The 144,179-nt window shown below is 38.6% G+C and overlaps 3 protein-coding genes across 6 annotated transcripts; 2 read left to right on the top strand and 1 right to left on the bottom strand.

Annotated features, from left to right (window-relative positions):
* Positions 1-23,830: 23,830 nt before the first annotated feature.
* Positions 23,831-32,185, bottom strand: LOC139981382 (uncharacterized). The gene is made up of 4 exons (XM_071993748.1): positions 30,784-32,185; positions 28,974-29,826; positions 28,125-28,374; positions 23,831-24,924 (listed from the first exon to the last, which is right to left on the bottom strand). The coding sequence occupies exons 2-4, from the start codon at positions 29,286-29,288 to the stop codon at positions 24,806-24,808; spliced, it is 684 nt and encodes a 227-aa protein (XP_071849849.1). The 5' UTR covers positions 29,289-29,826; positions 30,784-32,185; the 3' UTR covers positions 23,831-24,805.
* Positions 32,186-36,720: 4,535 nt separating this feature from the next.
* On the top strand, positions 36,721-130,966 carry LOC139980540 (UDP-glucuronic acid decarboxylase 1-like). 4 transcript variants are annotated; one of them, XM_071992254.1, is made up of 12 exons: positions 36,721-36,873; positions 50,522-50,573; positions 54,700-54,743; positions 56,638-56,698; positions 58,276-58,456; positions 65,584-65,748; positions 102,390-102,514; positions 105,069-105,233; positions 105,903-108,532; positions 109,660-109,826; positions 109,964-110,100; positions 110,722-112,910. In XM_071992254.1, the coding sequence occupies exons 4-8, from the start codon at positions 56,642-56,644 to the stop codon at positions 105,093-105,095; spliced, it is 555 nt and encodes a 184-aa protein (XP_071848355.1). In that variant the 5' UTR covers positions 36,721-36,873; positions 50,522-50,573; positions 54,700-54,743; positions 56,638-56,641; the 3' UTR covers positions 105,096-105,233; positions 105,903-108,532; positions 109,660-109,826; positions 109,964-110,100; positions 110,722-112,910. The 4 variants fall into 4 exon arrangements, with proteins under 4 accessions (XP_071848355.1, XP_071848356.1, XP_071848357.1 ...); XM_071992255.1 differs by lacking the exons at positions 105,903-108,532; positions 109,660-109,826; positions 109,964-110,100; positions 110,722-112,910 and adding exons at positions 127,075-127,260; positions 130,064-130,126; positions 130,863-130,966; XM_071992256.1 differs by lacking the exons at positions 105,903-108,532; positions 109,660-109,826; positions 109,964-110,100; positions 110,722-112,910 and adding exons at positions 130,064-130,126; positions 130,863-130,966.
* LOC139981350 (uncharacterized) lies at positions 90,254-94,757 on the top strand. Its single transcript, XM_071993689.1, has 3 exons — positions 90,254-90,899; positions 91,143-91,325; positions 91,527-94,757. Exons 1-3 carry the CDS (start codon positions 90,254-90,256, stop codon positions 92,897-92,899), a joined length of 2,202 nt encoding a protein of 733 aa, XP_071849790.1. The 3' UTR covers positions 92,900-94,757.
* Positions 130,967-144,179: the final 13,213 nt, after the last annotated feature.

Genomic DNA, 144,179 nt, shown 5'->3' with positions numbered 1-144,179 from the left:
TGTAAGTTGTAGTATTGTCTATTTGGTATAGGTGCTAGTGTACTATTATGCTACTCAGCAGTATTGCAAAGTTCGGCATGCTGCGAAGTTCGGACACCCTAAGAAATACACGATTTCACCATGAAAACCTACAGGAAGAGCCAAATTTCACCAAAAAGTACGAAGCTACAGTTATTTTCTCTCCAAAATAACCCGTGTGCAAGAAATTACTTACATATTTGTCAATAAAATGACGAAGATCTATGAAGTCTGTTATAATTACTGAAAGAGCAACTGCGCCACCAATTTTATCACCAGTGCCACACTGCGGGTTGCGTGTCCGAACTTCGCAATACTCTAGCAAAGAAATACCAGTTCCACAATCACGTAGAATCTTCTTGGAAAACAACGTGAAAACAGTTTGCAGGAAAGAAAGTTTGGCCGTGTATCGTACTATAACACAATTCTCCCACCATATGAAGTATATTTTCAGGTGATTTATACCAGAAGATTTAGTTTTGGGGTGTTTTAAGTCTTAAGTGTCCGAACTTCGAAGTCACCGTGCTACTAGTAGTAGTAGCATGGTGGGCTCATAATTGACGCACTTAAGGATTTGATCAACAATGTCTATCAAGGAAAAATCCAAATCATTCAACTATGTGTTTTTCATATGTGTAGTTCCTCCAAGATGTTATGATTTCAAAATATTTAAGGTTCTGTGCTTATGCACCGTACAGTTGAGCAGAATTTGACCACAAAATGTCTGCCGTGTCAAGTTCTTTCATACCCCTAAATTGACACATGCGTCGATAAGGTAACTGTAGTGTAGGCCTTAGTATACATCCATTGACTTTTGATGCTGTTTGCTATGCTCTGAGCCTCTAAGCTCAGTCAGGTCAGGTCCCAGAGAGTAGTGTTATCATTTTGAGGTAATGTTGGTTATTTTTAGAGTGTAAGATTTCCAAATGCTCATAAATTGTGCAAAACTGGGGGGAGGATGTTAAAAGCTTAAAAAATACCACAATTTAGTCAGCAAATAGCAGAAATGGATTCAAACTCATGAAATATGTGATTCTGCTTGACTGCAAAAAGTTAAGGTGGCCTGCTGTATCGTTGCGAGTAATAATTGAAGGTGCGTCAATTACGGGGGTGCGTCAATTCTGAAACCTTCACTATACTACTACTAGTGATAACATTCGTACATGGGCCTATATAAGCTACGGTATAAAAGCATAGGTATAATCAAACCTGGGGAAAATAGCAAAAGTTACACTAGTTCTTAGTATTCAAACTACGTTGTTACCAAAATGGGGGACTCGTATGTTGTATCTCCACCAACATTTGATTCGAATTAAAGTGACTTACCGACATCATTTCAAAATTTCAGAAAGGATTGTTGTCTAATGTTTGATGGTCCCATGGCACAATTTGGTAAATGAGGCAAGATACAAGTCACATATATGTAATATTGTGGATGGGCCAGCACGGTATTAACACTTTTGATACATGGAATTTTACAGACACACAACATGAAAGTTGTGATGAAATTTTCAATTTGTTTGAGAAACACTCCAATGAACCGAAGACAAATTATAGGCTAAGCAGGTTCCAACTTCAAAAATTCAGACATATATATGCCTTCTGAAAATGTTGATAAATTCATAACCTGCTGCCGAATCCCGGGGAGTAAATGTAACTTTAATACAACTGAGCTTGAAAGTAGACTGATTAAACAGCTATTAATTGGCGCATCACACAAGATGGTGCAAAAAATTCTGTTAGGCAAAGATGAAACCCTAAAGTAAGATGATGCATTAGATGTTGCAAGAACATATGAGGCTACAGGGATACATGTGGAAGCATTAAATTCACCCTCTATTTCTGTAGACTATGTGCACAAAGGTTATACCAAAGTCCATCCTGAAAATACCTAAAATATTTGATTCCGCATATTAACAGTATAAATGGTCATCAAAAATTAGCTGATAATCAAGCTGTTGTCACCCTGAATATAGCTATAGGTGGTCAGCCATGAAAACCATGGTCATGGCTTGCAATGATAGCATCATGCATCATTTCGATACTCATACTTTAAAGTGCAAGTTTCGAATGAGAACTATAGAAACTAAATTTTATGTTACTGATGTCAAAGGTCTAACTATTTTGGAATTAAACCTATCCCTTATATTGAAGTTATTTACTTTGCATTGTGGAGTGTCTGTTGATACCACTAAAATTGACACTGCAGATGACTTAAGAAAATTATACCCTGATAGATTTGAAGGGATTGGCAAATTAGAAGGAAAAACATATTGCTATAAACACAGATGTTCCACCTGTAGTTCATGCTGCTTGTAGATGTCCAATACAAATAACAGATTACTGTATGTAAAGAAAGAATTAGATTAGATGGAGAAACTAGGTGTAATTGAATCTGTAACAGAGCCAACCGATTGGGTCTCTAGTGTAGTGTACTCCCAACAAAGCCAATGGGAAATGGCGTGTATGCCTAGACTCCAAAGACTTAAACTCTGCCATAAAACGTACTTACCATAAAACCCCAACATTGGAGGAAGTTTACTCATAAGCTTTCACACAGTATCATACTCTCCAAATTAGGTGCTAGACATGGGTATTGGTCAATCATGTTGGATGAAGAATCCAGTTTCCTAACTACTTTTAATATTCCATTTGGACAGTATATTCAAAAGACTGCCATTCAGCTTGTCTGTTAGTCATGACATATTTCAGGGAAAGATGGATCAAATTTTGGAGTTATGTCCAGGTACTATGGGAATTTCAGATGACATAGGTGTGTATGGCACACAGAGGAAGAGGAAACACAGAGGAAAAGGCTCATGAAAAGTGGCAAGAGAGAAGGGACTTATGTTCAATTACGAGAAGTGGGAATCAAGAAGCCAAGTATTAAATTCTTTGGATCAATTTATAACTCACAAGGTGTGCACCCAGACCAAAATTCTTTAATGTCAAGTCTATACCTATAGGCAAATCTGCTAGTAATGTTCACAGTAATTGATATGTGCCAAAGTGTGTTTTCAGAATATGGTATACCTGAAAAGCTAGTATCTGACAATGGAAGTCAATACTCAAGCCAAAGCTTTAAGGATTTGCAAAACAATGGAACTTTAGTCATATTACCTTGAGTCCTGGGGTTTCCTCAGTCTAATGGTTTCATAGAGGGACAAGTTCGAATCATAAAAAACAGGATGGTCAAGGCAAAGCAAACAAATACAGATGTTTATCTAGCCTTATTATGTCTTAGTCTCTTAGAGCAACGCATGTAGACAGAAAAATACCGTCTCCAGCAGAACTACTGCTCAATCCGTAAAGTGAAATCTACTCTTCCTGTGGTTGGTTGGTTCGATCCCGTCATAACTGACAGCTCGTGACGTCAACAATGGCACGCCATTTCTGACGATCCTTGGCAAGAGAATAAAGATCATGAAGAGAACTCGATCCGACCAAAGATTTTATTTGGTCAAACCATCTGGTCCTGGGTCTTCCAGGTTTTCTGCTCCCTTCAACTCGACCTTGCATAATGACTTTCTCAATACAGTCTCCTTCTCTTCTTGCAATGTGACCAAAGTAGCTTAACATTTGGCTCTGGATGATGCACAAAAGAGGTTTTTTTGGCTGGACCTCCTGCAGAACACTATCACTAGTTCTCTTCATGATCCAGGATATGCGGAGCATCCTACGCCAACACCACATTTCAAATGAATTGATCCTCCTTTGGTCAGATTTGGTTAGAGTCCAGGTTTCACATCCATAAATGGCTATTGGAAAGATAAGTGCTGAAACCAGCTGTGTTTTTGTTGCCTTTGTGATGCCTCTATCAGCCCATATCTTGTTCAGGCCAACCATAGCTGACCTGACCATTGCTAAGCGTCTTCTGTTCTCCACAGAACAGCCACCACTGCTGGTTCTCAGAGACCCAAGAAAGTTAAACTGGGTGACTTGCTCAACTTCAGTACCATCAACTAGGAAGTGCTCTACATTGCTGTCGCCACCAACTATCATGATCTTGGTCTTACTGACATTCAATCTCAGACCCAGGGCCTCACTTTCAGCTTTTACTTTGAGGAGAAGATCTTTCAAATCAGATGCATTGGTGGCCAGGACAGTGGTGTCATCAGCATACCTCAAGTTACTGATTCTGCGGCCGCCAATTGATAGACCTCTATCCCAGTCAGCAAGAGCGCGTCTCATGATGTATTCGGCATAAAGATTAAACAGAGTTGGAGATAATATGCAACCTTGTCTGACGCCCTGAGCTATGTTGAACAAGTCACTATCTCCCTTTTCAGTGCGCACACAAGCCTGTTGACCATCTTATAGGTTTCTTATTAGCTTGATCAGATGATCTGGGACTCCCAATTCACACATAGCTTACCATAAGTTGCTGTGCCTGACACAATCAAAGGCCTTGGCATAGTCTATGAAGCAGAGGTAGATTTTTCTGTTGAACTCTCTAGTTTTTTCCAGAATGTGGCAAACCGGCCTGCTCAACTGGAAGCTCACAATCAACAATTGGTCATAGTCTCTCATTCAGGATGTGAAGCAAGATTTTGCTCAGATGGGAGATTAGAGCAATTGTTCTGTTGTTTTTACACTCACTGACATCTCCCTTTTTTGGTAAAGTGAGAAAGGCGGAGTTTTTCCATTCCACTGGCCAGGTTTTTGTTTTCCAGATCCTGTTACAGAGGCGCTGGATAACTATAGCACCTGATTCATCTGCATACTTGATCAGCTCGGCTGGAACTTCATCAGGACCCGGTGATTTGTTGATCTTAAGGTGATGGATTGCGTTGCGCACCTCTGATAAGAGAACTTCGGGTTCTTCCTCAATAGCATCAACAGCATCATCATCATCATTGTCATAAACATTGAGTTCCTGTGAAGCATAAAGCCCCTCACAGTAACACTTCCACCTGTTTTTGATATCAGCACTCTCAGTTAGGATCTTGCCATTTTCATCTTTGATTACTGCAAGTTTTGCTGTAGGTTTATTTGTGAGGTCTTTGACAGCTCTGAAAAGGCTTCTGCTATTTTGGTTTTGGCTATGATCTTCCAGTTCCTAACATTTCTTCTTGATGTAGTTGTTTTTGTCTCTCCTAGCTTTCTGCTAAGACTCCCAACTTATTAATGAATGGGGGATAGAATGTTATTGAATATGCATAGATACACGTGTGCAAACGTTGCACTACATGATAGAATCTGCACCTGTTGTTATTGAGCTGTGCATTTGCATATTGGTATCTATGCCATCTGCACGTCCTTTTACACGATGTCATAGAATTTAAAGCAATCATAAATAGAATTTTATTTGGCAAATTGGTGAAGATGGAAGTTATGTCACCGATATCAAACATTAATAGGGTAACAGAAAAGACATTGCTGTATTTAGTGTCGCACTACCTAACTATTTCTATAACTAAAGATAATTAATTTTAAACATTTTGCTATTGACAGTTCTAATGGCAGATTGTACACACTGTAGTGAAATTTATTACAAAATTTATAAATTATATAAAAAAATTTCAATCAAAATTTTGGCGAAGATAGAAATTTTGTCCTCATGATCAAACATGAACAGAGTGATGATAGATGACACATCGCTTTATTGATGTGTGTTGTACTACAAAATTATTTCTATAACTAAAGATAATTAATTTTAAACATTTCGCTACTGACTGAGTTCTAATGGCAGATTTTACACGCTGTAGTGGAATTTATTACAATCATGAATAGAATTGTTTTTTTTATCAAAATTTTGGCGAAGATAGAAGTTATGTCACTGATATCAAACATTAACAGAGTGATAGAAGAGACATTGCTCTATTTCATGATGTCGCACTATCTAACTATTGCTATAACTAAAGATAATTAATTTTAAACATTTCTCCAGTGACTGAGTTCTAATTGCAGTTTGTACACGCTGTAGTGAAATTAATTTACAATCATTAATGGAATTTTTTGGTAATCAAAATTTGGCGAAGCCAGAAGTTACATCTTCGATATCAAATATGATGAGAGTGACAGAAGGGACAATTCTCTATCTTGTGATATTTTTTGCACTTCTTTGCTATTCCTGACAAAGATTATTAATTATAAACATTGCATTAGTGGTATGAATTGTACCATAAATTTTATTTACAAACAATTAATTAGTACCAACGCACCTTCACCGTTGCTTGTTGTCCGCTAGAAATTAGATGGCCATCTTAGCTTTTCTCCTTAAGGTGGCATACTCCTATTAGAGTCTATATCCATCCGCTCAAATGTTCTCCTTCAGGAAAAGTGCCAAAAAGCAGCAGGACCTGTTATTAATCATGATCTTGTTTTTTGTGGCTTGCATCATGCATGTTGAAGAACATGAATGGAAGTACATGTGTTGAGAAATTGGGTCAATTGAGCGAATTTTAGACCCCTTTAGGCCTCCCAGGAGCAGCGTAGGAAAATTGTTTACCACTGAGTGAAGAGGTGTGTTTATAAGTGACGAAAACTTCCGGCTCGAATAGCAAAAAAATCTACATGGTGATGGTACGGAAAATTGATAGTGCCATGAAAGGCCAACTTGTCAGCTATCCGGTGATGGGTATCGTTTAGCTAGTGAAAACTTCTATCTAGACTTAGAGACCACATTACTTTGTTGATTTAGTGTGTAAGTCAATGGGGCTTTTAATGGGCGTATGCTACCTGTATCGAAAATGCCAAATTTTCATTTTAAATGCTACTGTAGAAGTCCCAGTGTAAAAATGATTTTTCAAGCAAACGTCTGAAAATTTCGAGCATGGGTGATTTTTATGCATAAATTAGTATTACAGCCTTAAAGTAACACAAAGAGCATGGGCGTTTCTATACATGAGACTAGAACAGCCTTCTGAGCATGTCTGACTAGTTTTTCCTCAACAATAAAATATTGGGTCATTAAGCCTTGACCTACCAAAGCTTCAGTACTTTGATTCCTGCCTTCAACCTGCTAAATAGGTGCCAAATGCACAAAATTCAAAATCCTTCACAATCAGACCCAAATGCCTGCAGTATGTGTGACATGAATGACTAAGTTCAGTGAAATTTGACATCTGTGAGCACCCAAAGTTCATTGTAATCATATTTTAGGTTATTTTTGCTAAAGTTGGAAGTACCTGGTGTTTAACTAATGACAAAAACTCAGTTTCAATGCATGAAATACCCATAATGTTGTTAGCTTAGGCCTAGGCCTCAGGTTCATAATGGCGCTACCTGTACGTTAGTATCCTAGACCAAGTCTACACCAGCTACATAGCACAATGTTGTATGAGGTCTGTATCCTAAGTGGAGTGGCTGCTGAGTGCTAATACCTTGCACAGATAATGTTTTGAGTCTTATTTAGCAAATAATCCACAAGGGTATGCATTTTCTGCTCCTGCACGAGTGCATCAAGGTTTTTTTTTAGCCAGGTACTCACTATCATTTTTTCTGTTGTTTTGTCAATTTTCAGAAAAAGTTGATGCGCTAAGTCCTCAGCATTCACAGCTATATATACTCTCAATGGATGTGGTATCAATGGACTCAACTGGTTAGATGGGGTAACAACAAATCCCAAACGACTCTGGCAGAAGAAAGAGATATCCTGATGCTTCCATGGGAGATTACTGTAGTAACTATAGGAACCAGTGCTTGCCACCAATGGAGAATAAGGTAATTTTCTTTGCCGAGCAACAAATTTGAACGTTTTATCGTGAAGTATGGCCCCCTATCCACCTCTCTTCCCTTATAATTGTCTTTAAAACATTGTAGAACCTATGCACAAACCTTTAAATGAACTGGATATGCTATTGAGGTGAACAGTGTATCTAGATAGCATTTCAGTAAGCTTTCCTTTAGACTACTATACATACTGTTACAGTGAGGCTGTGGTTTACAAATCCTGATGATCCAGTTTTGGCAAAGAACACCTTCAATTCTCTTCTCTTATTCTTAGTAACTTGCAATATCAGTTTAACATGTTCCAAACAGTTCTGGAATACATTGGGGTATGTCCTGTAGGTCAGTTTGGGAGGAATTAGCTGAGCTAAACAAAAGTAGTTTTCATCACTTTTCAGAGCCAGAGATGAAAAAGCACTCCCTGCTGACCCTTCTCTGGATGATGTTTCTGAAGGTAGGGCAAGCCAGACCAAGTGGACTGTGATCAGGTATACCAATAAAACCTGTAAGAATCATAGATGCACCCAAAAAAACATCTTTATGGACTTAAAATGATAATTGCATAGAATTATGTTGTGGTTTACATTGTGACGACTATAGAAAGTATCATTTTGGTATTAAAAAAAATTCATCTCTCACTTAAGGTGGCATACTCCTATTAGAATCTATATCCTTCGCTCGATTGTTCTCCTTCAGGAAAATAGGAAGATAGATGGATAGATGGAAAGATGGATAGATGGATTGATGGATAGATGGATTGATGGATAGATGGATAGATGGATTGATGAATTGATGGATAGATGGATTGATGGATAGATGGATTGATGGATAGATGGATTGATGGATTGATGGATAGATGGATTGATGGATAGATGGATTGATGGATTGATGGATAGATGGATTGATGGATAGATGGATTGATGGATAGATGGATTGATGAATAGATGGATAGATGGATTGATGGATTGATGGATAGATGGATAGATGGATTGATGGATTGATGGATAGATGGATTGATGGATAGATTGATTCTTTATTCAATCAATGAGCAATAAAATTACACTTCGAAAATGAAAACATTCCTCAAGCTCCTTAGAATAGAAAGAGTAAAATAGTATAATAGAATAATGTGTGCAAATAATAATTTACAGGTTATTATAAAGTTTGACGGCAGATGGAGTTTGACGGCAGATGAAAAGAAACTGGCAGTAAAACGCCTGTTCCCTCTAACATCAAAATTATCAAAATTGGTGACGGGAAATGTTGTTGCAGACATAAACCTGGTTACTGCTTACACAGTATTGCTCATATGTGTATTTACACACTGCACCATGCATACTGAAATCTCTGAAAATACATCTTTATGGACTTAAAATGATAATTGCATAGAATTATGTTGTGGTTTACATTGTGACGACTATAGAAAGTATCATTTTGGTATTAAAAAAAATTCCTCTCTCACTTAAGGTGGCATACTCCTATTAGAGTCTATATCCATCCGCTCGATTGTTCTCCTTCAGGAAAATAGATGGATTGATGGATAGATGGATAGATTGATAGATTGATAGATTGATTCTTTATTCAATCAATGAGCAATAAAATTACACATCGAAAATGAAAACATACCTCAAGCTCCTTAGAATAGAAAGAGAATAATAGAATAATGTGTGCAAATAATAATTTACAGGTTATTATAAAGTTTGACGGCAGATGGAAAGAAACTGGCGGTAAACGCCTGTTCCCTCTAAAATCAAAATTATCAAAATTGGTGACTGGAAATGTTGTTGCAGACATAAACCTGGTTACTGCTTACACAGTATTGCTCATATGTGTATTTACACACTGCACCATGCTTACTGAAATCTCTGAAAATACATCTTTATGGACTTAAAATGATAATTGCATAGAATTATGTTGTGGTTTACATTATGACGACTATAGAAAGTATCATTTTGGTATTAAAAAAAATTCCTCTCTCACTTAAGGTGGCATACTCCTATTAGAGTCTATATCCATCCGCTCGATTGTTCTCCTTCAGGAAAATAGATGGATAGATGGATTGATGGATAGATGGATAGATTGATTCTTTATTCAATCAATGAGCAATAAAATTACACTTCGAAAATGAAAACATACCTCAAGCTCCTTAGAATAGAAAGAGAAAAATAGAATAATAGAATAATGTGTGCAAATAATAATTTACAGATTATTATAAAGTTTGACGGCAGATGGAAAGAAACTGGCGGTAAAACGCCTGTTCCCTCTAAAATCAAAATTATCAAAATTGGTGACTGGAAATGTTGTTGCAGACATAAACCTGGTTACTGCTTACACAGTATTGCTCATATGTGTATTTACACACTGCACCATGCATACTGAAATCTCTGAAAATACATCTTTATGGACTTAAAATGATAATTGCATAGAATTATGTTGTGGTTTACATTGTGACGACTATAGAAAGTATCATTTTAGTATTAAAAAAAATTCCTCTCTCACTTAAGGTGGCATACTCCTATTAGGGTCTATATCCATCCGCTCGATTGTTCTCCTTCAGGAAAATAGATGGATAGATGGATTGATGGATAGATGGATAGATTGATTCTTTATTCAATCAATGAGCAATAAAATTACACATCGAAAATGAAAACATACCTCAAGCTCCTTAGAATAGAAAGAGAAAAATAGAATCATAGAATAATGTAAGCAAATAATAATTTACAGGTTATTTATAAATTTTAGGGCAGATGGAAAGAAACTGGCGGTAAAACGCCTGTTCCCTCTAAAGGTACGGAGTCTGTGGTGCGATGGCAAGAAATTGAAATATGCACTGGCAGGGTGATCAGAATCGCTCAAAATGAGCTGCAATCTACGAAGAGACCTGTCCATGTAGAGCGACTCCAGGGAAGGGAGATCAACGCCAATTATCTTTTCAGCTGACCTGACCACTGCAGATAATCTGAGGATATCATCTTGCATGGCCCGGCAAAACCAGACAATAATCAATGACGTCAGGATACTCTCGACTATTGCACGATAGAAATTGGTAAGTATACATTGATTGAATCCATACGATCTCAACTTCCACAAAAAATAGAGACGTTGCCTCGCTTTCTTCAAGATTTCTGCACAGTTTACAGACCATGTGATATTATCGGTAATATGAGTACCAAGAAATCGAAAACTTGACACCTGCTCGACGATGTCTCCTCCGATACGTAGTGGTTGCATATCTGGCTTCTTCCTCCGAAAGTCAAAAATCATCTCTTTAGTCTTGGAAACATTAAGGAGTAGGTTGTTCTCATTACACCATTGTCCGATATGAGGCCAGTGAGGGTTGTATCATCAGAAAACTTGGTCACGAGACAGTTCGGGCTATATACCTTACAATCATACGTAAAATGTGAATAAAGTTTCGGTGAGAAAGGGCAACCCTGTGGTGTACCAGTACTCGATGTTAACACGGAAGAAACATTATTACCAATTCTAACAACCTGAGGACGATTCTCAACAAAATCTAAAATCCAATTACAAATAGAAACCGGGAGCTTGAGGTCATTGATGAGCTTAGAATGCAGTTTAAAGGGGATAATAGTATTAAAAGCAGAGCTATAATCTACAAATAAAACTCTAGCATATGAATTCTTGTTCTCAAGATGCTGTAAAATTTCATGAATGTTAATAGATATTGCATCGTCCACACTTCTATTTGATCTATAGGCGAATTGGCAAGGGTCAAGGTCAGATGGCAATTTAGAGCATAAATACTTCAATACATGTTTCTCAAAAGATTTCATAATAACAGAAGTCAGTGCCACAGGTCTATAGTCATTCAGACTGGAAGCAGAATTGTTCTTAGGAACCGGGAAAATGGTTGCTTCCTTCAAACTGTTAGGAACTTTTTGCAACCTCAACGACCAGTTATAGATGTCAGTGAAAACAGTCGCGAGTGGATCACTACAGCGCCTCAACAGTCTTGGGGGGATACCATCAGGGCCGGCAGCTTTCCGTTCCTTTAGACCATTGAACGCTCATCTCACATCGTGTTCAGCGATCTCAAATGGTGGCAGTACATCGTCGCATGGCGCGGGTACCGGGACACTGGTATTCTGGCGGTCAAATCTGGCGTAGAACTCATTCAGCTGGTTGGGCAATGTGACATCATCGGTGTCAGCGGTTTTCGCGGGACCTTTGTATTGTGTGATCAGGCTCAAGTTCGACCAGAGAGCTCTAGCGTCGCCCGATTCGAACTTCTCCTCTACCTTGTCCCGGTACGCCCTCTTCGAGTCCCGGATAGCTTTCTTCAAATTTGATCTGGCCTGCCGGTAGGATTCCGGATCGGTGTTCGGAGAATGATACGCAGCGTCCTTGGCGACGAGCTTGGACCGAATGGACTTATCAAACCATGGTTTACTGTTCGGATATTACGTCACCGTTTTTGTAGGTAAACACTGTTCTTGACAAAAGCGTAAATACTCCGTCACGGCGACAGTGAATTCATCCAGATTATCGTTACTCTTGAAAACATCCCAGTCAGTCCTATCGAAACAATCAACCAACTGATGGACCGAAGACTGGGGCTAAAGGATTACCTCCTTCTTGATCGGTCTAGATTGCTTGAGTTCTTGTTTGTAGGCCGGTATGAGCAGGACTACCGAATGATCCGATTTACCAAGACTGGGGCGTTCGACAGATTTTTAGGCTGATTTAACCTTGGAGTAACAATGGTTAAGAGTTCTCCTCCCGCGAGTCGGACAAGTAACGTGTTGTTTAAAGTTAGGGAGAACGGTCCTCAAATTAGCTTTGTTGAAATCCCCGGCAACAATTGAAAGAGTATCCGGATCTAAATTCTCGGCTTTTGTAATGACGTTTGGGAGATCAGTAAGTGCCACCGTTGAATTGGCCCCTGGATGAATATAAACAGACGTCAAGGTCACCGATGAGAATTCCCGAGGTAGGTAAAATGGCCAACATTTGATAGTCAAATGCTCCAGATCCATGGTACAGCCTCTCGAAATAGTCTTAACATCTTTGCACCATTGATTATTGATCATGAAACACACACCACCACCCTGGGACTTCCCGGTAGCGGCCTGATCCCTATCATTACGATAAATAGAGAATCCAAGTGGTTGTATTGATGAATGGCCACTATTTCTTGAGAAACTAGCCACTAATCATCACGAAATACTGCTTGTTGGAGATCTAAACTTTCTCTTGACACCGAAGGCAACCCTGATACCCGTCGATTTAACAGTATACTTGATGCTTGTGGACTCAAACAACATGTGAATGTACCCACTCATATACGAGGGCACACCTTAGATGTCGTTATCACCAAGGATGTCAGCACCATCATCACTGATATGTCAGTTTTAGACCCCTGTTTATTCAATGACAAAGGAAACCTGTCAGGTGATCATTTCGCGGTATGTTTTAACACTGCTTTCATGAAACCAACAAATGTGAGTAAAACTGTCTCATACAGGAAGCTGAAAGATATTGATATAGCTGCTGTCAAATTGAGTATTGATCAATCAACAAATCTTTGTGCTCAAAATGGACTGATTGACGATATTTTATCATCTTACACTTCCGGAATCCGTGATATTATTGATCTTCACGCACCACTGTGTCATAAAACCATAATTCTTAGACCACATTCTCCTTGGTATACTGCTGAGTTACATATGCAAAGAAAGAACGTAGGAGGCTGGAGCGAACTTGGTTGAAGCATCGTTTGGAAATCCATCGTCAAATTTATAGAGAACAATGTAGAGTTGTTAACAAGCTCTTGGTCAGTGCTCGCAGGAATTACTATTGTGAGTAAACTTACAGAATGCCGCGGAGACACGAAGGGCATATATAGGGTTGCCCGACATTTGTTGGGTGAACAGTCTTCCGTCCTACTTCCGAGTTATACATCAGCTAAAGAGCTTGCCAACCAATTCGGTGAGTTTTATGTTAACAAAATATCATCTATCCGTGACAATTTAATAAACTGCCATGATACGTCTGTCGAAGGGGACTCAGTTGCCGATGTCATGATCAATCTGTCAAATTTTGATCCAGCAACCGATGATGAGATTAGAAACATAAACAAATCCAGTAACACATCCTGTGAAATTGATCCTTTACCTACCTGGTTACTCAAAGATTGCCTGGAGCCTCTACTACCGATTATTACATCACTGATAAACATATCTCTTCGAAATGGTGAAGTACCCGCTAACTTCAAGTATGCGCACATTCGACCTCATTTGAAGAAGGCAACCCTAGATCAGAATTTATCCTTCAAAACTATCGCCCTGTCTCAAACCTTAGCTTCTTGTCAAAGGTATTAGAGAAAGTTGTTGCTCGGCGCCTCGATCAGTACATGGACGACAACGAACTTCAAGAAAAATATCAAAGTGCCTATACCAAGTTACATTCTACGGAAACAGCCCTAATCAAGGTACAGTGCGACATCATGCATAACATAGACGGCGGAAAGGCAGTAGCATTAGTTTTACTGGATTTATCTGCTGCATTTGACAACATCGATCACTTAATTTTGCTAAATCGGCTTCGTAAAATGTATGGGATAACCGGAAACGCCTTAAAATGGATGACATCTTATCTTCAAAATAGACGCCAGTCCGTCGTCATTGATAACATAAAATTTGCACCTCTGTTACTTAAATATGGTGTTTCTCAGGGATCAGTACTAGGACCAAAGTTATACACCATGTATACTAAACCACTGGGCGATCTTATAAGGCAGCATGGCCTTGATTACCATATGTATGCCGATGACACCCAAATTTACCTTTCGTTTAAGCCACTTGATTCTCCTGATGCAATTAATTCTCTACATATATTGGAGACATGTCTTGAAGATGTCAGAAAATGGATGGCTGATAACATGCTTAAGCTTAACGATGACAAGACAGACGTGATATTTTTCCATTCAAAGCATAGCAAACGAACGTTCCACCTTCCTTCATTGAGAATGGGCATTGCACCCTCGTCATCAGTATGGTATCTCGGTGTGTTATTTGACTCATATTTGTCTATGGAAAACCATATAAATTTAATTAGTCGGTTTTGCTACAACCAGTTACGTATCATCGGGAGAATTCGTCCATCCCTTAACGAGGAGGTAACCAAGTCTCTCGTCCATTCGCTGGTTACATCTCGTCTCGATTACTGTAATGCTCTCCTGAATGGAACGTCATGCTCCTCAATCAAAAAACTACATAGGGTCCAGAATACGGCTGCCAGAATCATCACCAGAACCGGTCGTTACGAACACATCACTCCTGTACTCCGAGACCTGCATTGGTTACCAATTCATCACCGGATAAATTACAAACTCATTCTGCACATTTTTCGTATTCTTAATGATCAATCTCCGAGTTATATGTCTGATTTAGTTAAACGCTACACGCCAGCTAGGGCATTACGGTCCCAAAGTCATCTTTCTCTAATCATTCCTCATACTAACAAAGTCACATATGGAGATTGGTCTTTTAGTGCTGCAGGTCCTAAACTCTGGAATTCTCTTCCCCATCACTTGAGAAATATCACACATATTGACACTTTTAAGAAGCACTTGAAAACTTATCTTTTTAGGCTTGAGTATGGGCATTAATCTTATTCACATTTCTTTGTTTTATTCACTTTACTGTGCCCATATATATGTATATTTACTTCGTTCCTCGCTTACCTGTCTCCCCCCAACCTATGCACCCTCATTCTACCGCGCTTAGAATGTCCTGGTAACCTTTTAACACTGTGCACCCTCTGTGACCCGGCTTCACGGGTCACCAACCTTCCTTCTCATTCTACCAACCAAAGCGTCTACTTCGTAATTTTTCGAGCGGATTTTTTCCACCGAATTTCGCCCACTTTTGGTTCCTAGGATCGGAAATAATTTCCCATCCACTGTTCTTGGAAGTATTTGAAGTCTTTGCAGCCCGATAAGTATCCTTTTCTTTTTTTAGAGAGGTTTTTAGGGCTGTTTTTCAGGAGCGGCGTTCGCTCCGTTTTTTTTTTCTGTGCAGAACTCTAGTACTGGTAGCAGTTCCGCGAATTGTTTACCGTAGTTACGCTAGTTCCCGCCTTTTTTGGCTACACACGCTATTGCGTTAGTTCTTTCCCTCACCCGTTGTTTAGTTGTTAACTACTCTACTTCTCTTGTATTATTGTTGCTTTATACGTTATATATATATATATTACTTGTCCCTTCCTTGTTCCCAGGCTCGTTCCTGGTTTTTCCCCACCTTTTTGTGGGCTGGCCTTATGCCTATTCTGTTACCTTGTAAGCCGCGGGCCTCTAGCCGAGGCACGGTGTTAAGGTAGTATCGCATTGCCCTTATACCATGTGTGTATATTTTATTATCCTTATACCACATGTGTATATTATTTTATACTACATGGGTATATCATATTAAGGTAATTTTATAATTACTTTTATTTGTATATGTTTACATTATACCTATCTTCCTTGTTAGCTGTTTTCCTCCTCAAAGAAGGGGGGCTTCTCCTATCATATTGTTAAGAAGTTGTTACCTTAACTAGGGGTCATTCAGTCATGTGTAGGAATCAGCTGAAATGCATTGATTGCTCCATGTTCCGGCCAGGGATGAACTTGCCCTTGTCCCAAGTGCTGTACTTTTTCCAGGAGGGTTCCGTGTCTGGTGTGTTCCCAGTTCACCCCCATTCTTTGGCTAAATATCAATACCTGGCTAGCAGGACTTAGAATGTAGCTACAGGACATGCTAGACTTGCTCCCCAACCCCAGCGGCTCCCTAGTAGTGGGAGACCTAGTACAGATAGGAGAGGAAGAGGAAGGAGAGGTGGTGGAGAGGGGGCCGAGGAAGAGAGTGTGGACAGAGAAAGAGAAGGGCCAGGCTCCGGCCAAGAGAAAAATTTACGTACGTTAGCATAACATTTAATACGTTTTATAACATCAAATGTGGTGTTGTTGAAACGTCGACATAACGTTCTATGAGATTTTAATGTTATATTAATGTCATATTCATGTCCTTACGAAATTTGTGTGGATATACTAGCCTGAAAAAAGGCTGAAAACGTTTCGGTGACACATTTTTTACACCGCAAATAACGTTATCATAACAAAAGACGAAGCGTTTAATAACGCGTTTGTGTGTGATGAGTAACTCCCCGGGCTCGGTTAAAGCAGCCAGGGATTTATGAGGTGGAATTTCTACAAACCCACCCTCTCACCAACTTCACGGTCCCTGTTGGGAGTTTGTTTCTGATGAGTAGATCTATAGCCCAGTTACTGTAGCTCAGTGGTTAAGGCCGGTGCCTTTCAATCATAAGGTCCCGAGTTGGAGTCACTCCAAGATTAATGTATGTCGTCCAGTCACAGAGTTGTTGACAATTCATTATCATGGACATTAAATACAAATGTAAGAGACTGAATTCGGTCAACTTGCGGCCTTGATAGGTCAATGAGGTTTCTTCACAAGTTCCTGCTTGCAGGATGATCTAAAATACATATGTATACATAAATACATATATAGTTTTAGGAGTCACATACAGTATAACAGTTGTAGCATTGACCAAGATTGAAGCAAACTATCCATTCAGTACTCATTTTTCGAGAGCACTGTGGTCAAATGGTGAAGGCAGTGGACTGGTGATCTAAGACTTGCAGTTTTGAGTCCTGGCCAGATCATCCCGTTGTGTCTTTGGACAAGGCATTTTATCTCCATTGCGTCTTTCCATTCAGGTCTATAAAGGGGGACCTGTAAGATAAACTGTCAGTCAAGGGCTTTTTGGCTACCGCAATGAGGAGGGATCTGTCTCTATGTTTGACAGGTTATCGCTGATCAGGGTTATTTTGTTAGGCAGGGAATGGTGCCAGAACAGACAGGTACTGCCAGCCGAGACCTCTCTGGCACAAGTGGTAGACTTCCTCACTCCCGCTTCAAGGAGGGAAAGCAAGTGTCAACCATCAAGAACTACAGGTTGGCAATTACCGCTATCCACCGCGGCTTTCCAGATGGGTCCACCCCGGGCAACAACGGGGACATCACCCAGCCCATCAGGGGGATGGCAAACAGGCGTCCTCGGACCAGACGGCTCGCCCCCTCGTGGAGTCCATCAGCAGCACCGCAGGCTCTCACTAAATCACCATACGAACCACTGGCTTCAGCCTCGCTGGCAGCCCTTAGTAAGAAAACCCTTTTCCTGATCACCCTCGCGTCAGCAAGAAGAAGGAGCTGTCTCCAGGCTCTGCCTACAAAGCAGAACCATATTAGGTTTGAGAACCACAGGAGAATGGTCCCCGATCCGTCCTTCATACCCAAGAACCAGGTCCTTTTCTTCCTGCCGGGGGACATCTTTATCCCTGAAATAAAGACGCTTTCCTCAGTCGCAGAGGACAAACTGTGGGGCCCAGTCAGGGCTCTCAAATGGTACTTAAACAAGACTCAACCCCTGAGAGGAACAACCATGTCCTTGTTCCTACTACCCAGAGCACCTTTTTCAACGGTGCCTAAGGACACCCTCTCTCGGTGGCTGACGGAGATTATTCGCCCCTTCGCAGTTGGCACAACTTTAACGAGAGCCCATGACATTAGAGGAAAAGCTGCCTCGACAGCTCTTTTTGCAGGAGTCCCAATAGAGGTCATCCTTAAGGCAGCAGCTTAGCGGACACCAACGACGTTCGTCGCCTGTTACCTTTCAGACTCATTACAGGCTGAGGCGGCATTTTGTAGCGTGGTGATGCTAGATCCGGCGGGTACTAGATCCCACCCCTCGGGCCTCCCACCATCGGGCAGTGCCACTCGGTGCATAGGTTGGGGGAGACAGGTAAGCGAGGAACGAAGTAAATACTCCAAAACTTACTGGTTTGGATATTTACGAGTGACGAGCTTACCTGTCTCCATGCCCGCCTCCCTCCCCCGAGGGGGGTGGAACACAGCCGGACGGAGGAGCGGTCGCATTGACTTAACAAAACACCTTCTAGCACAGGCCAAGAGACCTGAGGAAAGGAGGTTCCACTACTGTACTGTACTCTACTGTACCATCACCTATTGTTACCAGCGAGTTTGTTGCAAAGATAGTTTTATCTTGACCGGTAGTAACCGGTAGTAACTTGTTGTAATCGGTAGTAACTTGTAGTATCTCGTAGTAACTTAGGGCCACTATGAGTGACTTAGGGAAGAGTGTCTTAAAGTGTTTTATATATATATGGAGAAGCGTTATATATATATTTCCTTTATAATGTTGATACTCTTTTTTCTTTTGTCTTTCTCCATTAAACACTACGGTGTTCAGGGCCTTGGGCCTAACTTGTAGAGTACCTTCTGCTACCTTTTTTAGAGCTAAGGGGTACAGGCGTGGACGGGGTCGTAGAGGGTAGCCCCCCTCCCCACAGGAAGGGGAGTACTACCCCTCCTGTTGGAAGCGTCAGAAATTCGATGTTAGGCTAGGAGTCGAGGGGGTAGCCCTCCCATTTGTCGGGAAGGACTACTACTCGACTCCAAGGCAGAGACCACTTTGGAGGGGCTTTGGTCTCATGAGAAGAAAGGTTGGTGACCCGTGAAGCCGGGTCACAGAGGGTGCACAGTGTTAAAAGGTTACCAGGACATTCTAGGCGCGGTAGAATGAGGATGCATAGGTTGGGGGGAGACAGGTAAGCTCGTCACTCGTAAATATCCAAACCAGTAAGTTTTGGAGTATTTACATTTTTTTATTTTCTTTATTGTGGTTTATTACCCTGTCTTATATCAGGTTTTACTTTTACTGCTGTTGTTATTACTTTTAGGTTTTCTTAAGTTTGGTATTTTTATATTCCTGGTTTGGGTTCTTTTGCACAGTGCTCTTGAGCATGTTTTACTTTTATTGCTGTTGTTATTACTTTTAGGTTTTCTTTGTTTGGTAATTTTATATTCCAGGTTTTGGTTCTTTTGTACAGTGCTCTTGAGCATGTTTTATTTCATGATAACAGCACTTTAATATATGGTATTTGTTTATATTATTATTTATACAATAGTGTCTGGGTGGGTGGGAGTCAACCATGTTTCCGTGAAACACAAGACGTTACAGTTCATGTAGTCTCTCATCGTTTGAATGCGGCAGAAAAGTTCATCAGCTTTATTATGCAAGCTCCAGACGTTCGCCAAGATCATACCAGGTACCGGTGCTCTGTTCCAGTGGCGTGGTGATTTACTAGAAGACCCCCTCTCTTACCTCGCTTACGATTTCTGCGGCCTATAGGCCTAGGCTTGTTAGGCTGGGCCGTCGGCAGGTCTCGAACACACCCTCCATTTGTTAAGTCAGCAAAAATATCATGCTCCAAACGGTTGAGATTACCTTGAACAACAGGTCTAAGTAGCAGCAGGAGAACATTTTTTTTGACCTGTTCAATCATGATCTTGTATATTGTTGCTTGCATGTTGAAGAGCAAGAATGGAAATACATGTGGTGAGAAAATTGGGTCAATTGAGCTAATTTTAGACCCCTTTAGGCCTCCCAGGAGCAGCGTAGGAAAATTGTTTACCACTGAGTGAAGAGGTGTGTTTACAAGTGACGAAAACTTCCGGCTCGAATAGCAAAAATCTACATGGTGATGATACGGAAAATTGATAGTACCATGAAAGGCCAACTTGTCAATGGGTAGCCTTTAGCTAGTGAAACTTTTATCTAGACTTAGAGACCACACTACTTTTGTGATTTATTGTGTAAGTCAATGGGGCTTTTAATGGGTGTATGCTACCTTATTGTCTGCTCTAATTGTCCACTCGTAATGTCTGCTTACTTCAAGCAGGTGTGCTTGGCAGCGATCCACACGAAGTTGTCACAGAATGTTAGCACCAATCAAAATAGATCTCAGAAAAGATTTAGGGTTTCAGCCAATCACAGGTATTTCCTGGATAAACAACATGTCTGCGCCCTTGTGTAAACTTATTCCGACCCCGGATTCAGTGGTGTACAAGAAATTACGTTAGTAATAGCAGAAGCTGGTCACTTCGCCCAACAACCATTTCGTCCAACTGCCATTTCCACCAACCTTACCATTTGGTCATTTCGACCAACCTTGCTGGTTATTCGACCAACATTGATTAAATATTATACTTCAATATAACGGACTGGGATACTTCTATGGGTTTGGTCAATTTAATAAGGAAACGTTCGAGCATTGTTAACGTTTCGGAACACGAACCGCGCGCGGCCATCTGAAAAGTCAACTTTCCATTGCTTGCAAGTGACGTTTTGTTCGTGCCGCTACAAAATGCAAACAGTAATGAAACATGATGCCTTTAGCTGGACCTGAGATGTCCATCGCTGTGTCGTTCGTACACTGTACTGTGGGTATTGACCTCAGCTGTAGTTACTGACTGTACACTAGTGTCTAATTACCGACGGTAGCAAGCTGTCTAACACTTCTGTTACACCTCTTTGAAACTAGGTCAGATTACCGGCATTAGACAATTCTTTAGGCGTGAGTCTTCACACCGTCTAAGGAAACTTGAAGACGTGGTTACAGTCGGTAGGATGGATCAGTGTTTAAGGGGTAAGGTTTGATAGGTTTTAATGGAGACCGATTCCTCTTTGTTTGTATAACATTAGATTAACACTATGTATACGAACAGACATCACTTTATTTACCTACCACAAAGTAATATAACCCAAAATTAATCAAATTGAACAGTTAGTGAAATAGAAAAAGTGATATTATTCTGACTGAATATGAGTAAAAAAATGGTTGGTCGAAATGACCAACAAGGTTGGGCGAAATGACCATGCTGGTTGGTCGAAATGACCATGCTGGTTGGGCGAAATGACCATGCTGGTTGGGCGAAATGGCAGTTGGGCGAAATGGTTGTTGGGCAAAGTGACGAGAAAGCATAGTACATGAGTACTAAATTAGGCAAAGGCCTAACACTTAATGTTAACGTTTACAGCTCGTAAGGCACCTGGACCTTATTAGCTGGAAAAAAAACCCCATGATGCGGGACCTGTTGAAGATTCGTGTGGATCTTCCAACATTCAACTCCAAAATTGGACTTCAGTTTTAAAATTGCAAGTGTTTAGTAACTGACCAAATTGATTTTCTTTCTTTTTGGAAATTTGTTATTGATTATATAATCTGTTCTGGTGATGCAGAATTCGTTCAGCAGGTGGTTCAATTCCATCAACAGATATCATACAGCCAAACAGTTTCCAAGAAGTTCAAGAAGGCACCATAATGAGGCATTACAGGAGCTTTCAGTGGCAAAGCTCTCGTTGAACTTTCTCACATTGTCTACATAGGAATTTTCTCTGTGATAATCTTGCTTTTTAGTGTCCATCACTCTACACAGCAATGTTAATGGTAGGGGTAATCTTAAAGTAATCATGACTTCATTATAGCCCATCCACTTGTGTTCCAATGAAAGACTCCAAATGAGTTGTTAGCTCAGCAACTAATTTCAGATTAAACAACAAAAAATGTGAAAAGGAAACAAGTTTGGAAGGCTCCATCTCATACTTTTGAACTACTGGAACAGATGACTAATATATAAAGCAAACTGGTTATCCACCATAAGCCATGTGTATTGAAATGTCTGTAGTAAGTGGACCTGCTCTGTAGGCCCATAAGTTTAAACAGAAAAGACATTTTTTTTACACACATAGGCATATGTCTCTCATCAGAAACTACAAAATTTTGCATACTGTATTGGTGAACTATGCAAATATTACAGCACGTTGGCTGGGCATGGCAGAGCTAACAATGGATGATTTTGAGCACCTCTTGTACAGTAAAGCCAAAGTGTTCATTAGCACCATTAGATGACTTGAATAAACCCCTATTTTCACTTGGAATCCCTTTGTGCTTAATTTTGCAAGCTCACCACCCCAGATAAAGTTATCATGAACAATGTGCATCTTGTATAATGTTCTCCATAATTTCTCCCACTTATTATTTGCTATTCTGTGTTCCCCAGTTTTCCATTAAGGACATGCATTAGTCACTGAATTATGTATATTATCTAATTTTTGTCCATTTTAGGGCAGTATACCACCCCAGAAGTGTTTGAAATTGAAACAATGGTAGACACAGCACACATAAGCCTGTGGAGGAACATTACCTCAAAAGTGCAGGTACTTTATGAATAATTGGATTCATATCCACATACTGTATAGTTTATGTTGTGTATAGTGAGTGAGTCTGTCATACTACGTAGAAGGTGAGTATGATTTCACATAGAATGGTATAACAAGGCAGTGTCCAGTAAAAAGGAGACTTCAACTGCAATAGCAATTATCACTTGATAATTTATCAGAAAATGACAATATGTGATAAGGGAGTGGGGTGGGAATTGGGGACAGCATAATAAGCATATAAAATGGTATCACTGTTCCTGTGGCTATGTAAAGGCCTCTTGAAATTTCTTTATATTCTTGAAAGGGAAAATAAGTAAAATGTTCTGTGCAATGCAGAGGCCCGGTATAAAAATTTGACATGCATTGAAAGGCTTTCAAGTAAATCACTAATTCCAGGTGTGGTTCCTCTTAAAGGTATGCTGTATTGGTCCCAAATATGCTAGATATTCAAATATGGTCACCTTTGGTCAAAATTCTTAAACTGTTTTTATTACAACCTACAAGGAAATTTCTAAATTGGGACATTCAGTCATCTTGTTTGTTCGTTAACAATTTCTGAGAACAATTTGGAGAGTAAAGACCTCCATGAAAGTACCTTTGAAAACTTCTAGCAATTATAGCATGCTATAATTTGGAGCCTGTACTGACTACCTTTAAAGCCAAAAGTTTGACTAACCTCTGTGCCAAACTACCCCCCAAAATTATGGACAAGTATTGTTATTCGATAGTAGCTTACACTGGGAACCACCACCTATCAATCAGCATTTTGTAGTGCTTTAGGGTGAAGGGGGGGGGGGTCGTATGTGACTAAAACTGAGAGGTGCGCCAATTAGAAGCATAAACATAGTTTGTCTTCTGGGAAACAATGTTCTTGATAGGATTACAAGGAAATCACAAAACAAAGATGAAATGCAAAAATAGAGACTTAACTTTACACATGAAGGTAACATATCCATGGATTTCCTCTCCTGACCAACACAGTAAGTAAGAGGCATCTCTCAGTATGTGAAATGACCGTGTTTATGTAATGGTTTTAATTTTTTCTTTTCTAATTGACAACAAGCCATCCATCATAGCATATGAGTAAGAGCATAAACTTCTAGAAATAATTAAAATCTATTGAATTCAATACTTCATACTCATGGTTTTGTGGGCAATGACTTTGTGTAATACCCTGTAATACCCAGGACACCTTGAAGCAGGGGTCATGACAAAGCAAAAACATGAGAAATGATCTCAGAGCATGTGATTGACTTGTGAATGTTCATATGGCTACCCTGTTTAAATTTAAGTTCAGAAATATCCAGAACCGTATGGCTGTTCATGATGATAATCCTGACAACACATGTGATAACCAAACTGGTCGTTTCAGTCGAATGGACCTAATACCCAATATTCCAGACAGCAACATATTTGCCTGCCGGGTAGCGATATTTATTTTCGTAGTACAGCCAGTGAAAGTCATGAATTATTCATACATTTAATAAAGTTAAAGTTGAAGGTTTACAGTCTTGTATGAGGCTAATGCCTCCTCACATGACTTTACAACTTAACCCCTGGTCATTGGTAACTTGTCACACCCACACACCAAAGTGTGCACAATTCAATCAATCTCTCCTGGGGCACCACAGTGCACCACAACCACGTGTCCCCCAGGGGACTTCCCATAGGGTGCAGCCACAAACCGGCGCACGCAACTATATTTACAAGTTACCTCGCAGGTCCCCATTTATACACCTGGGTGAAGAGAGGCAATGGAGATAAAGCGCCTTGCCAAAGGACACAACGCAATGATCTGGCCAGGGCTCGAACCTGTAATCCTTAGATCACAAGTCCACTGCCTTAACCACTTGACCACAACGCCCTCCTACATAAATATTCAGATTACTTGTTTCTGAGCCACGAAAAGCAATGGCGAACAACTAAACGTTATGTGGGCTACTACTTGTACATGATGTGTAATAAAGTTCGTATTTTGAATGGTGTGACGATATGGTTGGTAAGTACTTTATTTAATTAGTAAAAAAAATTGTTTGTGGTTGCAGTTGTATGGTGAAGCGAGTATCCAGTAGAAGAGCAGATTTTTGAGGCTCGTAATTCCCTTGACGCAATGAAGAATGTCTGGGTCTGGAAAGTACACAATGAAAAGCAAAGTGGACATGATGCAAATTCCCAATGGTTTTGGTATGAGTGATTGATAGGGGAGGGGTGTAAAGAGGCATTATTAGCCCAATAACTTGTAATTGTAACGATTACCAGCACTCTCTGTTGTCAGTGGTTATGAATAAATGTTTCACTAAGGCTAGCTGGGACCTTCTGCCGTGAGATGAGTCATCTAAAGATTCTGTTGCCCATGCATATAACATATAAGGGATTGGATATACTGGATTTGACTGCTCGTCTAAAAGCGATCGATAAAGGCACCTAAACTGGAAACGGAACATTTCAGATGTTATTTTTGGATTTGTCTTAATTTATTTGTCTTTATAAAATCAGCCTGAAGGATTTGACAGAGAGACATTTCCTAGCTGCACCCCCCCCCCCCCCCCCGCCTCACCGGCCCAACAAAATCAGTCGCAAACTACATTGCAATTCCAATCACAGTTTAAGTTCTGTTCTGTTGGGAGACTTTCAAGGTAAAGAGTCATTTCAGGTTTAATGGGAAAATATTTTGACATCTACCATGTTTGCTTATACACTGATCCTCAATTGTTTACTTCCAGAGGGTAATAATTTTAGCCTTGATTGAATTAGCAGTATTCATGTTCGAGAAGAACTGCATCATGCCTCATTCAGCTATGACATATGACAAATAAAAATTTAAATAAAGCTCTACAAACCAGCCCCAAAAAGCCAACTCCAAACCACAAGCAGAAACCCATCCCAACCCATATTCTGTAACGACCACACAGCCCCCCCCCCCCACATATAATTTAATTCAGGAGTGTGGAACAAGTAAGTTTAATCTTCATTAAAATGATTTAACAAAGACCACAAGTAAAGAGTCAGTATTGAACATTTGAGGGGTATATTCTTACTAAAAGTCAGTCCTTTTTTCATTCCATGAAAAATGCATATCTACAGTGCAAGGCCTATACCTTTACTAATAACTTAAACTAATCCTGTTTTAGCATGATGACTGGCCAATTTTGCATGAAAATGCAGTTTTATACCAAACCAATATATACAAGACCACAAAAATGATTATTTTTACCAAAAAGTCACTCATGTCATGTTGAAAATGGCTTTTATTTTAACATTCCATGGTTAATTCTCTATCAAACATACAGCCACAAAATGCAGAATCCCTCCACCTCATATAGGAAGCTTAATTGCAATAGCTGCTGCCCAAATTTAAATTTCTGTTAAATCTACTGTAAAGCAATATTCTTAATAAATTATTTTGTGCCTCTACCAGATAAAATAGTGAGCCTCTGACTGCTGACTGACAAAAAATGCAAAGTCAACATGTGCAGCTTTCAGGGATCACATCAAATGAAATGAACCGGCCAACTGGTGCAACATACCACAGTGGGGTGATAATAAGTTGGCCGGGAAACAAAAGCAGACTACAAGCTAAAATTAGGTTCAAAAATCATACCAAACTGCTCTCCCACAGGCATCATAAATTGTTCACTTATCTTTATACATACTGTATGTGATAATTTAATTTTGGGGGAGAACATATTCTTGAAAAATCTTGCCCAAATTTTGCACACACAACAAGATGATCAGAATTACATGAACCATGCATTTTGCATGTAAATGTATTGAAATAACAAGCAGGAGGGGAGAGGGGACTTGACCAAATTTCATATTGGTGCATTGCCAGTGATGGATGGTGGCAAGCTTTAAACCAGATTGCTGTATTGTGCAAACCTGTAAGTCATGTGGGATCCATAGGCCTGTGGTAGGGCAACCTGCTGGCAGAGTCAAGGGGGATAAATCATTTGAGTGCCAGTTCTCCAATATTTACCTCAGACTGATCCAAATTCACTTATAAGTGATGTGGTGTTCAAAAAAACAATATACTTTGGTATTTTCAATATAAAAACTTACAATTAAGGGCTGCCTCATGCAGTAACTGCATAGATATAGTAAAGCATGTATAATAAAATGTCACAAAAATTCCAAGGCATGACGTATCAGTAATGTATGAAATGGCTTGAGGGCCGTAATAGATTGATGCACAGTATCAGCCAAGTATAACCTTAATAACTTTAATTTCCAAATAACTTCCTTCAAGAACCTACTGAAAATATTCAAGATTTCCCAACATTTTTGAGTCATCCATACAATTTGGGAATTGTGGTGGAGTCCAGATCCTGCCATCCTTATATGCCTTTGCTTCCCTTGATTAGGAAGAAGCCTTTGAGGGCAAAGCAATTTTGTTAATTGGTTAGGACTTGATTGACTCAAAGTATCATCCAAAACTATTCTAGTTGCATGTGCCTTACTCAAACTAATTCACCCACACCCCCCCTCCCCCAGCTCCCTCCATCTTCACTTTACAGTGATGCTTTGCGGTTTCAATGACCATCCTTTCATGATCTCTGACATACTATTAACTAGTTAGAACTCTATCCCTCAAAATCATTTAAAGGATTCCTATAAGCTGACTGTTTTCGTATTATTAATCATGAGGTATAATACAGATTAAATCAAAGTGTAGACAGGACAGATGGGCATACTGATACATAAAGTAGAGACTATATTTAGAAGGCTGACAGAGCTAGCAGGCAAGGTAAATGATTACAGTGGTTGTTGTAACAGTAATTTTGATATAAAAAATTATTACTGTTAGACCAGTTATGCTGTTTATCTTCCAAGGTTTTCTGAATATTTTCAGATGCATACAAATGTGAACCAGCTCCTTCTGCGCTCTGCATGGAACTACTACTAATGCAAAATAGACAATCTCCAAACCCCCTGACTCCTGAACTTAAAGGTGAATAATGCGTTTACATTTCATCACACAGGAGAGTGAAAAAAATATCTCTCCTACCATATTGTAGGCTACTCAGTCTTCACAACTAACTGTGAAAATAGTGTTGTTTCACTAAAATGTCACACAATACATGATTTATGAAAGCTGCATTGTTTGAATTTTGGAAAGGTTGGGTTGAACAAATTTTTAGTGAGTTACAAAACTGTTCAGTTTTCTTTGTGTGAACCTCATTTCTGGCAAGTAAAGATACCCAGCAATATTATTTTGAATAGTCTATCATTGTGTAGATTGAATTGAGTGTTTGTGGGTATGACAATTTTCTATACCACAAACGCATTATCCTCCTTTAAGTCTAACATGGAATTGCATGCATGCATACCTGTAGTAATATAATAGAACATCTGCCTGTGTTTAGGCGTTGATACACTAACAAAGTTGGAACCTTGCAAATTGTATGCTCGCATGACAGCATGCTGATGCTTACATGGACCACCGGTCTTTCCCACTGGACTAGTGCATGTGCCTACATCCATGTTGACATCATACACAACTTCAGTGGTCCCTGTGGAGAAGCTTGGCACTCGGTAGTAGGAGTCATCTATCTGCATGTAAGTAAAAGTATAAACACTCTAGGAATCTCAATTGTATCTTATCAAAGTTACTTAAGGTGGGTATGTCTTCAATAAAATACACATATACATACATACATACATGCATACATGTCATATATATAAACATACATTCATACACAAACACTTACATGCATACATAAATGTGGGCTCTAATTTAATGTGCTGAAAAGAATGCCACTCAAATAGCTTGTATGGAGGAGCATGGATAAGTTGGGTAGAGACGGCCAAGCTGCCATGAAAAAAAGCATAATTAAATATTTCTGCCTTGCTTTATACACAGAACTTTCATGTTATTATTACTTCAATTAAGGGCCATGTGACGCCCACAGAATTGCTAGTTTTTGCTTTTTCTTGTCAAGTGATGAAAGTCTCACCCATGCAAGTACGAGTAATGTTTTTATCGTATAATATTAGACAGCATATTGCTGGTGAATTTCATTGAAATTAGAACTACCTGTTTTCTGGTTTCTTATTTTTTCTTCAGTTTGGAATGGTCCTGGGGGACAATAAGTTAACAACCACATTTATTTGTTTCTATATATACTTATCCTATTTTTGGAACAACCAAACTTTTCTATGTTGTCACTGTTCACTTAATGATCCCTCAGGAAGAACTTTGAGTTGACTAAGTTAGACATGCGGTTATTTGCCAAATCAGTGAGACGACATTCGTAGTACATCTCAAATCGGGTATCCATAAAGTCTACAAGTTGAGTCACATTAAAACCCTTCATTCTGTATAGAACTTTATCTCTAACAATCCTCATTGCTGCCTCACAGAAGTTTTTGGTGTGGTTCCCTCGTACAGGGAGTGAGTCACGGTGACTAATGGCCCATACATTCTTTCTTGCAAACACAGATGCCAAATGTTCCTTGAACTTGCCATATTTTGAAACCAGAGCATCATTCATGGAGGTTTCATAGCGCTCATCCAGCTGTGTTAGTGACTGAGCATACACCAAGCTTTTGATGATGTTGAGAAAGCTTGCTTGGTCATGCTTGGGAATTCCATTTTGAGAGTCCCACAGTCAACGCCACATTGCCTGCAATATGTGGAACACACAAAGAATGGTGCGAGTGTTCGGGTAAACTGCAGTAATTGTTTGCCTCAGAGCTTCGCAATCATCTGTGATGACCACTTTTGGACGCAATTCATTTCTGTTGAAATATGCACTATCAGGAAATATCGAATGCAGCAGCCTCAGGCCATTTTCTATAGTTTGCTGGGTTTCAGATGAAGTTATGAAACCCCCAGAGGTAGACCTCCTGCAATAGAGTGTAAGTTTTGGACTTTCTCCATGTTATGTCAGATGAGTCTTGAAAGTCTTTCAACCATTGAGAAACATCTTCTTTCCTTAGAGACAGTCTGATGGTAGTCTCCTCTTGAATTGCAGATTCTCCATCCACATGCTTACATATAAAGTGGTGGTACTGAGGTGGGAGTCGATTCTAAAACAGAAGAAAGAACCATTTTAAGGTTATATTTCATAAAAAGTACTTGCAACCTATTTAAATCTGTCACTCCTTTCCTATGAGATTTCTAAGGAGCAATCTCTTTTGTTAATTAGCGAAATTAGCTCCAAATTAACCTACTTTGAGGAGGACGGGGAGGTTATTTGATACAAATACATTGGGTGACTATTTGAATGGAAGGGTCCATGACTCCATTTCCACTGAATATACCCACCGATGTGAGTTTATAAATTTGAAAAATTAACTTAATTATTGTGCAAAAATTTGAGCCAATGCAATTCTTTCACGTAGTCTTGATTTCTATAGCTTGGCTAAATAGTAAGCTCAGAGAGTGGCTGGATATGATTCAGATTGAGTGATAATGCCTGCATTCTTTTATTATACCTTACCTAGATATATATGGCATCAAGTTACAATTATCATGTTTTCAAATTAAAATGCCAAAAAGAACATGCATTAATTATCACTTCCACGAAACAATCAAGCAGGAATTCCTATTTATGATTAGTCACTTTGCCAGTAAAGGTATGTGTCCAGTACAACTTACAAGCTCAATATGGTGTATATGTGATATGGCACCAATCTGACATTGACCTAGCTGTTGAACACCCAAATGGGACTCCTGACATCCACATGGGATTACATGTTTTTGTAGTAATTATAGTAAAAATTAAAGAGGCAATTTTGAACCAAAATTAAACCAGTTAAGTTTTAGCTGTTTAGCAGTGGCGTAGCCAGCGGGGGGGGGGGGGGGGGGCAGGGGGGCGGTAGCCCCCCCCCCCAGTTGAAATGCTCGCCCCCCCCCCACTTGCCCCCCCCCCCCAAATGGAATTATTGACTGAGAAAAAAAACTTGAATGCACACTAAATATGTTGCTGGGCCTATGTGCATATTACCATGGTTTTTATGCAATTTTTATTCTTTACCTTTTACCTAATTCTCTATCTGTGAAATTGGGTGGCCAAAATAAAAATCACTTCCATGGGAACATTGCTTCGAAAAAGAATTTGACCCAAGCAGCAGCGCAAAAAACGCCACTGTCTCTGTATTGTCAAATGTGGAAACGGGTTGGCGATTTAATTAAACGGTCTCCGCGGCACTCACAAGCGGAGGCTACGTTCAGTTTATGTTTACAAGGTTATCCCTGATCCCTGGATTGTGTTCCAAAATGATTCACACGTGAGTGACGTGTATGGCAGAATGAATATCACAGTATTTAGAAACAATTTGCATTTTGACTGAAACTTACATGTTTTGCTACGCCTACGCGACCAATCGCGATATGTTTCTTGGGTTAGGTACATTCAACACAGAACAGCCTAGTAGTCTATATACGTTTGTGTTTCCGTAGTGAGCTCATAGGCCCGAGGTGACCAGACGTCCCCGATTTTCGGGGACAGTCCCCGATTACAGTGTGCTGTCCCCGATGAACAAGTGTCCGCGATTCGTCAAAATGTTCAGGAATTTCGAAAATGTCCCACATTATTAGTGAAATAATTGTAAAAACAAAATTTAGTCAAGTGTGCAGTTGCAGAACGGAACTTATAACCAGTATTTCAGGTGGGCCAGTGTAAGGGGAAACACTGTTAAAAATATTGATCGATCTAGCCTAGCACTCTTTCGACCGTATAAATGGCAACTACGGCGACACAACGACACTTATAGTGTGAGCATGAGCAAATCACAAGCTCTCAAAGAACCACGTAAAGTAAGTGGATTTCATTTAAGAAAAAGCTACAATGTTTGAAAATAAAATTGATTTAGAAAGTGCTTCAAAGTATCACCATTTTACATCTAAGCACCTTAGGCACTTAAAAATTTTCCAAAGGAAACCCCTCCCCCATATCAGTCACGCAATAAATGTCCCCGATTTCAGTCACGAAAATATGGCCACCTTGTAAATAGGGCGCGAAATTCGTCGATAAGTTCGCAGACAGTCATCAGAATAGGCGAATTAACCTTCGTTAGACTGTTTGAGTGAGCCCTAGAAAGTGCAAAAGAAGGGCCCGAAGGGGGAATGATAACATCTTTTGTTGATTTGGGGGGGGGGTGGTTACACTCCCAGGCAAGTCAGATATCATGCTGATCATCTTTGAATACTGACAGAAAGATCATAGTCTATTCAGATTTTTAAAGAATTATCGATGACTTTTTCAGTGATCTGTTTTATCGTTAATAATACCTATGTGGAAATAACATAAAACGTCAGCTAACTAGAGTGACCATCTGTACCCTACATTGCTGACACAATGCCTGATTTGCCACAGTTTGTCATGCAAACTGTTTGGTATGTCTTTTGTTCTAGCTTAGTCTGCCCCACCAATCAGACCCTTCGCCCCCCCCCCCTTTGCCCCCCAGATGGAAAAGTCTGGCTACGCCACTGCTGTTTAGGGTTGCATAAACACATAGTGAATGAGCACCGTGAGAGCCACTTGATGAGACCCAAGATAAACAGCTGCTTTCACCATGCACACTCTAATGAGTAGGCTATATTGGCTTAATCTGTGAAATGTAAATCGTCATGTTCATCACTGACGAATATAACGTTAACACAAATAACAACTTAGTAACCCTATTTATAGGTCTATCAAGATTCTTGCCAAAGCCTGGCTGCAAGCTGTAACAAAAGTGTTTTTTAATCAGGTATAGATGCAGCATAGACTACAGCCTGCAGGCCTTGTGTTTGAACAGGAAAGTACTTTTTGAATACTTCTACTACTAGAAATTAATGAATTATGGCACGCTAGAATTTGGGACCTATATATAATAATAATAATAAAACATGTTCCATCGGTCTAATCGGACTAGGAAATGGAAAGACAAAGAGTAACATTTAAACTGATCAAGGGCCACACTATACTTAGTAAAGTAAAAAGTACACTCAAGCCTATCTCCAAGTCAGCCAAGCACTGACATTCTCGTAGGTATCTTCATTTGAACAGAAATACGAGGTTACGATCATGTTTTTTCCTAGGTTTTTATACGTTCAACATAATCTCATGTGTAACGTACGTACGTATGTGATGGAAAAACTTTCTGACAATGATTCAGTGTACGTGATCACGAGCGTGCGCAAAGTTGTACAACCAGGGAGTTGTTAACAACTCCCTGGTACAACAGCGCTATGTTACAAGTGAAAAATGAATAATTCATTTCTCAACAGGAAATTTCGCCCAGCCCTCACGTGACAGTACTTCTCAAGAAAACCGTTTTGTACACAGTTTAGTATGTCGAGAAATGTCATCATACAGTCCAATGAATGACGTATCTTGTAGACCTGGAAAACCCCGCGAACTTTTGAAGTGGTGGAATTTTCTGTAAGAGCATGAATAATTCATGTTCCCCTCGCTGTACTACGGGGAAAAAAATTCGCAGGCGGCACAGTTAGGCGAAACGGAGACAAAAAAGTTTGTGCGTGCGACATTGCTCGATCAGGCGCGGCGGAACGGTAAAATTATTGGGGGGGGGGGGGCTAATATGTGGAGACTATCTAAGCGGAGCGCCACCATCGGTTGGCGCGGAGCGTACAAGAAAATTTTGGGTTTTTTCAAACCCCCAGATGGCCGGAAACGGCACTTCCCGAGTGTTTTATGCTGCGAATACCTAGCCCTAAAATATGGGTCTCAAGCCTGCAATTTCTCAGATTGCACGTAAAAGTCTGTAAAAACATAGTAATTTGTATATTCGATGGTGTTTTAAGAGAGTAGCTATTACTCGTAGTGTACTCGCAAAGACGTTTTTGAGTGTAGTAAGGGCATTGGCGGAGCTAGGGATATTGGTCAGGGGGGGCAAGAATGGTCTGTAGCCTGGGCGCTTTCGACACTATCTAAGCGGAGCGCCACCACAGGTTGGCGCGGAGCGTACAGAAAATTTTTGAGTAAAGTTACTCCCTAGATTGCAGGAAATGACCCTTTCCGGGCCTTGCTAATTTGCAGATAAACGGAGAATAAATAGGTGTCGTCGCCATTTTGTCGGAAAATTACACCAACAGAATATGACAAATGTCAATAGGTATATGAGAGCGCAATAAAATAGTCAATAATCGCGAATAAGTTAAAAGTAGTGAAAAGCTGAAAAGGGCGCCAGCAGTCCATTTGAGTCCGTCAGGAGGGGGGGGATCCGCCCCCTGACTGTATATATGGACGCTCCGCCACTAAGTAAGAGGATGTTGGAGAACTGGCTGAAATGAGGCAAGTCATTGGCCTAAGACGAAGTTGTGTTACGCTTACCGGTACTCACACTAACTGCTTCCACTTTTCACGGGGCGTGAAGACGCGGTTGGGGTGACAATGTGGTCTATAGCCAGGGGACGGTCCGAGGGACCAGGGTCCCCCAGCAATTACTAAAATTATTTCACCTATATAGTATACGTGTGCATCGGACAGATCGACAAGTATGCATTGAAAAATGGGCAGATGCACGTTTCGGAGCCTTGGTAAATATTGTGGGGGGGGGGGCTTATCATGCATTTGCCCCCTCAACTTTTTCATTGGGGGGCTGAGCCCCCCAAGCCCTCCCTGTTCCGCCGCCACTGTGCTCGATATTCGGACTTCTTCATCGCTTCCAAAGCACTCGAATCAACCCCTCGCCATTTCTTATCTGTATACTGAGTATGATCAATGCTCCTTAATCTTATCTATACACGCCCAGGCGCGTATTCAGGGGGGCGTTGGGGGCGCGCGCCCCCCGGGTAAGAGAAAGGGGAGAGAAAAAAAAGAGAAGAAAAAAGGGAAAAAAGAGGGGGGGAAAGAGGAGGAGGAGAGGAAGGAAGGAAGGGAAAAGAAAAAGAAGAAAGAAAGAAAAAAGGAGAAAAGGAGGGAGTAAAAGAAAACAAAACGCCAAGGGAAGAGAAAGGGGAACAGTGACATAATTACAGCGCTGATCCCTATTATATACACATGGCCGGGTAGCCAGTGACGGATCGAGGATTTCGGAAGGGGCGTGCGCCTCACCCTACCCTAAATCCATTTTTGACGTTTCCATTTGTCCTCTCTCACTATAATGTATCTATATATATATATACTATATATGGTCTATCATAACGCGTGTGTGTGTGTATGGACGCCTTAAACAATTGTGCTATGAAACCAACTGTGGCTGGTCTCGAACTCGACCGAGTCGTCGGGGAACATGACGCATTTCGGGAACGGGAAAAACGACCCCCCCCCCCCCCCGAGTATATTTTTTTATGATAACGCTAGTAATTTCAAAATAGAAAATGCTTAGATGCAACTCAGAAGGGCATGGGAAGTGTCATTTCCAGCGATCTGGGAGGCATTTTCGGCCAAAATTTTCTTGTACGCTTCGCGCCAACCCATGGTCCTGGGAAGTGCCATTTCCAGCGATCTGGGAGGCAGTTTCGGCCAACATTTTCTTGTTCGCTTCGCGCCAACTCGTGGTGAAGCAAACAGCAGATATGACATCATGTCAGTGAGCATGAAAATGGCGGTTCCAAGTTGAATAGCCTCTGTCGACGTGTGTAGTCATAGGAACCCAATTTGATTTGCGGGGCTGTAACGACTTGCCCGAAAAATATAACCAAAGTTTTTCGCGCGCTCCGCGGGGTTCAACATGTTAAAGTCAATATCATATAAGCAAGCATCGGTTATTATCGCATGCCATCGTGTACCGTACGGTCCGTGCAAATTGCGCAGTATACCGCGGGATGCTCATATGAACAACGAATTGTCCTATGTAGATGGAGAAAAAGCATGGAGGTCCAATTATGTCAAAACTCTCTTTTACATTAGTAATGGCTAATTAGTCGGCCAAGCTTAGAACTTTATTTTAATTACCAAAAGATGATTTTTAAACTATTCATTTCCTTTAGCTACATCATTGCAATGTATTTTTCTTTCAGTATAGGTGCCCGAGAAAATTCTCAGCATATTGCCCGAATTTTCAGAAAGAAATATTTTGTTAGGCCCCCCCCCCCCGCCTCCTTGACCTATATGTGTAGTGTTCGGTTTCGGAAATATCTAGTATTTTTTTCATTTCATTCAACCAAATTTTATAATAGCCGTTATAAGAAGGTTTAATATTTGTACACCAATAAATTATTTTCGAAAATTACCTAACCAACATTCTTAATCATACTTCCCACTACTGGTGTAATTATGACCGGTCTGTTAGGGTTGAAGGAGGTTTTTCTATATTGGTTGTCCATAGATGACATTTTTTGCAACATTATGGGTATGTTTTGAAGTGAATTTATTCACGAGAAATGTGAATTTTCAAATTCGGAACAAATAATGGGCTGAAAACCTTAAAAAGTGGGGCTGTCGGGTATTGTGGTCAGCGACGTAGAATCACCTACGAAAGCAATGATCCACAGGACATGCGATGAGGTCGAACATGATGTGTAACTGGTGAAAATTTTCAAAAAGGTTATGAATGGGGAAAAAACTATTGGGAAATACTTGGTTCTCAGGCAAAAGTGTATATCTGGTTGGTCATTTTCAAGCCCGAGAAGTGCCATTTCCGGTGATCTAGGGGGTATCATAACCAGAAATTTCTTGTGCGCTGCGCGCCAACCCATGGTGGCGCTCCGCTTAGATATTAATTCGCGCCCCCCGGATTAGAAATCCTGGATACGCCCCTGACGCCTGGAGTCGGGCTGGAGTCGCCATTCTTCTTGCAGACATCTTGATTATAGGGGTGCTTGGCAGCGATTGGCTGAAACCCCAGACCTTCTCTAAGATCTATTTTGATTGGTGGTAACATACTGTAACACTTTTACCCTCTGTCCTCGTATCGTCCTAGCTTAAACATTCACGGTACACATTTGACGGAAACACACGTCTAAGCTTGAAGTGTAAGTAAAATTCTAGTCTAGCCTAAGAAGAGTTGGTGGTGGGTAATAACAACAAAACGATTGCATGATAGCCGTGGTATTACTAGCCTAACTTCGATCATAATCCGACAAGAAGACAGTTATGAATGTAACATCATCTGCTATGGCCTTAACAGTATAGCGATTTCGATACGTATTTATTGTAAGCGTCATTTTAGCGTAAATACTGAGTAAGTACTATCATCTTACAATTTCGAAAGTAGTAGTAATACTAGGCTAGACTCATTTAACGTTAGCATATATGCAATTACTCCTTGTTCATTAGACTATACATTGCAGTATAAAAACGACCGGAACAATTCCCAACATAACTATCATTTTTGGTAGGCCTAACATTAGGCCGACTAGGCTAGGCATATTCGTAGTTAATATTCCACAAATAATGCGCAGACCTGGGCTGACTTTTAAGAAGCTTATAAGTTTGTCCTTCGGACAACCTTGCCTTCATATTTGGTTGTCCGAAGGTATTTGGTTTTCCAAATGAAAGCACTTTTTAAAGATTTTTAAAATGGCAGGCCTTGCACGAGTGCCATCAGAATATTAAAATGTATTGATTTTGCCTTGTACTATGTAGGTGAGTATACTGTTACGTTAGGCTACACAGACCTAATCAATTGCCTGAGGCATAAAGCAATTTTGTTGAGTTTTTCCATTAATTTGGGAGTTTACATACCAACATGTGTAAAACTCTTCGAAACCTACCAAAACCCATCAAAAAATGACCACGAATATGGGCATTTTGGGTAGTCACGTGACATGTACCTCTGGAATGTCTGAAAACAGAGATTGACCCAAAGGAGCCTCTGGTCACCATGTGACGTCATGTTTGGTATACCGCGAAAATCAAACACTGAAATAGGTACTGTTTATTAGGGATGCACCGTATCCAAATTTTGCACAAAATGCTTCTTCTCCTACAGATTCCATGGTACAATGTTGAGGGTTTGTCACGATAGTACTATGGAAGTTTTACCTTCAGGGTGTTCATGAATTTGAGATCAAAGATCAACTAGGGGTCTTTTGTGGCCCCGGCCGCGGCCCTATATTTTCAAATTGCTCCTGTTTGTACAGTGTATGGCCAGTTATAATGAAACTTGGTCACAACGTTCCTCGGGATGAGACTTTCGAGGGGTGTTCGGAAAATTGAGGTCATTTAGGGGGTCATCGGGGGTCATTCTTTGTAATATTTTCAAATATCTCAATCTCCTCAAGATTTTGATGGATCATATTCAAAGTTGAACTGATGATTGTTGGATTGTGTATGAATAAGGTGATGCCTAATAATTTTTGGTCAAAAGTTAATTAATTACAATTAATCCCCATTGTTTAAAAAAATCTGAGCCCAAATTTTGGGATCCGGCCGGAACTGGATTTTGCCGGATAGTACATGAAATCCGGCCAGAACCGGATTTTTTCATTACACAAAAGAAAATCATTAATAAGAAGTAGCAGTATGATGGTTGTATTATTTTGGTTGATCTTTAGAAACAGTGGGTCAGACCATTGAGCAAATTGAATTAAACATTTTAAACCTAATTTTTCCTTACTTTGAATGTTTTTATTAATTTTTGGAAATAGTTTACAACTTAACATTGATTTAAGTTAATACCAACACCTTTTTAAGGAATAATTCAGGCCAGATTTTGAAAAGATCCTGCCTGATTTTGAAAAATATCCGGCCGGATTTTGAAAAATATCCGGCCGGAACCAGATAACTGCTCACTGTCCGGCCGGACCGGATATCCGGTGCATCCCTACTGTTTAAACACAGATAGCGAACAATTGTACTGTATTTGACATCCAATTTCGAGCGTTTGAAAAGCTGTTAGCTAAAAACAAGAACACATGAAGGCAAACAACTCGTTCTATGACAATTTTAAGCAGAAAATTGAGTAAAGTGGGTTATTTTATTAGCAAAATTTCCACTCAAATGGAGGCATCGTTTACATGGCGGAGCGTCAATAGGTACGTACCGTACAATATACTGCAGAACATGCAAGCAGCTTGCCGATTCCGTAATACAATTTGATCGGAAGATACCGCAAACTGAACAGAAGAATAGACCAAAAAGATGCCTCATGCATGATAAGTGACGGGGATATAGTTTACTGTCACCGAATTACCCCAAAAAACACTAAACATAATCGAACAACTACGAGAAGATGCTGGCCCGAATGGACCAGGGTAGCATACAGTACCACCAATAAGCAACTTGGTAAAGATTAGCGCGATTCAGCGCAAAACGCAGCTTAACTGTAATTAACCCCGCTCCAAATAAAGGAACGCTACTTTCCCCGCACTCCAAATAAAGGAACGCAAATTCCCCGCGCTCACTATTCACCACCAACACAACGGGAGTGAACCGATCAATACAACGCTATTCATAGCGTGGAGGAAGGGCTGGGCGATATTTGCTTTTTACCATCACGATAAATAGTTAAAAAGTTATCGCGATATTTCAATATTTACGATAATTTCCCCCAAACAGAAGTAGCATAAATGTCGAGCTTTGAGTGGATGGAGAAAGAGAGATATATGGAGGGGAGATTCAAAGAGAATCTCTGAAAAACCTTACGATATTTTTCACAAATACTGATGCTTAGATTAGTGCTTACTCACAATCAACGAGCTTCCCAAAATTCGCTCCGCTTACGTAAAACTTCTATGTATATATATAACACGTGGAAAACCCCCAGTTTTTCCACACATAATTCCCATTGACATTGGTCACAGATCATAAGTAGGTCATCGACATTCAAACTTGACCACAAGTTCATCGCAGCGTGGTGACGACACAACAAATTGAACATGATGTAACATTTTCCGGACATTTGAACGCCGAGTGTAAATTTCGTGTAATATGCAAATTATGAATGGTTCTGTGCTGCTGTTTTAAACAAGAATAGTTTTGTGTTGAAGGGGAAACTTTTCTTATATTTATTACCCGATATGTTCTGGTTACCAGAAGTAATAAAAAGCAAGAAGGAAACTTCGTGCCTTATCCTTTCTGGGTAACATATCATTTTTAGCTCATACCAGCATGCTGGTGTGAGCTATTGTTACAGTGCGGCGTCTATCACTCTATCCGTCAACAATTGGTAAAACCGCTCCCACTTGCACAGTGTTTGATGGAATTTCAAGAAACTTGGACGCAAGGACCATTGGGTATAGGGCCATCAGAGATGGTCCAAAATTTGGGGTCAAAGGTCACCTGTGGGCCGTAATGGGCCATTTTGTGGAAATACACAAAATGCTTCTTCTCCTACAGATTCCATGGTACAATGTTGAGGGTTTGTCACGATAGTACTGTGGAAGTTTTACCTTCAGGGTGTTCATGAATTTGAGATCAAAGATCAACTAGGGGTCTTTTGTGGCCCCGGCCCCGGCCCTATATTTTCAAATTGCTCCTGTTTGTACAGTGTATGGCCAGTTATAATGAAACTTGGTCACAACGTTCCTCGGGATGAGACTTTCGAGGGGTGTTCGGAAAATTGAGGTCAAGTGTCATTTAGGGGGTCATCGGGGGTCATTCTTTGTAATATTTTCAAATATCTCAATCTCCTCAAGATTTTGATGGATCATATTCAAAGTTGAACTGATGATTGTTGGATTGTGTATGAATAAGGTGATGCCTAATAATTTTTGGTCAAAAGTTAATTAATTACAATTAATCCCCATTGTTTAAAAAAATCTGAGCCTTCACCTTTTGCCAAAGCTCCTTTAATTTGTCTCTCAGTCTCTGCAGTGTTTGTTTAGATTTGTGGTTAAGCTCTGCAGAGGCTGTTAGTGGAATTAAAGCAGGACTGGGAGTTGTTATTAACTGTTGAACTGTAAGCATGAGAGCCCTATAGCCAATCAGCACTTGCCGATTCTTAGAAGTCTTTGAGCCTGAGGTATGTAGGCAGCCAGCCAAAATTTTGGCAAGGAGTGCTTCAGGTCTGCTCAGGTGGAGGGGAGAAAGTTTAATAGGGTAGGTCAGTGGAATTGTTTGAGAGAGTGGGTAAAATAGGATATAAAGGGGGAAAATAGGAATTATAGCCAGTGGTGTGGCCAGGATTCTGCTAACGGAGGGGGGGGGGGGGTTATTCCTCATGGGCCCAAAATTGGTGGAATCTGAAAAATGGCCTGAAATTTGGTGGGCCATAAAGTTTTGTGGGCCCTTCTGCACCATTGGTGCTCTAGTTAGTAGTAACATTAGGCTTCGTGTTTTGTGTGGACTTTAGGCACATTAGGCTAGGAAACGTTGCACTGATTTATAGAGTACTGTTCATAGGCTTACGAATATGAGACAAGTGCATTGGATATTGTTCGCTGTTTCGCTATTTACAGTATAGACGTTCCACTGACAATTATTTCACACACTTTGTAAGTGTAAGAGTTGCAGGATATGGGGTTCTTGACAGCAGCTAGCTGTACAACAGGATTATTGGGAATCCCCCTAGTGGTCACGATGTGTGAAGACAGCTGACCACTGTATTACAAAATACAACAGGCTAAAAAACAAGAATAAGACTGGCTGTTAGGTATAGAAAATAGTTATATTTCTCGGTCACACATGAAAGTGTGCAGCATAAAGAATCTTGGTGAAGTACTCTTTACTGTTACACAATTACACTTGTATCAACAATGAAAACTAGAGATATTGAATATAAACAACTAGGGTGTCAAGTGGCCGCAAGACTAATACATGTATGTGCACATTAATAAAAAAAGAGATAGAGCTTATCTGGCGGGCGGGTCTGTATAGTCCAGCAGCACGGCACAGCAATGTAGTTGACTGGTAGGCACGGTGAAGAAAGGTTTAATAAATGATGAATGTCCGATAACAGGAAATTACGAAATAGAAGGTGAGTAGTAAGAGTTCCGTGGATATACTCCAGTGAAAATAGATATGAGTGAGAGTTCCAGGACTACTCCAATAAAATATATATGGGTGAGAGTTCCAGGAATATACTCCAATAAATAATATATACTGTTTGTTCAAAGAAATGTTCTTCCCAAGGAGAGTAGGTTAAGTCCAGGTACAAGAAAGGTAGAAGAGTAGGTAAAGTCCAGGTACAAGATGGGTTAAGTCCAGGTAAAGGTATGTTTTATACAAAATGGCAACTAGCAGCTAGAACACAGCTCTCAGTTCCATTGAATCCAATAAAAACGATGTAATCACACAGATGTATAGCAAAACAATTATACACAATTAATTCCTTGGACAGCAAAAGTCATATGAATGTAGATAAATTCTTTTAGCACAAGATCCTGTAGACAACTTATTAATAATTTATATATATATGTATACTGTAGTGTACAGACTACATTATGTAAAGAGAGGCTAATATATACACATGCCCTGTTGACTGGCTGACAACCAATTTGCCTCTCTCTCCTAAGACACCTTGGAGGAAGCTCCTAAACCACAGGGTAACAACATGTGACCCTCTTAACACCTCTGATTGGCTATACACCCTAGATACCAAGAGTAACACTTAGAACCAATCAGAGCTAATTACACAGGCTAATCTGCATACAAATGTCTATCCTATAACTGAAATAACTAAGACAAGGCATCCCTTATCTAAGAAAAGAAAGTAAGAAGAGAAGATGTTTACTGCAACCAGCAACTTTGGCAGAACAAAGAAAGTACTGTTGCCACTGGCTCACTACTAATTATACAGGTTGTGGAAGAGTATAGGCTACCAATTACATAACCACTAGGAAGGGGAGAACAAGAAACAGAAATAGAGCTATTTACATAAGAATGTTGTACAGTACTGTAGCATGCAAATCATCAGACGACAGCCAGCCGTACCAATGATTTTCCTCGTACAGGTAAAATGTGAATTCCTTTTTTGGGGGATTTAATGGTCAACTATTTTGCGCACATATTTTTGCGCGGACATTTGTATTGTAGGTTGAATTTAAACAGTTTAAGATACATGCTTAAAGCAGCATTTTGCGTTGGGTCGCTTTTTTCCACCTTTTTAACATGTGCATCGATTTTTTTACATGTATCAATCATAAAACAGCAAACTAAGGTACCATCCAAGTTTCACCCTGCCAAGAGCGTTAATTAGCGAGTAATTAACGATTTATATCGATAACGAGTAAAAGTGTCCTCGACAAAGTTTTCATATCTCCAAATCCACTAGTTTGAATTCCACCAATCAGTGAATAGTATGTTTATTCATGAGCATTTTGCGTTTGGTCGCCGTTTTCTACTTTTTTGACATGTCCATCGAGTTTTTTACATACATCAAATCACAAAACAGCAAATTAAGATATTAGCCACGTTTTTCCCTGCCAAAAACGTTAATTGGCGAGTATTCCACATACAAAATTAAATCGCATTCAGTTCCCAAACCCACTAGTTTGAATTCAACCAATCAGAGATGCAGGTTTAGTTATGAGCCGTTGCTAAAAATAGATTCAAGACTTTGCGTTGGTACAACTCCCTGGTACAACTGCCATATAGACTACACAAATCAAGCGTGGTGTTATATTACGTATCTGTCAATGACGTTCGTAGTGTTTAAATATTCATATTATGGGCGAGGTTTATTGGGTTCCCAACGGAAAATATCTTGGAGAACAACACAGTTGAAAGTTGCAAATTTTTCGACTTTTATGCCACCATTTGAAGTAAAATATAAATAGATAAGCTAGTTATGTATGTCGTTATGGCATAGTGAAGTCAGTGAGGTTGACAAATATCATAGTCGAGGACGCAAAATGCTGCTTTAACACAATCCCTTCTCTTGACCTAGTATAAACCTTTGGTCTTCCTTCTACCAGCGACGATGGATATTCTTTTGTTACCGGATTGGAAGGAATTAAGTAGGATTACAGCCATTGACCGTCTGATGGTAACAATGAACTTCACACTTCTAGCGGGCATGAAAAGAATTAGGGAAGCCTTCCAACGGAATCTGCGCTCTGATAAACAGTTCCCCGCAATTACCTGCATTTCAATGCGGGTTTTAACAAAAGATAGAGCTCGGTTAAATGCACTGAGCGCAAAAAAGAGCGCAGTTTACCAAGTTACTTATTGGCGGTACTGTAGATGACAAAGCTTCAGCTGAACATATTACTTACTCGTTTTAATATCCAAAAGTACAAACACAGAAAAAGTATCCTGTCAATAAACCAAATTTAGCAGTGAATATCCAAATCCACGCTTCTCATCCATTCTTGGGCGAAATACTACCGTGACTTTGTGTAATTCCATGGAGTTAGGGAATGTAGCCAAATCTAGTCTGCGCCTGGTGGAGCCACAACTGCACAATGACCCCTTTACACTTTGTGCACACACCGTAAAATGAGCTCCCTAGCCCTGCAGAAGTCCTATGCAGAATGGGAGGAGCTTAAAGATCTGCATGAGTAACTATCCGAAGCAACTTGCACGATCCTGGTATCAGTGTTGCTACGTTCTTTTGTTCTGCAGACAATACACTTTATCGTGGCAAAAGTGTGCCGATCTTTTGTATAGTTTATCTTTGCACAAACGGTTTCCTTTCTAGTGTTTAAAAACAGACTTATAATGAGAAAATTGTTTGTATTGTTTCACTTCAATCAACTTATTTTCATGTTCACGGTAAATAATACTGAACCCGAGCAAACTTCGACCCCATAAAGAAAACAAAAAGGAAAGATGAAGGAATAGAAAATATATGCCTACATTTGCAATATTGACCTTATGATACATTACTTCCAAGTTTATACTGTTAATTCCATTTGTTATATTAACATTGTCTTAAACAAAATTAGTCCAAAAATACCAGACTGTGCTCTGGGACCGGTTTTGAGATAGTTACGTGTCGTACAGCATGATGTAACGCAATAAATTATAACATGTTATTTGTTAATACTCTACGTCGACTGTGTTCTCCTTGATTGCTTAAAAGAACTCATATACCTAAACAAGGAAACATGACAGGCAGTGTTGCTGGTCGTGTTATTTGATTGGACAATAATTTTCCCGATATACTTTGGCTTTGTGTATGAAGAATTAGAAATTTTCAATAACTAATCGAACAGCTTTGAGATGCATCCTATTTGTAACAAATATACGCAGAAGTAAAAGCTAGGCGACTTAGAAAATTATCGTGCAGTTGGTATATGATGTGCGTAACCTAAAAATTTACTAACATGACCACGTACAAACACAGTACGACAGGTAAAAGGCTATGACCAATAAAAGAAGACAGAAGAACAAACAAGAAGTAATGTTGAGAGCAAAACATTCCACGGTAAATTTCTTGTTCGACAGATAATAGATATAGTAGCTACATTATGATGTAATGTTATAAAATGAAAAGATATTTTATCTTTCTTACAGTCTTTTAAACGTTGAACTTCCGATATTTGAAATATTCAACGTGTACAACATGGTACAAGTGCTCCGTGTGTTTTGGTTTATATGAAAATCTTGGCAAGTTTCAAAGAAAAGTTTCTCTTGACACTAGATCACCACCCACTATGAATTGGTTGCGTCCTTATTACCCCTATAGATGTACGTAGCACAGGTGCATTCTCGACTAGACCACTACTGTCATGTGTACAAGTAACAATCAGTACAAAAAATCACTGTACCTAAAGTGTGCATATCTCTTGCTAACTTCCACACAGTTCACTGTACAACTGCATGTACATAGGCCTGTCAACTACACATGCGCATATCATCAAAATCTGATCCAACATTTATCCTGGGCTCTTTGCAAACAATCATCTGTACGAAAATTACAGTAGGCCTATGAGAATAGCTTTTTATGCAATGTCGATTAAAAATCAAACTACAATGTTCTAAAGTACAGAAGTTTTAACACAAATGTTGCTCCAAAATAAATTTACTGAAGCACGTGGTTAATTGGACCGCGAAAAAGTTTGCAATAGAAACTACTGTGGTATGAATGCACATTTCACATTAGCAACTGTTATTGCAGAGAAAAGAAATATAATGTGAGATAAAATATCTTGTCAGATCAGATACTGTACGTAAGCTTCCCACAAAATTCATAGATTGTCTCAACTCATAACATTTTCTGATCAAAACAATGATTAAACTTAAAGACCAACTTTGGAGACTTTTCGATGATCAATAATCCCACCATTTTGCATGTATGTAATCCTTAACTCACTCCAATTACATTGCTGTAATTAACTTTACCAATTTCGGAAGTTAACTACTTGAATAATGGAATGAAAAGTCAGCTTTTTAGGAACCTACTTCAGACATTTCTGAAACATTCCTAAGAAATCAGGTGACCATGTGACGTCACTGTTGGTATAACACACTCACAACAATACTTCTAGTGTGTAAAGTTGTATTCTTTATTACTCCTTTTCCCCCGAAATGCCACAATTCTGTGTTGTTGGAGGTTGTAGTTATACCTCAGCCAACAAAAGCATCAGCTTTTTTAGCTTTCTGACGTAAAACGCTGTAGACATTGAATCAGTTTTGTGAGATCCACGTTGAAAGATTTTTCAGCACCCGGAGTATCTCATGCCCATGAGTCCACATGCATGACTCTGCCTCTGTGTATGCTGCAAATGTCTCATTCTATGAAACTTTCTTTCGACAACTGTGGCGGACATAGGTAATGTGAAATTGACCCTTTTAAATCTCCTCGTAAACACGCTCTGGACTTCCTTACATGTAACAGTATGTCACGCAATTGACAGTATACAGTAATGTTATTACAGAAAACAAGTTTGCGTCCCAGGGACGCAAGCCTTCAAAAAAGTTTGCGTCCTGTAAAAAAAGCTTGCACCCCGATCGAACACCAATTACGTTTATTGCATGACCTACTGTGCTAATACTAGTGTAGTATCACTGCCTATACTTTGTGAATGTTATACACAATACAAAAGGGCAGATGGCTCAGTGTCTAAGCTTCGGTGTTTGCTCCGTAATAGCTCCATGCTTTGACCTTGCAGTGCTTCCAACAACCAAACTCTTCAAAAATTGTCCGAAATTGGTCAAGTTAATTACAGCAATGTAATTGGAATGAGTTAAGGACTACATACATGCGAAATGGTGGGATTTTATGTTCATCGAAAAGTCTCCATAGTTGGCCTATAAGTTTTAGTGACTAGTCTTACAGTGATCAACATTTACAGAACATACCAAAATGTGATTGATTTCTTAGTTGTTTCTTATATGAATGGAGAGCGATACCAACAAGCTACTATAATTTTTCAGGAGCAGAGTTTTACTTCAAAGAATAGGGATTTTCCAAGCTTTGTTGGAAGTGTTGAACACTAATAAACCAGGGTTTTAGGTTGTCTGACATGATTTTGGTCATCTCGGACGACAGTTATTTTTGAGCCCAGCTCAGAGTCGGATCACTAGTAGAGAGTGAACAAATGGACACTTTGCTTTTCACCAATCTATAGCTGTTCTCCAATGGTTTTATTATTATTAGTCTGTTCAGCATGTCCGGGATTTGTAACATTTCATCATAATGTAGGTACTATAACTTGTCATTTTCAAATTTTTCATCAGTTTCGTGACAATTTTGCATCCGTACACGGGAATTACTTTTGTCGTCAGACACCCTCAAATATACCCACAAAAAATTTGGGTGTTTTTCATTTAAACTTTACGGCCAGACCTAGGCAAAAACTGTTTTAGACTTCGACAAAAGTTTTTTTTTTAAGAGTTAGTCGGAAAAAATTGAATGCAGCTCAAAACCATTACATTCCTCAACTCAACAAGCGGTAAATTTTTCGAGAATGAGAGACGCCATTAACCAAGAATGCAGAAGAGTTTTGCAGCATATTCGACAGGATGCCGTTTAGAAGTGACTATTGTGGGTTTTTTCTTTTCTATACAACACTGTTAACTCTCTGGGACTTACAAAGAACGTGATGGAACATTCACCTTTCTGAAAATAATTGGACAATAATCAGTAATTTTTTATAGTAAGGCTTATTCTTGTCTTACACCAGTACCTTTTAGTCTTTCTATAAAAGATTTGTTGTGTTTTATAATGTTATTGGAAGTTTCTCAGAAAGTTCTACATGTATCTTTTTTCCTTTCTTTTTTTATTGGTCATAGTCTTTTACCTGTCGTACTGTGTTTGTACATGGTCATCATAGTAAATATCTATGGTGAATTAGTACTGAGTCTCTAATACAGTTAAGTCTATTGCGTATATCCGTTGAAAGTACTGTATAAACTCATAAATTTTGTCTTCAGCTAGCTGACATGTAACTATCGCAAAACTGGTCCCAGAGCACAGTCTCTCATTTTTGACGAATTTCGATTAAAACAATGTTAATAAAACAAATGGAATTTACAGTATAAACTTGGTAGTAATGTATCATATCAATGTACATGTGAACATGAAAATAAGAAGACAGTACATAATGTTGCTAGGCATATAGACATTGCATAAAATACCAACCATTACATATAGGCAAATGTACAGTTATGAACAGTTCTAGGATCAACATCCAGTTAAGAAATTGGAACCATACACAAACTCATGATCAAAACTAGTGTTTGCAGGGGGTATCCAGGTACCCAGCGCAATACTACCCGATTCACATGCACTTTAGGCTACTAATAAAACTGCTGATATGTGTCATTTTTAACCCGCCCTTGCATGTCAGAGCAATTAGAGAACTACGCTTAACTTTGTCCATTTTCCCCGACCATATATGAACGAGAAAATATTATCAGATTAGGTTAGTGTTTGTACAGGGTAATACCCGCCAGACGCGATACTATCCAGTTCCTAATTTATTACCTGAATCCTACGCAAAGTGTTATTGTTTGGGAAATCAATGGTTGACTTAGTGTGGTGTTAGGCTACCATGTGGTTGAAGATAACAGCAATAACGAAAGTATTCCAGGGATATCCTATAGCTGCGTCACAATTTTAGCGAATAAACAGATGGTTAGGCTAGATTTCCCCATTGACTTAGTGTGGTGTTTGGCTACCATGTGGGAAAAATTGAAAGAATTCTCACAATTAATATTTATGCATTCGTTTATTTCATAGAAGGAAACACTGACAAGGATTTTTACGAGATTTTACTAATGGATTATAGACGGGATAACTAAAAAAATAATATGCGCAAGTGGCTTTTTAACTAAAAGTTTATTCCAAATGCGATGAAATTGCGCGAATCGTGCAATCTCGCGGCTAATGCAAACCCTGGGCCTGCATAATAGATAGTAGGAGTAAAAAGTGTTTAAGAGCTAAATTGGATATTTATTTGGTCTGATCCAATAGATGTGTAGAGCAAACATAAGCAGCGGCGGCAGTGCGATGTTAGTAGTGATGTTAATTATATGAAGTTATTAACAAGTTAATGAAAGAAACAAATGCAAATAGAAACTATTCAGGAAGGTTGAAAACCCTATCTTACACCTACGTATTTGAACATGAAAACATTTTCAGTGGAGATTATAATTCATTTATTATAGCATCCAATATGTAATTTCTTGAAAATCGCAGTACACGAGGGTTTTCTGGGTACCCAGATACCCGACCGGGTTACGTCTCTCGGGTACCGTTTCCAATTTTGGGAAATCCTGATCATAAACATTTCAAACTGAAAGAGATGGACATTATGATCTAGTCATGCTTTGTGCATGTTTTGAAATGGAATGCATCAAGTGGCTATTTACCTGATCGTCAGAATAAGCATGGTGCACATAATTTTATGCACCCAGTCACAGTCTGTGAGTTGAGAGACTCATCAAGCCATGGTGGAGGGAATTAATTTTTTATCTGTTATATATCCCATCTAAACAGTCAAAAGTGTTCAGCATTACACTCTTGCAGTGTGTATTGTATAAAAAAAAAATGTTTTGTCAAATATGTAAGTACTTGGGTGTGTTGGGGGTGGGGGGTATATAGTGAGGTCATTAAAGCTGACTTAAATTTTGGGGATAAATGTGATATGGTGCATAGTTTAGCTACAAATTAGTTGTTTAAGAGCTGGTGCATAAATGTTATGACAGTGGGTGATGGTATACAACTCTTTTAATATTCCACTAAGCAAGGAACCATAGTGCCCTTTGTTCTTTGTGTCTCTGGGCTTTGAAAAGGGTGATGGCAATGTACACTCCTCTGGATTTGGGCTTAATACTGTGTTTATTACCTCCATACACCCACCAAATTATGCTTTACGTCAGGCATATTAAGACTGGGATTGGGTAAGTAAGCACCCATTATTTAAGTACGATTGGGTAAGTAAATAAGTACATAATTCAGGCATGAGACTCTTCGGCGGAAACGCGGATTTCCGATTTTCTTTTTTTCATTTTCGCGTTTTTTCTCGTAATTCGCGTTTTTTATTATTATTTTTTTTTATTTAATTTTTTTTTTTTTTTTTTTGGCCGAACATGCTGGACTGTGAAGGGAAGGAACACCGAATTTGACCAGTGGTGGAATCAAGTAGCACAAAGCAAGCAAAAAAGCCTTTTTTGGTTCAAAAAAGCTAATGGATAAATTATACAAGCAGAAATTCCACACTTTTTTGGCGAGTTACGTGATGTGATAGATTCCATCTAGAGTCCACCATTTTGCATTTAAGCCCTCCTTACCTGACAACAAAATTCTAAAGGGGAGGGGTAACCCCCTCCCCTTAAACCCCTCCCCCAGGACGGCGATCGATAAATTTCAGATTTTTTTCCCCCGGCTCAGTCTCATCCCTGATAATTCAGCCTTCAATAATGTTGTTTTATGTTCAGTTTACTTTGTTAACTATTACTTTGTCATAGTCTATTCCTCTCATAGATTTAAAGTCTAACAAGGTTGAATTATTTAATTTGTTTATAAGTTCTAACTTTCTTAAACTTTGATATTTCAGTTCTTTTTGGAAGACTAGGGAGAGGTGAAGATACAGTTGAACAAGAAGAGAGGTACTGTTGATCAGATGTTCTTTATCTTGTGTATATGAACCCATAACATATCAAATTTACTAAGAGCAATGAATTATATACTGCTTTAACATCCTGCATTAAATATTTTAAGTGTTAGCCTTAGTGTACATCATGCCTCGACAATTTTTTTTAAACTTCTCACCAACTGGCGATCAAGTCTAAAATTCTACTCACCAAAATGTGAAATTTACTCCCAATTTTTGCACTCTGGTTTTAAGGGGGAAGGGTCAATGAAAAACTACTGTCTGAAATACATGACATACATTTTCTTCAAATGTATGTTTTTCCTGTTTGCCTTGCCTTGCCTTTTTTGTTGCTTTTCAGGTCATCTTTTCTTGGATATAACTAACCTTCAGTTCAGCTATTTTTGTATTGTTATGATTCATCTAGGTGTTATTCTGCTTATCACTGCAGGGCAGATACTGCTAACCTCAACAGGATGGATAGTGTTATAAATGAGTAAAAAATGACACATTTCACTGGCAAATTCAGTTTTCTAGGAGAAAGGATTATTTGTTTGGGGTACCGTCATAACAGTGGAGCATGTGTTAACAAGGCCAGCAGTATCATCAAATACCCTGTCATCTAAATCCTTAGTGCTCACAAAAGAAGTTATAGCTTAAATTGCATTCTCATATCCTGTGTACTAGCTCCAGGTACCAGCCATTATAGGTGAAAGAAAGCTATTGATCTAACTTTGTTTGTTTTGTCAAACTTTTAGTAATTGAGCATTAGGGCGTTTAATGGTTTTCTTTCTGTGATCCTTAAGTTTAGTGATGCATATCTCTCTCTAATGGTGATCTGCCTTAAGGCAGGTCCCTCACCAAACACAAAATCATAATAACCGCTCTTCTGCATTCCTCTTCATAGTGAAATAATTTCTGCCATCTCTGATATCATCCATCAACATTATTCTCTTTCTCCCTCTTGGTCGCTTCCCGTTCATTCTTCCTTCAAGCACATCTTTCAGTGTACATATAAGTGTGTACAAATATAGATTGCAGCATAGTCTGTTGGGCAATCATTGAGTTTCAGAAGTTTGCTTGTTGTTGTTGGACAACATGGTCCTTCTAAGAACGTAAATGATCATTTATGCTTAAAAGAAGATATGATGTATTCCTCTTACTGTAATCATATATTGGTTGCCTGTCTGACAACTGGGCTGGTTTGGTTTTCCATTGAAATTGCTCTTATTGAAATTTGGTTAGATTGATATTAAGACCAGTCATCTAAGGATTACAATAATTTAATCCTGAGCAGTGTTTCCGCTAAGCCGATATGACGCGATTTTGACGCAATGGCTTGCCGATTTGATGCACTGGCATTCAGAGAGAGAGAAAAAAAAAGGGTTTCATTTTCTCCTGACTTTTATACAGTGTGAATAGAAAAAAAATCGTTCAAAAGGCATGGTGTTCAGAACTTCAACTTGAAGTGAAGAAATTATTACTGTAAATTGTTTCCAATTTATCGTCAGAAATATTAACTTAGCGATCGCTAACTTTACCGTAGCGCTGTTTTTCTATACAGATTAAGCTCGCAGTGTAGCCTACCTTACATAACATTGCAACAGGGTCAGAAATAAGCGGGGCGACGGGCAATTCGCCCTAGCAAGTGTTAAAAAAAGCCCTCCAAAAGCACAATTGCGAGGGCGAAAAAGATATATAAGAAAATCGCCCTGGTAATATCAGGTGTCTGTGTAAATTTAATTGTGACATGTTTTTTGCTTAAGCTAGGGTTTGTAGTAGCAGCGGGAATTGCACAAACAGTTCTCACAATCCCGCATCACATTTGATCAAATTTGAAGCAGTGCGGGAGGGTCGCGCACAATCACCGGGAACTTCCCGTGCAGTCACTGGCAAATTACGGCCACCGGTAAGCAATTTCAGTACCAGCGACAATAACCTCAAATCCCCAAAAATCTCCGACCACATGGTAGCCTAACTTCAAACGAAGTCAACATGGAACTCTAACCTAGCCATCTGTTTATTCGCTCAAGTTGTGTCGCAAGTAAAACATAAAAAAAAAAAAAATTGCTGGAAATCGGCAGTTGTTTGTTAGGTATGTGCTATGTCTTAGAGATGGAATGTTGTATTTTATGTACACAATTGCTGTGGCGATGAATTGAAGGTTTTAACTTCGATAACTTTTCATTGGTATAATGGTTTCGTATTTGGTGGTGGGTGATTTTACCCTCACACGAAAAAATACATGATTAAAGGAAAGGGCACCTTCAGTAGAAGTAAACCAGTGTTCTCTATTTCAGTTGATGTGTTATTGGTTTTTCGTCATATTTTCGGTGGATTGACGTTATTTGTTAAACGATCGCAAATTTTGGCAATTAAACTTTCAAGGAATTTGCTATACGGTCGCAGCTAACTAGGAAGAGGGTACTTGTGCTCACTTGATCCTGATGAATGCTTACAATCTTTTCCGTAAACAGCATATTGAACTTTGGAAAAGCGCCCCCTTAAACCTTAAGAAAGCCCTCGTAAATACATTAAGGGGGCGTTTTTAACTTTTCATTTTCCAAAATAGCCCCCCAAGGCCAATTCTAAATTCCTACCCTGCATTGCAAGTGGTGCACTTTATTTGAGCCAAATTTAGCTTGTAAAAATAAAGCGTAATATGCAACGAACTAATTTCTTATTATTTAGCAATCATCGTTTAAATAAAGCTCCGGGTAACCAGGTTCCATGCCTCAATTTAAAATCAGACATTGGATTGGCCGATGTTTAGTTCACAGGGGCGTAGGCAGTATGTAGCACTGTAGGCCTGGGCCTACACTTTTTTGGCCAAGTTTTCTTTTTTTTTTTAAATACCCATAACTCAAATCCATAAGCTTGCTGGACGAGTTTTAGAGTCTAGACAGGAAAAACTATTGAAATGATCGTAGCAAGAATATGGCTAAATTAGGTGACCTATTCTTCTGTCATCTAGGCTGTCATTTCTATCGCGTGCCGTTTTAATCAACACTCTACCTGCCGAAAAAGACTAGGATCCGATCTTGTCAGTTTCTTAACATCTAGTTAAGAACCTGTTTACGCAGATAATATTTCAGTTAAGAAACATTCCACAGTCAAATAAGCCTATCGTTGATTAACTGACTTTATAGAGCTGTAGCACTTTGTTGCCTGTTGTTACTGGCTTACTCTGTACATGTACCTTGCTAATTTTAAATACATGGTGTAGTATTGAATTAAGTACTTTTTTAACTCGTTTATTTTTTTGGTTTAAAAGTGATATTGAATGAGGTGTCTCAAGTTACCAAGAGGCCAGGGAACCAAAATGAACACTCGGGAAGGGCCGTTTCCGGCCATCTGGGGGGTTTGTAAAACCAAAAATTTTTGTGTACACTCCGAGCCAACCGATGGTGGCGCTCTGCTCAGAAAGTCGTGCCTACAACTTTGAAAATCCTGGCTACGCCCCTGATACTAATACTGTTGACAAAATGTAACATCGTGAAAATTCACGAAAACATTGACCGATTGTGTTTTTGGTTCAATAAAGTAATTTTCCCGGAATTTTACCCCTCCCATTAGACCCCTCCCCCAGGACGGGTGAGTCAAATATTCAGATATTAGCCATTTTGACGCAATGGGAAATTTCTTAGAGGAAACACTGATCCTGAGGTCTCTCCCTCAAGCAGTTTTGCTCTTTACAAATTGTAATTATATCCTAGTCAGTGTTTCTAAGAGAATTTATCCTTGCCAAACCACTTTACAACTTGCACATTTGTGCCTGATGAAAAGAGAGATTTTCACTATGTAGTTGTGAGGCAGGTTTTTAGTTGAAATCGACAATGTGTCTGTGCTCAGATACAATTACATTTAGTCCATAAAATGAAATTTCCAAGAACTTGTATTTTCAATAATTAAGACTAGTTCATTCATTTAGTGTTGGGGTAACTGTTGGCTGATGAATAAGAGTGTTACATAATAGAAATTTCATGGTAAGAAAATTGTCTGATTGGGACAATCAAGTGCTAGTTAGCAGGATTTCTGTAAAAATAAAGCTAGAAAATAAATAGATCTATTTTCATTGATCTCTCTTAACTTTAAACTGGTATAGTGATTGTACTAAAGGTTTGTGTGCTTACCTCCATCAGGTTGTCAAACCTTTGCAAAAGAGAATCGAAGAACTGGAAAAACTGTAAGTTAAAATTCACTTTTTTTATTTAATTGAGTTTTCATATTATGGCAAAAGTTCAGCTGATTACATCTGTTGCAGCTGTTTTAAGTAACCGATCTGCAGTTGCATATAATTAGCCCATGCGTTGGCAAAATTGCCAGAGGACAGTTGTTAACCATACAAGGAAGTAATCTTTCGTTGGCCGAATCATTGTGATGTGCAGCTTGTCAACTAACCATTTACACTGCGTACCAAGTATGATGAAAAAAGATTGCAAATAATCCATCTAAGACATCATTTTTTTACAAGTGAAAAATGTTAATGACCAAGTAAGTAAAGAATTTGCTTCAATTCACATTTAATCACCCACCATGCAACTTTTACCAGGTACGTAATATATTTCACTAAAAAAAAATGTAAATTGTTAGCAAAACTTAAAAAGGTACACAAGTGCCAGCATTTGGCATCTGAGCACCTTCAAAAATCAAAAAAATTCTCAAAGGGAAGGACACCCCCTCTCCTTAGGCCCCTCCCCCAAGACGGCGATCAGTATACCCGGCACTCAGGAAATCCTGGGCACACCCCTGCAAGCCTATACATAAAACATTTGAGTTGATTATCATGTTTAAGCTCTCCTCTAAGTTATGTATAGGAATTAGCATAAAAAATAATGAAGTTCAATCAATGTTAAATCACATGTAGAATCACATTAAAAATTAAAATGCCAGTGATGAAAATAATTGTTATGAGACCCTTCTGATTTGAATGCATATTGGGACTGAGCAAAGTCTCTGTGGCATAGAAACTTTCAGTAAAGCAGCTGAGGGAGACTAAATTGAAGGGATGTTGTAGATATGAACTGTTAATTGAATGAGAACATGCAAACCCCCAAAATATTACTTTTAACTAGCATCATGTACAAAAACTGTAAAGTAACTTTTCTTTATCTTTGAGCATGAGCCATTGATGAAGTAAAAATTTCCAGGCATGTATGAAAATTCTGCAGAGTACAGTAGCTATGAGTGACTTAATGGAGCTTACAGCTTTTTAGTTCAATATATTCCATACTACTACAGTACATGACATTAATGAATTAAATTGTAATTCATTTAAAAAAATTTGCAATCAAGAGTTGAGTTACTAAATAGTTTATTCACCAATAACAAACTTAGTGTCAAATTAAGAAAGCTGCTATAAGCTTTTTTATTTTTTAGACATTGTAGGACCCACACCTGTTAGACTTGTGAAACCTTCCAAAAATTGTAGTAGGTTTTAAGTAAATGGCCTTTAGTTTCTTTAGTTGGTGCATTAATAACTGATTATTCTGCTGCAAGCCAAAAAAGGTGAGGGAATAAGAAATAAATTTGAACATTTTACTGTTTTCAATATTGTTTATTACTATGGAGTAATATGTACGTATCTGCAGATGACAAAACCTTATGGATCACAATGTTTTATGGGGGAAAACTTTTGAGGCATGGATTTCTTCTCCCCAAATAATTAACAAAACATCTTCCCCTTATCCATAGTTGTACTAAACATTATGTCAAAATCTAAGATGTGACCCTCAACATATATCTCCTGCAATATATTTCTTATCTTATCTATCCTCTTCTTGGTCCATCTCTCAAATCTTTGTCAATTAATGACCATTCACATAGAAACTAAATGCAGTTCAAAGTTTGCTTTCATGAAGGGTCTATAAAGACTGTAACAACTTGTTGGTTTTGATGGAAACCCTTCTTGCAAGTCTCTTCTGTTTGTCTCCCTCACCATCGTTTTCACCCGCCTCTCCCACTCCCTCTTTGTCTCCATCTCATTTACTCTATGCCCAGTTGAATTGATCTAGAGAATTTCTGCTGGTTGTAAGGTCATGTGTCCATAATGTAACAATCATAGCCATTTCTCATTACAGATCGATGAAGAAATTTCCTGAAGTTAGAAAATTACCTGAAATTGAAAGAAAAAGAATCCTGGTAGGTACTGGGTTCTCGAGTATTGGTTTTGGAAGATTTTATATGACCAAGTATATGTTAAATAAGTACTCTGCATATGGTAAAATTACCAAAGAAGGGATCCCTAAAAAACTGCAATAACTGGCGTGGCATCACACTATTGTCAATACCAAGCAAAATATTGGCAAAGATAATTATTACCCGTATTATAGATGCTGTTGACCAAAGTCTCAGAAGGGAACAGGCAGGTTTTCGGAAAGGAAGAGGGTCATGCACTGACCAGATATTTGCACTACGTAATATCATAGAGCAATGCACAGAATGGCAGAGGAAGCTTTATATTAATTTTGTTGACTTTGAAAAAGCTTTCGATAGCATCCACCATCCGAGACAGCCTTTGGAGAATACTACGCAACTATGGGATACCAGAGCAGCTAGTTCTTGTAGTTAAGAGCTTTTACACCAATTTCACATGCAGAGTTGGAAACAGTAACCATAAGTTCCAAGTGAAGACTGGAGTTAGGCAAGGATGTGTCATGTCAGCACTGCTGTTCAATATCGCCATATACTGGGTGATGAGACAGGCAACTGAAGGCAAAAAAGAGGCATAAGATGGACCCTCTTTTCTACACTTGAGGACCTCGACTTTGCAGATGATCTTGCTCTACTTTCACACACCCACCAGCATATGCAAGAAAAAACATCCAGACTCAGTGATTTTGCCCAGCAAATTGGCTTGAAGATCAGCCAAAAGAAAACAGAGGTGATGACCCTGACCATCTCGGACCCTTTACCAATACAAGCAAACGGGGAAGACCTACTTATAACTAATTACTTACCTGGGCAGCACTGTCAGGCACGATGGAGGCGCAGGCAAAGACTTTAAGAACCGTCTTAATAAAGCCAGAAATGCATTCAGAATGCTCAATAATATATGGAGATCACAGCAGTACAGCACCAAGACCAAGCTAAAATTGTACCAAAGCGTGTGTCCTTTCCACTCTTCTGTACGGCTCTGAATGCTGGAGAATGACGAAAATCGACCTCAATAAGCTGTCAGTCTTCCACACAAAGAGTCTAAGAAGAATATGTCGCATTTTCTGGCCAAACACCATTTCAAACGAAGCACTATATGCCCAATGCCATCAAGACAGCATGGAGAACATCATCATGAGAAGAAGGTGGAAATGGATCGGACATGTAATGAGAAAGAACATAGATGACATCACACGAACAGCCCTCCACTGGACACCAGAAGGCAAAAGAAAGAGGGGACGTTCTAAAAACACTTGGCGAAGAACTGTGGAAGGGGAGATTAAGGACCTGGACCACACATGGGGTACCATCCAAAAATTAGCCAGGATCGGAAGGAGTGGAAGACTTTTGTTGCTGCCCTATGTGCCAGGAGGCATAATGGGCAGTAAGTAAGTTAGTAAATAGGGTGCAACAGTTTTCCAAGATTTGGATGGTCATACAGAGAGAGGCTATAGAAACAAACTGGAAGACTTAACCTAGAATTGCCAAACATAGTAGATGAGAACAGCATGTCAGAGACAAATGGTTTCTCTCATGTCTGCCTCTATCTTGTACTTTCGTAGATTACTGGAGGGGCTGGTTTTGTTGGTTCGCATTTAGTGGATCGGCTGATGGAAGATGGACATGAGGTCACAGTGGTGGACAACTTCTTTACAGGAAGAAAGCGAAATGTGGAGCATTGGATCGGACATCCAAACTTTGAGATGATTAATCATGATGTAGTTAATCCTCTTATGATAGAAGGCAAGTACAGTATGATGGACATGAGGATTTACTTCGTTTCTTGCCTACCTCTCTCCACAAACTTAGCACCCTTGTTCCACCATGCCTAGAATGTCCTAGTAATCTTTTAACACTGTGTGCCCTCTATTACCAGTCAGTAAAGGATCGGTAAAGTTATGCGAAATATTATCTTAGACGTTCCAGAAAGTAGGTAAAATATCCCTGTAACATTTAGGTAGTAAAACACACCTCAAGCCAACTAACTCCTTCGCATGGACAAAACAATCTATTCCCCATGACACACGAGGCACAGTGCATACCATACACGCATAGCACGATATCAAGGCCCCTGTAGTTATGGCCATCTTTATGAAAGTAAACCTTGTACTGTAATAACATGTGTTTCTAGGCCACTTGGCATGATTCACTTAATGCTAAATATTGTTTCCATGTTCTTGTAGAAAACGTCAACTTCGCAAAATACAATTAGTTGTGTTTTTGTAGTTACGTGTTATCCGTAACCGACGAGGTGATTAGGCTATTTGCTATACACTTAACTATGGTAGAATATTATTTTTTGCGTATTATTGGAATTCTAGAAAATACTTTCTTTTCCCCCTGCTTTGCAACAGAGTTGATATTACGGTTTATTCATGAATGGGTGTACTAGAGCCTTGTTGACATGACATTAGTTGCATTCAGCATGATATGCCAGTTTCGCGTGAATTTTTTGAAAGTGTAAAATTTGAAAGGTGAACCAACTTACTTTTCGTACACAATTGGTAATTTCACTCCCCAAAAAATGCCATGGTTATTTATTTATTTTCAAGGGAACAGTTCATAACAAACTCAGATTCTCTTTGAATGTCCCCTCCATATATCTCTCTTTCTGCGTCCACTGTGTTAGACTAATTTGCCAAGTTCCCTGTCTTCAATATGGGGCTCTTAGTTAGAAGATGTAAATAAAGTGATGAAGTTGAATGAAATGTATCTTCTCCTTAATGGAGTTCCTTTGACCATCCCAAATACATTTAACCTTACTACACATGTTTCCACTGCAGGACCACCAAAATTTCAGCAGGACAACCAAAAATTGGTGAGCTGGTTGTCCTGGGGACAATCACTTGAAATTTCTTAAATTTATACACTGCTCGTATACATTCGCTGCAGGGTCTGTCTTTTTATTTTCAATTCTGCCATCCTCTCCAACTTAACTATAATAAATATCCTGACCATCAGTTCCAGCACAGTTCAGTAATTAAGCTCTCCTTTGAGTCGTATCATTTATTCCTTTCCCACAACATACATTTCGACACTTTTAACCATTTGCTCCATTCAGGGACGAAGCTAAGGCCTGTTGATTTGGGGGGGGGGGGGGGGGGGTAGTGGCTGAAATTCCAACTGGATGGGTTTTGGAGCCATAAAATTCCGACTGCTGCCTTTTAAGTAAATTTGTTCAATTGCTCAAATGGAATGAAGTGAACAATTGAACATTTTGCAGCAAAATTTCCAATTGACAAATTATGATAAGTTGTCAATTAAACATTTTGCAGAGAAATGTCCAATTGACAAGATATGATAAGTTGTCAATTAAACATTTTTCAGAAAATTGCTCAATTGCTCAGTTAAAGCAACTGAGCAATCCAACATTTTTCTGATTTTTGATAAGATTTTATCTTGTTTTCTAAACAATTTACTGAAAGAATGTCAACTTATGGGGCAAAGTTTTCTTATGTTGATGGCATTTTTAAGCTTCCGTAGATTAGCATTGAGTGTTTTAATCGTATGCGATAGAGACAATGTAAACCCTGAACTTACTTGAAGCTAGGGAACAGGGTTAACCCACCCAATAGGAAAGTTAATACGTAAATTATCTGAATTGAAGCTGACTTAGTACAGTATTAGGCATTTTTTAAGAGTATTCAAAATCATACAAAGTTTTTGTATGGTGGAGTATAAGGATCGCGAGATACAATTTCTCAATTTGACAAGGAAAACGTGGTAAATATGACTGATTAGAGGTCAATTTTGACTGAAAATTTTAGGTCACTCACAAATTACAAGAATATGTGAAAATAAGAGAACAACAGTCAGAAAAATTAGACTGTGACAGTCGGAAATTCCGATGTCGCACTCAAATTTTCCAACTATCGCCAGTTTTATCAAGATTGGGGGTGAGACACCCCCCCCCCAGCAACGTCCCTGGCTCCAGCCACTTGACGTTGCAGTATGTGGGTCAAACTGTTTCAACGATGATAAGCCTACATCATCCATAGCCATCGTTCAATAGTATTATCATTTTCAGTAACAAATAACTAGGTCTTCACATATGTGCTATCATTAAGTTCACAAATATTAACTTGTGTGTATACTACATATTGGACGTTGCGTATGTCCTAAGATACTCAAGAACTTTAGTGTATACGGCAAACACTACAGCGGTCTGTTCAAATTGAATCTAACAACTTTAACACGGCTTTATCAGTACGAATTTTGGTATCCTCGTCGCCAAACTATGTTGTGTGCGCTGTCCGGATTTTGCCAACTAATAATAGTAATAAAAATGCGTGGGTTTCAGTAGATATATTTAGATGATATTCGTTGACTGCCAAGCTTGTAAGTTCTGTTCCCAGTTTCTTCACTGACATATATACAGGTGCGTATCCAGGGGGGGGCGTTGGGGGCGCGCGCCCCCCGGGTAAGAAAAAGAGGAGAGAAAAAAAGAGAAGAAAAAAGGAAAAAAGAGGGGAAAAAGAGGAGGAGGAGAGGAAGGAAGGGAAAAGAAAAAGAAGAAAGAGAGAAGAAGGAGAAAAGGAGGGAGTAAAGTTAAAGAAAAACGCGAAGACACCGGGAAGAGAAAGAGGAACAGTGACATCATTACAGCGCTGAAGGGTAGCCAGTGACGGATCAATGATTTCGTAAAAGTGTGCCTCACCCTACCCCTTACACCGACAACTCCATGTTTTTGACGTTTCCATTTTCCTCTCTCACTAATGATCTATATATATACTATATATGGTCTATCATAACGCGTGTGTAGAATTGTGCTATGAAACCAACTGTGGCTGGTCTCGAACTCGACCGTGTCGTCGGGGAACATAACGCATTTTAGGATGGGGGCGACCGCCCCCCCCCCCCCATTCAGCATTTTTTTAAATGATATCGCTAAGTAATTTCAAAAAAGAAAGTGCTTAGATGCAACTTAAAAGGCCTGGGAAGTGTCATTTCCAGCGATCTGGGAGACATTTTCGGCCAAAATTTGCTTGTACGCTTCGCGCTAACAAATGGTCCTGGGTAGTGCCATTTCCAGCGATCTGGGAGGCATTTTCTGCCAACATTTTCTTGTACGCTTCGCGACAACCTATGGTGGCGCTACGCTTAGATAATTTGCCTACAGGCTTCGCCCCTCCCTTGGCAAATTCCTCGCTACGCGCCTGTTCGAATTTGTAAAGCAAACAGCAGATATCACATCATATCAGTGAGCATGAAAATGGCGTTCCAGGATGAAAAGCCTCAAAACTGTCCGACTTGCCTGAAAAAATAACCAAAAATTTTCGCGCGCGAAGCGCACGTTCAACGTGTCAATGTCGATATCATATAAGCAAGCATCGGTTATTACATCGCATGCCATCATGTACCGTACGGTCCGTTCAAATTGCGCAGTATACCGCGGGATGCTAATGTAAACAATGACATGTCTCATGTAGATGTATAAAAAGCATGGAGGTCCAATTATGTCAAAACTCTCTTTTACATTAGTAATGGCGAATTAGGGGCTGCACCCCCGCCGCGCAGTGGCGGAGCGTCCATACGGTCAGGGGGGCGGGGAATGCCCCCCCCTGACGGACTCAAATGGACTGCTGGCGCCTTTTTCAGCTCTTTACCAATTTTTACTTATTCGCGATTATTGACTTTTTTATTGCGCTCTCATCTACTTATTGACATTTGTCACATTTTGTTGGTGTAATTTGGCGATGACACCCTATTCTTCGTTTATCTGCAAATTAGCCAGGCCCTGAAAGGGTCATTTCCGGCGATCTAGGGATCGTATCTTTACTCAAAAATTTTCTGAACGCTACGCGCCAACCAGTGGTGGCGCTCCGCTTAGATAGTGTCGAAAGCGCCCCTACAGACCATTCTCGCCCCTCCTGACCAATACCCCTAGCTCCGCCACTGCCGCCGCGCCTCCTACGCCTATGTGTGTAGTGTTCGGTTGAAGGAAATATATGCTATTTTTTCATTTCCTTCAACCAAGTTTTATAATAGCCGTTATAAGAGGTTTAATATTTCTACACCAATAAATTAACTGTGTCTGAATTTTCGAAAATTTCTGACCAACATTCTGCATCACACTTCCCTCTACTCGTGCAATTTTGACCGGTCAGTTAGGGGTTGAAGGAAGTTTTTCTATATTGGTTGTCCATAGATAAAATTTTGTACAACATTATGGGTATGTTTTGAAGTGAGTTTATTCACGAGAAATGGGAATTTTCAAATTCTGAACAAATTTGGGGCTTAAAACCTTGAAAAGTTGGGCTGACGGGTATTGTGGGCGGCGACGTAGAATCACCTACAAAAGCAAAGATCACAGGAGATGCGATCAGGTCGAACATGACGTGTGCCGGGTTGACAATATTCAAAAAGGTTATGGATGGAATAAAAACTATTAGGAAATACCTGGTTCTCAGGCCAAAAGTGTACATCTGGTTGGTCATTTCAAGCCCGAAAAGTGCCGTTTCCGGTGATCTGGGGGGGTATCAAAACCAGAAATTTTCTTGTACGCTGCGCGCCAACCGATGGTGGCGCTCCGCTTAGATAGTAATTTGCGCCCCCCGGGTTAGAAAATCCTGGATACGCGCCTGTATATATGACCTTTATACATAAGCTTCCAGTATGAGGTGGTATATAAGTAAGTTTTAAGCATAGACACTACAAAAATTATTTTCGATTTAGTTCCTTCTTGGTATGGTGATGTAACAAATTACATCATAGGTAAATGTTTTATGCAATAGCAATTTTTATTTTTATCTCAATAATATTCATAGTGGTTGGAGCTTATTGGAAAATTGTCAAAAATAGCTTGTAAACATGGTATCTCAATAACCACAAGTTGAATCAAAGCCATGCTTGGTTGATACATGCCCCATGATTGAAATTGGTAGAGGTAAAAAATGTCAAAGTCTGGGAACCTTTTAAACATCATAACTCAACATAATTATAGCTGAAATGAACCTGTCAATTTTCAGAAACTAATATTTTCTTTTGGTGAACTTAGTTTAGTCAGAATCAGTTCAGTTAAATTTTGTAAAAATTTTGTAAATTTAGTCAACCAGGAAATTAAATCAACTTCACTGATATGTAGTATTGCTTTAAACACACTCACCACAGGCCCAATTTAGTTCACTCTCTGAGCACTAAGGGGTCAGCAGGTTATCTTGAATGGTGGACAAAAAATTCTCAAGGGGTCAACATGTTTATCTCTATTGGTCTCAAAATTTGCCCTTTTTTATACCAGGTTGTGAACATATTTGAGGGGGTGTTTAAGCAATGTCAGTTGAGCGCTCAGTAATTTATAACAATTATTAAAGGGATTTGCATGTTCAAAATAAAAAATAGAAAATTTGCTTTTATTCATTCACTGTATGTATAGATATTTCACATAGGAATTGGAATAAAAACCTCTAAACTGTGAAATCCTTACCAGTGGTTGATATCCAAAAGGGAGTGACACACAACAGCAGAATTCTCTGATCTTTTCTGGTTCTCACTTAATTGTCAGACAAATTTAAGTCACTTGCTCTAAAATAGTCACTTACTTATGTAGAATATTTAGCAATTGTATGGCAAGAAAACAAAGCCCACAGGCTTTCTGGTTATGCTATGTGATTAAATAGCCTTTGTCAACATGCTAACTGATTCTTGGTACCTTCCTTTATATGTTGCTGGCTGCATTAGTCAATAATAATCCTCTTCAGTTTGGTGTGCACAAGTTCAAGAATATTACCCATGTAAGGCTTACCACACTGAATAAGTTTAGGCATTAGAACCACTAACAGTTTTGTCTTCTGGTTTTGTATACTGCTTACATTGTAAATTTCAATTTCTTTATTCCATCATTAATTACAAATTTATAAATGGGACACATTACAATGATACACAAAAGACGTAAAATGTACAATCATGAAAGCATGAACAAATCAGAAATAAGATGGAGGATTAGAAGTTTTTTTTTTAGAATGAAAGGTTGAAAAGGATTAAAAAGATCATAACAGAGATTCTAAGTACCCATTTTGAATATAAATGGCTGCTCTGTAGATAAATGAGTTCTTAAAAAGCATAAATCTAAAAGTTTGCAAGATAGTAGGATATCGTAGATTGTACTTGTTTGTTCTATTGCACAGAGAGATCAACTTGGAGTGAAGTGGGTGTACGTATTTCAGTATTGTTGCCCATCAATACACGTATTATGTCAACTACTTAGCTGAATTAATCTTTATATGATTGAGTACTCAACATCATAAAAGATTGTTAACTTAGATATTCACATTTTATAAATAATATTTCTGATTATGATTATTATAATTATTCTTTGTTAATGACATAGATTACAGGGTTACTCTGTGACACTTGGAAGTGATGATATACTGCCACAGCTGCCCTATGATTTCTTTATTACTCAAATTGTTACCTGACTTTCATAAGTAATGAAACGACACACTGTGGCAAGATTTCCTGCTCAGTTGTAAAGCACAATGTTTCCAAAACCATATTCAAACCAGTGACCAGCCGAAAACAACTCCTCAGTACATTATTTGATTTCTTTGTTGTAAGTTTTATTGACTTTCGAATGCATTATTTGATAGAATAATGCCTACCAAAGTTGCTTTACAACTGAGCTTTTCTCTGGTACATTCATGCATGATTCTTTGTTATGATATAAATACCTTTAATTCCACAATAAACTGAACATAAATTGCCTTCTTTTATTCATAATTTGCAAATTCTATATTATTATTTGCTCCCCATTAAATAAAGGTAACACTGAATTTGTGCTGTACGCATTTCTATCAACACCTTTTGTATTATTTTGGAGAATGTAATTCAAATACAAAGTTACTTTCAAACTTGTTACTTGTTTGTATCTACAGTTGACCAGATATACCATCTTGCATGTCCAGCATCACCTCCTCACTACATGTATAACCCCATCAAAACCATCAAGACTAGTTCCATAGGAACTCTCAACATGCTCGGTCTAGCCAGAAGGGTTAAGGCTCGATTGATTCTAGCCTCAACATCAGAAGTCTATGGAGGTAAGGTTGGCTAGGAAGTATATTTTGTTATCAAAAACTACTTGCTTTTAAAGGCATAGACACTGAGTTGGCATTCTGTAATGTCTATTTTGTTCGATGTTACCACTGCCATGTGGCTATTTTGGGAAAGAGGCCCTCACTTAAAAGTTTTTGTGAAATGTCTACTATAATCAGTGGGGTGAAGGCCATCAAAGTGAGCTTTTTTTTTTAAATAACTTTCTGTTAAAGGGATACTGCAGTGAGTGAAGTTTGATTGCATATAAGAAAACTAAAGAAAAAGTTTTTCATCTTCAGGTCAAAACCACTTCCATATAACATTTGTATAGTCAAGATAAGATTATTTCCAATTTGTTCACAATTTGTGAAGGCATATTGCAAAGGAAGAGTGAGTTTGTTATCTTTGTCAATTGAGCCATAATATGTGCATATGAGCCATATACATAATTGTTAAAAAGTGTAAACTGATATATCCACAGAACAAAAGTCATATACCTACAAAAAGAGGTATTTAGATGAAATTCTTAGTGCTAAAAACTTTCACAGCTAAACAAGCATTCAACAAATATCACATAGCAGAATGCTGTAATAGGAAAGTCAAGTATTTGAAAGCATTGTGGAATATTTTTCCCCATTAAAATTGTTATATTATTTGACAACAGAATATCCCTTTAATACCACCCAAGTCCTGTAAGGAGAAAAGCTAATTGAATATATCTGCTATTGATGTTAAAGGTCACATTCTTAAGCTTTTAAGTAGACCAAGAAGTGTAGTAAGCAGAGCAATGAATAAAGTTAATGTGCTTGTTTCCACACTGTTTTGTTTAGTTTATATCAATCTACATTACATCAGATGAGGATTTTTGTTTTGTATTTATTACTAAAAACATGTGCCTTATTCCACTAAAATAGCAGTTACTGTGAGTATGTAAAAGGGTCATAAAAGCAATGAGGTTGTTATCCAGCATATAAGTAAATCATGAAGAAAATTGGGTATTGGAAAGACATGATGATCAACTAGATTCAAACCAGTTACCTTTGGGATTACAAATCTGTGCACTACCAACTTTGCTATACTGATGTAAGTGCCCTACTAACTTTACTTTCCTTGGACAATTTTGAGCAATGATTCAAACAAGATATATTGCAAATATACCAACAAAACAAGAGAGAATTTCTGTGGAAAGGGAAATTGATGAATACCAGTTTTGGGTAAGTTTTGCTTTTGAAATGTAAGCAAAATAAGAGTAATATCAGCTTTATGGAATAGTTATACTTTAAAAATATCCCATGAGTTAGTTCAGTTTGATTTTGTAAATCAGAAGAGCTACTAAAAGAGATACCATTAGGCTTTGTTCCATGGAAGCTCTATATCTCACCAACCAGCTAAACTTTTGCACTCAGGAAATAAATCCTCTTGACTACCTTCCTCTTCTGTGGAAAAGATGAGGGTATAATACTTTCTCCTTTTTTTACCTTCACCCTTTTCCCCACCTTTGTTGTCTGAATCATAGTTTTCATTATAGTATATACATAACTACATACAGTTTTTCACATACATCGTTCCAAGCGATTTACACACTTGGCGTGTACAGTCTTAACAGTAGTGTTCAAACGATTATGCATAACAGAAAATACCGATTAGCGATTATTTCTTTCATAATCGTACTGATGCTGATTCCGATTCCAATTATTTGAAAATGAGAAAATATCCCGTTTATACAAAATTGGCAATAAAGTTTGTGATAAAAACAATTATTGTTGTGATTTTCCCTGTTTCCTTTTGCTTTGTTGTAATACAAGGCTCTTAGGTATCCATTTGTATGTACCAAATTACCTCTGGAGTTTCTTGGAAAGAAGAAAAAAAGTATTTTTTTTAAATTTCGAAAATATGATATCCTACCTAGTCATCACTGTGCTAAGCGAATGGCCTAAACACCTCGACGTGAATGTCACCTGTTAATGGCTTGAAATGGACTAAAAATAGTTACTCAAAATATCCATCTCAAATAGTATCTCAGACAAACCATCCATCTTCAATCTTTACCAAAGTGTAAATTTTAATTACATATTGCCTTCATTCCGACATTATTTTGTACTTATTTTCAGTATTATACCGTTCATAGACAAATAGAAATGTTACAAACTTGAAGTTAAACATACCTTTTCGTTACCTATTTAACTCCGTTCAGTTTCAATTATAAAATGTAAGCTTAGGCAATTCAAACTGAAAAGCAAATTGTACCATCGTAACTTGTTTAAAATTACTGTAAAATGTTACCAGATTGATGTAAAGAAATAATAACAACTAGAAACTACTCCAACATAAAATATAACATTCCCTCTATAAGACATAGCACATACCTTCCAAACAAATACCGATTTCCAGCAAATTGAAAGTTGTAAACTAAGCTACGCAATTTTTTTTTTGCAAACCGATGCTTAGGCTACATTTCCCATTGACTTAGTGTGGTTGTTAGGCTAACATGTGGTCGAAGATTGCAGTTTACATGGATATTTTTATTTTTATTTGCGACACAACTAGAGCGAATAAACAGATGGCAAGGTTAAATTTCCATGCAGTTGACTTAGTGTGAAGTAAGGCTATCATGTGGTCAGAGATTTGTGGGGATTTTAGGTTAATGTCGCTGGTACTGAAATTGCTTCGTGGAAGCCGTAATTTGCGGCCGGGAAAAGATTTAAAAGGCCGGGAAATTCCCGGTGATTGTGCGCGACCCTCCCGCACTGCTTCAAATTTGATGCGGGATGTGAGAACTGTTTGCGCGATTCGCGCTGCAACTGCAAATCATAATTCGCGAAATTGGTATTGCTGCCTTGCAGGCTTACTGTGCCAAAAATATGAAGTCACTAACCACGAGGGAAGCAAAACGGCGACCCTGGCAGCCTAATTTGATGAAATTACATTGTGAAAGACGTAGAGAGGGTGTCTTTATTTTAATATTTCGTAGTAAAAGAACAAACCCAATACATCAGTTGATATTTTCAACTTCCATGTTTTTGAATAATGATATTGTCACCTTTCATATGTTTTTGAATAATCGGTATGACATAACTGGTATTTAGTGTTTACACAGGTCCAAAAATCGGGAACCGGGTACCCGAGAGCCGTCACCTGTCGGGTATCCGGGTACCCGGAAAAAAATTGTTTACCCTCGTGTATCACGATTTTCAGGAAATTACATATTGGATGCTATGATAAATGAATTATATTCTCTACTGACAATGTTTTCATGTTCAATAATGTATGTGTAAGGTAAGGTATAAAACCTTTCTCAATATTTTCTATTTGCTTTTTTTCTGTCATAAACTTGTTAATTACTTAATATAATTAACATTAATACTAATTAGAAGTAATGTTGTTAACATCGCACTGCCGCCACTGCTTATGCTTGCTCTCCACGTCTATTGGATTAGAACATAAAATATCCCTTTAGCTCAGTTGTTACTACTACTATCTATCATGCAGGCCCAGGGTTCGCATTAGCCGCGAGATTACGCGATTCGCACAATTTGATGGCATTTGGAATACACGATTAGTAAAAAGCCACTTGCGATTATTATTTTTAGTTATCCCATCTATAATCCATAAGCATGTCGTAAAATTCCTTGTCAGCCTTTCCTTCTATGAAATAAACGAATAAATAATCATTTCTTCCACATGGTAGGCTAACACCACACTAAGTCAATGCATGAGAAATCAAGCTAAGCCTAACCATCTGCTTATTTGCTGAAATTGTGATGCAGTTATAAGATATCCATGGAACACATTCATTATTGCTGTTACGTTCGACCACATGGTTGCCTAACACCACACTAAGTCAATGGGGTAATCTAGCATAGCCATTTGTTTACTACAGTAGCTGAAATTGTGACGCAGTTATAAGATATCCATGGAATAATTTCTTTTTTAAATCACACTTTGCGTAGGATTCAAGTTATAAATTAGGAACCGGGTAGTATCGCGTCAGGCGGGTTCCTTCGTTATTGCTGTTATCTTCGACGACATATGATAGCCTAACACCACACTAAGTCAATGGGAAATCTGCCTAACCGTAGGTTTGCAATCTTTTTTTTTCCTTTTTTTTTAAATCACACTTTGCGTAGGATTCGGGTAATTAATTAGGTACCGGGTAGTATTACGTCGGGCGGGTACCCGGATAACCCGTGCAAACACTACTGGTATTCCACGTAATTTTTACCGATTCCGATTGTGTTCGGATTATGCAATAATTGTACCGATTCTGATTCCGATTAGGTTAATCATTTGAACACTACTTAACAGTTTTAGTAATTTGTAATTAAACTTTCTGTTGCTACTCTAATATAAATCAATGTGTGTGCTTTCATACAAGTCATTTTAACAGCTCTCAATCAAAACTTAAATAACATCAGACAATAACCAAGCTACCCAATGGATCATAATGTAGCCTATGCAAAGAAACATGTCTTTGCAATGGCTCAGTTAGAGCTTAATTCTTAATTAAATAACATTGTACAATTACCAAATGCTTTGTGTATGCATCATATGAAAGACTTTTTCAAGTTTCTTTATAAGAAACTTTTCAACTTGCAGTATGCACTTAAATTTATTTAGATAAAAACCTCATCAATGATGCGTTATTAATCCATGAAAGGGCAGGAAAGAACACTGAAATTAGTCTTAAATGTGTTATAACTGAGTGGGTTGTTAATATGGAAAACATCTTTCATGTACTTTATACCATGGTCAAACAAACTTTTGTAAAAAATGGTTTTGTTATTTACTTGGATATTACTATTATTCCAAATAATTTTATCTGCACAGCTTTCCACTGATTTCCAGAATCTTAACTTTGACCATGCTTTGCTTGTGTCTTCCATAGACATGTTTGCAATATCCTTATCCCTGATATTAAATTCATACAGTATGTACTTTCCATACTTCATGAGATTATAATAAAAAATAAGTTACCTTTAAAATCGTCTAGATATCTTTTGATCCACGTGCACTTAAGGCTACTTTAGAATAAAACTGCTGACATGTGTTACATTTAACCCACCCTCCCAAGTCAGGGCAATTAGAGAACTACGCTTAACTTTGTCCATTTTCCCTATGAACGAGAAAATACAACCTTCAATCTTCTTTACAAAATTTTCTGGGGGATTAGGTTATTGTTTGCACAGGGGATCGGGGAACCCGCCCGATGTGATACTACCCAGTCCTAATTTATTACCCGCATCCTACGCAAATTGTGACTTTGAAATTGTGTTTTTTTGCAAACCGATTGTTAGGCAAGATTTCCCATTGACTTGGAGTGGTGTTAGGCTACCATGTGGTCAAAGATAACAGCAATAATGAAAGTATTCCATGGATATCTAATAACTGCGTCACAATTTCAGCAAATAAACAGATGGATAAGCTAGATTTCACCATTTACTTAGTGTGTTGTTAGGCTACCATGTGGAAGAAATTGAAGGAATTCTCACAATTATTATTTATTCATTCGTTTGTTTTATAGAAGGTAAGACTGACAAGAAATTTTACAAGATGTTACTTAAATGGATTAAAGACGGGATAACTAAAAAATAATAATTGCAAGTGGCTTTTTACTAAACTTTTCTTCCTAATGCGATGAAATTGCGCGAATCGTGCAATCTTGCGGCTAATGCGAACCCTGGGCCTGCATAACAGATAGTAGTAGTAAAAACGTTTAAAAGCTAAATTGATATTTATATGATAGATGTGGAGAGCAAACATAGGCAGCGGCGGCATTGCGATGTTAGTAGGGATGTTAATTATATGAAGTTATTAACAAGTTAATGAAAGAAACAAAAGCAAACAGAAATTATTGAGGAAGGTTTTATACCTTATCTTACACCTACATATTTGAACATGAAAAAATTTTCAGTGGAGAATATAATTCATTTATTATAGCATCCAATATGTAGTTTCTTGAAAATCGCTATACACAAGGGTTTTCTGGGTACCCAGATACCCGACGGGTTACGTCTCTGGGGTACCCTGTTTCCGATTTTTGGACCTGTGTAAACACTACAGATTAGGTAAAGAGGAAGACAAGCTGGGAAAGCCCAAAATATTTAGCAATTGTGATTTTTCCCAAAAGGGGTCAGGTCACGTTGTGACCAAAGATAAGCAAACTTTTGAGACGGGAAAGCTTTGGTACGTAGTTCAGGTAAAATGGGCTATCATTACCCTTGTCAAAGGTAATGCCAAGTGACGTAACCGGACCAAAAGTAAATTGGAGTGAAAATTGTTAAGTAAATACAGTTTTAATGGGCCAGTGGACGGAGTGGAAAAATGTTAAATTTTGGTAATTGACTTTCAAACCTGAAAAACTTTCAAATCTTAAAAATATCAACTGTCAAAAGACCTGTCAAGATAATTACTGTATCATCAGCATACTGTAAACTTCTAGTATCATGGTTAATAATGGAATTACCTTTAATAATGCGAGAATTGTTTATATTTAGGGCAAGTACTTCTGCATAGAAAATAAATATATTGGGGCATAACGGGCAGCCCAGTCTGACCCCTCTTGACATTGAATGTCAGGGTATGAGTAGACATAATTACATACGCTGGCAGAAGCATTAGAATACAAAGTATGAATTCATCTAATAAACCCTTCCTTAAAGTTAAAGAACGTTTCACATTTGAATATAAAATTCCACTCTAATCTATCGAAGGCCTTCTTGAATTCTACCAAGAGTAATAGATCTGGCAGATTATTTTTTTCTTTATAGAAATCTCTAACATCAAGTTTGAAAGGAATATTTTGTCCTATAAATCTATTTTAACAAAGCCAGTTTGGTTCTGATTGATAAGAGATGTAATTACAGACTTAATCCTCTAAGCAAGAGCCTTTGAACAAGTCTTGTAGTCTATATTAAGGAGTGAATTGGGCAGTAGTTTTTCCCAAGAGTTGCGTCTTTCTGGGGCTTCCGATAAGAGTAATAATACTACGGCCTTGACCAGGGGAGAATTGTAAGTGGTCATATGCATAATTTAGGGAAGTTGTAACTAAATTTCCAATACTGGTCAAAAATGTTTACAGAATTCCACTGTCAAACCATCACTTCCTGGGCTTTTACGGTCGTTCAAAGATAATAGGTCACCCTTGCATTCATCTTCTGTGAGACTCCCCTCACAGACCATTGCCACTTCAAAAGTGAGCTTTGAGTCACCATTCAAATCATGGAAAATATAATTAGGATTGCACATATTGCACTTTTATAAAGAACTTTGCAAAGTCACTCAACTCCTTCAGAATTTGGGGGCGATCCACCATCTCAATCCCTTCTGCCATTTTTAGTTTTGAATAAAACAGGACTTTTTGTTACGCCTTTCTAGATGGCCGTACTCTCAACCTTGCCCTTAGATGGAACTTGAATACCTTATATTTTATAATCATACTGTTCATGGAGTTGATTTTTGGTATTCTTCAATTTTTCTTAACAAACAGGGGAGTTAGTTTGGGAGAAATCTTGTTCGTAGACTGAAATTTCCTTCATCAAAGTGATTTCATTGTGGCGTCCCTCCCTAGCCTACTTTTAATTATAAGCCACATAAGCATTATTATAGGTAACTTTAGATTAGTTTCCATCTAACTGAGGGTTTGCAACCCTGATAATTGTCTATACCTCTTGAAATAGTGGTGAGTATCAAAGTCTTGTAATCCGGATCATTAAGCAATGAATTATTAAATTTCCAAAAACTTGGGCATCTGTCCTCCTTTAATACCTTTATATCAAAAAGAACAACTGAGTGATCAGAATTGAAACTGGCAGAGAAAAAAATTCTTGTCACCGAATAAGTAAATTTGTGAAATAAGGAAAAAATTGAGTCTGCAATGAATAGCAATAATTTTGTTTGCGTACCAGGTGAATCTTTTATACCCAGGGTTTTGCTCCTTCCATAATATATTAGATCTTAGGTCCTCATTAAATCCTTGCACTTTTCCCTGGCATTAAAATTTGTTCTAGGATTACCTCCTTCTTTATCCATTTCTAAATTGAATACAAAGTTAAAGGCTCCCCCAATAACTATACATTCCCAGTTAAAATTAGCAAGTTTAAGATTGATCGAGTAGAAGAAAGATGGATCATCTAAGCTTGGGTCATTTTCATGTTGATGTAAGGAAAAGAGTTTTTACTGCCAATATCTTACCACACCTAATATATGCTGTTTCTGCTTGGTATCACTTTTTACTAATTAAAGATAATATTATTATTTTTTTAAAGTATTCTAGAATTTTAAATATAGATTTTAACTTTCTTATGAGTACTGTAAACAATGCTGCTAAGAATGAGTTCATTAGAAGTGTAAATTGCATACAGAAAAATGACAGACATTCTTTGCATACCGAACTTAACTCTCTACTTCGAGAAACTACTAGGTATAATTTGAGAAACAAAGCAATAACACCAAAATTCAGAATTAATGTGCATAGAAATAGTTTTATTTATCGTGCTGCTATTTATTTACAAAATGGTAATCTGGAAAATTTATTGTAGACAGCTGCACTTGTACGTTTTATATATATATATATATATATTTATATATGTATATGTATATATGTGTATGTGTGTGTATGTGTATGTGCATATATGTGTACATATGTGTATATGTATGTGTGTATATGTATATGTGTATATATATATATATTTTTTTTATTTTTTTATTTATTGTTTTTTGTGTTTTGTACACTAACATTTTAAAATAATTTCTTGTTACATACTCACTTTTGATGTCCTTTTTATAAATATTTATATTTATACTGGAAATAAATGAAAATGAAATGATAACTAGGGTGATTACCAACTGCAAAACCATAACTATAATGAGCCTTCCACTGTTGAAACACACAATCCTAAGTCTGTCAAAAGCATAACTTGGGTTGAGAAGAATAGCAACACCCTGTCTTTATGAAGAACTATGATTAAAGAATATCTTACCACCCCGGTCGATTTGTCAGTAACTCTTATCGCTTTCCATACTATGCATCTCTTGCATAAAGTAGACGCTTAAACGTTCACGTTTAAGCGTTCAAATTAGCATACATGGCATTTGGAGCATTGTAACATAACAATTAGAGATTCTAGAGATACAAATATTAATCCCATGGAGAGAGTCCACCTAGCTGTATCTACCATAGCATAGACAATTTCCTGAGATAGTTTTTTCATGTTTGAACTTTGTGGCTAAAGGTTCCCTCTCATAAATATTTCAGAAAATTTCAGCGATGAATTTGCGAATTATTGCAAAACCGGACCAGTGTTTCGGACATCACTTTTTCCATCCACATTTATACACCAATTTGTGAGTGGCGTAGTTTGGGGTTAAATAACAAATGTTGAAAGTGTAGTGCTTTTTCAATACTGTCATAGTTGTATATATCAGATGCATGTCTATTCAGCCACATTTTATTACACAATAAAGTTAAACAACATGCAAAATGTTTCCGTCCACATTTTGGTGATGTCCAAAACATCATGAAGCAACTAATATATGAAGTATGTTAAAACCCACAAGACTGTTTTGTTGCTCTTATTAAAGCATAAGTATTCCCTCAAATACAGTATGTACATGACACATTTCTACTCATCCGTTTTGATTTGATAACCATTTCAATTTTTCCGTCCATGTGTGTGATGTCCGCAACAACAGTGATGTCCGAAGCAAGTTTTAATTAACATTGCTTGAATAAAAGACAATATATTATATGACAAATTGACAATTTCTGTTGTTGCAACCATACATACTGCACTACTCAAAACTTTTTACATCTTTCACAAGTATTATAGCAAAATAACCTTAAAAGTATGTTTCGGACATCACCATGTGTTTCGGACATCACTTTTTGAATCTGACATATTGTAAAACAGTCATCACAATATATAGTACATTAGAAAGTAATGCAGTTATTTTCTGCTATAGCTTGAATCAAGCTACAGTATTTGTCAAAACCCTAGAAAGCCTATTTATAGGCTAGAAGAACTACATCAATGAACACATGGTCACCATGCATGGACGACTGTCATGTGATGTGTTCCAGCTTCCAGGGTGGTAACAATTGATATTTCCCAATATCAGTTTGAGAATTGTTAACTTAATTACACACAATTAGAATAGGCCTAGACGAGTTTTGTAGCATACTGTAGATAATTTTTCTATCACATTGGTCTACGGGACAGTATCTCAACACCACTTTCATAAACCGAACACCGTGCAGTGTCTTCTGCCGCTCTATATACATGAAATCAGTGTGCATTTATGACACCCTATGTCAGAGCAATGTAACTGTTGATGGTTGTCACGGAAAGCTACCAGTACTTTTGGAAGATGTTAGATTAGATTAGATTAGATCAACTTTATTAAACCACAAGTGTAATTGCATGCTCATATAAAACAGGATATGAGATACAAACATTAATATATGAAAACCTAAAACATACAGTATCAAACAATTGTAAGAAATCAGAAAACATAAGACATTTTAAAGCAGGATATGAGACACAAACATTCAAGTATGAAAACCTAAAACCCAGAGTATCAAACAATTGTAAGAATATGAAAACATATGACATTTTAAAACAGGATATGAGATACAAACATTCAAGTATGAAAACCTAAAACCCCCAGTATCAAACAATTGTAAGAAATTAGAAAACATAAGACATTTTAAAGCAGGATATGAGACACAAACATTCAAGTATGAAAACCTAAAACCCAGAGTATCAAACAATTGTAAGAATATGAAAACATATGACATTTTTAAACAGGATATGAGACACAAACATTCAAGGATGAAAACCTAAAACCCACAGTATCAAACAATTGTAAGAATATGAAAACATGTGACATTTTAAAACAGGATATGAGATACAAACATTAATATATGAAAACATAAAAAGTACAGTATCAAACAATTGTAAGAATATGAAAACGAAAGACATTTCAAAACATGCAGTAACACAATATACAAAGCTCATGACAATGGCAAGAGAGTACAGTCAGAACAGAAGAAACTGCCAGACAAGATCTAACATTGAAAGTTTTCATTATAAAATTTGATGCCTTGTGGAATGAATATTATTTCGATTTGTTTGAGACGGTAGTAGCTGCATCCTTCCACTTCTGGGAATAACAGATCTGTCGAAAAATTGATGGAGTGGGTGGCTATCATCACTCATGATTCTATCTGTTTTCACTCTCAGTGGTTGGTGATATGTAGTAGGCAAAGTTGGCTGATTTGTCCCGAGCAGACGACCTGCTTACCGAATTATTAGCTAAGTAGTAGGACTGTGGAATGTGTCTGGTGAACTAACCTATAAATGTTGGTCAATGACTACAACTATAATTTTAAGGTACAGACATTGTGTCACAAGTAAAGGAGTAATCCCCCACCTGGACACGTCTCAATCTGCTTAGCGTTCGACACCCGAGACGAATGACATAAATAAATGACAGACCACCAAGAATTTTGCGAAATGATACATATAATTTATTTACAACACGACCAATGACTTTTTGGTCTCGACAAAAGAAACATATAAATACCCAACACAAAAATACACACGTCGGTTAGCATTCGCTAACCCGACCAACCCTTCCAAACAGCTCTACTAAGGATTTGCCCTATCGCTTAATTTTTCCCTATCGCTTAGATTTCTTCTCTATCGCTTAGATTTCTTCTCTATCGCTTAGATTTCTTCTCTATCGCTTAGATTTCTTCCGGCTGGTACCCTGCAGGAAGCTCCAGACGGTATGGCGAGCCCCTCACACCAGCGTAGCCGTCGGGCCCCAACACTGCAACCCTATATGACAAAAACACAACAAAACTACTCTCAGGCATGCGCCAAATGGCAAACACATGGCTATACTTATATCTACACCAACGAATATTGTCAAACTATGACGTCAAAAGCCCCTATCTGACGTAAAGTCAGCAAGCAACACACAACCAATATGGTGTCACTAATTACCAAATAATACCAAGAACCTCCAGGTCAACCCTTACCATGAAACACATAATAGCTACTCGATACTAGATATCACAATAACAAAATGGCGGCAGCCCGATGTTTGGAAACAGAATATGGTTAGAACGCCCTCAAATTGGCGATAACTACCCGTTCCACTACATATGATAATATACAAAATCAATCAACCCAACCAAAGGCACTAAGGCGAACTTATAATTCGTACACACTTATACGACCTAAAAATACCTTAAATGCTTTAAACGCATTTGACCCCAAACAATTACAAATTCGTATGCCTAAGCATGGATAAACATTTTAACAAACTGACTGAATTGCGAGCCATAGATCGAGGACTCCTTCAAATACAATACATTAATTTCTCCACAAACCCTACTGTGCGATCAAAAATACAGATACCACTTAAATGCGTAATACGGACAAAAAATCAACTTACGGGATCGTCCTATTAGTAAATCCCGGATTAACTTGGTCAAACGGCCAGGGACGTAACACACAGTAAAACGGCCCTTTGCGGTGTACATATACAAAGAAATGTGTCCAAAATGATTTCGTCGAATAAGACAAGAACGGATACACACAGTAATCCTCAGGATACGCTGATATGGCTTAGGCTAAAACGCAACGCCACAAAATATCAACGTTCCCAGTCTTTAGGCTCATACAAAGAAGCCTAGGCTCATACAAAGAAGCCTGGATAACGGCTAACACACAGAAGCCGAGGAATAAGACGGCGAAGACCGGACGGTGGTGAGACTCACACAGAATGCCTCATCCAACCACACCCCAATCCTTATATAGCGACCTTAAGTTGACCCCTGCCCTTACCCGCCAAAGCACAATCTACGAATTCCGATGTACCCGTTTCCCATTATGCACTTGCTCGGATCTACATACATTACTCGAGAAGAACCCGTCTCCCCATTGTTCACCTCCTGGAATTTGCATACATTACTCGAAAGCAGAAATGAACAATTTGCAAAGGCCTAGGCTGCCCTGTGGAAATTTCCACCCACAAGGAATGTTAAAATACAATGCAGGCGTGACACATTGCTAGGTAACTATGTGTTGTCTGCTGCTCTAAGCCCACATATGCATTTACTAGTTAGCAAACCACAATGGGCAATGGGGGAGAGTAATGCAGTATAGCAGATTATCAGTACCACCCTGGAACACATAATAACATGACCCTCTATGACTGGTACGTGGCTTTACTGTGGGATGAAACCTCCAGGTTTGACTCGATGGTGTCAACAGTATATATTGATACACACAGAGTGGTGCATCATGCATGACCATGTTTTCATTCAGAGTTGCTTCAGACTTTAGAGCTAAGCCATAAGTATACAGATATTTATGATTATGAAAAACAAAGATAAGCTGAACATTTGCTGAGCTGATATTTACCCTAACATCTAGGCCTTATACTTAAATGTAAGCTTAACTAATAAGAATCGTACAATGTACTTCAAAATTCATATGTGACAAGGTGTATACAACAAAACATGAATACTTGTTTTTCATATGATAATAGCCAAGGCATAATTAGGAAGCTCAATAAAGAAAGATATAGCGGTAGGCTACTACTGTTGCTTTGCTGGGCCAGTTGTAACAATCTTCAACAGTGGCAGATCTAGCTCAAAGCTGAACGGGGAGGGGGTGGGGGCAGGTGGGCAACGTTTGAAGGGGGTGCACAATAGTTGTTATTGCTGACATTACAAAATAGGGCCAAGCATTCTAGTGGAGTTTGGGGTATGATCCCCCCGTCCTCCCCTCTGAAAATTGTTTAAATTGTAGACTTAAATGATACTAGCTAAAACAGATGGATGTGTACATCTGTATATTTATTAAATGGTTAAAATATTTGCTGTTTGTTTCAATTATTCCAGACTTCATCTAGGTACGATGGAAAAGTGGAAACCATAAAAGTTATAAAGCATTCTATCCCCTTTTGGGTGATAAAATAGAAAGTTCTTTGCAGTCAATAAGAATACAATTCTCTGAAATATAATGTATGAGTTATTTTTTTTTAATAGTTGCAATTTGTTTCTCAAAAGTGTCAGTGAATGCTGGCCAATGCAAATGGTATGCTGGACAGGTAGCAAATGTGGTGAAGCAGAGATTTACTGTATGCGAAATGGTATCAATGAATGGTCCCTATGTGTGTTTTCTGGATAAGTATGAATTGAGTATGTAGTAAAAAGTGATCAAACATTAACATTCAAAGAATAGTCCAGGTCAAAATGTCTTTTCAATATATTAAAGCGGAACATAATTTAGCATTCTGGTGAAATTTGTGTTCAAATTCTAATTACCGTTTTGAGATCATTCAGTCTATATACAGAGTTAAAGGACTAGCGCTTGAGAGTGGCTGCTGCAACATGTTTATTACGCGTAATTTTGCTCATTTTTCACGGAGCACATTGTACAGTTTTCATTACATTGCTGCATGTTGTTTCATGCTGTTTAGTGTTCCATTCGGTGGAATGTCTTCCAGTTTTCATTCTGGAAAAAAGGGTGATTGGTGTACTTTTCTTGATTATTTGGTTTGAATATATATGCTACACAAGCCTAGCCATGGAAGTACAGTGTAATACAGTGAATCAAGAAAGTGTTGGCAGGAACATATTCCCACACACACTGGGATTATACGTACAGTGCTTCTCAATTATATCACTACCGGTCAATTTGTAAGCCGCGCTTACGTCCACCGCAGGCAGTGATTGACATATTACGGGATTATGGGATTTACAGATCCAGGGGTTGTCGCGGTCAAGGGGTTAGGAATCGCAGAACTGTTAAATGGCGATCTTTGTGGGACCACAACAACGGTGTCCATCGTGAACTTCTCCGATATTTCCCGACAGAAACCAGGTATGATAACAATGATCACTGTAGTTTCGGCCTAATTAATGCTCACTCCCTACGAAACAAGTGTGAACAGTTCTTACACTTTGTGGTGACTGAAAACTTGGATTTCTGTATCGTTGTTGAATCGTGGATCAAGGATAGTGACACAATTGACATCGCCAGTTTAAAAGCCGATGGCTACGACTTTGTCAATGTTGAACGTAAAGATCGCATCAGTGGCGGTATAGGAATTTTCTACAAAAACAATATTTCGGTCAAGTAATTGATTCTGGGGAACGCTATCTTTCGAACTTGCACTTTTCGAAATCAGAATTGGTTCGTTTGTGAATGACGTAGCCACTATATATAGACCACCATATTCGGCAAATCATCCGATTACAATAAATGCATTTCTTACGGAGTTTTCTGATTACACCAGTGACTTATTCCTTACATCGAACAGATGCATGCTCTTGGGCGATTTTAACATTCGAGTCAATCGTGTTCTTGAACCAGGCTCAGAGGCATTTATCAACTTGCTCAATGCATTATCGCTGAATCAATCCGTTTCTGGTCCAACTCATATATCTGGGAATACTCTGGACCTGATACTAGTCCGGGAAAACAGTGACTTTTCTGTTACAATTATTAGGACGGATTTTTCTTTTCCAATCACCGATTCATATTGGCGACTCTATCTACATCTCGCCCAGTACTGGTGCGGAAACAAATTCAGTTCCGCAAGTTGAATTTGATTGATCGGGAGAAATTTAGATCGGATCTTAATTACGAAATGGATGGGATAATGGCACTTGATTCTCTTGATGATCTGGTAACCGCCTATAATATCCGTACCGAGAGTACTGAACGATCATGCCCCTGTCATCTCTAAAGTAATAACTGTTGGCCAAAGTGTTCCGTGGTTTGATAATGAGGCGTCAAGGCTGAAAACTAAAACACGGAATGCAGAGCGGCGATGGTTGAAACATCCAACCTCTGAGAATCATGATTCGTTTCGTTCAGTCCGTAACGAATACAAAATCCATGTCGAAGCATTGAAAAGCACCTTCATTCAGAGGAAGATTGAATCATGTGGCAACGACACCCGTCAACTTTTTGCTACGGTCGCCAACATTACTGGCAGTACAAGGACCAATCCTCTACCGGAGGGTGTGTCAGACGATCAGCTGGCTGGTGACTTTGCCACGTATTTTTATAACAAGGTCGATGTCATCCGGAATGAGCTCGAGCACCATCCTATCTTCATCCCACCCGAGATGAGCGTACCACCTTTTGCTTCATTTTCTACCATTGATGTATCGACGGCTACAGCACTCATTCGTAATGCAAAGCCTACGACTTGCCAGCTTGATCCCTTGCCATCGTCCCTTGTCAAAGAACATTATGACATAATTGCTCCTATATTTTGCAAAATAATTAATACATCGCTCTCCACTGGTAATTTTCACCCTGACTGGAAACAAGCTATTGTCAAACCACTATTGAAGAAAACTAACCTCGATCATATAAAGAAGAACTATCGCCCGGTGAGTAATCTTTCCTTCCTTTCAAAGATAGTGGAGAAGGCCTCTCTGATTAGTTTTACTGAACACATCGAGAATCACGGTCTCCTTCCTCCGTATCAAAGTGCATACAGGGCCACTGGCGGATCCAGGGGGGGCCAAGGGGGCCATGGCCCCCCCCCCAAAGGTGAGCCAAAAAGTGTTTCCAAACATCAGCTAAATCATATGATTGGAAATTAAAAAAATCGAGAGGAATAGCAGTGGTAGACTAGTCCAGTGGCGGCGGAACCGGGGGGGCTTGGGGGGGGCTCTAGCCCCCCCAATGCAAAAGTTGAGGGGGTAAATGCATGATAAGCCCCCCCCCAATATTTACCAAGGCTCCGAAACGTGCATCTGCCCATTTTTCAATGCATACTTGTCGATCTGTCCGATGCACACGTATACTATATAGGTGTAATAATTTTAGTAAATGCTGGGGGACCCTCGGCCCGTCCCCTGGCTATAGACCACATTTTCACCCCAACCGCGTCTTCACGCCCCATGAAAAGTGGAAGCAGTGAGTGTGAGTATACCGGTTAGCGCAACACAACTTCGTCTTAGGACAATGACTTGCCTCATTTCAGCCAGTTCTCCAACATCCACTTACTCAGTGGCGGAGCGTCCATACGATCAGGGGGCGGATGCAACCCCCCCCCTGACGGACTCAAAGGGACTGCTGGCGCCCTTTTCAGCTTTTCACTAGTTTTTACTTATTCGCGATTATTGACTTTTTTATTGCGCTCTCATCTACCTATTGACATTTGTCATATTCTGTTGGTGTAATTTTCCGACAAAATGGCAATGACACCTATTTATTCTCTGTTTATCTGTAAATTAGCAAGGCCCGGAATGGGTCATTTCCTGCAATCTATAGAGTATCTTTACTCAAAAATTTTCTGTACGCTCCGCGCCAACCTGTGGTGGCGCTCCGCTTAGATAGTGTCGAAAGTGCCCCCCCCCCAACCAATACCCCTAGCTCCGCCACTGCCCTTACTACACTCAAAAACGTCTTTGCGAGTACACTACGAGTAATAGCTACTCTCTTAAAACACCATCGAATATACAAATTACAATGTTTTTACAGACTTTCTCATGCAATCTGAGAAATTGCAGGCTTGAGACCCATATTTTAGGGCTAGGTATTCGCAGCATAAAACACTCAGGAAGTGCCGTTTCCGGCCATCTGGGGGTTTGAAAAAACCTAAAATTTTATTGTACGCTCCGCGCCAAGCGATGGTGGCGCTCCGCTTAGATAGTCTCCACACATTAGCCCCCCAATAATTTTTCCATTCCGCCGCGCCTGGACTAGTCTAAACCTTTTCGTTTTCTGGTTTAAAATTAAATGCAGAGCTCCCAACTGACCCGCAATTCGCGGGAATTAGACCCGCATTCTAACACCCAAACCCGCTGACCCGCACAAGCGTCCGAAAAAACCGCATTGTAATTGTCAAGTATACATAAAAAATTTGCATCAAATTTTGACTTAGCAACCATCAATTTTTTAGCATTTAGCATAATAGAGTATAAAACCTCCTTTACAGCATCATTTGAACCTCAAATTAGCCTATATTTCTTTTCATTGGGGCGAGCAGCGAACATTTTCATGCCATGGGAAAGAATGAATTATCACCTACTATTCAATTTATTGATGTTACACACAAAAAAATGCACATTTCTCAGAAAATTTTGGGTGACAAAAGCCTTTCTAAGTGCCACCATTTTACATGTAGGCATCACCAGGATTCCAAAAAAATTCAAAAGGGGAGGGGGACATCCCCTCCCCTTATACCCCTCCCCCAGGACGGCGATTCGTGGCATGGACCAGCATTTGCCTTCTCAAGAGTTGGGAGCTATGTAAATGTATGAGCATGAGGATTTACAGTTTAACACCATTTTGCAGTTACAGGTTGGTTGTAAGAAATCTATAACCTATGAGAAATAAAATTTTTTGAGAAAGATGATCCCAACTTTGTTTTATAAATATTTTAGAAAATTACACCTGGGAAACATTTTTTTTTAGAAGTAAATTAACATCACCATTGTACACTTTTGTCGCACCAAATTGCATCTGAGGGCATTCAGCAATAGAAAATTTTCCAAAGGGGAGGGGGCACCGCCTCCCCTTAGACCCCTCTCCCATATCACTCTAATGCCACTTTGGCCCCTCCCAAACAAAAGTCCTGGATCCGCCAGTGTACAGGGCCAACCATAGTACGGAAACACTCTTACTGAAATTATATAATGATATCATGTGCAATATGGAGCGCCAGTTATTAACTCCATTTGCCGCAATGGACTTGAGTGCAGTGTTTGACACAGTCAACCACCAGCTGTTATTGGACATTCTCAAGAAGTGCTTCGGAGTTCACAGGGTAGCTAGAAAATGGGTATCGTCGTATTTATCTGAGAGACAATTCGCTGTTTGTATAAACAAATCACTTTCTACGCCGATGAAGGTCAATTTCTCCGTACCACAGGGTAGTATAAATGGACCAGTATATTTCACCTGCTATACTAGCACAATGAACACATGTATCAGTGATGACCAATTCCTCATTGGCTACGCCGATGACCACAGTATCTACTCCAGTTTTAAACCCGGAGATGTTTCTTCGGAATTGGAGTCAATCAGGGGTCTTTCATAAACTCTAGAAAATGTGAAACTGTGGATGCAATTTAACTGTCTTAAGATGAATGATGAAAAATCGGAGTTTATCGTTTTTGGAAGCAATCACCAACTACCAAAGTGCAATACAGACGTTTTATCCATTGGGGACACTCCCGTCAGTCGTGCCGATAGTGTGAGGCTACTAGGTGTTTACTTGGATGAAACCCTCAATCTCAAACATCATATTTCCATGAAAGCTCTTGCATCAGCCCTCCCCATGTTTAATCTGAAGAAGATCCGGAAATATTTGGACAAGTCGACACGTCTCACAATCGCAAATGCCATGATTTTCTCCCATATGGATTATTGCAATGGTCTTTTTATCAACCTCCCGGCCTCCACACTTCATCCTCTACAAAGGATCCAAAATTACACGGCTAAAATTATTCTCGGCAGATCAAAATATGACAGTGCCTCCGCAGCATTGAAGGAGCTGCACATCCTCCCTGTCAATGTTCGTGCCGAGTACAAGATCCTCCTCGTTTATAAGTGTATACATAATTCAGCACCAGCTTATCTGTCCGAGTTGCTGGAAATTAAGACACCTGGCCGTTCAACACGCTCGTCAAAGGGCATCCTTCTCAAGGTTCCTTTCACACGCCGCAAATGTTTCGCAGGCCTCTCATTCAGCGTCGCTGGCCCCAGACTTTGGAACGCTCTCCCCGTCGACACAAGAAATTCGAAGACCATCAGAACTTTTAAAGTTGCTTTAAAGACTCATTTATTTAAGAAATTGTTTTTATAATTGTTTTGTTGTTCAGCACCATTGAGTGCTTTTACAGTAATGTTCGCTTTACCAAGTGTTACCACCTTAACCTATGGAGCAAGTTGATCATTAATTATATTGAATCTCATATTAAGGAGCTGGCAGATTTCACAGTAAAGGGGTCCAATTGTACTTTTCAAATATGAGTTGAGGTAATGCAAAATATTCAATTAGGAAAAAAAATGTGATACCAGAATAATACAGTTATATGATTGTATAAATAAAAAATAATAATGATCTTTATGTGGTGTCTTTTTTTATCTGTGTCCCAAGTCTTTTTATTAAGTGGAACTATATCTTCTGGATGGACTAGGGTCCCATATGTTTATACACCTCATTTTCTTGAGGCCTGTTCTTTTAAAATGAACCACCCCTTCAAATATTGTCCACCATTTCTTAAAACAGAATAGTGGAACAAAATAAAAAATAGTTGGTTTTGGTTCTACTCTCCATTCAATTTTCACTAATCAGACATTGAAATTTTTTACCTTGAACTTCTAAAGTTCTGCCAATTTGTGATCAAATGTATTATTTCCTTCAAAAACAAAGAAACAAATTCTCCCGTCAGTCAATGTGATTGCAACATTGGAAATCGCCCGTCATCATCTTGTCCAAAACATTGCAGTAATTATAAAAATGTGTGAGTTATTAAGCAATCTTTGATGTTGAAAGTTATGTCTGTCCACACTTCCATGTCACGTTCGTATGGCAAGCCACTTTAACATTTACCTCACAATTAGACTTAAGTCGAATACATTTCACTTAAGTGGAATACATTCTACTTAAGTGAAATGGACATTTCCACTTAAGTAACATGTATTCCACTTAAGTGGAATTCAATTTCATTTAAGTAGAATTCCATTTCACTTAAGTTGAAATGGACATTTCTATTTAACTGAAGTGGAAATGCATTCCACTTAAGTGGAATACAATTTCACTTAAGTAGTCCATCGGGACAGGCTCGATATCGTTCACTGTCGTTGCACATATTTAGTACCAAGGTTTGAGCACATATTCTGGTGTATTTTTATATGCTAATTACAATTCTCGATGTTGGATGGTTTGGGAAGTGTTATCTTAAGAATAAACTGCAGTTTAAAACGGACTCATTTAGTCCGCTTTGTGTTGTCAGGACTTCTCCGAACGCAGCGAATTTTTCAGTCAAGAGCCAATCAAAATCCTAATTGCATGGCATGTGGTATGTCAGCTGATACAGAAACAGCTCGGCTCGGCGTGAAGTACAGGTACACACTGTGTGTAACGTTCGTTTGCACAAGGTATTGCATAGCAAAAGAACGATGGCTGAAATATGCGCGTGTCATACTCGCATAAAATCTTCTGAAAGTCTTACCAAATTTACAGCCAAAAGTTGGCAAACCTACGTCAAATGTGCCAAGGTATGGAGCAGTCTTGAGGGTGGCAAATTTTCATCAATAGCCGGGAAAGTAGATCAATCTGGTCAAATTCAGAATGTAGCTATGATAGTGAACACTTGGGATACCATCGTTCCTGTTACCAGGATTTCACCAACAAATCGACTATAGAAGGTGCTTCCAAGAGTAAAAGAACGAACGATGAAGGTAATTCTAGGCCTGTTACTACTGTACTACTCATTTGAGAGCATAACTGTGACAAGAAAGTATATACATTTTCCTCAAAGTGAAACGAATGCCAACAATGCAAATTTAGGATAAGGCTCGAGTTCAATATCATACTGGTATAAAGGCCCGGTCACACTATACCGATTTTTTATCGGAATACTATCCGATTTTCCCGGAGGAATCGAAACAGCCTGTTTTTCGTTCGGGTCTTCTAGCCACAGTGATAAAGGACCTGATTTGCTATCTGTTGAGCCATTCCGATGTGGAATAGCCCTCTCCTAACTTTTGATATTAACTCCGTTTCCTTTTATCGGATAGCTATCCGATTTCTCTTCCGATTTTTATCGTTTTTCGATGTGACGTCACTTCAGAATGTAGTCGGTTCCAGAACCCCTTAGATTTGGAGTAGGTATTCGAATATTCCACTGCATTCATTACATTCACTACCACAAACCTCACTCTTCGGCCTAAAATCGGAAAAATCGGAACGGATTCAGATAAAATATCACTGTAGTGTGACCGGGCCTTAAGACTAGAGCTGATTAACGTAGCACTCATTAAGGATAGAAACCAACAGCTACTATATAACGGTTTCTGTATTTTATGATACCATTTATTTCATGTTTCATTTGTCGTGAAACAAATAAATTAAATCAACACCAGACTAGGTTAGATAGGCAGCCTAACATCTGGTCTATCAATATTAAATGTTGGCAAAAACCCAAAGCCTAGGCCTATTGTCTAGCTTTGAGTCTAGGATAAACTTTTCACAACAGGGACTAACTAAGCCCAGAGCATTTCTATATGACTACTGGTAGTACTAGCACACACACACACAATTTGAGTGTGTAATATAGCTTTATATGTGCAGGCCACAAAGTATCTAGGCTATGCTATTGCCTAGTCTAAGGCCATTTGGAATGTGAGCAAGTTGCTTGTTTTATTTTAGTTAAATGCATATGTACGGTGAGACCTTCTTTAGGATAGACAGTCTTTAGCATAATCATGTCATGTGGTCTCAAACCTTTGCAGTGTGTGGGTTTGCAACTATGCCCTACCAAGCACATGGCTCCAGACTTACACTGAAATAAATGGAATATCAGATGGCTTATTAGTCAGTATAATTAATGTGAACCAGAGTGTCATCAACAGTACAATTCAGAATACTGTATCAACTAAACAAATTTGGTTTTGATTTGTTGCAGATGAAGGTGCAGGCCCATCAGCACCAAAGAAAAGGAGGTCTGCAGTGCTTCCCCTCGAGAGAGTTCTCCCTCACCAGTGTATTTTCCACCATGCTGGCACAACAAAAACTTGTGGAAGATCCGGACTCAGGTTTTCAAAAGGAAGAAGACATGGTAGCCGGCAGACAGAGAAGCTAGTCTCAGTGTCTAACACAAGATGCTGAGAAACGACTAAAACAAGCTGCTCAACTGAAATGTGATGAAAAGCTTTTATTGCAGATCAGCGGTAAGGATCTTATCGCTATTGAAGTACGTTACCACAAGTCCTGTTACAGAAATTATTTCCAAGAATCACTTGCCTCTAATATTGATAGCATGGCCATCCCACAGTACAAGGAAGCCTTCCGTGAAATTATCAAGACGGTTGAGTCTTCTGTGATTATGCAGGGAGAAGTTTTGAAAATGTCAAAATTAAATCAGATGTTCATCAATCTGGTAGCAGGAAAAGGCATGGCAATGACAGATTTCAGAACAGAGAGGCTAAAGAAGAACTTAATGTCTCACTTTGGAGAACAAATTTCCTTTTGGCGTCCCAAGAAACGCACTAGATGTGAACTTGTGTACAGTGATTATACCCCAAAATATTCCTCTCTTGAAAGATCTGGTGAGTCAAGCAGTTCCCAAGATGAGACATCAGCTGAGAGTGAAATTGAAGAGAGAGAACCAGTTGTCGGAAGTAGACCACATGTCAATGCACCATGTGAGCTTTATCATGCTGCTCAGCTCTTGAGGCAGGTGATTGGAAATGTCTCTGGTGTAAGTTGGCCACCCAACAGCTCCAAGCTAAGTGATGAATCTTTGAGCACTCTCATTCCTTCAGAGCTTCATAATTTTTTAGCATGGGTAATTTCGCCAACACCTATTTATCCAAACATCGAAGATAATTCTAAAGTGGATGTACCAAAGGGGTTACAAGTTCGTGTACATGCTATTGCTCAAGACATTATCTTCACACATCATAGAGGAAGACTACTACTTCCTAAGGAAGTAGCTTTGGGTGTAAGTGTCTGCCATTTGACTAACAGTACACAGCTATTGAGTATTATGAACAAGTTGGGGCATTCTGTTTCCCACACATTTTTGCGGGAGTTGGATACCACCATTGCACAGACTGTATTAGAAAGGGACACTGTGTTGCCACTGAACATTATCCCTGAGCAATATACCACAGCAGTGTGGGACAACATTCACTTGTCAGAAGAGACTCTTTCTGGTAAAGGTACAACTCACTTCACGAACGGTATACTGCTACAAAGATCTGCCGAACCCGAAATCCTACTGAACAGCCCAATACAACGCACAGGAGAGAGGTCATTTCAGGGACAACCTCAATCAAAGTTCAGCTATTTCCAGGGTAAAAGACTGGGGCCAGGAGTATTTCCATTAGACTCGTCCTTACTTAGAGAAGACAGCAGTTATGGGAAAAGTGTCCAAAATCTTGATTTCATATTGATTCTGCTGCGAGCATTTTCAACTGAAATCGGTGAGACAGAAAGTGTAAAAGGTCAAACCATTCCAGGTTGGTCTGGGTTTAATGCTCTGCAGAGATGTAATCCTCCCACACAGAGTGCAGTAGGGTACCTACCATGTATCCAGTCAAGTCCAACTGAGATGTCAACTGTGTACAGTTTGCTGATGAAGACATTGGAAATCTGCACCAAGCTAATCAAGAACAAATTGTTGTAGTACTAGACCAGGCCATATACAGCAAGGCTTTGCAGATTGTATGGAAGGAGTCTGAAAAGTTCACCAAGATTGTTCTCTGTCTGGGTGCATTCCACACTACTTGTGTGATGCTTGGCGTAATAGGCAAGAGGTTTGGGGATGCTGGTCTAAGGGATGTGCTGATTGAGTCAGGCATAGTGGCCTCTGGATCTGTAAATGGCGTTATGACGGGCAAGCATTACAACCGTGCGACTCGAATTTTTAGAATTGTATATGAAGCTCTTCACGGATTGCGTTTGAATGCATTCACAGAATCTTTAAACCAGGAAGATTATAGTATTATGAGAAACACTGTCAAGACACTGGAGAACAAAGCAACATATCCACCACAGATTGCCGAAGCATTAGGTGACCATAATGTTAACTCTCTAGTCCAGAAGTATGAGGAATTCTGCCAGTCTCAATCCACTCCGATGTTTTCGTTCTGGTCATCATTCTTGGATATTATGCAAGTAGTTCTCAACTTTATCAGAGCAACAAGAACTGGTGATTTCAGCTTGCACCTTGCATCGATAAGATCTATGCTACCATGGATGTTTGCTTATAACCGTACAAACTACATGAGATATTGCACTGTGTACTGGCGACAGATGATGTCGTTACCAGAAACTCATCCTCTCATATATCAGAGGCTTTGTGAAGGAGAATTTGTCGTGCAACGTTCCAAGACAAATACCTTTGGTCAAATAGCATGTGACATGGCCATAGAGCAAACTTTTAATTGAGACACAAAGTCACCTGGTGGTATTGTTGGTTTTAGTCTGAAAACAGGAGCTGTAGAAAGGTGGACTTTATCATCGCCTGAAAGAGCTACGGTCGCTGTGTGCAGAGAACTTGCTGGGATGAATGACATTACGACATGGCAACACAAAGACCATAGTCGTCTAGAGCAGGATGAACAAGATGTCGTAAAGGTGATGGAGACTTTCAATGCATTTCTAAATCTCTTTTCATCAGAATGTGAAGAGTTAATTCACCTTACTTCTGGCCATGTTCCAGAGAAAGATGTTTCTATGGATATTTTGAATGCAAAGGCAAGCGGGCAAGAAGCATTTCTTACATTTGTGAAAGAACGGCTGCTAACAGATCAAATTGACTTTTTTGCACCTATGAAGATGCTGAAAACAAAAACTTTCAAAAGTGAGAAAAAAAAGTCAAAGTAGCCTCAGACCATGCTGTAAAAGAAGACTGTAGTTGGTTTGGAAAAATTTTGGTGGTGAACAACAAACTTCAACGCCAAGTTAAACTTGACGAGCTTTTCCAATATTCTCTTGGAACATATCCATATGCTATTGCAACACCGGCTGCAGGACTGGTGAAAACAATGAAGTCCACACTCAGCCACCTTCTCGAAAGAAACCATCAGCCAACAGACATTGACAAAATACAAGGCACGGTGGCATGGATGCTTGATGGAATGGCTATTCTGCAGCAGCTTGCATCTAGTAATGCTACAAACCTTTGGAGAATTTGCAAGACAGGTACTTGACATTCTTCTTTCAGTGACCAGAACAGGAAAGTGCAAGCGAATTGACTTTGTCACCAATAGATATTTGCCACTTAGCATTAAATCTGTAGAGCGGCAAAAGAGGTCCTCTTCTGGAGAAATCAGGGTCAGAATTGTTTCTTCCAAACAAAAAAAGACCATGCAATGGAAGAAATTTCTAGCTAATGAAACTAACAAAACAGAGCTGGTCGAGTTTCTCTTTGAAGAGTGGGTGAAATCAGACTATGCTAGTAAGTTGCAGGGCATAAGTCTCTACTTTGTCCACGGTGAGATATGTCATTCTAGTGATGGGAATATGACAACAGTGCAAGAAGTTGAATGCTTGTGCTCTACACAAGAAGAAGCAGACACAAGAATGCTTCTCCACGCCGCCCATGCTTCCAAAGAATATGATGTGGTTATCATCCGAAGTGCAGACACTGATGTAGCAGTTCTTGGTGTAAGCCATAGTAATGGGATCCCTGCAAAGCTCTACCTGGACATAGGCACTAAGAACAAGCGACGTCTTCTTGATCTTGGGGAAATTGCAACCTCATTAGGTGAGCTAAGGGCAACCTCACTGCTGGGGTTCCATGCTTTCACAGGGTGTGACACTGTCAGTTCTTTCTATGGCAAAGGAAAAAGCAAGAGTTATGCTTTGTTCCAGAAACATGAAGAATCAGCAGCAACCATGTCTCAGCTGGGCAGTGCACAGAATGTTGATGATGCTTTATTGGAGGCCTGTGAGAAGTTTGTCTGCAAGCTTTATGGATCAACTGTTAAATCATCTGTTAATGAACTTCGTTATGAAATTTTCAGAAAGACAAGAGCAAACAGTAGATCACTGCCACCAAACAAAGACTCTTTGTCCTTGCATGTAAAGCGTGCAAATTACCAAGCATTTATCTGGAGACATGCCCTACAACCTAAGACCAACATTGATGATCCTGGTAGCCACGGATGGAAAATTGAAGGAGGCAGCTTGAAAATAAAGTGGATGAAGTTACTTCCAGCCCCCAAAGCTATCCTGGAACTTATGAGTTGCAAATGCAGAAAAGACTGTTCAACCAACGCTTGTCAGTGTAGGAAGAACACGCTTCACTGCACAGATGCTTGTGCATGTGACAAATGCACCAACCAGAGGGAGGAGTTGGAATGCAGTGATGACGATGATGACGATGATGATTATGTTGATAATGATGACAGTGACGAGGAAGAGGAGTCATAACTCAGAACGGATTGTTTGCGTCTCGAAGTGACTCTCGAGGCAACCTTTTAGGAAACTGGGACAGTGTGTTAAAATAATGGTATCCAAATTATGTTTATCGCAACATCAAGAAACTGCTATATTTTCATTATGGTAGAACTTTTAAGAGTGACGTCATATGTTTATTGTTTACTCGTTTAATAACACCTCTCCTGGCAACCAACAACTGTTAAAATATTCTTCAACGTTCCTATATAGCTTTCAACCAACATTACCTGGTCCTAAATACTCTCAGTGCAAGAAATTTTAAATTAAGTTATCATGTTGCTGTGACAAGAAACTGCTAAAGTTTCATTATCGTAGAACGTATAAGAGTGACGTCATATGTGTATTGTTTACTCGTTTTTTAATAACACCTTTCCTGGCATCCAATTACTGTTAAAATATTCTTCAGACGTTCATATATGGCTTTCAACCAACATTACCTGGTCCTAAATACTCTCAGTGCAAGAACATTTAAATTAAGTTATCATGTTGCTGTGACAAGAAACTGCTATATTTTCATTATCGTAGAACGTATAAGAGTGACGTCATATGTATATTGTTTACTCGTTTAATAACACCTCTCCTGGCACCCAACAACTGTTAAAATATTCTTCAGACGTTCCTATATAGCTTTCAACCAACATTACCTGGTCCTAAATACTCTCAGTGCAAGAAAATGTAAATTAAGTTATCATGTTGCTGTGACAAGAAACTGCTATATTTTCATTATCGTAGAACGTATAAGAGTGACGTCATATGTATATTGTTTACTCGTTTAATAACACCTCTCCTGGCACCCAACAACTGTTAAAATATTCTTCAGATGTTCCTATATAGCTTTCAACCATTTTCATTTCATTTCATTTCTTTATTCCAGTATAAATTTACAGAGAAATTTATAAATAGGATAAAAATATAACAATATACAAAACATCAAAATACAGGTTAAGACATAAAAGTTTATGAGACTAAGTTAATAGTGAAAACATAAAAAGCGTTACAAAAGTTATCAAAATTATCAAGAAGCTACAACAAAGGATCTAAGAAGCTGTCTTTACCAGTTTACAAAAAGGGGCTGTTCTATAAATAAAACGATTTCTTAAAGAGTAAAAGTTCTAAAACATGATCAAAAAGCTACAATAAGGGATCTAAGGAGCCGTTTTGTACAAAAATGACTGCTCTGTAAATAAACGAGTTCTTAAAGAGTATAATTCTAAAAGATGGCGTAATATTTGGATTTCTCAAATTGTAATATGTTTTATTGCACAGAGAGTTGAGCTTGGAATGTAGAGGATGTTCGTTAGAAGTTTGAATATTTTTGACAAGTCGTATAAATTCATTCCTAGCAGATTCATTGACTCTATGTACAAGATTCTCATAATTAAGCCTGAAAATTTTTGAACAAAATTTAAGAAAACTTCATATTCTTCTCTTATCTTTAACGTGTACAAAATGGTACCATACTGGAACCGCATATACTAGGATCGGCAAGACAGACGCCGCGAACACCCTTTCTACTGTATCACTGGAAAAGTATGGGACAGTGAATGCTAATGTCGAAACAATATAATACACTTTAGCTAACATTTTCGAGATATGATTTGTAAAAGTTAACTTATCGTCAATGCACACTCCTAGATACATAGTGCAAGAGGTACGTTCAACGCACGAGCCCTGAATTATAGTTCTCTGTTCTTTAATATTCATTAAACCTTTGTGCTTAACATTTATATTTTCAAACAAGATTTCTTTTGATTTATTTGGATTCAAAATTAGATTTTTCTGCTCACACAAGCTAACAATTCTAGAAATAAAGTACTGATATTCATCTTGATCTTTACTGTGTGTGCTTTTACTGATTCTGCAGGAAACAGCAGTATCATCTGCATATTTAATAACATTGCAGTTGGAACCTGAGCGTATCTCATCCATGTAAATGGTGAAAAGTAGAGCCGATAAAGGACCCCCTTGAGGAACGCCAATTTCAATATTCGACTTAGAAGAAAATCCCTTCTGTAATTTAACTTGCCTAGACCAGCCTTGTACAAAGTTTGCAAGCCAATGAATAAGCCATGGTTCTTCAATAAAGCTACATAGATCTTGAATTAGGCGATTAGGCAATACCGTATTAAATGCGCTTGAAAAATCTAAGAAAAGGACTTTTGACAGTGTTGTGTCTTTCTGATTAAGCCCCGAAACGATGTCATGTACAAGAGTAAGTATGGCATCAGTGCATGAAACTCCCTTTTTGTAGGCAAATTGATTTTTGTCTCCATGTTCAATGATAGACTGCATTATGTATGGGAGTAGAATTTTCTGCATGCAGTTAAATACTTGAAATATCTATTGGTCTATAGTCTTTAACTGAAATGGGATTACCTGTTTTAGGAACAGGCGACGTTTTAGCATGTTTCCACGAAGATGGAATCAGACTCTCATTAATTAAACCAACATTACCTGGTCGTAAATACTGCCAGTGCAAGAACATTTAAATTAAGTTATCATGTTGCTGTGACAAGAAACTGCTATATTTTCATTATCGTAGAACGTATAAGAGTGACGTCATATGTATATTGTTTACTCGTTTTTTAATAACACCTCTCCTGGCATCCACCAATTCCTTACATATTATTTTGATATACCTCTATTAATTTCAACTAACACATCCTGTTTCTAAATAAGTGCAAGAACATTTATTATGTCGTTTCCTTGTTGCTGTTACAAGGAACGCCTGAGTTTTCATTGTCGTCCAACCTATAACAGTGACGTCATATGTTTATTGTTTACTCATAAAGTATTACCTCTTTTAGCATCCAATAACTTTTCAAGTACATTCTTTTGACATTTCTTTACAACATTCAACCAACAAACCTTGGTTCTAAATAGATTTAGTAACATTTAAAAATATTATCATGTTGCTGTGAATAGTCGTTGCTGATTTTCAATGTAGCCCACGCTTCATAGTGAGGTCATTTGTTGTTTACACGTAAAATAACATCTCTCCAAGCATCCAACAACTCCTAAGATAATCTCAGGACATCCCTCTATAACTGTTAACCAAAAAATCTAGGTTCTAATAAGTGCAAGAGCATTTAAATGCCGTTTTTATGTTGCTATGACAAGGAACTGCTTTGTTGTAATTGTCGTACACCGTATAAGAGTGACGTCATTTGTTTGTTGTTTACTCGAAAAATAACACCTCTCCAATCATCCAACATCGTGAAAAATGTTCCCAGGACATCCCTCTACAACTTCCAACCAACAAACCTTGGTACTAAATATGTGCAACGAAAGTCGTTTTTTAAGCACATTTTGAGGCCTGCCCCGATGGACTAAAGTGGAATAATATCTTTTGGGCGTCAATTTCACTTAAGTGGAATTCTATTCTGCTTCAGTAAAATACAATTCCACTTAAGTTGAAATGTTGATAATGTATGTGGCTTATATATAATAACATTATAGGGTAATGTTTGTCGTTAACTGCTCATCACATATGATGATGTAGTCGATCCTCGTTGCACGTGTACATCATGGCTATGGCTAATCATTCACATCTAACATTGCTGGAATGCGATCAAATAATTGTTGTTGTTAGAGACACAATTAGAATTGTTGTTTCCTCACTTACACAGGCGAACAATCAGTATGATGCACAACAGAGGCGACTTACATCTTGTTTAAGTAACATAGGGCAGAAGAATAGTGAAACTTTTTACGAAATTTGCCATGGCTTTATTTTGGTAATGGTATTCGTCAGGTACCAGGTCAGGTACGTAGGTTCACACCTTTCACGGATGTTAAGTGCTAGCTGGATCCTGATGGACAGCCGAAATTCAGCCGATATACATATCGACACCACGTATGTACGTACACGTATCGCGGCAAGTTGTTTATAATGGCGCGCAAAGGCAGGGCAGGCAAAGTTTGGCGTTGAATGTACTAGCCAATCACATTCCACTTAAGTGGAATAGACTGCACTTAAGTAGAATACAATTCCACCTAAGTGAAATGCATTCAATTCCACATAACTGAAATAGAATTTAGCTTAAGTAAAATGCAGTGACAAGTTGATGAATTCAGCTTAAGTAAAATACAATTCAGCTTAAGTGGAATGGTATTCCACTTAAGTAAAATAGTATTCTGCTTAATTGAAATTGAATTCCCCTTAAGTGAAATGTATTCGACTTAAGTCAAATTGTGAGGTAAATGATAAAACGGCTTGCAATACGTTCGCTCGATCACCAAAGAAACTTCATTGCAGGTGAACGAACTTATCGTCATCAATGTTCGGTTATCACCAGTTTTACCAGAGTTAGCGTTTTTACACTAGATCTAGCGTTTTTAGTCATTTGTGGGGTTCTAGCGCACGTTTTTTCTAATTCTGGTAATTCTACCGTTTTTTGCCTAAAACTAGTTAAATTTGCCAAAAATTGACCACTTTTCAGATTTTTTAGACAAAATTCTTACTTGGAGACCCATCCAAATTTATTTTGAGTATTTTTGCCCAATCTTCGGAATTTCCTACCGAGAATTTTCATATTTTTTAAAAATTTTCTGGGTCAGACTATTACTCAAATCAACTATTCAAAATCTATTTTGTGATCGGTGACCATTCATCCTACGCATCTGTGCTAAATTGACTCCAAACAACACGAATGTTAGGGAAACTACCATTTAGCGTTTTCTAGGGTTTTATTTTCGCAAATTTAGCGTTTTTTCGTCAACTGTCGCTGGTAACGCTGGTTATCACACCATTATTGAGTTTGTATCAAGTCAGTCTTCACATGTGTCAGGCCAAGCATTTTCGTAAGTACACATTTTGACAACTTTTTTCCACCTGCGTGACGTTCGACTTACCGTTACGTTCACATAATTTAACTTAGGAAAAGTATTAAAACTTTAAACTAAAAAGTTTTGTTGAACTGGTGGTATGGATAATTTGATTTATTTTGACCGTCTGCTACGAAGTAGCCTTACTTCCATGTGTACATGTAGCACTCTGATAGGTCAAAACAATTATTTGACAAGGCGAGCGTAACGCTCCTAAAACGAACATAACGCGGGACGGACAACAAAACGGAACGAAATTTTCAGGTTGACTGTTATTCAGGAATGTCTCAAAATTCAAATATCTTCAACTGGTGTTATTAAATTTACAGAGAACAAAATTGTTGGATTGATATTCGAGATATACAATGAGTTTATTAAATGTTTCATAATGCCCTTTAATGTATGGGTATACCGGTTGCGCGAAATTTTGTAGTACTTATCCCTACGCCATTGATTGATCGCAAATTTTGGTGCAAAGTATTTAAGGCTCAGCCACCCACTAAACCTCTTCATATCATTAATCTTTAGATAGTGTTTTCACTGGGTATCCGATACTACCGGTTCTTAATTTATTTCCCGAATCCTACGCAGTGTGATTTTTTTTCTTCTGCTAACCGATGGTTAGGCAAGATTCCCATTGACTTAGTGTGGTGTTAGGCTACCATGTGGTCGAAGATAACAGCAATAACGAAAGTATTCCATGGATACCTTATAACTACGTCACAATGACAGCTAATAAACATGGTTATGCTAGATTACCCCATAGACTTAGTGTGGTGTTATGTGTAAGAAATTGGAAGAATTCTCACAATTATTATTAATTCATTCGTTTATTTCATACAAGGAAAGACTGACAAGGTATTTTACGAGATGTTACTAATAGATTATAGACGAGGTAACTAAAAAAATAATAATTTCTTGAAAATTGCGATACAAGAGGGTAAAAAAAAGTCCTAGTACCCGGATACCCGATGGGTACCGAGTTTTGGACCCGTGTAAAAACTATTCTTAAGACAAGTTCGGGGTCTGGGAGAGAGTGGGCAATGGCTATTGTGTGGCTGCATCAACCTTTCCTGAAGCAGTTTAACTATAGCTTCCCTTGAATGTACATGTATACCGGTATAAAATGGAAAAGTTGAAAGCAGGTCCAGAAATGTGAATGAAATTACCCCCTCTACCAAACCCACCCAATCCCCCAAGGTATTGTGATATATCAGCCGAATAAATCATTTTCTTATTAATCGTAAGTCTGTCCTTCAAGCATGTCCATGGTTATGTTTGCAATGTGCATTTGACATTTTTTGTTTGTCCAGGGGTAGCAACTTCAAAACAGTTTCTAATTGCATGACATGTAGGTGGAATTTGGATGAATCCTTACTATGCCATGAAAGCATTCAAGTAATCATTTAAAGACCAACTATGGAGACTTTTCGATGAACATAAAATCCCACCATTTTGCATATATGTACAGTAATCCTTAACTCACTCCAATTACATTGCTGTCATTAACTTTACCAATTTCGGACGTTAACTACGTGAAAAATGGGAAGAAAAGTCAGCTTTTTAGGAAACCTATTTCAGACATTCCTGAAACATTCCTAAGACATCTGGTGACCATACGATGTCACCGTTGGTATAACGAACTCACAACAAAACTTTCAGTGTGTAAAGTTGTATACTTGAGCTGCCAAAAACATCAACGATATTACTCCTTTTCCCCCGAAATGCCACAATTCTGTGTTGTTGGAGATTGTAGTTATACCTCAGCCAACAATAGCATCAGCTTTTTTAGCTTTCCGAGTAGAAGAACTGACGTAAAACGTCGTAGACTTTGGATCAATTTGTGAGATCCATGCGGAAAGATTTTAGCACCCAGAGTATCTCATGCCCATAAGTCCACATGCCTGACCCTGCCTCTGTATGCTGCAAATGTCTCATTCTGAGAAACTTATATACTTTCGACAGCTGTGGCGGACATAGGTAAAGTGAAATTGACCCTTTCAAGTCTCCTCGTAAACACGCCCTTGCCGTTCTTACATGTAACATTATATCACGCATATGTAGACTGTATATATTTTCTGCTTAAAATTGTCTTAAACTAGTTGTTTACCTTCATATGTTCTTGTTTTAAGCTAACAGCTTTTCAAACGCTGGAAATTGGAAGTCAAATACAGTACAATTGATCGCTATCTGTGTATAAACAGTGCCTAGTTTAGCTTTTGATTTTCCCGGTATACCAATTATGACATCACACGGTGACCAGAGGCTACTTTGGGTCAATCTCCATTCCAGAGGTTCATGTCATGTGACTACCCAAAATGTCCGTTTTCGTGGTCGTTTTTTGATGGGTTATAGAAGGTTTTGAAGATTATTTTTACACATGTTGATTATGGGTATGTAAACTCCCAAATTAATGGAAAATCCAAAAAAAAACATTTGTCTCCATAGTTAGTCTTTAAGTATGTAAAAAAGCAATGATAGCCACAAACATATACTAGAAAAAAAGGAAACAAAAAGGAAAAGAGAATCCATTTAATTGGCAGCCTTTCCAATCAGTAACGATTGAAACTAGGTCAACCAGAAAGGGTAGGCCACGTAGGCCACAGTAACATGATTGCAGACAAGTATCGTAATAATAATAATATAACATGACACTCACCACATAAAACACCCATAAGTCAACTGAACAAGGAGTGGTTCAGCTAGAATATAAAAGTGGCAAAGTAAATCCCTGTAGTTCATATGTGTAAATAACAGAAAGCTGTTGTACATCTAACACTCAGTGGTTTGATGACTGCTATCTTGAGATATCCATACTCGCCCAGAAAAGCGAAACTTGTCCCACTACAAAATAGTCTGAAGCTTGTTTCGGCCCATTTTCTTTTCTCTCTGAGGTCAGTTGGGGTAAGATCATCAATTATGAAAAAGCTATCATTCTCTAGTGCTCCCTTTGCTTCCCCTATTGTCTTCAGCTTGTCCTGAAAAAAACGACAGATTTCCTGGCTATGTCGGCTTCTTTATTTCACACTCTTACCATCTCTGTGAGCAAGTTTGATTTTACAGGTTGGATACCCACTTTCTGTAACACTTGCTGATGCTATTTCCATGCAATCTTCTTTTTCCGACAAAGGGTATCCAACAATTCGCAAATTGTTGCAGAAAGAAAATCTCTCATGGTTGTTAATCCAGGCAGAATGTTTATATCTGTCTGCTTCCAACTTCTCAACTCGTTTTGATAAACTTTCCCATAATGATCTTTTTATGTTGTTCTCTTTTTCTACTCTGATACACTGAATATCAAGGGCTGTGCCAAAGTCTCTCTGTACAGTAGCTATTTAAGTTTAGTGAAAATGTTTTGAACTGCCTCCTCCAAGGCATCTAATATTACAGTCAGTATCGTAGCATGCATTGTCTGATTCAGCTTGCCTGGTGCTGTAGCATAGGTTCGGAGTTGACATTTTGTAGGCGATTGGCCAGACTTCTTTTGTATTTTGCTGCTTGAGATTTTCCCATTTTAATGTTCAGATGACAGCTAAGATATGAAAATATGCGCAACAAGTTATATCCCCACTTTTATTGGCTAAAGATGATGTGAGAGTCATCAAAGTGAAGAAAAATTTGAGAGCCCACAAAAAGCATGTCTACTCTCCTGCCATGTCCTTTGACCTTCCACAATACCAAGGGTCTAATACCTGCTTGGTTTCTTGAGACATGTTCTTTCTATTGATACTAAAATACCTCTGGCAGCACATCCTAGTAGACTGATTGTTATATCAGAAGACCAACTAAGAAAGATATACTAGTGTTGTTATATTAAGGGAGCATCATATATTACCAACCAGCTAAACTTGGAGCATGCATAAAACTAGATGCTCTTGATAAGCTTGCTTTCTTATAGAGAAGATAGGGTATGACAGCTGCTTGTCATTCTTATTGTGTGTTCTTATTATTGCTAGTAAGATACCCTATATGCCATATGTAGTTCTGTCCCATCTACTGGCAAAGTTGCTAAATTGATGTTGCAATTGAAGGAGGAACTGGCTCATATCAACATGTCACGAATGTGTGGTAAATATCATTTGTTCACACAGTGCAAGAATAAATTTGATAATTTCAACAATAAGAGAGGAATCTTAACAATGATATGGCAGTCATACAAGTGACTATTTTATCATGTAACATTATAGCATCATGTATCTTCCATCGTATTTCTATCATAAAGCTCAACACAATTGTGTTTGTGATTAAAAGTCCAGTTTTCAGAAGATATTGTAACAATAAACATACATCTGTACATAACAAAGAACAGTAGAATGTAAACAGAAGCAGAATTATAGAATTATATGAACTGATTTGGTTCAAGTTTGCTGCCCAGGATGTATTTTATTAATTAATTAATAATGATGAAAATGCTATTTTAGCAAAAATTTAAGGATATGAGAACTTAAATAATAATGAAAAACTTTCCAAACACTTTTTTGTTTCAGAATATTGATTGATCATTTAAAATAAACTGGAAATACTTGTGAAATTTCTATTATTTTGGCTGCCTCGAGTGATCGGACACACCAAATAGTTGCCTTGCAATTACTTCTGTACAATCTGTGAAATGATCCCTTTCTTCTTCTTTTTTTAGACCCACAAGAACATCCTCAGAATGAAGAATATTGGGGACATGTTAATCCTATAGGACCCAGAGCTTGCTATGATGAAGGCAAGAGAGTAGCAGAGACAATGTGTCATGCATACATTGCAAAGCAGGTATATGTTCCTTATAAATGCAAATTGTAACAATTCATGTATGCTCTCATTAGCTGGTCATTCATCTTCTTTTTTTTTATTCCATCAGGCTACAAAATAGTGTTGAAAAAGGTTAAAAACTTTCCTTCTGGGTACCTGTCTGTTAATATTAGTTTGTCTCCTGCATACCATAACTGTACTATGCAAATATATATATATATATATATAAGCATCCTGTTGTGCTATGTGAACAGGTTATGAAAGAATCCTGTTTCAATGAAGTTTTCATTTTTCTTGATTAAATGGTAAAGTGTGTTGTGCACAGGACCCTTTGACTAAATTTGATACAAAATTGTTACACTTTTGAACTTGTTAACAAGTACAAAGGTGTAGCTGCAAGAAATGTAGCAATATAACATATGCTACACACTAAAGTAGACACATCATGGTAAAGAATTCTTTTTTGATATCTTTTCAGTACATTTATGCTCTCTTATATTGACATCAAGAAGAAAGCAAAAATCACATGATGGGAAGGAACACCTGACTTTTTTCATTACTTTGTATAGAAATGTATCTGCAAACAGTGAACAATGGTAGTGAGTTTTTTATTCAATTTAAATTACTGGGCCAGGTATTTATAGCTTGGAAAAATTAAGAATGTTCACGGTCAGAAAAAATGTTTTTTCCCTGGAACATAAATCCGACGAAGTCGGATTTTCCTCTGTGGAACAAATTGTAGGGGGTGTCTGAAAGGGGATGAGCCCCCCTCAGAAGCTGAAGCTTTTTGAAAATTGAAGACCCAATTGACGCGATTTGGTGGCCCATTTTACAGTGATTGCCAGTGTACTACACATGTGTTAAACCATGTTACAGTAGCACATGAGTCCTTTTGTTGCAACTTGAATCCCGGTATCGTAACTACAACTGGTATTTTCCTCAACTTTCATCATTGGTTCAAAGCACTTAGTAACGAGACTGTCAATCTCATAAATTCAATATGCATAGCCTAGGCTACAGTATGTATACTCCTACACGTACGGTTATAAAAAATAACACGCTATATTAGGGCCTTTGTTTTTTTAAGATACACTTCTAAAAGAAAAGCACAAACCTTGGAAAAAAGCAACCCACACTATCCTTCATTCATACTCGACGTAAGATATAAGATTATCACGTTCGCACATGGATTTAAGCTAGTAATCCGTACACAAAATGAAATTGGGAGTTCAACACTATTCCATGATATTGGAATAGGGCAACCCCTCCAAGTTCAAAAGTTCACAATGAAAAGTTTTTAACTATCAACAAGTCACCACGTGTTTGGCACTTCAGACAATAAGAATGTAACATAGGGGCTACATAAATACGGGATTATAAACTACATAAATTAGAATAGTACAGATTTATTCATATCGTTAATCGGCTGTTGTTTACTCCAGAAAATATACTTTCAATATGTATAATATCAATCAAAAAATAAAAAAAGTGGGGAAAGATAACTATAAATGACATCGGGAAACCCCCCATTAATAAACGAATCCATTTCATTACAGCATCAACTCTCAAGTACCGCACAGCAGTGTGTACCAGTACCGTACCCTAGGCTATAATAATATACAGTTCCAGATTTAAACTGGATATACTCCCTGCGGTTTTGGCTCAAAATTTATTAAATCGTTATAATTATTATAACAAAATGAGGTGAAATGCATAAGGGTAAGATTTTGTACATGGGAACCTTCACAATCATCGTTTGAAGGAAAAATAAATAACGAAAATTTCAAAATAACTTTGAAGTCCTGTAACATGCTGAGCCCAAGTAACGTTCGATATTAGGTGTAGCCTAGGTCACGTAGTGCACGTAGGCCTACATTGACCCGCAGATAGTGACTGACGGTAAATCGGTAATAATAGTTTAATGTGCTAATTTAATGGTTCACATGATGTTTTATTGTGGGACACGTCTAATTGCTTTTCATTTTCCTTTCCATCTTTCTTTCTTTCATCCGTCGTCCCTCTTCATGTTTTTGCTGTCTGTTTTTTTATTTTTTCATCTCTGCTCCAAAATTTCCCGCGAGTGATGAAGATTTATTTTTTTATCTCTGCTCCAAAATTTCCCGCGAGTGACTAAAATATCCCGGGAAAGAGGTTCCCGCGTAACCTGCTTTATCCTGGCCTGAGAATGTTTACAGTCATCTTCCTGCCCCAGTCGCTTCTAGAATATATGCAAAATGACAAAAAGAGTAACTAGGAAATTATAAACAGTGAATGAACAAACATGAACAAAGAACTATTGGCATCCATGAACATACAATTGACTGAGAAAAATGAAGCAAAGAAGATATTGGGCAACACTTTTGATAAGAGAAGCAGTTATTGCAATTTAGTAAGTTTTAGCAACCACTTTTCATTGACTCAATTGAAGTTTTGTCACTACTTCAGTGTTTGTGAGCTTTTGGATCATCATGCTGTCGCTCTTATATTGATGAATTCCATTTTCTTTTGAAGATACTTAGATACTGAGGTAATGTTAACATTCTTCTGTCTCACTTATGTTTCACTGTCACTCTAGGAAAATGTTGGAAGTACGAGTAGCTAGAATATTCAACACCTTTGGTCCCAGAATGCACATGAACGATGGTCGAGTGGTCAGCAATTTCATCATCCAGTCTCTCAAGGGAGAACCAATAACAATATTTGGATCTGGCAAGCAGACTAGGTCATTCCAGTATGTTTCGTAAGTACCTGTATTATAGCTCTAGTTTATGAGCTATGTGACAAGCAAACATGTAATTGCTCGGATTGTTGCCGCAAATGCTATATGAACCCTCAGAAGACAGTTATTTTCAAAACTAACATCAGTCAATTCTGACTGCAAAAGTAACATTTAGCACATGATCAGTAGTTCACATCATACTATTGTGATAAGATAGAACCCAAAGTAAACAGTGATTCAGATATGAACAACCTTAGCTGTTATTTGAAAAAAGATATGTCCATTAGACAAGTTCCTGGTATACATATACTGTATGCTTAGAGTTGCACCACATCATCAGTAGTTCACCTTAACAACTAGTTTAGTGGGTAATTGTCATTAAAGTGATTTAATTTGTGAATCCATTATGTTTAAACTGTCTGCAGGTGCTCTTTTGTAAGCAATTATCAGTTGGGGAAGTTTGGAATCCAGCAGGTCCATCTCTTCAGATCCAATTTTCATTAGTGCATTTTTTATGTCACAGGTTTTGTTTTGTGGAATTTATGTCAGTTAAATGGTGTAAGAATTGGTGGCTCTTTGGTCATGAGCATTTTAAAAGATAGTTCTCTTGGTAAGAAATATGCCTTCATTGGCAGCATTTATATCTTCCAAATAATTGTTTCTGTAAGAATGTTCTTACCTATTTTACAGACCAGGGTATCTCGAAGTATCCCCTTTAAGCCTTTTAAGGTGGCTAAAGGGAACTTCAGTGTTTCTATGTAAGTATTGATATGTTTCCAAGGGCCTAGGGTAAGTTTTTTTTCAAATAGACTGCTAGCTTGAAACATTTGCTTGACTTCCCACAGTGCAGGCAACTTTTGTCTGTAAAATGCACCATTTAATTGAAGATAAATTCTGTTTGAAGTCAGCTTGGTTAACAGTGTAGGGAATAATCTGAGATTTTATTAAACTCATAGAGGTCATTGCAGTTCCTGCAAATGTTTCTTGGTCTGACTTCAGAGCTAAGTGGAGTGTCTTTTGGAAGTGACAACAACTTGAGTCACAATTATAGCTGTTTCTCAAAATGTCAGAAAATGTATGCAGTTATTGTAGTTTGTCAAGAGAGATTGATTTCCATAGTCCAAACTAAGCATGATAAGTATCCTGAAGGTGGGTCTGTGGTTTGATGGTCCTATGCCATGTTTTGTCACTAGAGTAAACTACTGTGGACGTTTCTCATCAATTTCTCTTGAAGGAGTAATGTATCAAATATTTAGTATCCATGGTTATAACACTCTGGATTTTCTCATAATGGGAATTTCAACTGCCTCATTTGATAATCAGAACAAATAAAAGACAAAACACATTGCATGTTTAAGGAGCAGACAGAGCCTCTCAAATTACGAAAAAAAAGTAACAAGTTATAACCACGATATTCTGAGTTTGGATGTTTAAAATCCAAGAGTTAGTGATAAGGGTCCTTTAGAGCTGAGGTGGTAAGGAACAAGTCCACTATACATTGCCATTGTGGTAAAAAAAAAGAACAAAAATCACTATCTAAGCATATGAAATCCTATAGGTGGCTAGGCTGCATTGTGACATACACTTACAATGTTAGGATAGAATTTGGTTTAGTAACACAAACAAGGGAAGAAAGAAAAAAGTTTTGTTTCAAAATACAAATGCACAAGAGGTGGCCAAACATTTCATGAATGATTCTTTTGGGTGTTTGCACATAATTTTTATTATTATTCACACACTGTAGGTGATTTTTTGCAAGCAATATCAGATTTATATTGATACATTAACACGGCAATTAACATACAGAAACGCTCTACTCAAAGCCAACAACATTATCATTTGGCTAGTGATGGCAGACTGTCATTTCTCAGAAAAGTTACTTAAATTACTAAAATCGTAGGGTCTTCATTAACTGTCTTTGTTAGAAAAAACATTCATCAGGTAGAATTAAATTATCGAATGAACCTTACAATTGTACTTAATTGGTACTTTTATATTAGTAACAGGGATGCCAGAATTCAATAAAACAATTTGGCCTCAAAGACTTAATGGAGTTCACAATGCCATAGTATTCTACAAAGTGTGTAGGATCCTGACAATTATTAACAAATTCCTTGAGTGTGAAGAAGTCATCTTTATGAGACATAAGGTCATGAACAAAATTTAATTTTTTCATCAATCCAGTGACTGTAACAAACTGGCTGATTCCCACCCCAAGTTAAGCTGTTGTTCCTATAGGAAGACTTAAGGCAATCTGTGCATCATTGAAAGAATCCAGCACATTGTGTAAATCCAAATATGTTAACCCAAGTATTTCTTTCCAGAAGGAGTTTGTAACTTTAGAGCTGATAACTTTATCAAAATAGACGCCTTTCATAAACAAATTATCAAAGTTCATACCATATAACAAACTTCTAGCAAAAATTTTGCTACTGCCCCCAAAAAAGCGAGTGGAACAACTTATTTTTAAGCCTAAACAATAGCTAACAAATTCAACCGTTTTAAGACTACCTTAAGAAAAATCTTTGATTATCTGATAATGACAAACACGATCAGATTTATAAGGCTAAACAAATATAAAAGTAAGGAGTTGATCCTTGTCATAACGTCAGCACCTGGTAATGCCATTGTCTACAGTAATAGTTAAATAATGGGAGACTTAGCGACTTGACAACTGTAATACCACTTAGTACAGTTAAATTGCACTTAAGCCAAACCTTGACTAAGCTATTCATTTCTGCTAAAGCGTTTTCGTAACTCTTACTGAATCATCTCTAGTTCACTTTGCAAATCATCGATATACCTTCTTTATTCAATGCTTTCTTGTCTGTTACATTCTAAATGCTAACTAAGAGACACAACACTCTTTGTTTCTCTGCTTTTTGATTTTTTATAGAACGCATGCAAAATAGTTTACCTCGAATATTCATATAAAGTAAAGTCTTCAAAATTGAGTTTCGTTTGCACTCTTAATTTTTCCGGGTCACTTTTGTTACCCGGATTCCTGATAAAAATAGTTTCATCCTTTTCAGGATAAGTTTAATCCATTCCCGGATAAAATTCAACCATTCCCGATTCAATTTCATTAGGCATGGTATCATTTCACTGTACCGTTCCTGATCAGAACGTAGCGCTTGATGCTATTGGCTGATGTACATCATGTGACAAAAGCTTTGATCGTGCTGCAGCTCTCGAACGAACGCTATTCGAACACATACGCCATCTTTTCGAAACTTTGCACTCACGAAATGCTCTTATGGATCTCGCAGAAGCAAAATTACTTCAATGGGGATCGGAGAAGTACGTCAAGAATTTCAAAGGTGAGTTATTAGGCACTTTCCATTTCGTTTGTTGTGTTAATCATACGCAATAAAGTTAGTGCTTTGAAGAAGCGATGCTCAATCCGTCACGGGTTTAGTCTGGCCTAGCGTTATACAGTGTACACTATAGTGTGTATCGTGTGGTGTGAAAACTATAAACGCTTCAGACTGTACTGTACAGTATACTACAGTACTGTACATGCCTACACACAACAGTATGCAGTACTATTGTGAAGCCTCTATGGTGCTACAGGGCAAACAGTATTACTGTATGGTGGGTTCTAATGTTCAGTTGCTACTTCACCACAAAGTGGATTGTCATTTTTCGATAACCAAATGAATTAAATGACATAAGTAAGGCAGGCAAGGTCAAATAAGGGTTCCTGGTAATTTAGATTTAGGTAATAACTGTACTTTTACGTTGAAATGAAAACAACACTGATTTTTTGTACTTTTTTTTAATCAATATTTAAATAAGTTTCTGCAAAAGAAAAAAAACAGAGATGGTAAAGTCGTCATTAATACATATACATTTAATACAATACGTAATACAAATACATTTGTAGGCTAGTGTCCATAGGCTCATGGTATTGTGTAATAGTACAGTCGACGCTTGAAGTAGCGGTTCCGCGAATATTTCAGGTATACCCGGTTATACCGAGCAGGTATGCCGCTTTTTGTTAATGCTTATACCGATGCACCTTAGCATAAAGTTGCTTATGGTCTTGCCTAGTAATGGCAAAAAGAGGGGCAAAATAACACACTAAATGGTATGCAGAAACTTCTTTGAATTCATTATACTGTTCATGGAAATAGATCATAAGGATCTGAGATCCATATTGAAACGTTATGTAAACTTCATTTATGGCAATATGTTTTAAAATGCAAATTAAGGTAAGGGAAAATTGGCCAAATACAGGTCTTTTCATATTGTGTTCATATACCATACTGTGTGCAAAAGTGGGTGCTGTACAGAAAGCTTGTGATACAAATAGGCTCTTAATTGCATGAGGTCTGCAGATAAAAAAAAAAAAATTGCAGAAATGAAGTTTCATGGAGGTATTACTACAATGAATTTTTAGAGAAGTAACATTTTGCTATCATATGTTGTCTTTGCTAAATTTCAGGAAGTCTAGTTTTGTGCTGGCACAGGTCGCCATGAAGCAACAGGCTACCCGGAAAACCGACTGCAATATGTGAGGAAAAAGGACCAAAATTAAGACAAAGAAGTCTGTTCGCGACCCTCATAAACCTTCAAAGCTGGTTGACACAACAGATTTGGAATTGACATCAGGTAAATTAAAATTTATTTATTTATTTATTTATTTATTCTTTCATCCATACATCCATCCATCCATTCATTCATTCATGTAGTTTTTGCATCTATTGACTTTTGTTGCTTAAAACAATATCAATGATTGTTCTTCACAGATGATGCAGAGGAGTGTGTTATTTCAGCGATGGTAATGTGTCTGAAGACTGGAGTATCACAGAGCCTTTAATATCAGAGACAATAAGAAGAGTTCTGTGGGAGATATTCTCTCAGAAAATACACAACAGATGGCATGGTAAGAGTTTTACTCAATACATGTGCTATTCTTGACGAACAGGAACCCGAACTAAAGTGCCAAAAGCTTACTTGCTGTAAGACTTAAGAAGAGTGAATAATGCCACGTTGTAGGCTACACAGTATATATCAACATTAATTGGGCCATAAGAGTATGGTATGAGTGTTTTGCTAGTCCTTTTCTAGCCTTTCCTTGGGTACCTGTTAGGTTGATTGCAATTTTGCTGAGCTTCAAAATCATGCAAATCTGCTTTTTCTCTTTCTTTTATGACTCTTCTATATTTAGTACTTTAAGTTAACGAAGGTTGCCTCACATTCTTAAAATCATATATGTTTCTCAAAGAGAATGACCTAACGGTTATGAAATGATTGAGAATCACAATGATAATGATGCATGGTGTTGGTGATGGTGATGATGATAGTGAAGATGGTGGTGGTGGTGATGATGATGATGATGGTAGTGTTGGTGATGATGGTGGTGTTGGTGATGATGGTGATGATGATGAGGAGGAGCTGGTTGCAAAATTTCAAAATTGTGGCAATGTATGGTTGTATCCTTTTATGTCAGAATGTTGCAATTTGAAAACAAAAATGTGTAATGTCTCATTTATCTTTTCAACAGATTGGCACAAACATACCATCTGTCCTTGAAAAAGTTCAACAGCCACAGCCTTTCGTTTTGGCATGAGGACCAAGAGAGCAACCAGAGCAGGTGTTTAGTAGAGTTGAAAAAAGGGGGCTACCTTGCCAATTACTTCTGCAGACAGTTGACATATGTTTTAAAATGCTTGAACTCAATTATACATGAGAAATAGAATGATACAACACCTGGGACTTTTTGAGAACTTTTTGAACCAGAAGACTGAGCAATCATCACCTTTTGTTTACCCGTCATGGTATTAATGGATATCACATTATCTTAGATAAGTTCGAGTTCAGTTTGTCCACCCATTTTCAATACTGACACTTGACAGGTCAAATTGCACTGGAATAGTTCGGGTGAGCCGGTTGCATAATTTAATTGCAAAAATTCCTCATTGTTATGTGTGAGCTGTTCAGATTTTGAAGATGAATAGAGGGATGGTGTTATTTCTAGTATAAACAGTGAGTGATGCATTGGTACTTAACCTGCCCCCACTATCTCCCCCAACTCAAATCTGCTTATGCCACTCAAAGTAACAAGAGAAACATCATCAAGCATTCATACGTCATAATTCAAGCACTTGTTCATATCCACACATGTTGGTGGTTCAGTAAAATACTTAAAGCAGCATTTTGCGTCCTCGACTATGATATTTCTCAACCTCACTGACTCCACTATGCCATAACGACATACATAACTAGCTTATCTATTTATATTTTACTTCAAATGGTGGCATAAAAGTCGAAAAAATTGCAACTTTCAACTTTGTTGTTCTCCAAGATATTTTCCGTTGGGAACCCAATAAACCTCGCCCATAATATGAATATTTAAACACTACGAACGTCATTGACAGATACGTAATATAACACCACGCTTGATTTGTGTACAGTCTATATGGCAGTTGTACCAGGGAGTTGCATAACAACTCCCAACGCAAAGTGTTGAATCTATTTTTAGCAACGGCTCATAACTAAACCTGCATCTCTGATTGGTTGAATTCAAACTAGTGGGTTTGGGAACTGAATGCGATTTAATTTTGTATGTGGAATACTCGCCAATTAACGTTTTTGGCAGGGAAAAACTTGGCTAATATCTTAATTTGCTGTTTTGTGATTTGATGTATGTAAAAAACTCGATGGACATGTCAAAAAAAGTAGAAAACGGCGACCAAACGCAAAATGCTCATGAATAAACATACTATTCACTGATTGGTGGAATTCAAACTAGTGGATTTGGAGATATGAAAACTTTGTCGAGGACACTTTTACTCGTTATCGATATAAATCGTTAATTACTCGCTAATTAACGCTCTTGGCAGGGTGAAACTTGGATGGTATCTTAGTTTGCTGATTTATGATTGATACATGTAAAAAAATCGATGCACATGTTAAAAAGGTGGAAAAAAGCGACCCAACGCAAAATGCTGCTTTAAGTTTTCGAAGTATTTTCATTTATTTTAATACATAGAACATTCGATGCAATTAATATTAATAAAATTTTGCAGAGGTAAACATAGTAAGGAAATTATTTTTACAAACATTTTCTTATTCCCATGACAAATCACATCTCTATCTTTTCTGCTGTATGGAACAAAGATTTTGTGCATGCAATTTAAAGTCTTACCTATTGTTAAGATGTACAATATCAAAGTGGTGTCATTCTATAGTACTAAGTTATTTGTAGCAAACCAAAATATATCAAAGTATCATTATTTGGTAAATAATGTAAGACCATTCGTTGAGTGGCTGGTGGAGTAGCATTTTTCAGAATTTTTCATTATCCTGCAATATGTAGATTTCAAAGGTTAAAGTTAGTAGGAGATGATCTCTTTTAAGCATATTCTAACATTTGAACCTATTGTAGGATATCTTTAGTGGAGATTTTAAAGCATAAGACATATGCTTCTAGTTAGGATGTAAAGATTTTGAAAGCAAAAAGTTACACATAAATTGCCACAACAAGTCACGAGTTACATATATAACAGGGATATTACTAAAAATAGTTTACACTTTTGCTGCCTTGATAAAACTCTCGCATTCCATCCACTTTTCCATTTCCGCTTTTGTTCATCAGTATTGTAACCCAAATCAACCTCTTTCTATAAGTAGAAATAATTGACGTTGTTTGTTAACGAAGTTGTTAAAAAGAATAAAGACATGGCCAAGTTATTTTCAGATTTGTATGTTGTTTCTTATTCATAACATATCCAGAACGTAAGAACCCTTGAAACGGAAACCGGATCAAATTTATCCGGAATGGGGTCATTGTTGTTTTGATCCGGAAATCCGGATCATTTTGATCCGGGCGGGGTCGGTTCCCCTGGGATCCGGAAGCCGGATCAAATTTGATCCGGAATGGGGTCATTGTTCTTTGATCCGGAAATCCGGATCATTTTGATCCGGACGGGGTCGGTGCCCCTGGGATCCGGAAACCGGATCAAATTTGATCCGGAATGAATCAAATTTGATCCGGATGTTTTAAGAGTGTGGAAGAGTTAACACAGTGTCGGGACAATGCAGGGTACATTCATAATCATATGTCTTTGATATTGGTCAATTCTCCATAACCCTTGTAGTAATTTATGGTCAAAATACCGACTTGCAAGATTTCTTTGTAGTACTGTTGTGGAAAGAAACAATTACCACACTGTCCAAATGAAAAGTATAATTAATATCTTCAAACATTCCCACCTGCTTTCACAACAAAAAGTTCCCAATATAGGTCCATCCTCTTTTTGGTACAGTTTCTCTGTTGACCCATCATATTTTACATTGGTTTTCTATCACATCTCTTTTACCTCTGAGTCATGAGAGAGCTGCACATAAAACTTTCTCCTGGTCACTATATAAAAAATCTCACATGGATGGGACGTGGTCTTCTAGTATTGATGGGACCAGGACCAACTGTAGACATATGGCTCATATGGACATATAATCTCAGTGTCATCAAATCCCATTAGTACACTCAGCACCTCTCGTTTAACCCATAGCTCACATGGTATTACATTTGACTCTGAAACACTGTGAAAACCAAGATTGTTTTTGACGAGAAAATTATTGGAATAAGTCTCTTGTGGAATTGCTTGGGACAACATGAGTGCAGCCAGTGCTTCAATGATTCTGTGACATAATTTAGGTTGTTCATCACTTTCCTCTAAGGGATATATTTTGTATAGCACAGAGATACCATTTTCCAGTGTGCAATCAGAAGTAGAATGTACATACCTAGCATGTCTTGTGCCATGTATTACAATTACAGAGACTAGAATGTAGCATTATTAGGGACAAGTCAATTTTTTTGGGTGAATAGACCCATAGTCACACTAGCCAAATAGCTATTGTTTTTTTTATTTCTTTAAAAAGTAGTCGCTCAAGAATAGGCTCTCCTACATGACAGGCTTTTCAGTTGGCCTTTCTTGTAGATATTCATGGTCTGACCAAGCCCACCCCTGTGATCAAGATATAATCTACACACATGTTTTTTGTTTAAATTACAACTGACTCTTGGTCCCTGCCAAGTGGCTAGGTCAACCAAGCATCCTGTGAGTGAGGAGCCACCTTTCCCAGAGAGTGGCTTCTGGACCTCAAAATCTTAATTTCACCCTTGCATATGTAGCATTTGATGTTTTTTCTAACAGGAGAATTGTGGCTTCTCAAGAATTGTTAGTACTGATAATAGGAATGAACTGTATTATATTCCACTCATTCATTCCCTTGTGATGAATTCAATTTTCTTTTTTTCCTTTAATTAATTACAGCTTAAGGTGCAAGTAATTCCTGAGTGAAATTGACAACTTCACTTGCCCAATTATCTGATCATAATGTATTTTTTTCACACTGATCCTGTTTGGTGGTCAAGATACAAGTAAATAAATCCAAGTGGGCCATCTGCCTATTAACCCATTTTAAGTGTTATCAACAATATATCTCTGTCTGTTTAGCTTGGATGAAGGTCAAACCACCTTAATGAGTACAATAAAACATCTTCTTTCCAGAGGGCAAAAGCTTATATGATTTCTAAAAACAGTAACAACAAAAGAATAGCTTAAGTGAACTTCATTTACAATATTTGCATCCACCTTACTGAGTACAGAGAAATGAAGATTTTTGTGAAAAATCTAAAAGTCATTGAGGTTGCCAGAAGTCAAAGTCACAATAAACATGAATAACTCCAAAGTGAGTGAATTTCATAATTAGTATTGCAGATTCACCGTAGTGACTGTGCCGTAACTAGTGTTCAACCGATTATGCATAACAGAAAATACCGATTACCGATAATTTTTTTCATAATCGTACCGATTCCGATTATTTGAAAATGAAAAAATATCCCATATATACGAAATCGGCAATAAAGTTCGACAGAAACAATTATTGTTGTGATTTTCCCGTTTCCTTTTGCTTCATTGTTATACAAGGCTCTAAGGTATCATTTTGTATATACCAAATTACCTCTGGAGTTTCTCGGAAGAAAATTTTTTTTTTTTTTTTTTAAATTTCCAAAATACGGAAATATGGCATCCTACCTAGTCAGCACTGTGCTAAGTGAATGGCATAACCACCTCGGCGTGAATGTCTCCTGTTAATGGCTTGAAATGGGCTAAGAATAGTTACTCAAAATATCCATCTCAAAAAGTATCTCAGACAAACCATCCATCTTCAATCTGTACCAAAGTGTAAATTTTAATGACATATTGCCTTCAGTGCGACTTTATTTTGTACTTATTTTCAGTATTATACCGTTTATGAACAAATAGAAATGTTATGAACTTGAAGTTAAACATACCTATTCGTTACCTATTTAACTCCATTCAGGTTCAATTATAAAATGTAAGCATAGGCCAATCAAACTGAAAAGCAAATTGTACCATCGTAACTTGTTTAAAATTACTCTAAAATGTAATACCAGATTGATGTAAAGACATAATAACAACTAGTAACTACTCCAATATAAAATATAACATTCCCTCTATAAGACATATATCACTTACAGTACCTTCCAAACAATTGCCGATTTCCAGCAAATTGAAAGTTGTAAAGTAAGCTACGGATTTTTTTTTTTTTTTTTTTGCAAACCGATGGTTAGGCTACATTTCCCATTGACTTAGTGTGGTTGTTAGGCTAACATGTGAAACTTGAAACATGTGTATGTAGTGTTACCTTATATGTTTTCATCGAAAACATAGCAGGTTATCATAAAGCTTGTTTGCTTTCTAGTTTTCAAATAATGTGACCTTGCTGCTGGCTTGATTGCCACCACATATAATTTCATATCACAGTAAACTTGTATCTGTTTAATGTTGATTGATATTTACTTTTGGATTTTGTTAAATAAATATACTGACCCTGATCTTAACATGTAGTTATAGTTAATTTGCTCTTTAGAATGTTTATTCATGTTTTTGTTTGTATTTGTTTTAATACAGTGATCTGGTAAGTACTCAGGCTCTCTCTCATTCTTCTCCTGGAGGTTAATTTTTTGAATTAAGGCTCAGAAAGTGACTGTTTGGATGTTGATTTGTACTAAGGGGCACTTTCAAAACTTGTCGTTGTGGTATGCCGCAGAAGAGTACAGCTCGTGTGCACTCAGGTGTGTCTCATTATTGCAGCAAGCTCAAGTGATCACTCCCGAGCCTTTCCGAAATATTCCACAACAGAGCTAGCATGCACTTAATCCGATTAGAGTTACAAAGAAATCACTGCTGCTAGGAGCAGAAACGATCGATACCTTCAGTCCAGGAAGTTATTATACTGTAGTGATTTACCGAGTTCGACCTACTGTTTCGTCAAGAAAGTGGTTCCCCACCTATTGTTGTTTACAACATCGTAACTACAAATATCGTAATACAAGCACAATCAGTATACACCTTGTCAAATTGGTAGGCCATGAGCTTATCCTAGGCCTACATTGCACAACATCAACCAATGGCCCACAATAAACTTTCAAGAAAGAAAAACTTTGACTTTTTGTTGAAATTGTCACTTCATAACAAAATTGGATGTTAATTATTTTTTAGCTCATACCAGCATGCTGGTGTGAGCTATTGTTACAGTGTGGCGTCTATCACTCTATCCGTCAACAATTGGTAAAACCGCTCCCACTCGCACAGTGTGTGATGGATTTTCATGAAACTTGGACACAAGGACCATTGGGTATAGGGCCATTAGAGATGGTCCGAAATTTGGGGTCAAAGGTCACCTGTGGGCCGTAATGGGCCATTTTGTGGAAATACGCAAAATGCTTCTCCTACAGATTCCAGTTGAGGTTTTGTCACGATAGTACTATGGAAGTTTTACCTTCAGGGTGTTCATAAATTTGAGATCAAAGATCAACTAGGGGTCTTTTGTGGCCCGGACCGCGGCCCTATATTTTCAAATTGCTTCCGTACGTACAGTGTATGGCCAGTTATAATGAAACTTGGTCACAACGTTCCTCGGGATGAGGGTTACGAAGGGTGTTTGGAAAATTGAGGTCAAATGTCATTTAGGGGGTCATCTGGGGTCATTCTTTGTAATATTTTCAAATATCTCAATCTCCTCAAGATTTTGATGAATCATATTCAAATGATGATTGTTGGATTGTGTATGAATAAGGTGATGCCTAATAATTTTTGGTCAAAAGTTAATTACAATCAGTGTTTCCGCTAAGCCGATATGACGCGATTTTGACGCAATGGCTTGCCGATTTGACGCACTGGCGTTCAGAGAGAGAGGAAAAAAAAGAGGGTTTCATTTTCTCATGAATTTTGTACAGTTTGAATAGAAAAAAAAAATCTTTTTAATAGGCATGGTGTTCAGAACTTCAACTTGAAGTGAAGAAATTATTACTGTAAATTGTTTCCAATTTATCGTCAGAAATGTTAAATTAGTGATCGTTACCTTTACCGTAGCGCTGTTTTTCTATACAATCACATAGATTTAACTCGATTGCTGTAAAGCTAAATCATATAACGTATATGCATTGCCTACACTACGATGGTTCGCAATACCAGTGTACTAAATATAATATCTGTATAGCCTACCTTACATTACATTGCAACAGGGTCAGAAATAAGCGGGGCGACGGGTGATTCGCCCTAGCAAGTGCTAAAAAAAGCCCTCTTAATCTCAGATGTCTGTGTAAATTTAATTGTGACATGCTTTTTGCTTTAGTACGGGTTTGCAGTAGCAGCACGAATCGCACAAACAGTTCTCATAATCCCGCATAACATCTGATAAAATTTGAAGCAGTGCGGGAGGGTCGCGCACAATCACCGGGAACTTCTCGCGCAGTCACTGGCAAATTACGGCCTCTACTAAGCAATTTCAGTACCAGCGACAATAACATCAAATCCCCAAAAATCTCCGACCACATGCGGTAGCCTAACTAAGTCAACATGGAACTCTAACCTAGTCATCTGTTTATTCGCTCAAGTTGTGTCGCAAATAAAAAATAAAAATATCCAAGAAAAACTGCAATCTCAGACAACATGTTAGCCTAACAGTCAATGGGAAATGTAGCCTAACCATCGGTTTGCCAAAAAAAATAATAATAACAATACTTTGCGTAGCTTTGTTTTCATACATTCCCTGCTGCTAACGTCGCGTGCAAGGTAGCCAAACACCACACGTAAGCAACGGGAAAATCTAGCTTAAGAATCTCTTAATTCACTGAAATTGTGACGCAGTTAGCTAGAACTAAAATAGCCATGAAATACTGCAACCTTCGACCACATGTTAGCCTAACAACCACACTAAGTCAATAGGAAATGTAGCCTAACCATCGGTTTGCAAACAAAAAAATAGCTGGAAATCGGCAGTTGTTTGTTAGGTATGTGTTATATCTTAGCGAGGAACTGTTGTATTTTACGTACACCGTTGCTGTGGCGATGGATTGAAGGTTTTAACTTCGATTACTTTTCAGCAGTAGCCTATAATGGTTTCGTATTTGGAGGTGGGTAATTTTATCCACACACAAAAAAATACATGATTAAAGGAAAGGGCACCTTCAGTAGAAGCATTGGTGTAGGAAGGTACTTTTGAGTGGGGGGGTGGCTGAAGAATGATGGCCGGCCTGGGGGAGGGGACTAAGGGTAGAATTTTTTTGCATTTCCTGGTGGCCTCAGATGCAATTTGGTGCAATATAGCACACTTCAACACCCACTCCATTTTACTTCAGCCCCTCCATGTTTTCTATTTCAGTTGATGGGTTATGGTTTTCCGTCATATATATTCGGTGGATTGATGTTATTTGCAAAACCATCGCAAATTTTGGCAATTAAACTTTCAATAAATTTGCTATACGGTCTCAGCTAACTAGGAAGAGGGTAATTGTGCTTACTTGATCCTGATGAATGCTTACAACCTTTTCCCAAAATAGCCCCCAGAGCCAAATCTAAATTCCTACCCTGCATTGCAAATGGTGCACTATATTTGAGCCAAATTTTAGCTTGTAAAAGTAAAGCATAATATGCAACAAAGTAGTTTATTATGATTTAGCAATCATCATTTAAATAAAGCTCAGGGTTCCATGCCTCAATTTAAAATCAGACATTTGATTGGCCGATGTTTAGTACACAGGGGCGTAGCCAGTATGTAGCACTGTAGGCCCGGGCCTACACTTTCTTTGGCCAAGTTTTCCTTTCCTTTTTTTAAACAACTCAAATCCATAAGCTTGCTGGACGAGTTTTAGAGTATAGACAGGAAAACTATTAAAATGAACGTAGCAAGAATATGGCTAAATTAGGTGACCTATTCTTCTGTCATCTAGGCTGTCATTTCTATCGCGTGCCGTTTTAATCAACACTCTACCTGCCGAAAAAGACTAGGATCCGATCTTGTCAGTTTCTTAGCATCTAGTTAAGAACCTGTTTACACAGATAATATTTCAGTTGAGAAACATTCCACAGTCAAATAAGCCTATCGTTGATTAACAGACTTTATATCGCTGCAGCACTTTGTTGCCTGTTGTTACTGGCTTACTCTGTACATGTACCTTGCATACTTTAAATACATTATGTAGTATTGAATTAAGTACTTTTTGAACTCCTTTGTTTTTGGGGTTTAAAAGTGATATTGAGTGAGGTGTTTCAAGTTACCAAGAGGCCAGGGAACCAAAAAGAACACTCGGGAAGGGGGGTTTGTAAAACTAAAAATTTTTGTGTACGCTCTGTGCCAAACGATGGTGGCGCTCCCCTCAGATAGTCGAGCCTACAACTTTGAAAATCCTGGCTACGCCCCTGGTAGTACTATTCTATCGGCAAAAAAATACAAAAACATTGACCAATTGTGTTTTGGGTTCAATAAAATAATTTTCCCGGAATTTTACCCCTCCCTTAGACCCCTCCCCCAGGACGGGGTGAGTCAAATATTCAGATATTAGCCATTTTGACTCAATGAGAAATTTCTTAGAGGAAACACTGATTACAATTAATCCCCATTGTTTAAAAAAATCTGAGCCTTCACCTTTATCCAAAGCTCCTTTAATTTGTCTCCCAGTCTTTGCAGTGTTTTTTTACATTTGTGGTTAGGCTCTGCAGAGGCTGTTAGTGGAATTAAAGCAGGACTAGGAGTTGTTATTAGCTGTTGAACTGTAAGCATGAGAGCCCTATAGCCAATCAACCCTTGCCGATTCTTAGAAGTCTTCGAGCCTGAGGTATGAAGGCAGCCAGCCAAAATTTTGGGAAGGAGTGTTTGTGAAGTTATGTCTGCTCAGGAAAAAGGGAGAAAGTTTAATAGGGTAGGTCAGTGGTATTGTTTGAGAGAGTGGGTAAAATAGGATTTAAAGGGGAAAATAGGAATTATAACTAGTGGTGTGGCCAGGATTCTGCTAACGAAGGGGGGGGGGGGGTTATCGCCGTTTTGAGCTAGGGATATAAATTTGAGAAAATTTTGAATAATTAAGAGTCCTTAGGGAAGCCTCGCAAATCTATCCGCCGGTTCCGGGCCGGCGGAAATCCCGCACCCCTTGCTCATTATGCATGTGCATATTGGTCCCATGGTTGAATGCACACAAGCTGGTTGCCAACCGGAGTAATGAGCACAGCGTCCTGACAACACAAGGCTGGTTATTGTTCACAAACAACGAGCAAACTTGGCCAAGTGACCGGATTAACTTTGGCGGTTTTGACAGTCAATAGAGCGGTAGTTTATGTTGCAAAGTGACTTACACACTAAAAACCGCCACTGCCAAATGTCCAAGATTCAGTACTTTATATAATACTTGCAAATCTTCCACGTTATCAAACCTCACAAATAAAATTTCTTGGTCTCTTATGAACGATTGTGACAATCCGCTACTCGAGAGTTCGATAAAAACAGCCTTTACCTGGGCCTATATATTATCAGCCTTGTTCAACGAGTGATACGAAACTATGAATTAAAAACTGAATCAGCCATTGCATTTAATATGCCCCCCAAGAACTTCAGAAACCCATATTTACATACCAAAAGTTGAGCAAAACAATAGTTAAGCTATGCCACATATGTATGCTAAAGAAAGACCATCAACCATAACGTTGACCTCTGAAGCTAACTGCGACACAATTTCGGCGAATAAACATGGTTAGGCTTGATTTTCTCATTGACTTAGTGTTTTAGGCTGCCATGTGGTTAGAGATACTGTATAAGTGACTATTCGGTGAAAATTTTAATGCAAGCTTATTTGCGATACAGTTTCACTTTATTTTTCCACATCGTATTGCATTGTTTGAGGCAAAGAACCTTCAAGCTGCTGTATAGCTCAGCCCCGGTATGATAATGACATGTGTACTCAAACTTTTCCAGAAACGTAATGGTAATACACCCACCCCACCCTTCCGAAAAACATGACCATTAACTCTACACCCCCAATGCAGTGATACATGATATTGAAAAGAGATGTCTACAATCTAGCTGGCTAGAAAAAAAGTACAGCTTCGCTTGAGTGCGAAAAATGCCCTACAGTCAACCAATTTTTTTTTCACCTAGCTAGGGAGTTTAGGTCCTGTTCTATACAACTTAGTAGGACTAAAGCCTTCCGGTATGTTAGGCTCTGGTTCACGCTAATGTGCACATGTGCAAGAAGTGAGATTGTTATTTCAGTTTTTTAGATCTTAAATATTCAGGAAACTTGTCCTTGCAAAAAGGCAACGAAAGTTTATGTTCCTACTTGGCCGACTGGGAAAATAAGAAAGTTAGCATTTTAGATTCCTGCAGTGTAAATTCACATTTCCTTGCTTATTTTTCACAGAAGATTTGCTGTTTTTTAAGTGTGTTCGCAAACACACTAAAAACAACTGCCGATTTCCCATCGGTGTTTTCGCACAGCGAACACACCAGCCCCTGTTGCGCACGAGCATAATGGCGTGGGGTCCAGCGGCCCACCTTAGGGCCGAGGTGGGGTCAAGGGGTGGAACCCCTTATGTGGGGTCCAGGAGGCAAAGGCCGCAGGAAAATTTTAGTATTTTTGCATGTCTGGCGATAACAAATTCGCAATTGAGGATTCAAAGTACTGACAACTATTTTAATTTAAATTGTCACAAAACTGTCGAAAATTTTAAAATGACAAGCTAGAGTAGCTATATTATGTGATAAAATGAAGAGATTTAATCTGTCTTACAATCTTTAAAAAGTTTAAATTACAAAACTGTCGATTTTATGAAACAAACTACGTTCGGCAAAGCCCTGTTTCTAGACTGCCTAACAATGAACAGCGTGCACTATACGTACATCAGTTTACAACTGCAGTGTTTAACCCTACTTGTATATCACAGTAGGCTTCATGTGCTTTGAATTTTCCCAGGTACCGTGGCAAACAACCCCCTGTTTAACACCTGTTTGTGAAAATTTTTAGCACGTTTTTAAAAATCATTTCATGGAGTAAACTATTTTGGCTCCACTCTAGAATTAATTAGGTCAGTCAGTAAAGGATCGGTATGGTTATGCGAAATATTATCTTAGAAGTTCATGAAAAGTAGGTAAATATCCCCGTAACATCAAAACACACCTCAAGCCAACCGACTCCTCCGCATGAACAAAAAAAACTATTCCCCATGATACACGAGGCACAGTCTAGACCATACAGACATAGCACGATATCAAGGCCCCAATAGCTACAGTATGGCCATCTTTATGAAAGTAAACCTTATAAAACTATTTTTTTGGGCCACTTGGCATGATTAACTAAGTGCTAAATATTGTTTCCATGTCCTTGTAGAAAACGTAAACTTCGCAAAATACAATTAGTTGTGTTTTCATTGTTTCGTGAGATCCGTAACCGACGAAGTGGTTAGGATAGTTACTGTACACTAAACTATGGTAGGGTATTAATTTTTCCTTTTTTTGTGTGGATATTCTAGAAAATAATTTCTTTGTGGTCTTTTGGTTTATTCATAAATGGGTGTACTAGAGCCTTGTTTACATGACATTAGTTGCATTAGCACGATATGCCAGTTTCGCGTGAATTTTACCAAAGTATTTTGCTCGATCTGTCGTAAAATTTAATAGGTGTCCAAACTATACTGTTCGTACACAATTGGTAATTTCTCTACTGATTTTCAGAGATTTTTTCTCTATATTGTCAATGTTGTAAAGGATGGGTTTTTTACGAAGTTCAAAAGACAGTAAATGAAGTTGATAAACTTTATTTCTTTTTTCAACTTTCTTAACCATGGATTGCTAGAAAAACATTTACACATAAAACGAAGAAAGGATAATCGTATTTTTTTTCCACATTTATTTCAAATTTCTTTCACAAGAAATTATCGTCATTTGTTCAATCCCCAATAAATATCGTCTTGAAGAAAAATTATCGTGATAATAATAATTTTCGATGTATCGCCTAACCCTAGTTTGAATACCTTTGGACTTAGCTATGATGGTTTGTTCAACTCACTATTGTGTTGAAATTGGCTTAGTAAAAACTTGACCGCGGCTGTGAATGTAACTGTATAGCGTGGAGGGTGGTTTGGAGAGTGTGCACTCAGGTGTGACTCATTATCTGCTTGGGGCTGTGCTCATTATAGCCGCGGAAAAATCCACCGGCCCAGACATGGCGGTTAGATTTGCGAGGCTTCCCTTAGATGCAAGCTGGTACTATGTATTTTTTTCAATTTTTGAGTAAACTTATAACAACCAAATTACCAGAGCTAATTGAATTACCATTTGGGATGAAATTACTGAAGATTGTTGGATCACTTTATCATTTTGAAGGTCAATTTGAGATTATCAAGGACATTAATGTAAGGAATAATACCCCCGCTCATTGAATCCTGTAGTTCTGCCCACCCCCAATGCTAATTGTGCAATGTCGCCACTCTGTACATTGTAACATCTCTATACCATATAAGCCCATAATGCATAAAAGATGTGCCTAACAGTACCCAGTGCTACATGGCAGTCATGCCTAACATTGCCTGAATGACAATGCCCTGCCTAACCATGCCCTCCACTGCCTGGAAGTCCTGCCTAACAGCACAGTTCCCAGTCGCAAGTTCGATTCCACAGTGATGACATCTATATCCAGTCTCCCTAACTGGTATAAAAGGCCTTGGGTGGCTCTATATGATGACCTTTACTGTTGAAAAGGGCCAGATAATACTTGTTATAAACCTAACCCAGAACTGCCTGAGAACCATGCATGTATAGAGCATGTATAGAGCATGTTTTGGCCAGGGACGCAAAATCTTCAAATTGCTTGCGTCCGGGGGGACGCAAACTTTTTTTTTTGAGAAACAAACCCCAAGTATACACACTCACAACTAGGTCAACGGAAAACATAACAAAACTGTCAAAACACATTTTGGAATGAACATTATTTCTTTCAAAAGACCACAACTTCTTCTTACAAGAAGCAAAATTTCTCCTACTCCAACAGATCATAGAATTTGTTTGAAAATAAATATATCATAACAATCAACCGCAAGGTACAGGGTTAACAACACCCCGTTACGGAGATATTCATGCTAAAAAAAGACAATGATGCTTTTCCAAAATTCCCGTGATTTGATTGGTTATAAGTCCCCATCCATTGTCTGTGAAAATTCTTGCACCTGTAGTGCTCAGTGAACTTGGAGTATGTTGTTTAACAACAATTACTTGCAACTTACTTTCCCCTGTGTAGAGATAGTGAAGTTTTTTGCGGTATAGGCTATCATGTGTGTGCACTCCAATATCATAACGTTAGGCCTTGTCACATACAGTACGTATACATTTTGACAACGAAGAGGCTTCGTAATATTTGAATCATTGTTTTGATCAGAAAATGTTAATGAATGGAGACAATATATGAATTTTGTGGGAAGCTACCATCTCTGATCCTGATCAGGATATTTCAGCTCACAGTATGTTTCTTCTCTCTGTATTAATAGTTGCTAATGTAAAATGTGCATTCCTACCATCAGTAGTTTCTGTTGCAAACAAATTTCGCGGTCCAATTAACCACGTGCTTCAGTAAATGTTATTTTGGCGCAACATTCGTGTGTAAACTACTGTACTTTAGAACATTGAACTGATTTTTTTTAAATCTACGTTGGGTAAAAAACTATTTACATAGACCTACTATAATTTTCGTATAGATTATTGCTTGCAAAGAGCCAGGATAAATGTTGGATCAGATTTTAAGGATTTGTGCATGTGTAGTTGAAAATGAAGCTCGAACAGGCATGTACATACAGTAGTAGTACAGTGAACTGGAATTTAGCGAGAGATATGCACACTGTAGGTACTGGGATTTTTGAAGAGTTGTTTGATGGAATCGCTGCAAGGTCAAAGCACGGATCTACTACGGAGTTGGCGAGTAGGGAAGTAGAAGGGCGGATGAAGGAGGGGGACTGGGGGTAAAAATGGGTTGAAACAGCAGGGTGGTCGAAAGGAGGGGCGCCCCCGGCCGCCCCTGAAAAATAGCTAAGTTAAGGCACTGAGCATTTCTACCCTATATTGTGTATAACATTCACAAAGTATAGGCTGTGATACTACACTAGTAGTAGTAACAGTAGGTCATACAATAAACGTAATTGATTTTCGATTGGGACGCAAGCTTTTTTTACGGGACGCAAACTTTTTGGGGGCTTGCGTCCCTGGGACGCAAACTTTTTTTCACTAATAACATTACTGCTAAGAGTCCTGCTTACCAGTGTCCATTAACTGCCTGCAAATAACTTTATATTTGGTATTAACTCTAACACACGTAACTAGGCGAGACTAGAGGTTTAAAAACCGCCTTGTTTATGGAGGGGAACAGAGGGGGGGGGCTCAAAATTGTCTTTGGACCTAAAATGTTTGGCCTCATGGGCCCAAAATTGGTGGAATCTGAAAAATGGCCGGAAATTTGGTGGGCCATAAAGTTTTGTGGGCCCTACATTTTTAAGCTCGAAAAGGTATGAGCTTCTGCACCATTGGTGCCCTAGTTAAGTTTATGGTATATAAAAAAAGGTCTTCAATGCAACCTCTTGGGAAAAACTGTTTCCGTTTGTACATTCTGTTTATTCGCCCGTAACGAGCACTGAGTTACGGCCAAGTCACGCAGTTACATAAAAAGCCTAGCCTTCTACGTGTAAAATAGCGTTATGTGCAGCGCATCCGAATATGGAAGTGATTCCAGCATAACTCTCGTCGCGTAGCGCTAGTTTCCGTTAAGAAAGGAGTCTGGGGCCTTGGCCTTAATTATATTTAGCTGCTCAATATGTCATGCGCTTGTTGCTTAGTATATGTGCCCTGAACGTAATTTTATCAAACAGAGGGCCAGCATAAATTTTGTCTGGGTGTTTTATACCGATAACTTTTGGAAATCCATTTATAGCATCCTAATTGACTAGCACATAAAACTTTTCGCCAGAGAATTTTTTGTTTATGTATCTTTTTAATAATAATAATAAATGAGACTTATATAGCGCCAAATCAGTAAACAAAAGTTACTGCTCAAAGCGCTTTACAAAGAAAGTAAATTAATTTACAAAAGAACAAGTGAAAAAATGGGTCTTAAGTAGACTTTTGAAAGTAGAAAGTTTATAGCATGTTTGAATGTGATCTGGTAACTTGTTCCAGAGATAAGACCCAGAGTATTGGAAGCTTCTGTAACCATAGTTCTTCAATCGTGGTTTTGGAACAGTTAAATACAGTTTGTTGGAGGAACGAAGTGTGCGAGTTGGAGTATATGGCAAGAGAAGTTGTGACAGGTACACAGGCCGTTCAAGATGATGAGCACAGAAGGTGAGAAGAAGTATTTTAAACAACATTCTGTTACGTTTGAGGTGATACCATCATAAATTCAACACAACTTTATTTTTTTTCATCTTTATCGACCAGACTATAAGGACTTCGCAGAAAACAGACCAACTGACACCCATGGTTAATATATTGAACACAATCTTTTTTACAGAACATTTCTTAAGACAAACAGCAAGAAAATATAAAGAAATTATTGCCTTAGAACACAACATGTATTGGTCAATAAACTACAAAAGAGCAAGTCTTCGTCCATCTGTCGTTGATTGTCAGTATGTCGAATTGTTACAAAGAAGAGAGTGGTTTGATGCACAGGCCAGGGAGACCAGAATAATATAAGGTATAAAAACCTTCTCAATCATTTCTATTTGCTTTTGTTTCTTTGATTAACTTGTTAATAACTTCATATAATTAACATTATTACTAAAATTGCACTGCCGACGCTGCTAATGCTTGCTCTCCGCTTCTATGGGATCAGAAAACAGTTGTTAATGTTACTACTACTATCTATTATGCAGGCCCAAGTTACGCATTAGCCGCGATATTGCACAATTTGATCGCATTTGGAATATATGATTAGTAAAGAGTCATTTGCGATTAATATTTTTTAGTTTACTCGTCTATAATCCATAAACATCTCATGAAATTCCTTGTCAGCCTTTCCTTCTATGAAATAAACGAATGAATAAATAATAATTTCTTCCACATGGTAGCCTAACACCACACTAAGTCAATGAGAAATCTAGCTAAGCCGAACCATCCGTTTATTTATTGAAATTGTGACGTAGATATTAGATATCCATGGAATACTTTCATTATTGCCGTTACGTTTGACCACATGGTTGCCTAACAACACACTAAGTCAATGGGGTAATCTAACCTAGCCATCTTTTTATTAGCTGAAATTGTGACGCAGTTATAAGATATCCATGGAATACTTTCATTATTGCTATGATCACCACATGGTAGCCTAACGCCACACTAAGTCAGCAGATATAAGATATACATGGAATACTTTCATTATTGCCGTTACGTTTGACCACATGGTTGCCTAACAACACACTAAGTCAATGGGGTAATCTAACCTAGCCATCTTTTGATTAGCTGAAATTGTGACGCAGTTATAAAATATCCATGGAATACTTTCGTTATTGCTATTATCACCACATGGTAGCCTTACGCCATACTAAGTCAATAGGAAATCTGCCTAACCATCCGTTTTCAATTTTATTCTTTTAATTCAAACCTTGCGTAGGATTCTGGTAATACATTAGGAACCAGGTAGTATCCGCCCGACTGGATATCTTCGTTATTGCTGTTATCTTCGACCTTATGGTAGCCTAACACCACCCTAAGTCAATGCGAAATCTGCCTAACCATTGGTTTGCAATTGTTTTTTTTTTAAATCACACTTTGCGTAGGATTCGGATAATAAATTAGGAACCGGGTAGTATCGCGTCGAGCAGGTACCTTCGTTATTGCTGTTATCTTCAACCACACGATAGCCTAACACCACACTAAGTCAATGGGAAATCTGCCTAACCGTCGGTTTGCCAATTTTTTTTTTTTTAAATCACACTTTGCGTGTGATTCGGGTAATAAATTAGGAACCGGGTACAGTATCGCATCGGGCGTGTACCTGGATAACCCGTGCAAACACTATTTAATACCGTAACTAATTATTATTGTGGAAGCATAACTTAATAAATGTAGATGATTTTAACACTAACCTTTCTCCTTATGTGTTTACACCCAAAGTGATCAACCAAATAAACGAAACGAAACAATCAAAGAATTTGTGTTTGATCATCTGCCAAGTTTGTCACAGTCTGCTGCGATCCTCTTCAGAAAACTGACAAGTGATATTTAATGGAAACATAACACGCTGCATCAGTTAGTTGGTTGCTTAGAATGTATAGTTTTTAAAGGTATGCTGTATTGGCCCCAAATATGCCAGAAATTCCAATATGGTCACCTTTGGTCAAAAATCTTAAACTGTTTTTATCACCTCAGAGGATATTTACCCAACTGGGACATTCAGTCATCTTGTGTGTTCATTTAGAATGTCTGAGAACAATTTGGAGAGTAAAGACATTGAGGGAAATACCTTTGAAAACTTCTAGCAAGTATAGCATGCTATAATTTGGGGCCTATATACAGGGTATTCAGTTGAGGGGCCCTTTAGTTGAAAGAGTTCACTGTGAAGAAAATGAGTGTGCGGTATTGTAGACATTTACTTTGCAGATAGGTTTCAATAATCAACGATTCACATGTCATGATATCGCTTCTAAGAAGCAAGTATAGTAGAGCAGTCAAAGCTAAGACCGCAGTTTGCTAAATTTCTTTTCGTCATAAACACTGTTTCCACTATTATTCACGTGTAATGAGCCACATGTACTTAAGTCTCCTGCTAAATATGATTAAATATTCATTAATTATTACACGAAGTAGGTACAGCTGGAACTTGGAAGTTTCGTCGTGAACACCACACACACGCGGTACGAGTGTTAACAGTATATATGGGTATATGTACTGTAGGCAACGTTGTCGAACTCCTTCAGCTACTATACTCTGTTTGTTGGCGAATCGATTTAAGAGTTTAATCAGAGTTTAACTCCCTGATTTAATTAGGATTTCAGTTTGTTTATCAGGGTATAAAATATCAAATGGCATGTGAAATAACATAAATGTTTATTTCTCTATCCGAACAAAATAAACTTGCATTGCAGGACCGGGTTTCACTCTGCTGAACACAACTGGCATAGGCTAGGCCTACTCATTCACTCCACGATAAGCCGTTCCATTCAGTGCAGGCTGTCCATTGTGCCAGCAGACAAAGCTCTGTCTACTGACTACCTAATTAATCTTTGGGACTTTTCGGTCAAAGCCTAGTGATGTCATTCAGAATATTCATAGCCTCCGTGGAAATTCGGCTCTTTGCGGCACACTGCAACGGCAAGTTTTGAAAAGGCCCCTAAATAACTGCCAGTTCTCATCATAAATACCCTTTTAATCTGATATTGCATAGGATATGATAACATGCAGCACCTGCTCCACTTCGAACATATATTATTTACTTTGTTCTAAAAGACCAATTACATATCAAAGGTATATGATCACATTTCTTTCATTATTAAATGTAGGGCAATCCAGAGGAGCATACTATTATGGATTTTGCTAACATAATCAAAGAGAAAATTGGTGAGGTAAATAATGTTACATTGTTTAAAATAAAATATATTTAATAGCTTTGTTTTACATACATGGGCTCGGCATACAGCTCTCTAAGAGAGAGGGATTTTTTTGTACATATAAACTGTCCAAATTGTGAGAAGTTTGGGTTTTAACCACTTTTCAAGTTTATCTTTCAATATTTGAATTCTGATGTAAGCTTTAGTAAGTTGTCAACCTGTGCTCAGTAACAACTTAAAAAGTAACAGAAGAACTATTGTAGCTGCCTGTCATTTCTGGCAGTATATATTTTTTGGTGGTAAGGTAGCCAGAATTTTACATCTTGGTATTCCCTGAGATGTCCAATTCCACTTACCATTTTGGCTCTCTATCTTTGTGGAGTGCTTGATATTCCTGCAAATAGCTTTTTGATTTTTAAAGGAGTTTATTCAACAACCATATAGTCATTCCCTTCACCAACCTACCCAGTATTATCAAAGTAGTATTGCAAATGATCAAACTAAGACACCATCATACATTTTTTCACCAAGTGAATTTGGTTCACATCTCAACCACTCAGACACTGTTCACATTACTATAATAAACTCATAAAAATAGGAATTTTTAAGTTTCCTTCATTACTTGAGTTGATGAATGATTTTTGCTTTGGATTTTAATATTGAATCGCATGGAGAAATCTGCCACGCTGTGTCTAATTAATATTCAACAATGATGGAAATTTTAATTCAAGTAAAATGTTTGCACTTGCAGGGGGAGACAGCAAAATAACTAACATCGAAGCAGCAGAGGATGATCCCAAGAGAAGAAAACCAGATATAGCAAAGGCTAAGAAGCACCTTAAGTGGGAACCAATTGTGAGTACAAACAATCCTTCATGTTTATTGTATGTGTGTAAATATGTGACAACCTGGTGCATAGACATAATAACTTAGGAACTGAAGGTTACATTAACTTCAGACTTGGTACATAGATTCCTCATTCTAATTTATTGGCTGTCTGTGTTGAGTAACCCCAATGATCAAGGAGGTCACAGACAGAAAAATATGAACAGTTTTATAGGAGCTTACCCAACACCTACACCAGTGGTAAATCTGATAGATTTATTTCGCTCCTCGCTTACTGTCTCCTCACAGCCTTAGCTCTTGCATGATACCGTGCCCAGCATTCTAGGCATGGTACCTTTTAAATAATGAACTGGTAATCTTTTAACAGGGTTCATCAGCTCTGTCTGGACCCCTCCTGCGCGTCCTTCTCATCTTACCACCCAAAGTATTTTGGCGTACGTCTGATTGTGTATCATTTCAGTTCTACTGAACTGGATTTTTCATGCCCCTTTTTGGTTTTTTGGAATAAGTCTGAAGTTGTTGGTTCCAGCCTGAGAAATATCCTTTTCATTTGGGAAGGTTTTCGGGACATCCCTCTCCTCGCTTTGTTTAGCATTTTCGGGGGAAAAAGTAGCAGTTCCTCAAACTACTCACACTAGTTTTCCTGTCTGTTTTACTAGTCATATTATTGTCATATTCGACTTGTATTTTCACATTCTCTTTGTTAAGTTTTCTTTCAAAGACTATTAACTGTTTATAGTTGGCTTTCTTTCATTTTCCCATTCATTGGCCTATTTCTTATGTATTCTTGTTAGGGTATCGGTTACTACTCTCCTTGTAAGCCACTTGCTTCTAGCTTACAGAAGCATATTGCTACTTCCATACTTGCTAGGCTGTTTTTAGCTCATACCAGCATGCTGGTGTGAGCTATTGTTACAGTGCGGCGTCTATCACTCTATCATTCTATCACTCTATCACTCTATCCGTCAACAATTGGTAAAACCGCTCCCACTCGCACAGTGTTTGATGGAATTTCATGAAACTTGGACACAAGGACCATTAGGTATAGGTCCATCAGAGATGATCCAAAATTTGGGGTCAAAGGTCACCTGTGGGCCGTAATGGGCCATTTTGTGGAAATACGCAAAATGCTTCTTCTCCTACAGATTCCATGGTACAATGTTGAGGGTTTGTCACGATAGTACTATGGTAGTTTTACCTTCAGGGTGTTCATGAATTTGAGATCAAAGATCAACTAGGGGTTTTTTGTGGCCCGGGCCACGGCCCTATATTTTCAAATTGCTCCTGTTCGTACAGTGTATGGCCAATTATAATGAAACTTGGTCACAATGTTCCTCGGGATGAGAGTTACGAGGGGTGTTCGGAAAATTGAGGTCAAAGGTCATTTAGGGGGTCATCGGGGGTCATTCTTTGTAATATTTTCAAATATCTCAATCTCCTCAAGATTTTGATGGATCATATTCAAAGTTGAACTGATGATTGTTGGATTGTGTATGAATAAGGTGATGCCTAAAAATTTTTGGTCAAAAGTTAATTAATTACAATTAATCCCCATTGTTTAAAAAAATCTGAGCCTTCACTTTTTGCCAAAGCTCCTTTAATTTGTCTCCCAGTGTCTGCAGTGTTTGTTTACATTTGTGGTTAAGCTCTGCAGAGGCTGTTAGTGGAATTAAAGCAGGACTGGGAGTTGTTATCAACTGTTGAACTGTAAGCATGAGAGCCCTATAGCCAATCAGCACTTGCCGATTCTTAGAAGTCTTTGAGCCTGAGGTATGTAGGCAGCTTGTGAAGTTATGCCTTGTAGGGAGTGCTTGTTATGTCTGCTAAGGTAGAGGGGAGAAAGTTTAATAGGGTAGGTCAGTGGTATTGTTTGAGAGAGTGGGTAAAATAGGATTTAAAGGGGAAAATAGGAATTATAGCCAGTGGTATGGCCAGGATTCTGCTAATGGAGGGGGGGGGGTATCCCTCACAGGCCCAAAATTGGTTTTGTGGGCCCTACATTTTTAAGCTCGAAAAGGTATGAGCTTCTGCACCATTGGTGCTCTAGTTGTAAGCTTATCATTCTTTCCACCTTTGTTACTCCATTTGCTATTCATATTTGCCTTAATTCAGAGATGTCTTCAAGGAGCCAACTTAAGTGTGTGAACTGTTCGTTGCTTTGTCCTGGAAGATTTTGGGACGAGCATGATCTTTGCCAAATCGTTGAACGTGCACTAGCATAGATCCTTGTCTAGTTTGTATTCAATTTTCTCCCATCACATTGGCAAGAGATTAACTCATGGTTAAAAGAGTGGAGGAATAAGTTGCAGAAGCAAGCTCAGCTACTGAAACCAAATGGCTCTTCAGAAAAGGGGGAAGTAGAGATGGGGGGGAGTAAGAGAGGAGGTAGCAGGAGTAGAGCAGAGGAGACCAGTGGGGAAGGAGAAAGTGTCAGAGGTCCCTGAGAAGCAGGAGGAATTGGTTCCCTTGCTTGGACGTGTCGTCCAAATCCTTAGATGAGGATATCAGAGGGTGAAGAGAAGAAACAGTCTCACCTAGATATAGGCAAGACCTAGTTGACAGGCCTCTTGGAACCTCTTCTGGAAAAGGGAGCAAGAGACAAGCTCCTTGAAAGGGAACAGAAATATGGCCTGGCACGCCCACGTCCACCATGGCAGTGGAGCCAGAGATGGCAGAGGGCCTGCGAGAGGAGGATGTCCTAGACTGTAGAGCATCAGTAGAAAACTCAGGTCTAGTAGACATGTTCTTGGTTTCAGTGAGTGTTAGAGGAGTATTCTTCAAGAGTCGTGGAAGAGGAGGACACCTCGGCAGGGGGAACGACGGTACCCCCGGAGTTAGTGCTCAGTGAGAGTGGCCAAAATTGGACTGGGGTTTCAGGAGCCACAATAGGCATGACGTTTACATTGGTCCTTATTCTGATTGCAGAAATCCTCATGAGATACCATCAACAATTGCCTGTCTTCAGAAACAGTGCGGGCAGCTCCTTCTACTGTTAGGTCCGTTGATATAAGGGGTCCGTTGAAATGATTAACTTATGATCAATTTTCCAGGGTGTCAACGAGATCAATAACAATGCAGAAAGGAGAAGGTGGCCTGATCCACCAGATGGACAAGGATGATAGCACTTCTGTTTTTGGGGGGGGGGGGATGACCTGTTTGCAGGTAAAATCTCTGCCTATGCGGGTCCCAAGCCCGGGTGCAAAAGGAGGAGGGTTGGGCGTAGGGCTAGCAACCCCACCCTGTAAAAAAACCACCTTCTACAGAAACCTTTAACAGAGCAAATTTATTAAATCTTGGGGACACGGTGGCAGCTCTCGCTGAGAGAGAAGACATGACGCATCTGAGCCAAAGCCGAGAGGACGCTCCTATTCGGAATAGGTCACTAGTGGACCCAAAAGAGAAGATGAGAATTGGAAACTGGAATGTCAGAACATTATATCAGAGTGGCAATATAGCCCAAGTAGCGAAAGAGATGAATTTGAAGCAGATTCAAATTTTAGGAATCAGTGAGAGTCATTGGACTGGACAAGGAAAGTTGCAACTTGCAAGTGGCGAAACAGTGCTGTATTCAGGAAGCGATGATGACATTCATAGGGAGGGTGTGGCAATTATGTTGTCAAAAGAAGCAGCTAGAGCTTTAATCGACTGGACACCTGTGTGCAATTGAATCATCAAAGCCAGATTTTTCTCCAAACACATCAAGATGTCTATGCTCCACGTCTATGCACCCACTGAAACTGCAGATGATGTAACAAAAGACGAATTCTATACAACATTTCAGGGTGTGTTGGATCAAATACACAAACATGACATGCTGGTTGTTACAGGCGATATGAATGCAAAAGTTGGAGACTAGACTAACCAATACGATAGGGTAATGGGTAGCCATGGATTGGGCACAAGAAATGATAACGGAGAACGTCTATGCAGCTTGTGGGATTCCAACAAACTTGTGATCACAGGAACACTATTTCCCCATAAGAGAATTCACAAGGCCATGTTGGTGTCACCAGATGAGAGAACATTTAATCAGATTGACCATGTGTTGATTAACAGGAGATTTAGAAGCTCAGTTCTAGACACTAGAGTATTGAGGTCAGCTGTTGTTGGAAGCGACCACTATCTACTGTGTACCACAATTAAGTTAAAGCTTAAAAAGGTAGTGAAGAGAACAGAAAATGTGCGTGCTAGATATGATAGTGACAGACTGTGAAATCATGCAGTGAGGGCAGAGTTCATTACAACCGTGAGAAACATGTACCAGGTACTGGAAGATGAAGTAGAAGGATGCGAAAATATTGAAAATGATCTGGACACAATTGAGAAAGCATGCAAACAAATGGAAAGAGTGTACACGGAGGCAGCTGAGCAGGTTCTAGGCAAAAAGAGGAAGAGGAAGAAACCATGGATACGTGAAGAGACTTGGGAAATGATTGCACAAAGAACTGATTTAAATAGCAAAATTCTCGGTACTAGATCAGAGAGAATAAAGAGAAGTTTAAAAGATGACTATAAAGAGAAAGACAGAGAAGTGAAGAGGTTTATTGGAGCCGACAAGAGGCATTGGGTTGAAAGTATTGCAAAAGAAGCTGAAACCGCTGCATCCAGTCAGAATATGCAAGCATTATACAGACTTACAAAGACCCTTTGTAATGAAAAGCCAAGAGAGTGTGTTTCCATTATGAATAAAGACAGACACCTAGTCAGCAGTATGGATGAAGTAATGGAAAGATGGACAGAGAGTACTTCACTGATATTTTAAATAGACCGGAACCAATGAATCCACTAACTGTAGATGATGAGGACAATTATCCAATAGAGGAAATTGATATTGAGGAACCAAGCCTATATGAAATACATAATGCATTACAGCACCTAAACCAGAATGCAAATTGCATTGAGGTTTCGATGACTTCAATACACTAGACTTCTGCTTGCTAGTATAACCAGAACTAGCTGTTACAATAACACTATGGCATGCTAACACAGGTCAGTCTACTGTACGTGGTTATACACACCTCCATCAAAAGCAATAGGGTTCTTGTACTCAATGTTATGAATCCACACACCAAGTATTACAAAACCAAACCAAATCTCTCTAATAACTTCGCACATTAGGGTTGCAGAGGAATCCACTTATGGACAAGTTAGATTGGAATATGCCCACGAAACTTCAAAGAATCAACTTGAAAGAAGCTAATACAGGTCACTGGAGGTCAACCTGAGGTCAAAGGTCACCCAAATGCAGTTCGACTATTGTATTACAGTAGCGTAACTCTCAACCCTGTCAGTGGTAGTTTCACAAGTTATCGGGAAAAAACACATTTTGACCCATAAATTACCTTTGGTGACCTTGGATCACATCACAGTTATTTTGGAAAATGTGTCCCTACTTCATCACAACTTGTCCTAATATACCAGCCATGTCAGACTTTGTGACTAGAAGTTGTTGCAAAAATTAGCATAAGTTGGGAGTTTTTGGCACTTAATCAACCTTGAATGACCTAATGGTTTTGATCAAAAATGTTCCTCTTGATGATGTGCACTCCTGTCCTAAAATCCCAACCTTGCTGGACATTTGGTTCTCACGTTCTACTGCAAAAATACTAGTTTTTGACCCCTAATTGACCTTTGTTGACCTTGGATCATATTACCGTTATGTTTAGAAACGATCCTTTACCCCATTCACAACTAGTCCCAAAATATCAACCATGTCGGACCCTGTCAGTGGTAGTTTCACAAGTTATTGAGGGGAAAAAACACATTTTGACCCATAAATGACCTTTGGTAACCTTGGATCACATGACGGTTATTTTTGAAAATGTGTCCCTACTCCATTCACATCTTGTCCTTATATACCAGCCATGTCAGACTACGTGACTAGAAGTTGTTGCAAAAATTAGCATAAGCTGGCAGTTTTTTGCACATAATCAACCTGGAATGACCTTGGATGACATGATGGTTTTATCAAAAATGTTCCTCTTGATAAGGTGTACTCTGTTCTAAAATTTGTTTGGCCTACACGCTGATTCCAAAAAGCAACATGACAAGTCTGTGCGACCATCCTTACTGTACTTATTAAAAAACAAAAACATTGACCTCTGATAACTTCGCACACGAAGGTCGCACAGGGGTCAACTATGGACCATTTTGATCGGAAGGTACCTTTGAGATCCGATTATGGCCACGAAAATTCAAATAACCCAAAAAACTGATAAACGTCACCAGAGGTCAACCAGAGGTCAAAGGTCACCTAGATGCGGGTCGACTCCCTGATTACAATAGCGTAACTCCCAACCTTCACGGACATTTGGTTCTCAAGTTATTGCAAAAATACCAGTTTTTGACACCTGATTGACCTTTGTTGACCTTGGATCACATGACCGTTATGTTTTGAAATGATCCCTTACCCCATTCACAACTGGTCCCAAAATATCATCCATGTCGGATCATGTCAATGGGAGTTATTGCTTGTTTTAATATTTTGGTTTTTGGCCTCTAACTGACCTTTGGTGACCTTCACAGGCAACACAAAAAATAGGGCACATCTGCTCAATGTGGTACTCATATACACCAAATATTAGATTGGTCCAAGCTTCCCTACTTGAGATACCGTGTTTACAAGCCAGGCGTCACACACACACACACACACACACACACTCTCCACCTGCATGAATGCATAGGTTACGATTTCATGGAAACCAAAAATGGCAAAGCCCCAGAGATATGATCACAGCCGAACTTTTGAAAGCAGATAAAGAGTTTACTGCAACTAAAATCAAGCAACTACTTGACAAGATTTGGAGAGCCAGAAAAAATCCCAACAAACTGGAAGAGAGGGCTCATCATTAAATTACCAAAGAAAGGAAACCTGAAAGAGTGCAAAAATTGGCGTGGTATAACACTGCTCTCTGTCACAAGTAAAATTCTTAGTAAAATTGTGATAGGTAGAATTAGGAACGGTATTGACCACAAACTGAGAAAGGAACAGGCAGGATTTAGAAAGGGCAGAGGGACAACTGAACAGATTTTTATACTCCGGAATATTATTGAGCAATCTAACGAATGGCAGGCAGCACTGTATCTAAACTTCATTGACTTTCAAAAGCAAGGGCGTAGGAACCGGGGGGCTGGGGGGGTGCCAGCCCCCCAGTGAAAAATGTGGAGGGGCGGAAGTAGCATTCCGCCCCCCGGTTCGCAAGTCAGAAAACCCCTTTTTCATTTCCAAATGAGAAAAAAAATCTCATTTGGAGCACCAAATTGCATCTAAGGCCGGGTGAAAATACAAAATTAAGTTTACAAAATGGAGTGGATGTTAAAGTGCGCTATATTGCACCAAATTGCATCTGAGGCCACCTGGAAATGCAAAAAATTCCAAAGGGGAGGGGGACACTGTTCAAAAGGCTTTTGACTCTATACACCGCGAGAGCCTCTGGATAATTTTGAGAAAATATGGAATACCAGCAAAGACTATCACAATGGTGAAAGCCTTTTATGAGGACTTCCAATGTGCAGTAGTGGACATCGGTGAGAAATCAGAGTGGTTTGACATAAAGACTGGAGTCAAACAAGGGTGCAATATGTCAGGCTTCTTATTCCTTACAGTGATGGACTGCGTGATGAGAAAAGCAACTGTGAACGGTGAAAATGGAATCAGATGGAAATTTACTAATAAACTGGATGACATTGATTTTGCAGATGACATTGCCCTCATGTCATCAACCAAGCAACAGATGCAAATAAAAACAAATTTGCTAGCTGATGAGGCAAGCAGAGTGGGTCTTGACATTAATAAACAGAAGACCAAAGTGATGCGGATAAACACTAGAAACCAAGAACCTTATTTGATTGGTCAGGAAGAGTTACAAGAGGTGGACAGATTTGTATACTTGGGTGCGACAATGACAAAAGATGGTGGCGGAATGGGAGACATTGCCAACAGAACTTGGAAAGCCAGGGGTGCACTAATACGTCTACAAAAGATTTGGGTCTCCAAAAGCATCTGTAGAAGAAAAAACCAAGGCTATAAAAAAAACTGGTACTACCGGTCCTACTATATGGATGCAAGACCTGGAAAATGAATAAGGAGGATGAAAAGAAAAGCGATTTATTTCATAACAAATGCCTCAGGAGAGTGCTAGGGATAAGATGGCAAGAACGGGTCAGCACAAAGGAACTGCTAAAGCGAGCAAAAATGGGACCACTAAGCATCGAAATTAAGAAAAGAAGATGGAAATTCATTGGGCATATATTGCGACAAAACCCTAACAACGACAGCAACATCAGCATGACTTGGGCACCAGAGGGCAGGAGAAAGAGAGGCCGACCAAATACAACATGGCGTAGGACAGTAGATAAAGAGAGAGAGAGGGCTGGTTGGCGATCCTGGAATGAGGCCAGAAATGCAGCTGCCGACCGAGATAAATGGAGATGCTCTGTTGAGGCCTTATTTGCCGCTAGGCAAGAAGAAGACAGATGATGATGAGGTTAGATTACCCCCATTGACTCAGTGTGGTGTTAGGCAACCATGTGGTCAAACGTAACAACAACAATGAAAGTATTTCATGGATATCTTATAACTGCGTCACAATTTTAGCGAATAAACTGATGGTTAGGCTTAGCTAGATTTCTCATTGACTTAGTGTGGTGTTAGGCTACCATGTGGAAGAAATTGAAAGAATTCTCACAATTATTATTTATTCATTCTTTTATTTCATAGAAGTGAAGGCTGACAAGGAATTTCACGAGAGGTTAATGAATTATAGATGGGATAACTAAAAAATATAAATCGCAAGTTGCTTTCTACTTAGACGTTTATTCCAAATGCGATCAAATTGCGTGAATCGCGCAATCTCACAGATAATGCATAATAGATAGTAGTAGTAACAACTGCTTAAGGGCTAAATTTGATATTTATATGGTCTGATCCAATAGAGGTGGAGAGCAAGCATAAGCAGCGGCAGCAGTGCGATGTTAGTAGTGATGTTAATTATATGAAGTTTATAACAAGTTAATGAGAGAAACAAAACCAAATAGAAATTATTCAGGAAGGTTTTATACCTTATCTAACATGTTTGTATTTGAACATGGAAACATTGTCAGTGGAGAATGTAATTCATTTATTATAGCTTACAATATGTAATTTCTTGAAAATCGTGATACACAAGGGTAAACAATTTTTTTTCTGGGTACCTGGATACCCGATGGGTAACGGCTCTCAGGTACCCGGTTCCCGATTTTTGGACCCATGTAAACACTACTATCACTAAAGGATCTTCTACAGCAATGACTAGACTGGACAGTGGGCGCTCCTCCAGTAGGCAGATAAAGGCGGTGGTATTTGAAGCAATGAATCATAGTAAAGTGGGTCTTTCATCCAAGAGCAATCAATTTCCCATCTGAATGAATTTCTAAATTGAAAAGATTCCAAATTTCACTTAAAATGTTGAATTGGAAGCCACCTGATGTGTAAGTTGTAGCCCATAGCCCTTGTGGTTTCCTCCAACATTTGCCATGGCTTAAGTGTCATAAAATAACTGCTGATTATAATTATTATGATTGTTCTCCGCCTGGCCCTAGGGATGCTCACCTAACTTAGGCAAAACTGGAGGTTGGGGGTTGGAAATATTATGGGTACCCACCTGACGAGATACTACCAGGTTCCTCATTTATTACCCCAATCCTACGCAAAGTGTGATTTGTTTTTTTTTGGCACCGATGGTTAGGCAAGATTTTCCAATTGACTTAGTGTGGGGTTAGGCTACCATGTGGTCGAAGATAACAGTAAAATGAATGTATTTCATGGATATCTCATAACTGCGTCACAATTTCAGCGAGTAAACAGATTGTTAGGCTAGATTTCCCCTTTGGCTTAGTGTGGTGTTAGGCTACCATGTGGAAGAAATTGAAAGAATTCTCATGATTATTATTTTTTCATTTGTATGAAGTTTTTAACAAGTTAATGAAAGACACAAAAGCAAATAGAAAATATTGAGGAAGGTTTTATACGTTATCTTACACCTATTTGAACATGGAAACATTGTCAGTGGAGAATATAAATCATTAAGTATAGCATCCAATATGTAATTTCTTGAAAGGGGCGAAACACGAGGGTAAACAATTTTCTTCGGGTTCCTAGATACCCGACCGGTAACGGCTCTCGGATACCCGGTTCCCAATATTTGGACCCGTGTAAAAACTAGAAAAATGGTCTTTTGCCTAGCAGTGTGCACTTATTGGCACAGTGACATCATCAAAGGTATAAGGTAAGATAGAGTTACGTCCGGTCTGCTTTTCGGAGAAGAGTTACACCAACATTCTTGGTTCCCGTCCAAAAGTTACCATTGAAGGGGGAAATTCATTACTACAAAATAGGCAGTGGTAGCCTGAGGTATTGGGAGAGTTGGGAGCACTCTTCCGGTCCTCATTTCTCCTAACCAAAAAGAGGGACAGGTCATGGCGTCTTTTTCTAAATTTGAAACCCCTCAACAATAACGGTGTCAAGCCAGAGCATTTTCGCATGGAACACTAACTCGCTTTATTCCATTGCTGATAAAAGGCATATATATATGGCGAGCATCGACCTCCAAGACACTTACTAACACATACCACTGCACCAGAAACATCTATGCTACCTGGCCTTCCGATACAAAGGAAGAGATTTTCAGTTCAGGGAACTGCTGTTAGGCTTGTCGACGTCACCTCATGTATTTGCCAGATGTGCAGGAGCAGGGGTTTCCTTTCTCACAAAAGTGGGTGACACCGATGATTGGCTGATTGTTGGGAAACCAAAGCAATATACAAGGGACAACGTCCACAAACCTTGCAGGTCTTACTTGATCAAGGTTGGCTGGTGAACGAGGCAAAGCCAAATCTAGTCCCAACACAAAGTATCCAGTTTCTGGGAGCTAACTTAGATTTCTGCCGTGCCACGGTTGATTACTGGCAGTCCCTTCAATAGAAGACCAAATTTTGTCACAACAAGAATCGTCAGCAGTAGATTGGCTCCCTGGGGCTCATGCATGGTGGACCGCTCCAACTTCATCTGCAATGGTTCAATGGCCCAAAAAATCTGGACAAGCAGGCATGAATTCCTCAAGTAGAAGAACAATGGAACTAACAGGTTCCCTTCAAGTTAGATCTACCAATGACATCCACTACAGGTGCCTCACCGACAGGGTGGGGAGCTCATTGGCAAGAGAAGGAGCAGATCAATCTGTTAGACCGACATTGGAGGCCTCTCTAGCACAGGTGAGGATCTCAAAGGTGACAGTCTACACCAGCAACATCATGGTGGTGGTCTATATCAATCTGCAACTGGGGGCACACTCCAAAAAGTTGTGCCAGCTGACATGGGAACTACTGATGCAGTGCAAGGAGTAGAAGGTAATCCTAGGTTTCACACAGCAGGGAAAGAGAAAGTAGAAGCAGATTATCTGTTGAAGGGGAACTTAGATCCCCTGTCCCCAAGGATATGTGACACAGTATTCAAGATTCTGGGAAGAGCACTAATAGATCCACAATAGTATGCCACATAATAGTATGCCACCTCCCAGAACACCAGGCTGTATTGTTTTGCACAATACAGTTCCACCCAAGGGCTGACCATACAGATGCTCTATTGTTTTCTTGGGATTATCTGGAAGCATTCACAATCCCACCGTAATTCTGATGGTTACTTACCACCTGTTATCACAGAAGAGAGGAATGCTCATACATATACCCAGATATCGAATAGTTGCCTGGAAGTTGTCAGGGCTTCCTTCAGACAGACAGGATTTCTGCAGGCAGTTGCCTCCAATGCAGCCAACTGGAGGTATTTTTTCATCCCAGGAATCAACACTATGTCTTCTGTCGCCAAAGATAAATTATGATGACCAGTCTGGGCATTGAAATGGTACCTGAAGGAACCGAGAAACTTTATGACAACCACAAACATGTTTATTTCAGCACAGGGGCCATTTTGCTTCAGCCTGGAGAACACTGACAAGATTTGTCACATGATACTTATCAGATACTTTACAGGCCGAGTCAGCTGAGTCTAACGCGGTGATGCGAAATCCCAGCTCCTACCCTTGGGCATCCCACCCATCTTCTTGCAGTTGAGGTTGTGACAAGAAGTGTAAGCGAGGAGCAAAGAAAATATTCCAAAACTCACTGGTTTGGATATGTACGACTGACAAACTTACCTGTCTCCGTTCCCACCTCCCTGCCCTGTGAGGGTTAGGGAGACAGCGGGACGGAGGGGTGGTCACCCTAGAGAACATTTAAAGCTCCCTGGAGAGTTTAGCTCAAGTTAATAGAGTTCAGGGCCATCATCAGTCTGAACCCAGATGGTGAACAGAGTTACTATTGGTGATTTCAATGTTTGGAACCAACTTTTAACTTGAAAAGTGTAGTAATTAGGTTAAAAAAACAAAATGTTGAGGGAGCATACAGCACTCGGTCAGGGTGACATACAATTTGCTCGCTTATTTTGCAGATTGTGCCATGTTATATCAATATTGCATATAGCTGTGTTTATAGTTTTATATTGCTGTATATTAAAAGTTGTATATTGTACGTTGTACATGAATTTCTCTTGGTTGGAATGTGAGAGCCAAGGGACTGAGGGTAGCCATTCTTATGAGTGTAGTCGAGACTACCCATGGTGTGTGATAGGGAATCACTTTGGGAAGAAGAAGTGGTCTAATGAGAAGGAAATCCATTGAATGGAGATGTCCGGACATAGTGTAAAAAGGTTACCAGTTCATTTGAGGCACGGTAGAATAAGGTGCTGTGGTTAAGAGGAGACAGGTAAGCCCACCACTTGTAAATATTTAAGCCAGCAAGTTTGGAATTTACAAGCAACTTGCCCCGGAATGGATGTTTAAGCCTTTAAAAAAATGCAAAATGCATCATTTGAAAAGTAAAGCACTGATCAACTTGGTGCATGGTATGTAGATCCACCACAGCAGGTTCAACAACCGTATTGCTTTTTGTCTAAAAAACTTCTTGTAAACATGCTAAGTTAAAGATAGGATAAATTTGATCAATATGTTTGCCCACTTGAGTATATGGAAGGCTGCGGGCTGCCTTTCATGGTGATAGAAAGCATGATAGATTGTACAGTACAAGTCACTTCAAAACTTTAAGTGATATTTTCTCAACATAGACATTCCATTTGTCTTTGCATATAGCTGAAAAGCACTGTTCATGATAGCTGACATCAAATCACCTATAG

The sequence above is a fragment of the Apostichopus japonicus genome, chromosome 15 (genome assembly GCF_037975245.1).
Source record: "Apostichopus japonicus isolate 1M-3 chromosome 15, ASM3797524v1, whole genome shotgun sequence".
In the NCBI taxonomy this organism is placed as follows: Eukaryota; Metazoa; Echinodermata; class Holothuroidea; order Aspidochirotida; family Stichopodidae; genus Apostichopus; species Apostichopus japonicus.
The sequence above is the reverse complement of the archived record's forward strand: the minus strand, read 5'-3'. Positions and strand labels throughout refer to the sequence as shown.

What these genes read in the sequence shown, in the direction of transcription:
- LOC139981382 (XM_071993748.1), bottom strand. Translation starts at nt 29,288, where the DNA reads ATGAATGATGCTCTGGTTTCAAAATATGGCAAGTTCAAGGAACATTTG. An exon ending in AGTTCTTCCTGAGGGATCAT is followed by an intron (nt 28,375 to 28,973) that starts TAAGTGAACAGT and finishes TGAGATTCCTAG; the next exon opens with AGTGTTTATACTTTTACTTA. An exon ending in GTTCTATTATATTACTACAG is followed by an intron (nt 24,925 to 28,124) that starts GTATGCATGCAT and finishes TGTACTTTCCAG; the next exon opens with ACCCAGACATTCTTCATTGC.
- LOC139980540 (XM_071992256.1), top strand. Translation starts at nt 56,642, where the DNA reads ATGAAGAAATTTCCTGAAGTTAGAAAATTACCTGAAATTGAAAGAAAA. An exon ending in TAATCCTCTTATGATAGAAG is followed by an intron (nt 58,457 to 65,583) that starts GCAAGTACAGTA and finishes TTGTATCTACAG; the next exon opens with TTGACCAGATATACCATCTT. An exon ending in AACATCAGAAGTCTATGGAG is followed by an intron (nt 65,749 to 102,389) that starts GTAAGGTTGGCT and finishes TTCTTTTTTTAG; the next exon opens with ACCCACAAGAACATCCTCAG.
- LOC139981350 (XM_071993689.1), top strand. Translation starts at nt 90,254, where the DNA reads ATGCTTGGCGTAATAGGCAAGAGGTTTGGGGATGCTGGTCTAAGGGAT. An exon ending in TGACATGGCCATAGAGCAAA is followed by an intron (nt 90,900 to 91,142) that starts CTTTTAATTGAG and finishes TCTTTTCATCAG; the next exon opens with AATGTGAAGAGTTAATTCAC. An exon ending in GAAAACAAAAACTTTCAAAA is followed by an intron (nt 91,326 to 91,526) that starts GTGAGAAAAAAA and finishes GTCCACACTCAG; the next exon opens with CCACCTTCTCGAAAGAAACC.